The 144,179-nt window shown below is 43.3% G+C and overlaps 6 protein-coding genes across 16 annotated transcripts; 4 read left to right on the forward strand and 2 right to left on the reverse strand.

Annotated features, from left to right (window-relative positions):
* Positions 1–5,951: 5,951 nt before the first annotated feature.
* LOC106610746 (BTB/POZ domain-containing protein KCTD3) lies at positions 5,952–25,267 on the reverse strand. Of its 2 annotated transcripts, none has more exons than XM_014210273.3 (19): positions 24,837–25,267; positions 23,966–24,019; positions 23,686–23,731; positions 23,430–23,503; positions 23,259–23,317; positions 22,954–23,034; positions 22,513–22,671; positions 21,776–21,866; positions 21,560–21,644; positions 21,371–21,476; positions 21,172–21,287; positions 20,382–20,469; positions 20,162–20,278; positions 19,842–20,012; positions 18,152–18,307; positions 14,270–14,366; positions 10,363–10,556; positions 10,080–10,218; positions 5,952–9,956 (listed from the first exon to the last, which is right to left on the reverse strand). In XM_014210273.3, the coding sequence occupies exons 1-19, from the start codon at positions 24,902–24,904 to the stop codon at positions 9,281–9,283; spliced, it is 2,577 nt and encodes an 858-aa protein (XP_014065748.1). In that variant the 5' UTR covers positions 24,905–25,267; the 3' UTR covers positions 5,952–9,280. The 2 variants fall into 2 exon arrangements, with proteins under 2 accessions (XP_014065748.1, XP_014065749.1); XM_014210274.3 differs by lacking the exon at positions 24,837–25,267 and adding an exon at positions 24,407–24,812.
* A 40-nt stretch (positions 25,268–25,307) lies between these two features.
* Positions 25,308–37,626, forward strand: LOC106610747 (nuclear receptor-binding protein). Of its 2 annotated transcripts, none has more exons than XM_014210275.3 (18): positions 25,308–25,596; positions 26,631–26,957; positions 27,040–27,162; positions 27,341–27,445; positions 27,612–27,701; positions 27,837–27,877; positions 28,158–28,252; positions 28,528–28,611; positions 28,726–28,784; positions 28,975–29,073; positions 29,149–29,281; positions 29,424–29,514; positions 29,614–29,664; positions 30,135–30,270; positions 30,380–30,433; positions 30,553–30,616; positions 31,841–31,896; positions 32,251–37,626. In XM_014210275.3, exons 1-18 carry the CDS (start codon positions 25,501–25,503, stop codon positions 32,344–32,346), a joined length of 1,800 nt encoding a protein of 599 aa, XP_014065750.2. In that variant the 5' UTR covers positions 25,308–25,500; the 3' UTR covers positions 32,347–37,626. The 2 variants fall into 2 exon arrangements, with proteins under 2 accessions (XP_014065750.2, XP_014065751.1); XM_014210276.3 differs by lacking the exon at positions 25,308–25,596 and adding an exon at positions 25,650–25,859.
* A 1,812-nt stretch (positions 37,627–39,438) lies between these two features.
* LOC106610818 (keratinocyte-associated protein 3) lies at positions 39,439–51,927 on the forward strand. Its single transcript, XM_014210431.3, has 7 exons — positions 39,439–39,594; positions 42,403–42,587; positions 42,685–42,744; positions 43,425–43,622; positions 43,734–43,868; positions 45,414–45,512; positions 45,976–51,927. Exons 1-6 carry the CDS (start codon positions 39,582–39,584, stop codon positions 45,489–45,491), a joined length of 669 nt encoding a protein of 222 aa, XP_014065906.1. The 5' UTR covers positions 39,439–39,581; the 3' UTR covers positions 45,492–45,512; positions 45,976–51,927.
* An 869-nt stretch (positions 51,928–52,796) lies between these two features.
* On the forward strand, positions 52,797–92,198 carry LOC106610748 (frizzled-3). Of its 4 annotated transcripts, XM_082955632.1 has the most exons (11): positions 52,798–52,937; positions 53,980–54,128; positions 55,157–55,783; positions 78,274–78,470; positions 78,742–79,207; positions 79,492–79,791; positions 79,942–80,193; positions 87,246–87,394; positions 88,091–88,202; positions 88,321–88,508; positions 88,819–92,198. In XM_082955632.1, exons 3-11 carry the CDS (start codon positions 55,553–55,555, stop codon positions 89,042–89,044), a joined length of 2,121 nt encoding a protein of 706 aa, XP_082811758.1. In that variant the 5' UTR covers positions 52,798–52,937; positions 53,980–54,128; positions 55,157–55,552; the 3' UTR covers positions 89,045–92,198. The 4 variants fall into 4 exon arrangements, with proteins under 4 accessions (XP_082811759.1, XP_014065752.3, XP_014065754.3 ...); XM_082955633.1 differs by lacking the exon at positions 55,157–55,783 and having other exon boundaries at positions 52,797–52,937; XM_014210277.3 differs by lacking the exon at positions 53,980–54,128 and having other exon boundaries at positions 52,797–52,937.
* A 4,651-nt stretch (positions 92,199–96,849) lies between these two features.
* On the forward strand, positions 96,850–119,184 carry LOC106610749 (uncharacterized). 6 transcript variants are annotated; one of them, XM_014210282.3, is made up of 7 exons: positions 96,850–97,052; positions 115,477–115,635; positions 115,735–115,984; positions 116,076–116,264; positions 117,508–117,593; positions 117,753–117,817; positions 117,972–119,184. In XM_014210282.3, exons 1-6 carry the CDS (start codon positions 97,050–97,052, stop codon positions 117,777–117,779), a joined length of 714 nt encoding a protein of 237 aa, XP_014065757.2. In that variant the 5' UTR covers positions 96,850–97,049; the 3' UTR covers positions 117,780–117,817; positions 117,972–119,184. The 6 variants fall into 6 exon arrangements, 3 of the variants coding, with proteins under 3 accessions (XP_014065757.2, XP_014065756.2, XP_014065755.2); XR_006770927.2 differs by having other exon boundaries at positions 116,076–117,593; XM_014210281.3 differs by having other exon boundaries at positions 117,753–119,184.
* An 8,263-nt stretch (positions 119,185–127,447) lies between these two features.
* LOC145857995 (transcription factor Adf-1) lies at positions 127,448–134,663 on the reverse strand. Its single transcript, XM_082955634.1, has 2 exons — positions 134,445–134,663; positions 127,448–132,638 (listed from the first exon to the last, which is right to left on the reverse strand). Exons 1-2 carry the CDS (start codon positions 134,575–134,577, stop codon positions 132,172–132,174), a joined length of 600 nt encoding a protein of 199 aa, XP_082811760.1. The 5' UTR covers positions 134,578–134,663; the 3' UTR covers positions 127,448–132,171.
* Positions 134,664–144,179: the final 9,516 nt, after the last annotated feature.

Raw genomic sequence — 144,179 nt, forward strand, 5'->3', positions numbered from 1 at the left:
GAGTTTGAAAAGCTTTTATAGGAAACTGCTACCTGAGTCACTGTTTCTGTACATGTAATATCTGGTTGAGTCAATGTTTCCATGTCATTTCAACCTAAAAGATCTTGCGATAAATCAACGTAAGGACATTTAGTATTTTATGTTTTTACCATCTGTTGAATAATGACATCAAAACTATGAAATAACCCATGGAATCGTATAAACTCAGCAAAAAAAGAAATGTCCCTTTTTCAGGACCCTGTCTTTCAAAGAATTTGTAAAAATCCAAATAACTTCACAGATCTTCATTGTAATGGGTTTAAACACCGTTTCCCATGCTTGTTCAATAAACCATAAACAATTAATGAACATGCACCTGTGGAATGGTCGTTAAGACGCTTACAGAGGGTAGGCAATTAAGGTCACAATTATGAAAACTTAGGACACTAAAGAGGCCTTTCTACTGACTCCTCTGAAAAACACTAAAAGAAAGATGCCCAGGGTCCCTGCTCATCTGTGTGAATGTGCCTTAGGCATGCTGCAAGGAGGCATGAGGACTGCAGATGTGGCCAGGGCAATAAATTGCAATGTCCGGACTGTGAGATGCCTAAGACAGCGCTACAGGGAGACAGGACGGACAGTTGATCGTCCTCGCAGTGGCAGACCACGAGTAACAACACCTGCACAGGATCGGTACATCCGAACATCACACCTGCGGGACAGGTACAGGATGGCAACAACAACTGCCGGAGTTACACCAGGAACGCACAATCCCTGCATCAGTGCTCAGACTGTCCGCAATAGACTGAGAGAGGCTGGACACAGGGCTTGTAGGCCTGTTGTAAGGCAGGTCCTCACCAGACATCACCGGCAACAACATCGCCTATGGGCACAATCCCACCGTCGCTGGTCCAGACAGGACTGGCAAAAAAGTGCTCTTCACTGACGAGTTGTGGTTTTGTCTCACCAGGGGTGATGGTCGGATTCGCGTTTATCGTCAAAGGAATGAGCGTTACACCGAGTCCTGTACTCTGAAGCGGGATCGATTTGGAGGTGGAGGGTCCATCATGGTCTGGGGCGGTGTGTCACAGTATCATCGGACTGAGCTTGTTGTCATTGCAGGCAATCTCAATGCTGTGCGTTACAGGGGAGACATCCTCCTCCCTCATGTGGTACCCTTCCTGCAGGCTCATCCTGACATGACCCTCCAGCATGGCAATGCCACCAGCCATACTGCTTGTTCTGTGCGTGATTTCCTGCAAGACAGGAATGTCAGTGTTCTGCCATGGCCAGCGAAGACCCCGGATCTCAATCCCATTGAGCACGTCTGGGACCTGTTGGATCGGAGGGTGAGGGCTAGGGCCATGCCCCCAGAAATGGGGTAACATCTCACAGCAAGAATTGGCAAATCTGGTGCAGTCCATGAGGAAGAGATGCACTGCAGTATTTAATGCAGCTGGTGGCCACACCAGATACTGACTGTTACTTTGGAATTTGACCCCCCGCTTTTGTTCAGGGACACATTATTCAATTTCTGTTAGTCACATGTCTGTGGAACTTGTTCAGTTTATGTCTCAGTTGTTGAATCTTATGTTAAGTTTGCTGAAAATAATCACAGTTGACAGTGAGAGGACGTTTCTTTTTTTGCTGAGTTTAGTAACCAAAAGTGTTATACAAATCAAAATATATTTGAGATTCTTCAAAGTATCCACCCTTTGCCTTGACAGCTTTGCACACTCTTGGCATTCTCTCAACCAGCTTCATGAGGAATGCTTTTTCAGTCTTGACGGAGTTCCCTCATATGCTGAGCACTTCTTGGCTGCTTTTCCTTCACTCTGCGGTCCGACTCATCCCAAACCATCTCAATTTGGTTGAGGTCGGGGGATTGTGGAGGCCTGGTCATCTGATGCAGAACTCCATCACTCTCCTTCTTGGTACAATAGCCCTTACACAGCGTCTCACAAAGACACGGTGGTTGGAACCAAATATCTCCCATTTGGACTTCAGACCAAAGGACAGATATCCACCGGTCTAATGTCCATTGCTCCTGTTTCTTGGCCCAAGCAAGTCTACTATTCTTATTGATGTCCTTTAATAGTGGTTTCTTTGCAGCAATTTGACCATGAAGGCCTGATTCACACAGTCTCCTCTGAACAGTTGTTGAGATGTGTCTGTTACTTGAACTCTGTGAAGCATTTATTTGGCCTGCAATTTCTGAGGCTGGTAACTAATGAACTTATCCTCTGCAGCAGAGGTAACTCTGGGTCTTCCATTCCTGTGCCGGTTCTCAGGAGAGCCAGTTTCATCATAGCGCTTGATGGTTTTTGCAACTGCACTTGAAGAAACTTTCAAAGTTATTCACATTTTCTGGATTGTGTGACATTCATGTCTAAAGTAATGATGGACTGTCATTTGTCTTTGCTTATTTGAGCTGTTCTTGCCATAATATGGACTTGGTCTTTTACCAAATAGGGCTATCTTCTGTATACCCCCCTACCTTGTCACAACACAACTGATTGGTTCAAACACATTAAGAAGGAAAGAAACTCCACAAATTAACTTTTGAGATGGCACACCTGTTAATTGAAATGCATTCCAGGTGACTACCTCATGAAGCTGGTTGAGAGAATGCTAAGAGTGTGCAAAGCTGTCAAGGCAAAGGGTGGCTATTTGAAGAATATAAAATATAAAATATTTTTTGATTTAACACTTTTTTGATTCCAAATGTGTTATTTCATAGTTTTGATGTCTTCACTATTATTCTACAATGTAGAAAATACTATAAATAAAGACAAAAACTTGAATTAGTAGGTGTTCTAAAACTTTTGACCTGTAGGGTAAATCCAATGACAACTCAACCAGATGTAAACCAAAACTAGACGTTGAACTGATGTCTGTCCTATGGGTACTAATTGTACATTTAACGGACTACTCACTGTACCGTTTTCACTGTCCTTTTCTTCCCCTTCCTACTTGCCCTCATTTTCCCTCATCCCTTCTCCTCCCTCTGAGGCTGTATTCTGACGTGTTCTAAGCACGTATGCCAGTACTCTCAACTAGCTGTCTCACACCAGAATTAGACATTTATCCATATTTCTAAAGCATCACATTTCGACGTGTCTAAGGTTACGTTTATGCATTAACTCAGAATGGTTAAGGTTTGGGGTAGGCTTAAAACCAAAATCTCAACTTTCTATCAGTGTATTGAAACATGCAACCTTTGGCACCAGAGGCAGATGTTAACACCCATCCCTGTCCACAACTATAACCTGCTAGATGGTAAAAGCTCTCACTGTTGCCGCTGGTGGCCGGTTTCCATGTCATGGGCATGTGGGTTGTGTTTCTCTTGGTGTGGGTTACTCTTTCAGTATGTGGGATACTTATATTCTACTGGTGTGGGGTTGATGATTGTCTTTATGAAGGTCAGTGTATATATTTCACCCACCTCTACTTCCTGTTACCCATCACCCCCAGGGCCTGACGGACAGTAAGATTGTGGGCAGCGGCTTGCGGTTCAGCCCTATGTCGGTCCTCCGCGTGCCCAGCAAATCACAGCTCAGCCACCCCTACTCCCAGAACTTCTTGTGTCAGTCAGCTGATCGAACAGGACAGGATGTCTCTGATGGGGAGGGAGGACAAGACTCTGGTGTGGTGAGGAGGGAGAGGAGGAGGGACACGACCCTGGACTGGTGAGAGGGAAGTAGGTGGGGAGGAGGGAGAGGAGGGTGGACACGACCCTGGACTGGTGAGAGGGAGGTAGGTGGGGAGGAGGGAGAGGAGGGTGAACACGACCCTGGACTGGTGAGAGGGAGGTAGGTGGGGAGGAGGGCTGAGTAGAAGGTCCTACAATGTGATGCTAAAATCCCACTGATCTCAGATTGTCTTTCATTATAGGATCTCTGACCATGATGAGGTTACTGTTGCAGTATGTGGAGGATGATGAGTTTGTTGAGCCTTCAGCTCTGTGAGGAAGAAAGACATACACACACACACCTCTACCTGGGGACCCCACACCGACACACACCTCTACCTGGGGACCCCACACCGACACACACCTCTACCTGGGGACCCCACACTGACACACACCTCTACCTGGGGACCCCACACCGACACACACCTCTACCTGGGGACCCCACACCGACACACACCTCTACCTGGGGACCCCACACAGACACACACCTGTACCTGGGGACCCCACACCGACACACACCTGTACCTGGGGACCCCACACCGACACACACCTGTACCTGGGGACCCCACACCGACACACACCTGTACCTGGGGACCCCACACCGACACACACCTGTACCTGGGGACCCCACACCATCACACACCCCAGGGATCTCAAACTCAAATTGGGAATCCTGGAGTCCCAGGATTCATTTCCATGAATCTCCAAACCCACTCGGAATAAGAAAATACTTATTATTATTACTTATACTTACGCCAACTGACCTGGAAATAGGAAACCATTTCAACAAGTGTAGAACTCAAAGCAATGCCTCTCACCTCTTCCATTTTAACCTCAGAGTTAAACTACTGTACGTGTGTGGTAGCTGTGCCTAGTAGACCTAGCAGCGATAACCATTTTAGACCTAGTAGACCTAGCAGCGATAACCATTTTAGATGGTATTTGTGACTAGACCGTTTTCATGATCAGTGAAAATAAAGATGATGCAAGCCGATTCATGATTTCAACTGGCTGAGAATCGCTGCCTGCCTGTTTCTCGTCCCTACTGGGGCAGCTGGAGATCAAATTTCAATATTAAAACAATGTGGCAAATGTCAGAGAGACAGAAAGGTTTATACAAATCTCCACTGTTGAAAACTAAATGTTAGTCTAAAAGAAATGTGAGTTAATGTCTAGATGCTTTTTATAGTGGAGATCAAGTTTGTAAATTACCTGGCTGGGCTGATGAGACAGTGGATTGCGCAGTCATAGATTTAGCTGGTGGTAACTTGTGGAATAGACACCAGCTGGAATGCCGTTTTAACCAATCAGCATTCAGGATTAGACCCACCCGTTGTATAATCATGAAGGTAAAGAGTATTCTATATAGTGTATAATTTTGTTTGTATGTGATCTGGCCTATGTTAATAAGTCTGATGTTTTATTACTGTGTTATATATCTCCATCATCTTCAACTCAGCTTTGAGTCAGCTGTTTAGCCAAGACAACAATCCTTAGTCCAGAGTACAATAGTTGATTTTAGAAGACATTACCTAGAGAGGACTATAAATAGCAAATAGTTGGGTGATCAGTGTAGACGTAGCTGAAGAGAGACAGTCCACTTTAAGTGTATCCTCATTTAGACTCCTCTCACTCTCCCCTTATTCTGCCCCTATGCTGCTCCTGGCCTGGTTAGAACATAAGACAGGGTCCGTTTGACTAAAACTAGTTGACTCTTCTCGTGCAGCTTTGTGTAGAGAGCTGGACATCGATGGTTTATCAAAATTCTAGGTACTGGAATGCTTTTGAACTTTTTCATGATGAGACACGTCACATTGTATTGAAATTGTCTAATTAAGCAATAAGGCATGAGGGGGTGTGGTATATGGCCAAGATACCCCGGCTAAGGGCTGTTCTTAGGCACGACGCAACGCAGAGGGGCTGGATACAGCTCTTAGCCATGGAATATTGGCTATATACCACAAATCCCTGAGGTGCCTTATTGCTATTATAAACTGGTTACCAACCTAATTAGGTTGGTCAGCATTCAGGGCTCGAACCACCCAGTTTACAAATTGTATTTTAGTACATCTCCGAATATTAATGTACTTGGGAAATAAAGTGATATTTGATTTGAAATGCTGCGGTTGTTGGCGGGAACAAAAAAAACAGAGGGTGGCACATCCGCACACTTTATAATATAAACATAAAACCAAAAAGATTGGAGTGAGGCATGAAACAAGTGCGATGACTTGTCCCAGTTGTGCTTGGTGTTTGAGGACAAAGACAGAGACAGCTGACATACTGGGTTATTGTGTTTTACTCCATCAGTACAGAGATGAGGAGACGTCAGAGAGAGGACAGACGCAGCAGCTAAAGTGACAGAACACACACACACACAAGTACCTATTTCATCTCAACGCTGTTTAACACAATTCCTATGAAGGGTCGACGTGATCCATTACACTGAAAAAGTCCTCATTAGCAACAGATTAACAGCATGCTTTTGACATGAACAGGGTTCTGTGGCACTCCTAACCAATGTTAAAGCCACACTAAACTGTATGAAGACCCCGTATAATGTAGTCGGTATATATTCATTGATTTATTCAGCGTCCCCAGCGTTAACCTGGAACTAGATTTTACCCACATCCACAGTGCCCTCTAGTGGATTCACATTGTAGTACCGTCTACCAAGCGGTAGGGATGGAGATGCGGAACTATGGCCTGCCATTCAACTAGTATCAGGTCCTCCGTGTCACCCAAATCACATCACGGGCACGCGCACAACCAACAGTATGTGGACACCTGCTCGTCGAACACCCCCCCCCCCCAACAAAAAAAACCAATCATGGGCATTAATATGGAGTTGGTCCCCCCCTTTGCTGCTATAACAGGGACCTATGGGGACGGTATTGTAGCTGTATAGCGGTCAGTTTTGTTTTTGTCTTTTAAAAAAAGGGACACACCAAACTGGCAGTTACGACTGTGTCCCAACTCAAGGACGCCATTTTGACAAGGGCATAGTAGCTGCACGTTCACAGCTATCGTCAACGAAAAAAGATGTTTTGTAAAGTAAAAACAGAGTGATTGTAGCAGACAGTGTGGCCCTTGGCAGCTCACACATTCAGAAGCAGCAACACCACTTTATTACGCTCATAAATCACACAGCTATCAAACACCATTTTCAGCTAACAAAGTTGCTAACTTTTCTGAAGGGAAGGTTACACTGCTGAGAGCCCAGCGCTGCTTTGGAGTGTGTCACACTGGTCTGGGATACACACACACACACACACACACACACTTTGACAAGAGTATCCACACTAACCTGGTGCTCCCTCCTTGCACTGTCACCCACTGAAAGAGACATAAGACACGTTGATCCCATGATAGAGGCTACAGCTGAAGACTTAGGATTAGTGCTGGGATGGAGCAAAAGCCTGCATGCCCTGCAACCCTATTACACCCAACGTGACAATACAAGGCTACCAGGTTTGTGTGACTACCGCTTGTCAGATAAACCCAAGCTGAACTAAAAGAGTTATAAACAGGTCCTGTGTCAGTCTATAGGGCTCTATTCAATCCGTATCGCGGAAGATCCGTTTTACAGCGCGATTGAAATTTAAAGGCAATGTTCCCTCTTTAGCGGAGACTGCCGCATATGTCGGCTCAAATCGGGAATTACCTTTTATATATTTCTATGGCGCAATCTGCAACACTTCAGCTTTACAGACTGAATAGAGCCCCAAGATGTCATCCTACACGTCTAGCCAGCTCAAAGACAACGGCAATTCAGTGCCAACAGGTGAGTAACAGGCTTGCACTATACCATGTAGACTAGCAAGCACGAATACATAGCGACATAATAACGCGTTGGTACATACATGTTATCCAAAATGTTATAACGAGTGACATAAATAGATCTATTCCTTTTTAGTATCCATCTGAGGTGAAAGTGTAAACACAGCCAGAGAAGAGATATAGCTGAGGCCTAGATTTCATCCGATCGGGCCGAAAACCTCTTAAAAAGGCAACGTTCCCGCGTTCACGGTAAATGCTGCATACTGTGTCGGTTCAATCAGGGGGATCTAACATGGGATCAGAACGAATCCAGGCCTTAGACGCGCAGAGATATAGAGAGGGATAGGCATTACTCCTCAACGGGCTGAATGTCATCTCATACCAAATAAAATGTTACCTCGTCACTTAGTCGTCGTAGTGCGAGGTGCAAATGCAATTTAGGTACGATAAAATACTGTTAATATGAATAGCTTATCTGAGAACAAGCAGATGTCACAAACAACAGCAAATATGTAGACAGAGTTACACACACATTTAAATGCATCAGGATGGTTACATATTATATCGATTATGTAGGTATATTCTCCATATATAATCCGATTGCATATTATTGAGATTTACACCTTTGTACATGTTGAACCCTCAGCTTGGTCTCATTCCATCTCTTACTAAACAGCTCGGTAGAAGACAGACCTGGGTCAAATACTGTACTTTCAGAAACAATGGGCGCGCTTGATTTAGTTCGGTGGGACTATTCCATTGGTTCCATTGCACTGGACAAGCTAAATCAAGTGCACCTCAAGTTGTACGTATTTGACCCAGGTCTGGTCTAGTGATGAGGTGGAGGGAGGATGGGCCCCGCTGACAACTCCTCTCTCTTCATCTGAAAGCTACTGTTGGGTGACAGGAGTGAGGATAATAGCAGCTATCCAACTTGTGACGTCACTGGACAGTGAGAACAACACACTGCGTAGACTACAGACAAATATCCTCCATTCAACCTTTGGTCTACTTCCTCTCTACATCACGGAAAAGGACAGCTGGATATTTAGACTATGGCTAATGTTAAAAAAAAGGCACTAAGCATGTTACATTTCAAATAAACATAGAATGCCATGCAAAGTCACTTTGACCTTCAGCATGAGATGTCGGTCTGTTTCGACAAAAGGAAAAAAAAAAGAGAAATAAGGAGATTTACTGTGTAGCGTAGAATTCAGGCAGGTCTAAAACACAACGCGCACGGCTACTGGCTGGTTGAACAGCACGACTATGTGTTGTGTGGCGGTTCACAGCCGGTGAACCCAAAACTATGAGTGTGTGTGAAAGTGACGACAACCACAAGGGGGAAATAAACATATCGAGCACTTTGTGTTAACAGTCGATAAACTACATTATATGCCTCTAACACAAAGTCCCACTGATATCATGAGGGGACTATTGGAACAAACATTGGAGGAGAACCACTTGTGCAGCTACCAGATTACAGCCACGATGGAGAGATCCGAAGGGTTAAAGTCATGCTCGGAACTAAAAGATCACCCTTAGGCTAGTTAGCGACTTCCAGCGGGCGTCAAGTTTCTTCTCTTGACTGAGGATAACGGGCTTTCTTTTGAGATGTCATACTGTGGCAGTCTTGAATATTGCCTGTGAGATGAAGTTGCTCCCAAACATTGATCTAAGGTCAGTTGAGTGTGTTTTACTCCTAATGGTTAAGGTTAGAATTTGGGGAGGGGAGGCTGGTCCTAGATCAGGGGATAGGGGAGTAACTTCTCCCTAGAGCTGTTGACTGACTGACACCAGGGGTGTGTCGGCGTCAGAGCTGTCCGTAACTCACAGGCTGCTGTCCTGATTGGCCGGCTCACTGCACTTCCTGTGCCGGGGGGAAATGGAAGCCAGCTGGGTGGGGGAGGGGGAGGCGGTGGAGGAGGTGTCACTGCCTCCCCCCTCAGACCCCACCGAGGGGAGCGAGGTGAGCTGGGGGACTGGAGGTGCTCTCTTTCTGCCCAGAAATACTGCCCCCTCAAACCCTCCCTTCCTTCTCACCTCAGACCTAGCCTCCGCCACTGATCCTAACCCCGCCCCCTCCTCTTCCAGTTGGACCCTTCGCCAAGTGTCTCCTCCAGGACTGTCGGGGGGTTGCCGTGGCGATACCAAAACGCCCTCTTCGGCAGTGGCGCCACCTGTGACCACGGAAGCATTAGCAACGGCATCAGCATTAGCGGCGATAGCGCTTCGGCTAGCCCAGAGCTCCATGGCCGAGCCCCTCCGCTCGCCCTCCTCTCCCCCAGCCTCGCACAGTGACCGGGTTCGGGCCTCTGTACCTAGGCCTGCCCCCTGTCCGGGGCTCTCCAGCAGACCTGTCCCCAGGGAGAAGTTCTGGAAGTCTCTGTAGCTGTGGAAGGATTCTGTGCGGCGGGCGTGGGCCAGCAGGGGGCTCTCTCTGTAGGGTCGCAGGGCTCCGTAGGTGGCCGTCTCTGGGATGGGTTCCTGGGCCTGCAGCTGGAGGCTGGGACACACAGAAAGAGAATGGGGATCAGATAAATAGATATAGATGCCATGAAAAAGACAACTATACAGACAAACGTTCACAACATGAAGAGTCAGAAACAGATTACGGTGTGTAAGTGACCTGGAGCAGGACTCTCGGAGGCGGCTGTGCTGCAGCACCGAAGGCGCGGGGCTGATGTTGGGCGTGGCACAGCGGGAGGTGCTGAGGTCACACTGGTCCAATAGCTGCAGCAGCTCCTCCTCTGTTGGTCCGCCCACCTCTGTCAATCAAAGACATTATCACTTATCAGTGTCAAACTAAATGTGAAAGCAAAGTGTCAAAATGACACTATACAATCCATGGATATGTGCAATGGCCTCGGAAGCATCTGTTCCTATACATAAAATGCATTATCACTCCTCACCGTCAGTCTTCTTCTCCTCTCCCTTGTTGGCGGTGTCCATAGCGGTGGTGAGGTCCCACATCTGAATGCTGCCGTTGCCATGGCCAGTAAAGAGGTACCTCCTTGGTCTAGAACCCATCCTGCTAGAACCCTCGCACTCCCTCACCGTGAAACACGAGATGGTGGTCCCATCCACTGCCGCCACCTCACAGATCCTAGCAGGGACAACCAGGACAGACCACATCAGACCAGAACTGACTGCATTCAGACTACAACAGAGCAACCATCGTTCTGGTAGTTCAGTGTGTTTGAGCATAGTGCTAGCAGCACTTTGGTTAAAAGGTTGTATGACCATATTTGATGAATTTAAGTGTGTTTACTGTGAGCTGGATGAAAGTGCTAAAGGACCATGTTCATCAGACAAGGCTATAAAATAATGATGTGATCACACTCTCCGTAGTCCATGTGAGTAAGACCTTTGAACAGGTCAACATTCACAGGTCGCGGGGCCAGACGGATTACCAGGACGCGTACTCAGAGCATGCGCTGACCAGCTGGCAAGTGTCTTCACTGACATTTTCAACCTCTCCCTGACCCAGTCTGTAATAACAACATGTTTTAAGCAGATCACCATATTCCCTGTGCCCAGGAACACTAAAGTAACCTGCCTAAATGACTACCGACCCGTGGCACTCACGTCTGTAGCCATGAAGTGCTTCGAAAGGCAGGTCATGGCTCACATCAACACCATCATCCCAGAAACCCATGACCCCCTCCAATTCGCATACCGCCCCAACAGATCCACAGATGATGCAATCTCTATTGCACTCCACATTGCCCTTTCCCACCTTGACAAAAGGAACACCTATGTGAGAATTCTGTTCATTCACTACAACTCAGTGTTTAACACTATAGTGCCCTCCAAGCTCATCACTAAGTTAACCTGTTAGGGCTAGGGGGCAGCATTGACACGGCTGGATAAAAAACATACCCGATTTAATCTGGTTACCACTCCTACTCAGTAACTAGAATATGCATATACTTATTACATATGGATAGAAAACACCCTAAATTTTCTAAAACTGTTTGAATGGTGTCTGTGAGTATAACAGAACTCAAATGGCAGGTCAAAACCTGAGAGATTCCTTTACAGGAAGTGGCCTGTCTGACCATTTCTGGAACTTCTTTGCCATCTCTATCATTTACTAAGGATCTCTGCTCTAACGTGACACTTCCCACGTCTTCCATAGGCTCTCAGAGCCCGGGAAAAAAGAGAATGTCGTCATTCCAGCCCCAGGCTGAAACACATTATCGCCTTTCTCAAGTGGCCCATCAAGAGACACTAGCTTATGCGCGTGACCCCGACCGCCCCCGCCTTTGGGATTTTTTCCTCTGTTTGCCGAAAAGGAGATTCCCTGTCGGAATATTATCGCTTTTCTACGAGAAAAATGACGTAAAAATTGATTTTAAACAGCGGTTGACATGCTTCGACGTACGGCAATGGAATACTTTGAATTTTATTGTCAGGAATTGCGCCAAGCGCGCGACACTTCTTTACTATTTCGGATAGTGTCTGGAACGCACGAACAAAACGCCGCTATTCGGATATAACGATGGATTATTTTGGACCAAACCAACATTTGTTATTGAAGTAGACGTCCTGGGTGTGCATTCTGACGAAGACAACAAAAGGTAATGACATTTTTATAATAGTAAATATGATTATGGTGAGTGCTAAACTTGCCGGGTGTCTAAATAGCGAGCCCGTGATGCCTGGGCTATGTACTTAGAATATTGCAAAATGTGCTTTCACCAAAAAGCTATTTTAAAATCGGACATATCGAGTGCATAGAGGAGGTCTGTATCTATAATTCTTAAAATAATTGTTATGCTTTTTTGTGAACGTTTATCGTGAGTAATTTAGTAAAATGTTAGCGAATTCCCCGTAAGTTTGCGGGGGGTATGCTAGTTCTGAACGTCACATGCTAATGTAAAAAGCTGGTTTTTGATATAAATATGAACTTGATTGAACAAAACATGCATGTATTGTATAACATAATGTCCTAGGGTTGTCATCTGATGAAGATCATCAAAGGTGAGTGCTGCATTTAGCTGTCTTCTGGGTTTTGGTGACATTATATGCTGGCTTGAAAAATGGGTGTCTGATTATTTCTGGCTTGGTACTCTGCTGACATAATCTAATGTTTTGCTTTCGTTGTAAAGCCTTTTTGAAATCGGACAGTGTGGTTAGATTAACGAGAGTCTTATCTTTAAATGGCTGTAAAATAGTCATATGTTTGAGAAATTGAAGTAATAGGATTTTGAAGATTTTGAAAATCGCGCCACAGGCTGGCAGTGGCTGTTACGTAGGTGGGACGAATTCGTCCCGCCGGTCCCATAGAGGTTAAGGACCCTGGTACTGAACACCTCCCTCTGCAACTGGATCCTGGACTTCCTGACAGGCCGCCCCCAGGTGGTGCACGGGGGCCTCTCAGGGGTGCGTGCTTAGTCCCCCCCTGTACTCCCTGTTCACCCACGACTCCAACACCATCATAAAGTTTGCCGACGACACAACGAAGGTAGCCCTGATCACGGACGACGATGAGACCGCCTATAGGGATGAGGTCAGAGACCTGGCAGTGTGTTGCCAGGACAACAACCTCTACCTCAACATGAGCAAGACAAAGGAGCTGATTGTGGACTACAGGAAAAAGAGTGCCGAGCACACACCCATTCACAACGACGGGGCTGTAGTGGAGCAGGTCGAGAGCTTCAGGTTCCTCGCTGTCCACATCACTAAGAACCTATCATGGTCTAAACACACCAAGACAGTCGTGAAGAGGGCACGAGAACACCTATTCCCCCTCAGGAGGCTGAAAATAGTGCAGCTGTCGAGTGGGCTCCCGAGTGGCGCAGCGGTCTAAGGGGCTGGATCTCAATGCTAGAAGTGTCACTACAGACCCTGGTTGGATTCCAGGCTGTATCACAACCGGCCGTGATTGGGAGTCCCATAGGGCGGCGCACAATTGGCCCAGCATCGTCCAGGTTAGGGGTGGGTTTGGCCGGGGTAGGCCGTCATTATAAATAAGAATTTGTTCTTAACTGACTTGCCTAGTTAAATAAAGGTTCAATAAAAAAATTAAAAGAGCATCCTGACTGGTTGCATCACCGCTGGGGTGGGTATGGCAACTGCTCGGGATCTGACCGCAAGGCGCTACAGAGAGTAGTGAGTACAGCCCAGTACATCACTGGGGCCGAGCTCCCTGCCATCCAGGACCTCTATACCAGGCAGTGTCAGAGGAAGGCCCTAGAAAATGTCAATGACTACAGCCACCCAAGTCAGGTCATAGACTGTTCTCTCTGATACCGCACAGCAAGCGGTACCGGAGCGCCAAGACTGAGACCAAAAGACTCCTTAACAGCTTCCACCCCCAAGCCATAAGACTGCTGAACAGTTAAGAAAATGGCCACCTGGACTATTTACAATGACCCCCTTATTTTATTATTATTTATGTTTGCACAGGTTCGATGTACACTCACTGGACTCTAACCACACACACACACACACACACACACACACACACACACTGCACTCCAACACACACTCCTATTCCTTCACATACGCTGCTGCTACTCTCTGTTTATTATCTATGCATAGTCGCTTTACCCCTACATACATTTACATATTACCTCGACTAACCAGTACCCCTTCACATTGATTCTGTACCGGTACCCATTGTATATAGCCTAATTATTATTATTTGTGTTACTATTTTTCTTTTAGTTTATTTTGCAAATGTTCCTTACTTTTTTTCCTCAACTCTGCATTGTTGGTTAAGGGCTCGTAAGTAAGCGTTGTATTCGGCGCATGTGACAAATACAATTTGATTTGGGTCGATGTTGTGTGGGGATAACTGATGAGTAGCACCTTTTCCCGGTGGAGGAGAGGCGAACAAACAGCTTGTTGGTGACGGGGATGACCTTCTGAATAAACACCTGCTGGTCATCTCTCTCCCCAAACGGACCTGAGGGGAAACCAGACCACACTGGTTAGATTGGGCTCTAGAACAACTGCTGTACCCTTTTCACACTATCATGTCCACCCAAACCAAACTGTGTTGGCTCAGATATTTTCTTTTCACATTGTCCTTTTCAGCAACTATGGGTAAGCAGGACGGCTCAGTAGTGCTCGGTTTGGCTCACATCGGTTCAGCTCAGTAGTGTGAAAAAGCCCTTCATTGAAGGAGATGACACCAGTCTTACTGGGATTTTAGACCCACACGAACACTAGGCTTTAGACCAGGGGTGTCAAAATAATTTTGTCCCAGGGGCCGCATTCAGTCTTCAACAAGGTCCGGAGGGACGCACTGAAAATTGGTTGTATTTCCTCGCCATCAAAATTTGAAGAAATTTGTCCTCGAGCCATTGTTTTGGGAATTTCCTTTGCTCCCTGACTGTCTAGCTTTCATTTGCGTGATTATGAGCGAGCTGGAAACAGTATGAAGGTCGATCCATTATCATTTCTACATAGCTTGGATTTAGTTTTATTGATTTTAAAGCATATTGTGATTGTTTTTTATTTTTACTTAATTCACCCGTGGGTTTTATGTTTGACACCCCTGCTCTAGACCCTTTCCAGATAAAAACAAATGTTATCCATCCCTTCCATTTACCATATCTACAGTTGAAGTTTACATACACCTTAGCCAAATACATTTAAACTCAGTTTTTCACAATTCCTGACACTTTTAATCCTAGTAAAAAGTCCCTGTCTTAGGTCAGTTAGGATCACCACTTAATTTTAAGAATGTGAAATGTCAGAATAATAGTATACAGAATGATTTAGTTCAGCTTTTATTTCTTTCATCACATTCCCAGTGGGTCAGAAGTTGACATACACACAATTAGTATTTGGTAGCATTGCCTTTAAATTATTTAACTTGGGTCAAACGTTTCGGGTAGCCTTCCTTCCACAAGCTTCCCACAATAAGTTGGGTGAATTTTGGCCCATTCCTCCTGACAGAGCTGGTGTAACTGAGTCAGGTTTGTAGGCCTCCTTGCTCGCACACACTTTTTCAGTCCTGTCGACAAATGTTCTATAGGATTGAGGTCAGGGCTTTGTGATGGCCACTCCAATACCTTGACATTGTTGTCCTTAATGCCATTTTGCCACAACTTTGGAAGTATGCTTGGGGTCATTGTCCAATTGGAAGACCCATTTGCGACCAAGCTTTAACTTCCTGACTGATGTCTTGAGATGTTGCTTCAATATATCCACATAATTGTCCTACCTCATGATGCCATCTATTTTGTGAAGTGTACCAGTCCCTCCTGCAGCAAAGCACCCCCACAACATGGTGCTGCCACCCATGCTTCACGTTTTGGATAGTGTTCTTCGGCTTGCAAGCCTCCCCCTTTTCCTCCAAACGTAACGATGGTCATTATGGCCAAACAGTTCTATTTTTGTTTCATCAGACCACCAGAGGGCATTTCTCCAAAAAGTACGATCTTTGTCCCCATGTGCAGTTGCAAACCGTAGTCTGGCTTTTTTATGGCGGTTTTGGAGCAGTGGCTTCTTCCTTGCTGTGCGGCCTTTCAGGTTATGTCGATATAGGACTCGTTTTACTTTGGATATAGATGCTTTTGTACCTGTTTCCTCCAGCATCTTCACAAGGTCCTTTGCTGCCGTTCTGGGATTGATTTGCACTTTTCGCACCAAAGTACATTCATCTCCAGGAGACAGAACGCGTCTCCTTCCTGAGCGGTATGACAGCTGCGTGGTCCCATGGTGTTTATACTTGCGTACTATTGTTTGTACAGATGAACGTGGTACCTTCAGGCATTTGGAAATTGCTCCCAAGGATGAACCAGACTTGTGGAGGTCTACAATTTATTTTCTGAGGTCTTGGCTGATTTCTTTTGATTTTCAAGTGATGTCAAGCGAAAAGGCACTGAGTTTAAAGGTAGGCCTTGAAATACATCCACAGGTACACCTCCAATTGACTCAAATTATGTCAATTAGCCTATCAGAAGCTTCTAAAGCCATGACATCATTTTCTGGAATTTTCCAAGCTGTTTAAAGGCACAGTCAACTTAGTGTATGTAAACGTCTGACCCACTGGAATTGTGAATCATAAGTGAAATAATCTGTCTGTAAACAATTGTTGGGAAAATTACTTGTGTCATGCACAAAGTAGATGTCCTAACAGACTGGCCAAAACTATAGTTTGTTAACCTGTTAGGGCTAGGGGGCAGTATTTGCACGGCTGGATAAAAAAAATGTACCCGATTTAATCTGGTTACTAATCCTACCCAGTAACTACAATATGCATATACTTATTATATATGGATAGAAAACACTCTAAAGTTTCTAAAACTGTTTGAATGGTGTCTGTGAGTATAACAGAACTCATTTGGCAGGCAAAACCCTGAGACATTTTCTGACAGGAAGTGGATACCTGATGTGTTGTATTACCTTTAAACCTATGCCATTGAAAAACACAGGGGCTGAGGAATATTTTGGCACTTCCTATTGCTTCCACTAGATGTCACCAGCCTTTACAAAGTGTTTTGAGTCTTCTGGAGGGAGATCTGACCGAACAAGAGCCATGGAATGATGATGGCCCATTAGACACCTGGCGCGCGAGTTCATGTTGGGTACCCTCGTTCCAATACGTTATAAAAGAGAATGCATTCGTCCACCTTGAATATTATTCATGTTCTGGTTAAAAAAGGCCCTAATGATTTATGCTATACAACGTTTGACATGTTTGAACGAACGTAAATATATTTTTTCCCCTCGTTCATGACGAGAAGTCCGGCTGGCTTAGATCATGTGCTAACAAGACGGAGATTTTTGGACATAAATGATGAGCTTTTTTGAACAAAACTACATTCGTTATGGACCTGTGATACCTGGAAGTGACATCTGATGAAGAGAATCAAAGGTAATGGATTATTTACATAGTATTTTCGATTTTAGATCTCCCCAACATGACGTCTAGTCTGTATCGCAACGCGTATTTTTCTGGGCACAGTGCTCAGATTATTGCAAAGTGTGATTTCCCAGTAAGGTTATTTTTAAATCTGGCAAGTTGATTGCGTTCAAGAGATGTAAATCTATAATTCTTTAAATGACAATATAATATTTTACCAATGTTTTCTAATTTTAATTATTTAATTTGTGGTACTGACTTGACTGACGGTTATTGGAGGGAAACGATTTCCTCAACATCAATGCAATAGTAAAACGCTGTTTTTGGATATAAATATGAACTTGATAGAACTAAAAATGCATGCATTGTCTAACATAATGTCCTAGGAGTGTCATCTGATGGAGATTGTAAAAGGTTAGTGCATCATTTTAGCTGGTTTTATGGTTTTGGTGACCCTGTCTTTGAATTGACAAAACATTACACACAACTCTTGTAAATGTACTGTCCTAACATACTCTAAATTTATGCTTTCGCCGTAAAACCTTTTTGAAATCGTAAAACGTGGTTAGATTAAGGAGATGTTTATCTTTCAAAGGGTGTAAAATAGTTGTATGTTTGAAAAATTTGAATTTTGACATTTATTTGGATTCAAATTTGCCGCTCTTGAAATGCACCTGCTGTTGATGGAGTGCACCACGGGTGGGACGCTTGCGTCCCACCTAGCCCATAGAGGTTAACAAGAAATTTGTGGAGTGGTTGAAAAACGGGTTTTAATGACTCCCACCTAAGTGTATGTAAACTTCCGACTTCAACTGTATGTCCCTTTCTCGTTTCCTCGCTCTCCCCAACCCTCTACCCATCCCTCCCTCTCTCACCGATGTCGTTGCCAGATGAGTAGCTGCCGTGGCTCTCCGTCTCCTCCAATGAGAGGATCTTAAAGGAGGCAAGGGGGGTGGAGCCAGGCTGCGTGGAGATCATGCCTCGGAACCGCGTCACCGTCCACGTCCGCACGTGGTTGTTGTCCGCACACACTAAAGGACACGCACACGGACGGACAGACAGAGACACACACAATGTACAGTACCAGTCAAAAGTTTGGACACCTACAGTACTCATTCCAGAGTTTTTATTTATTTGTACTATTTTATACATTGTACAATAATAGTGAATATGTCAAACCTATGAAATAACACATATGGGATCATGTAGTAACCAAAAAAAGTGTTAAACAAATCAAAATAGATTTTATATTTGAGATTCTTCAAAGTAGCCACCCTTTGCCTTGATGACAGCTTTGCACAGGCTTGGCATTCTCTCAACCAGCTTCATGAGGTAGTCACCTGGAATGCATTTTAATTAACAGGTGTTCCTTGGTAAAAGTTAATTTGTGGAATTTCTTTCCTTCTTAATGCGTTTGAGCCAATCAGTTGTGTTGTGACAAGGTAGGGGGGTATACAGAAGATAGCCCTATTTGGTAAAAGACCAAGTCCATATTATGGTAAGTACAGCTCAAATAAGCAAAGAGAAATGACAGTCCATCATTACTTTAATACATGAAGGTCAGTCAAGTGCAGTCGCAAGTAACAGATATCTCAACATCAACTGTTCAGAGGAGACTGTGTGAATCAGGCCTTCATGGTCAAATTGCTGCAAAGAAACCACTACTAAAAGGACACCAATAATAAGAAGAGACTTGCTTGGGCCAAGAAACACGAGCAATGGACATTAGACCGGTGGAAATCTCTCGTTTGGTCTAATGAGTCCAAATTTTAGATTTTTGGTTCCAACCGCCATGTCTTTGTGAGACACAGAGTAGGTGAACGGATGATCTTCGCATGTGTGGTTCCCACCGTGAAGTATGGAGGTTAATTTAGAATTCAAGGCACACTTAACCAGCATGGCTACCATTCTGCAGCAATACGCCCTGCCATCTGGTTTGCGCTTAGTGGGACTATCATTTATTTTTCAACAGAACAATGACCCAACACACCTCCAGGCTCTGTAAGGACTATTTGACCAAGAATGAGAGTGATGTAGTGCTGCATCAGATGACCTGGCCTCCACAATCACCTGACGTCAACCCAATGAGATGGTTTGGGAAGAGTTGGACCGCAGAGTGAAGGAAAAGCAGCCAACAAGTGCTCAACATATGTGGGAACTCCTTCAAGACTGTTGAAAAAGCATTCCTCGTGAAGCTGGTTGAGAGAATGCCAAGCGTGTGCACAGCTGGCATCAAGGCAAAGGGTAGCTACTTTGAAGAATCTCACATATAAAATATATTTTGTTTTGTTTAACACTTTTTTGGTTACTACATGATTCCATATGTGTTATTTCATCGTTTTCATGTCTTCACTATTATTCTACAATGTAGAAAATAGTACAAATAAAGAAAAACCCTTGAATGAGTTGGTGTGTCCAAACTTTTGACTGGTACTGTATATGAAGCACAGCCATTAAAATACAGATATTTAGACATAGAGATCATTAGCATACCTGTTATTTTCTTATCCTGATTACACAATGCTCAAACCTGTCCCAAAACCCTCCCCTCCCTCCCCTTCTTACCTGAGACCAGGTGTTTCTCCGAGAGCATGATCTTAGTGACAGGGGAGCGGTGGACAGTAAAGGTTTGGAAGAGCTGAGGTCCAGAGCCTACTGTCTCAGGGTGTTGAACTATGACCCGGACTGCTCCAGAACTGGTTCCATATGCTATCTCTATCCAGTTACCACTCACACCTCGAGAGAAAAATAGAGAGATAGGATTTCACAAAAGATAATTGCTCAGAAAGGCTGAAACCCAATGAAGATGGAAATACATGATTTGTGTGTGTGTGCGCATGCATGTACACGTAGGTATGTGTTTGAAAGTGTGTGTGTGGACTCACTGGTCTTGGGTGTGAGGTAGACACTGAGGGCAGTGATGGCGTCGTTAGACGGGTCGTGGTACAGCTCTGTCACCAACAGATCATTATCCTTCATCCTCAGAGGAAACTTCTGCATGTCTGAGAGAGAGAACCAAGAAGGTTTAGGGTCAATTCCATTTCAGTCAATGAAGGAAGTAAACAAAAAAAATCAAATTCCACTTCCTGAATTAAGCGTGTGTACCTATGTAGTAGATGGATCCGTTGTTGCAGCCCAGTAGCAGAAAGGAGCCGGCCGTGTCACAGCTGGTGATGGGAACTACATCCTGCACCTAATGGAGAGGAGAGAAAAGAAAAGGTTCAAATGATAGATCGAGATCTCTCTCTCTCTCTCTCTCTCTCTCTCTCGGCCAACGTCACGCAGGGCTCACACAACACTATGATTCTTTTCTCTGATGTTCATGGCTACTACTGTGCATCAAACAGTGGTAGGAAAAGTACTCAATTGTCGTACTTGAGTAAAAGTAAAGATACCTTAATAGAAAATGACAAATGTGAAAGTCACCCAGTAAAATAGTACTTGAGTAAAAGTCTAAAAGTATTTGGTCTTAAATATACTTAAGTATCAAAAGTAATTTTATTTTGATTGACAGATAGCCAGGGGCACACTCCAACACTCAGACATAATTTACAAAACGAAGCATTTGTGTTTAATGAGTCTTCCAGATCAGAGGCTGTAGTGTGAATGGGACCATTTTCCTGTCAAAATGTAACGAGTACTTTTGGGTGTCAGGGAAAATGTATGGAGCAAAAAGTAAAAGTTGGCAAAAATATAAATAGTAAAGTACAGATACCCCAAAAAACTACTTAAGTAGTACTTTACACCACTGACATCAAAAAAGGCAGAAAATGATGTTCACGGCACACATGTATGAACCTTAAAACATTCTTCTTCTCTAAGCCCTGTTCCCATCTCTCTCTCTCTCCCCCTCCCTCTCTATCCATCCTGACACACACACCCTATGTAATCCTACCTGCCAGTGCTGTGTGACAGCGTTCCAGACTCCCACCTTCCCAGTGTGACTGGTGGCCACCAGCTGGTTCCCAATGAAGAACAGATGATCTACGGGTACACCCAGACTAAACACACCTAGAGAGAGCGAGAGGAGAGAGAAACAATAAGACGCAAAACGCCCTCTCGCTTTCACAAAACACACAAACACACACACCTACCTATCTCGTTGCCACTCCCTCCGTCTTGGATGCTCCAGAGGATGATGTTGCTATTGGAGGCAGCTGCCACCATCTTGTCCTTATCACCATGGGGACCACCCACCACCTGTATAACAATAAACTTTATTGATAAAGCACCTTTCGGACAATACATTGTGATTTAGTGATGCGCAATCATAGCAGTGTAACCTTGGCGTTTAGGGCGATTCTCTCGATGGACCAGTCCAGATAGGGGCTAGAAAACACCTGCTGCCACCCCGACGACTCTTTTATCCTGAAGAATATACACGTTAATACACACACGTCAGTACACACACACACACACACTCAAGATTTATGAGGAGTACAATCTATAAATGATATCAACTCGGAGTCGATGAATCCGAATACAAATGCCAGTGTTACCTGTAGCAGATGACAAAGTGTGCATAAGCCACTACGATCCAGTTATGATGTCCAGCTACAATAAGCACCTTCCTAGGGTCCACCACAGCACCTGGACACATAACAAAGCACTTTACCTAATAACCTGGAAACATAACATTTGACCTTACAACCGAGAAACACACACAGTGCTGTACACAATGGTTGATAGTTGTATTATTTCCGCCTACCCATATTGTTAGCTACTTTTTACTGTATACTGAGCATGCCCTATACATTACCACGATCACGCTAAAGTGCTTACAAATGCAACATTATTACAAAATGTCTGTACACGACCATGCACAATGTATTTGGGTCAGGGTGTCAACAAAATGTCATTTGATCGTCAATATTACTAATAGGATAATTTGGCTGTGTTCTAAGCATGTGCGTAGGACACTGAACTCTAGCTCAAACCAGCTCTGATTCTAACACACACAGCCCAGAACTAAGTTAAGTGTGAACTTTTAACTTTGGTGCTTTTTACCCGACGTCAGGTCATGTTAGCTCCAGCTGTAACGCAGCCACACAAACGCCATCTCCTGACCAGCGGTAGGACTGAGGATTACTCTGATTGGTGGTTAAACAGGCACACGGTGTTCTGAGGAGACTGGGGAGTAGAGGACCACAGCCCCAGCCCTGCTCCACGCCTCATTACACAAACATCCTCGCCCACACCCTTGTTTTTGTTTTTTTAACCCTGCCCTCCTGCTTACCCAGTCTGTGTGGTCCCTCGGCTCCAGGGGGCCCGGGGAGTGAGGGGTGGGGGGGACAGGTATGGGGGAACCCCCCCTCTGCTCCGGTGGGACCAGGCCGATCCTCAGGGACAGGGCCCGAGGCTGCAGGGGTGGAGCTGAACTTACGGGCTGGGAGAGCTGTGGGAGAAACACATGAGTCAAGCAATCAACCAACAAACTAAGAAAAGAATAACTAGAATTCTACATGACGAACACATTTTATGAATGTCAAAAAGACCAAAAGTTCAAAGACCAAAACGGACGCTGGAAAGAACGTCACTAGAGCGCTCACCTTTTCCTTGTAAGCAGACAGAGAGATAGAGGGATAAGAGAGATGGAGGGAGAATACAATGACGTCCTGTAATTCACCTGTGCCAGAGGACAGAATTCCAGGTAAGAGGAGTTATGGGAATACGATACCTGGAGGGGGAAGGTATCCATGGAACAGAACACTGCCACAGGACGAACGTTCTATTTCCTCACACAGCAGCAACCTCCTCACTGAAGACAGCCACCGCAACACAAGAGGAAAAAGTCCAAAACACTGTAGAAACTTGATATATAAGCCACTAAATCAGCATTTAACAGCATGCTTACGCAGTAGGTAGAGCACTGAAAACTACTTGGGAAGTGGACAAGGTCAAACTATTAAGTGATGGTTAAATAACAATGTAATACCATGTAGAAGCACAGTAACTAGTCAGGTTAGTGCACGGAGGCCATACCTAACGGCGTTATCCCATAAAACTCAGCTTCATGGCGGAGAATGTTAATGTTTACCCCCCTATGAAGAGAAGAGAACATCAGCTCTAAGACTTTATAACCTGGACCAATATGCTTCTGCTAATATTTAAAGGATACTGTTCCTGTGTGTAGAGAGTGTCAGGTGTTCTTACCGTAAGTCTAACTCTTTGGTTCGAAGAAAATTCAAAATGGGCGCAAAGGCTGTCGGGTCCCTGTCAATAAATATCTGGAGGACAAGAGGCACGTTTCGAAACTTAATACATAAATATCATTGTTACAGTTTAATATCACTGTACGAGAGTACATGAAAGAGTATTTGTGGAACGTGTGACCAACGCTCTCACCAGACCCCCCAAAAAAACATGGACGAAAAATATGTTTGCCTTTCGCATAGAAGAATGTACTCACAGCTCCAGTTTCATCACGTAGAGTTGATATTCTGCCACTCAGCAAACTGAAACACACACACACACATAACCTCATATTCTAGTTAGCCCATAACAAGCTGATCTCAGCTTTCATTCTGGCTTTATGTCAAATGTGGGCCAGACTAGTCAAAACACTGTTTTTAATACATTATCAAGATTGAATCCTTGGGAGATCAACCTCGAAGTGAACTAGGTAACCTTTCCTGAGCTGACGCCAGATCACATCTTAGCAGATATGTGCAGAGGGAGGTAGACCCCACCTTGAGAAGAACGAGTCTGGGATCCACATCAGAGTCTGTCTAGAGGTGCTGAACCTGAGAGGGTAGATCAGACCAAGGATATAAGACGTACTGTATCACGACGCAATGGATTGTACTGTACAATAATACATACAAAATGTTCATGAATTCTCATGGGTTTTCATGTATTCCTCCGAAGAGGGACACATAGAAATACATAAAAGGGATGATATGGCCTATGTCCAAGGTGGAGTCAGGTTACATACACACTTAATACATTATGGAAAGTATTTACTGTGAGATACATGTATCATGATTGGGTAATGCTACTGCAGTCTGGTCTCAAGGTTGTGTTCGATTTCTCATCATGGACACAATGCAATTGCAATTTGTAACATATCATACACATTGTAATTCATAACATACGAAATGGATGATGGACATCCACAAATTAATACGTACCATAGGACACGTAACATCTCATACTAACTGGAGTGTGCCGGATTTAAGTTTAGTATGTTACGCCTACCCTCGAGTCTCTGGCTACTGGAACGCAGTCAATAATACAGGCAATCTACTACACATTCTCCAGACATCGCCGTAGTTAACTATATGAGCCTACATCCTGTGACAGATCATGGCCATTCGCTGCGGAACACCAAGATTGCATGTTGATACAATGTAAACACGCCTTGACAATACGAGCGCGTGTGTTGCGTGCTTTTCGTGCATTTTATCGCAGCTCCAATTCCATGTTCTCGTCTGCGACAGCATGCCATTGCCAACCTAAAAAGAAACAACCATTGCAACATGTCGAGTATGTCAATACCGTCCTCCATGAGCGCACATTGACAGTTCTATAGACTGTGAGGCTATTTAAACGCTGTAATACCTTGTCCCACCGACGTTCAGTTGAATAATTTCTCCCATCCCAGATGTTAAATTGACATTCGCGGCCATGTTTCCACCCCGTCCCGTGCGTGTGGGTCACTCGTAGCCAGCAGAATATGTCCAATGTTTCCAGTTTGGTGTGTCGATCTTCAGTTTACCCCCTTCTGCTCCTCGCTCCCCTACGTCTCCAAGCCTCCATAAAAATGTTCCACTTCCACGCAGCGATAGTTCCCGAATTCATAGGCTATGGTTGTGTGTAGCCTTTAGGCAATGGTCAGGCGAGTCTAATTTACCAAAGTTAGCCGATATACACGTTCATATGCATCCATGTGAGTTTGTAATATCGAGTATTTTAGGGTCTTCGAGCTGCTTTCTGTGTCGTGACGACTGTCGATGAGGTGGTCTGGTCGAAGGAACCGCTGCCTCTCCCACTACGGTCACTACGTCATCCCATATCTGGAGCCCTCCTCAGCCCGGAGGCCGTAGCCAGTCTTGCCATATTGAACCACTTGGGTCGCTTATTTGAATAGAATGAATATATTTTATTTTACTATTGTAATACTTATTTATGCATATACTTGAAAACAAAATGTCTAAATCATTCACATGTCAATTGAGGAATGAAGAATGTTGACATTCGTCAAATGGGCATGTGAAATATTGAGATGTCAAGTATTGATGTGTTTTATTTTATTTATTTTAACTATAAGGTCTACATTTCCAAATGTATCCGTAGAAAATTGAGACAAGTCATCATGCGGGTAAGAGAAATCAGTGTGCGTTTTGATATAAAGTTGCTACGTTTACAATTGTAACCCCATATACGGGAGGCAGCCCGGCTGCAAAATTAAGCAATCGCTTTTCACCTGGTTCTAACCGGGGCCAGATAATCGAATCCCCTCATTCTATTGAAGTACTTCTGAAATTTTGAATGGCGTCCTTGTCATTTCTAGCTAGCGACTACTAGTAGCTAATTTACGCACTGCGAGGGGATTTACAAGCGACAAATGTTACTTTCTTCCAAGTAAGTAGCTTAACTTTATCGTGTTTGTTAGCAATATAGCGCATAACTGGGTAACAAAAGGGGGGGTATTGCTGACTTGTTTATTAGTTAAGAGTTACGCTAGCTAACGTTACTGTAGCTAGATAACTTAATCAACTGTTTGATTAAGAACGTATCTTACTAGGCTAGCTGACGTTGATAACGTTAGCTAGCTAACTACAGTTTTCAGCTAGCCAACTGGTTCTTATCGAGGGTTCGTGCTAGACATATTTTCTAAATGTGTAACTTACAGTACGTTACCTGGAAAATGCTGTTAGCTAGCTGTGACCCCATTACTTTGTTTAACGTTGTCGAAGTGAAAGTTGGTCAATTAGCTAGCAAGTTATAGGTCGTTCTCTAACTTTAATGGCCTACGTTTGGGATAGAGAGGTGTACATTTGGTTAGATAAATAACGTTAGATAGGTAACTAACTTTAGAAGCTAACTAGCTAACGTTACAAGTGAAACATAACTAACAATGCCAGCTACTGTACAATGTCAGTCCACCGCATAACTGCATAGTAAGTAGGCCTAAGCTACTTTTCTACAGTTATGCTAGTCAATTTATGGCAGAGACTTTGTCTTTGCAACCATAGACATGAAGTGACGTAGCCAATCCCGACAAGGCTAAATTGATTAGTTCATAAGAAAAACTGTCTAATTTCATAGTACAGATAAAGTATTGATAACTATGAGTTGGCAGTGTGCTCCAAACTCAGAGAGAAATAATAAATGTGTCTCTTTTGCCAACAGTGCCTCATAGTCCTCAGGGTGTGTGAGTGGAAGGGGGTGCGGCTGCCACAGTTCCAGAAGTGGGAGGGAGAAAGGCCTTTGAACCCCAGAGAGGCACAATCTGCCACAAAGACCGGTATTATCGTGATGTCAGAGGAAGACGGTAAACCCGGCCAGGCTCTGGAGGCCAAGGCAGAGCCAGTGGCACCCAGTGGCCAGGGACCTGCGTCCGTGTCCACAACTGTGTCGGGGCCCCCTACCCCCACCGAGGATGAGGATGAGAGTGAAGACGAGTCTGAGATCCTGGAGGAGAGCCCTTGCGGCCGCTGGCAGAAACGCAGAGAGGAGGTGAGACGGAGACACATTGGACTGTCCATGAACTTATTGCAACAGTGTGAACCATGTTTCTGCCTCTGTTTTCTCCCCCCAGGTGAACCAGCGGAACGTCCCAGGGATAGACGCTGCCTACCTGGCCATGGACACAGAGGAGGGGGTGGAGGTGGTCTGGAATGAGGTCATGTTCTCTGAGAGGAAAAACTTCAAGCTGCAGGAGGTAAAGTATGTCTGGCTGCTACACCAACATCGCCCCCTTGTCGATCTGTCCTTGTCTAGTGGAGTTATCGTTGTACTAGAGCACATATCTTAATTTGTCTTGAATACTGACAAAACAGTTGATCCCATCTCTATGGAGACTGTTTAGTTAAATGTTGTCCCTATTCCTCTGTGAACAGGAGAAGGTGAAGTCTGTGTTTGACAACTTGATTCAGCTGGAGCATCTCAACATTGTCAAGTTTCACAAGTACTGGGCTGACATCAATGACATCAACCGTGCCAGGGTGAGTTCTGACTCGTCTATGAGAGGGAAGACTCTCCTTGTTTGGATCACGTGGTCTGGTTGCTAGAGTCAGGACTAAATGTGAGGCGTCAGTGAAATGATGGAACAATGTAACATCATTTCAATGATTCTTCTTCCTAACTGATAAGTTGCGGTCTTCAACTCAGGTGATTTTCATCACAGAGTACATGTCCTCAGGAAGTCTGAAACAGTTTCTGAAGAAGACTAAGAAGAACCACAAGGCCATGAATGAAAAGGTGCAAATATCATAATACAATTTGCCCTGCCCACCAAGTCACCGATAACACAGTAGCACATCAAAGGATGTTTAGCTTTGCAGATAAGACATTCATTAGTCTACATGTAACAGAATGTATCATTTGTTTGTTTAGGCCTGGAAGAGATGGTGCACCCAGATCCTCTCAGCACTCAGGTCAGTTTCTCTCTCATACAGACCAACTCTGTGATAGCTGCAACACTAATAACAGGGCCCCATATTTAATCAAAACAGGTCATCAGGGTCATGTGCAGTAGGCACGAAACAGGAGAAAATGTTTTGTAATTGTGTGAAACATGGATGTACTACCTGAACTAATAATAAGAACAAGCATTTTGTTGAGGTGCCTTACGGAACACAAACCTGGTTTACTATGACAGACAAAAACAACTGTGGGGTTAACTAACTCCTATGGTCTCTGATGAGCCTCTGTTAGTTACCTCCACTCCTGTGAGCCGGCCATCATCCACGGGAACCTGACCTGTGACACAATCTTCATCCAGCACAACGGACTCATCAAGATAGGATCAGGTAGTGCTCCAGTCCTAAACACCTGGGTGGACAGCACCACACCAGCCCTGTATGGGTTTAGCTCCAGGTTATAAGATTATAAGGCTGCGTTTTACAGGCAGCCCAATTCTGATCTTTTTTTTCACTCATTGGTCTTTTGACCAATCAGATCAGCTCTGGAAAAAAATCTGATGTGGAAAGATCAGATGTGATTGGTCAAAAGATCAGAATTGGGCTGCCTGTCGAAACACAGCCAAATAGACTGACTGTCTAATCCAGTGTCTGTTGTCCCCCAGTGGCTCCAGACACCATCAACAACCATGTGAAGACCTGCAGAGAGGAACAGAAAAACCTGCACTTCTTCGCTCCTGAATATGGAGGTAAAGGCTCAGAATGACATGGATAGGTCAAATATAGGATCTTATCAGGAAATGTCTTTCACTAAAACCATTGCTTCATGTTTCTTCTCTCCATCTTCTCCCTGACCCCTGTAGCTGTTGCAGATGTCACCACTGCAGTGGATATCTATTCCTTTGGGATGTGTGCCCTGGAGGTGAGCTGGCACTCAAGTCGAAATGCATTTAAAATTGACGTCATCTCCGTGTGTCAGAACTTGTGACGTCATCTCCGTGTGTCAGAACTTGTGACGTCATCTCCGTATCGGGTTTATCTGATCTCTGCTGCACTGAGGCTTGTGTTGGTTGGGTGGATGGTGGTGATATCATTGTGTGTCTGTTGTATAGATGGCAGTATTGGAGATCCAGGGGAATGGAGAATCTTCCTACGTCTCTCAGGAGGCCATCAACAATGCCATACAGTCACTGGAAGACCCCCTGCAGAGGGTAAGAGTGTGTGTAATATTATTTGTGTGTACTATTATGGGGGGGTGTAATATTATTTGTGTGTGTTCCCTGCAGGAGTTTATTCAGAAGTGTCTGGAGGCTGACCCGTTTAAGAGGCCTACAGCCAGAGAGCTGCTGTTCCACCAGGCTCTGTTTGAGGTGCCCCTGTTGAAGCTGCTAGCTGCACACTGCATCGTCAGCCACCAACGTGAGTCTCTCTCGCACACACACTTCGCCACCAGATTGAGTCTTCACGCGCAAACAAACAGACGCGCTCACTCATTCTCTCACACAAACATACGCTGCATTGTCAGCCACCAGCTTGAGTATCTTCTCCATTCCTCTCTCAGATATGATCCCTGAGAATGCCTTAGAGGAGATCACGAAGAACATGGACCCCAACCTCATCATCGCTGAGATAAAGGAGGGCGTGCAGCTCAAGTAAGTTAAACTGTTGGTGCCTCTATCTTCAGCTGAGTACGCTTTAGAACTCAGGGTATTTTCTTCAGAGTCCTGTGCTGATCCTGTTTTTCTCATCAGGCTGTCTCAGTTTCCTGCCCTGGAGCTGGATAAGTTCCTGGAGGATGTGAGGTAAGGAACTCAACATCAGCTACTGAACAGGACCAGGAAGCTGTCCAGCCTATGACATATTTCCACCACTAGAGGGTGTAGCTGAACCAGATGGCTCATATACTTCTTTCTAGTTACTACTTTATTAGAGAAGCATCTTGTAATACACTATACAATATCTGGGGTGGCAGTATCTAGCGTTGACTATTATTGTGATTGCCAACATCTGAAATATAAGGTGTTTCTCCAGCCCTTCCCCTGTTCATACTTTTTGTTGACGTAAAATGCTAAAATCTGTGTGGAAAAATGTATGAGAATACCTGAAAACTCTCAAGATTTGAGTTTTGAAGTTTTTTTGACCATCGGTTTTGACCATCGTGACGTAAGGTTTTGACCATCGTGGGTCTACACTTTAGCCTTAATAACATGTGTATAATTTACCTGTGCCATCATGAAATGAATGTAACCCCTCTTCCCTCTCTCCCTAACAGGAATGGTATCTACCCTCTGACAGCGTTCGGTCTGCCCTCTCGCCAGCAGCCCCAGCAGTCCCCTGTCAAATCCCCCATTGTCACCCCCTCTGTAAAATCCCCTACCCCAGAACCTTCGGAACTAGAGACACGGAAGGTGAGGGAGAGAATGGGAAGAGTGTGTATATCCCATCAATTACTTCACAATAGCAATATTTTATTTGTGGAACACCTTTCTGAACACCTACATTTCTGACCTTCTGCAGGTTGTTCAGATGCAGTGTAATATTGAGCCAGTAGAGGAGGGTGCAAAACATCATGTAAGTAGCTTTAATCTCATCGTTTTCAGTTCAGTGACTTAAAGATGGATGACGTCGACAAGCATGTTCTAGAGGCCAGTCTCTGAATGTGTAACCATCTCCTCCTCCTCCCTCCACAGCTGACACTACTGTTGAAGCTGGAGGACAAACTGAACAGACACTTAAGCTGTGACTTGTTACCCAGTAAGCACAACAGAAACAAAAAGACATGTCATTGAGCTGGGCAGGCAGTGGCTGGAGATCAAAGTGTATGTTCAGTTAAAGGGATACAGAATGCATACTGGGATCTATGCTATTTGCTGACCCAGTGTGTTTCTATAAGACAGCGCTTGGACCCTTAGGACTTCTATAAAAATAACACGACAATCCACAGCCACTATACTGCTCCCAAGGGGGCCAATAGGATCAAGTCTTACTGGACTGTCCTCTTCTAATGATGAATAGAACACAGGTGCACAGGCCAGACAGACCACAAGTCTCAATCAACCTATGCAGCCAGTCTCAAACTGTTATAGACAGGTGTTTGGGTAAGATAACATAGCCACACAGCATTCCTTTAAACAATGTCAGATTTGACAAGGGAAGGGATTTGAGTTGTAACCCTACCAGCTCTTGTCTGACCTAGCTTGTTGTGTATGTTGTCTGGGAATGGCAGGACTTTGGCCACGAAGCCTGACTGGGTGTGTTTTGTCTTTAACTCCAGACACTGGCCCTGCGCTAGTGTACGGTAACCCCAGCCTCATCCACGTCGTTGGGGCTGCTCCCATTGCACTCATCGCTGGCATGATCAGACTGTGTGTGTGTGTGCGCCTTGTATGTGAGATACCAGTGGATCTAGAGTGCAGATAAGGTGGAATTGGGTGGAGGGGGACAATACACGAAAGGCCATATTATGGGGTCCTTAGACAGTTCAAACACAGTATTATATTGTACCCCAAAGGGAATACAGGTCTAAGTTGGGCATCTACGTGGAACACTAATCTTCCCATAGCCAGGAGGGTGTGTTCGTATGACCCCGCCCCTCCCACACACGCATGACAGGCGTGTCTAGTGTTGCATGCCCGCGTGTTGAGAATGTCAGGCGTGTGTGGATGTTACTGGCAGCTGCTCCGTCTCTGGGGAGGGCTGGGGCACTGACACGCCCTGCAGGGCATACAAATGCAGGCGCTCAGAGATTTTCCTGCACGTACACAAACGCATACTCTCACCCATGCATAATCCTTAACTACCTGTCTTCCCACATCATACCTCCCATCAATACTTAAGCTGCTCCTATCATGGAGATGGGGAGGTTAAATCAGACAGAAGTCCATTGTAAGTCTGTTGTGTTTCTACCACATTTAAGATTGCATAGGAACAAACCTGTATGTATGTATGCTAACACTGACCCTACTGTTTCTGTTCCAGATGAGAATGTAAAGGAACTGGCTGTTGAACTGGTCCAACTGGGCTTTATCAGCGAGGTAAGTGTGTGTTTGAGAGAGACAAAGTTTGTGTAGGTGTTCTGTGGTAGAGCGGTGTAAGTGTTGTAGATGGCAGAGGAGAGGCAGTGAGTGGATTAGTGTCCATGATGAGCGTCCCACTCTAGCTCTGCTTGACCCCTATAAACACACAATCACAGGCAGTGTGTGCAAATGTCAGATTGCAGCTTCTGCTCTCTACTCTACTACAGATAGGGCTGTCTGTTTTTTTTAGATTCTCCCACTATGTACCTATAGCTTTGGAGAACGGCATACATAATATCTCCCAACCCCCCCAGCTCTTGACTCTTCTGTGTGAGCTCCCTCTATACGTAATGTGATTGATTGTCCTTACAGGTGGACCAAAGCAGGATGGCCACTGTACTAGAAGAGGCCTTCACCAAGTTCTTCAGCAGGAACGATTCCCTCAACCCTGTCACTGTGTCCTCATAACAGGATCACCACGGACCCCAACTCCAGTACCTCTATATACGCCTCTACAGGCACCTCCATAGGTGGTTTGAAATTAGATACAAATCTAATTTATGGCCGTGTGACTTGTCTGAACAGTCAAATCTGATTTTTATATTTTTTTCCCCTTCTTTTCTTCCCTTAAGTGGTTTTTACTGTTTATGTTATGTTGTTGCTTGATAGCTTCTCTGTTGAGTTTGACAAGAACATGTGGTAGCTAACTAGCTTTTGTTAATTGTTTACAAACGATTGAGTGTGCTAGAGAGCTAAACCGCTAGTTGATTGCTGTGGCTAGCCAAAAAAGCACTCATTTTGAAAGTTAAGTCATCTCATCCTTTTGAGGCTTTAAAAGTGTTTCTTAACTCTGATTTTGAACATTTAAAGCAACTGGGAAATGTCTATGCCAGGCATTGTCACCTTAGCTAACTACATAAGTGATAGGGAGCACCACCACCAATCAGCTTACACCACACCCCCGTCGTTAATGACAACTAGTGTACCCATGTCAGCAAATGACTGCTGTCTGAACACCCACGCATCTGATTTGGTCACTTAACTTTTTGTTTGGACAGTCAAAACCAGTTAAAAACCAAAACTGATTTTAGCATTAAAGATGCACTATGCAGCAATTGCCCCACCATTTCCTGGTTGCTAAAATTCAAATAGTTTGCCTAGTTTCAGTTTGTGACCAAACGAGCAAGTATAGTGTAGGGAATAATTGTCCCATCTAAACCGCTTGGAATGATCTTTTACATAACCAACAAGATTGTGTTTGAAGCTGGTATACAAAACTGAAAGTAAGATGCAAAAACGGAAACGGATCTACCCTACCGCTTCTTAGACTTGCTTTCAATCAAATGTATTTATAAAGCCCTTACATCAGCTGATGTCACAAAGTGCTCATCTGCCTTAAACCCCGAACAGCAAGCGATGCAAGTGTAGAAGCAGGGTGGCTAGGAAAAACTCCATAGAAAGGCCAGAACCTAGGAAGAAACCTAGAGGAACCAGGCTATGAGGGGTGGCCAGTCCTCTTCTGGCTGTGCCGGGTGGAGATTATAACAGAACATGGCCAAGTGTTCATAGATGACCAGCAGGGTTAAGTAGTAGTAATAATAATAATCATAATAATAGTGGTTGTCGAGGGTGCAACAGGTCAGCAACTCAGGAGTAAATGTCAGTTGGCTTTTCATAGCCGATTATTCAGAGTATCTCTACCGCTCCTGCTGTCTCTAGAGAGTTTAAAATGCAAGGTCTAGGACAAGGTAGGATGTCCGGTGAACAGGCAATGGTTCCATAGCCGCAGGTAGAACAGTTGAAACTGGAGCAGCAGCATGACCAGGTGGACTTGGGACAGCAAGGAGTCATCAGGCCAGGTAGTCCTGAGGCATGGTCCTGGGGCTCAGGTCCTCCGAGAGAATTAGAGGGAGCATACTTAAATTCACACCGAACTTAGGATAAGACAGGAGAAATACTCCAGATATAACAGACCCTAGCCCCCCGACAAACTATTGCAGCATAAATACTGGAGGCTGAGACAGGAGGGGCCGGAAGATGCTGGCCCCGTCCGACGATACCCCCAGACAGGGCCAAACAGGCAGGATATAACCCCACCCACTTTGCCAAAGCACAGCCCCCACAACCACCAACTTACTATCCTGAGACAAGGCCAAGTATAGCCCACAAAGATCTCTTCCTCGGCACAAACCCAAAGGGGGGGCGCCAACCCGGACAGGAAGATCACGTCAGTGACTCAACCCACTCAAGTGACGCACCCCTCCTAGGGACGGAATGGTAGAGCACCAATAAGCCAGTGACTCAGCCCCTGTAATAGGGTTAGAGGCAGAGAATCCCAGTGGAGAGAGGGGAACCGGCCAGGCAGAGACGGCAAGGGCGATTCGTTGCTCCAGTGCCTTTCCGTTCACCTTCACGCTCCTGGGCCAGAGTCCACTCAATCATAGGACCTACTGAAGAGATGAGTCTTCAATTAAGACTTAAAGGTCGAGACAGTCTGCGTCTTTCACATGGGTAGGCAGACCATTCCATAAAAATTGAGCTCTATAGGAGAAAGCCCTGCCTCCAGCTGTTTGCTTAGAAATTCTAGGGACAGTAAGGAGGCCTGCGTCTTGTGACCGTAGCGTACGTGTAGGTATGTACGGCAGGACCAAATCGGAAAGATGGGTAGGAGCAAGCCCATGTAATGCTTTGTAGGTTAGCAGTAAAACCTTAATCATCCCTTGCCTTAACAGGAAGCCAGTGTAGAGGCTAGCACTGGAGTAATATGATCACATTTTTTGGTCAAGATTCTATCAGTCGTGTTTAGCACTAACTGAAGTTTATTTAGTGCTTTATCCGGGTAGCCGGAAAGTAGAGCATTGTAGTCGTCTAATCTAGAAGTGGCAAAAGCATGGATCTATGAGAATGAATGTGAATTTGGCCGGGTCGCGCAAAAAGTAACATTGCAGCTCTAAGGTCTGCAGTGTTAATAAGGCTTAAATCTATGGGACCATATAGCCTTACGGGGCTGCCCGAGTCAGTCCCCCTCTGTTTACTTTTCTCTTTATAGTAGCAACTTGTTTTTGGAAGGAAGCCAACACAGTTATCATATGTCAGTATTACTTGTTTGTGTTTTAGAAATGCATTTAATGTCTTTGCCATTAGCCTTTTTTGTGGCTGTATACAAGCACACTTGCTCTCCGCCTTAAAGTTCTCTGCTTCTGTGTGGTCACTCGACGGCTATGCATGAATGTCTGCGGTGAACTTCGCTCTCTTTCTGAATGCTATAAGTGAGCCTTGTATACATTTGAGTGGGGTAGGGGAAGTTTAGAGTATTAATGTTACAAATGTGTCATCTTCACTTTTTAACAAACTGAAATGTTTACTGTGGTCTTAACTGATGGAGCCACACCCCCATGGAGTCTGAGCCAATAGTGTGGGAGGGATGGGGATTTACTGCCTGTCAATCAAAGCAGATTTACAGATGTCCAATGGCTGTAGTTGAGGTGACTGATCGGTGAACACTGTATTCGTGCCTCTGATTGGCTAACAACTTTATATAGTCTGTTAAAAATATTTTAAAAACTTCTTATACTGTACTTAATCTGGATAATTTAATGGTTTCCTTTGAATATATTCTGGCCATTGAGGTTTTTTTTGTGAACAGGTAATGATTTACTTTACTGTACAACCCAAAGAGGAGTTGATGTTGAAGTCCAAATATGAAATGTTGATATGAGTGGACAAACAGTTAATCTAGTGGCCTGGCTGTCTAACTCGTACTGCTTTAACTAAGCTGTTTATGTCTTGGCAACGCTAGTGCTGTTGAGTGTCAACGGTTAGGTAACCAGGTTCAGTAGAGCACAACGTTGTGGAATTTTGACATTGGAAAGTATTCAGACCGCTTAACTTTTTCCACATTTTGTTGCCTTATTCTATTAGACGTGGGGGGGGGGTTCTTGTCAATCTACACACAATACCCCATAATGACGAAGCAAAAAGGTTTAGACATTTTTGCAAATTTATACAAAAAAAAACATTTACATAAGTATTCAGATCCTTTACTCAGTACTTTGAAGCACATTTGGCAGTGATTACAGCCTCAAGTCTTCTTGGGTATGACACTACAAGCTTGGCACACCTTTATTTGTGGAGTTTCTCCCATTCTCTGCAGATCCTCTCGAGCTCTGTCAGGTTGGATTGGGAGTGTTGCTGCACAGCTATTTTCAAGTCTCTCCAGAGATGTTTGATCGGGTTCAAGGCCGGGCTCTGTCTGGGCCACTCAAGGACATTCAGAGACTTGTCCTGAAGCCATTCCTGCGTTGTCTTGGCTGTGTGCTTAGGGTGGTTGTTCTGTTGGAAGGTGAACCGTCGCCCCAGTCGGAGTTCCACAGCATGCTGCCGCCACCACCATGCTTCACCGTAGGGATGGTGCCAGGTTTCTTCCAGACGTGACACTTTGCATTCAGGCCAGAGTTCAATCTTGTTTTCATCAGACAAGAGAATCTTGTTTCTCATGGTCTGAGTCCTTTTTAGGTACCACAAAGGCCTGATTGGTGGAGTGCTGCAGAGATGGAAGAACCTTCCAGAAGGACAACCATCTCCACAGAGGAGCTCTGTCAGTGACCATTGGTTCTTGGTCACCTCCTTGACCAATGCCCTGATTGCTCAGTTTGTCTGGGCAGCCAGCTCTAGGAAGAGTCTTGGTGATTCTAAAATTCTTCCATTTAAGAATGATGCAGGCCCCTGTTTTCTTGGACCTTCAATGCTGCAGAATTTGTTGGTACCCTTCCCAAAATCTGTGCCTCGACACAATCCTGTCTCGGAGCTCTACGGACAATTCCTTCAACCTCATTGCTCTGATATGCACTGTCAACTGTGGGACCTTAGACAAGTGTGTCTTTCCAAATCATGTCCAATGAATTGAATTTATCACAGGTGGACTCCAATCGAGGTGTAGAAACATCTCAAGGATGATCAATGAAAACAGGATGAGTTCAATTTCGAGTCTCATGGCAAAGGTTCTGAATACTTATGTTAAGGTATTTCTGTTTTATTTTTAATGAATTTGCAAAATAATCAAACATGTTTTCCCTTTGTCATTGTGTGTGGATTGCTTAGGTAACTTTTGTATTTAATCCATTTTAAAGGCTGTAACACAACAATGTGGAAAAGTCAAGGGGTCTGAGTACTTTCTGAATGCACTGTGCAGAACCGTCACACCTATGAATCCTGTTAGCTGTATTAATTGCTTTTCTATCTGCAGTGTTCAGTACGTTGCACCCTCCTAAACGCAACCCAAGTTACAGAATAAGGCAGGTGCATCAAGTGTACTCAACAGCTTTCCCCAAAGCTGGATTATTCGCTGGAGGAATGGCAACAAGCTAACCAGTCAAACTACAGCGGATCACATGTCTGGTACGCAGAAATGTTTCTGTCCACTGTGACAATCTGTCTGGAAAAACTGCAACAGCAAAGTCCTCAACTAGATCCAACCTCACAATCATAACATTTGTTTTACAGTTACTGTATTCACAATCTGCATTTTTCTTTATACTGTATCTTTTACTTTATGAGGAGCACTTGGGCAGCGTATTTAGTGATTTGAGAAATAAGTGGGTCGGTGAGTTTAGTGATTGGGTTTGTAGTGTGCGTGCGTATGTGTGCCTTCTGACAAGTGTCTGAGCCTTTGCAATGTATGATTCGTTCATGTTTCTTTATTAAATTGTTTGGTATTCTGTACGATTAAATATGTAGGCATCACCTCTCCCTAAATGTCTGTCATTAGTTCCTGAATCTACTTTCAACTGGGAAGTTTTAACAGACGCTGCTAACACTAGCTAAGTGTATATCTCCACCTAGTCTGTGGTTTACTCTCACCTTATGACAGCTGTTGACCTGGTGTGAAAGTTTATAATCCTCACAAAAAATGCAGCCCCCATGCCTAACTCCCATGTACACACACAGCATATTCAATGGAATAGTAATAGTGTCATAGTCAATTACAATTTAAGAATGTATTTTTGAAATGTAGAAGGCAAATTGTAGTACAGTAACAAAAATGTATCCCTCTACCAATACACATAACTAAACTCGGGGCCCTGGGTCTGAACCCCACCCTGTGCAACTGGGTCCTGGACTTCCTGATGGGCAGACCGCAGGTGGTGAAGGTAGGAAACAACACCTCCGCTAAGCTGATCCTCAACACGGGTCCCACAAGGGTGTGTGCTCAGCACCCTCCTGTATTCCCTGTTCACCCATGACTGCGTGCCATGCACGTATTTAACTCAATCCAAGTTGCAGATAACAACTGTGGTAGGCCTGATCTCCCTACAACGATGAGACACCTCCTTGTAGACAGGAAAATATCCTCAACGTTGACAAAACGTAGGAGCTGATCGTGGATTTCAGGAGATACTGTAGCAGAGGGCGCACACCCTCATCGACAGGGCCGCAGTGAAGACGGTGGAAAAGCTACAAGTTCCTCAGCGTGCACAAAACATGAAATGGTCCATCCCCACAGACACTAGCGAAGAAGGCGCAACGGTGCCTCTTCAATCTCAGGAAGCTGAAGAAATTTGGCTTGGCCCCGCAGAGACTGTACAGGTGCATCAAAGCTGGGACCAAGAGCTAGAAGCTGTTTTTCACAGAGTAGTGTTAAGAACCTTTTTGTTTTGTACTTCTGGTTTTTATTTTCAATACTGACACAATTCGAACTTAACACTTGCACAGTATGGCCAAGCCTAATTGAACCACAGCCCAAATGGCAAAAACGTCCAGCTGATTCTGAGGAAACGAGCTTTGGTCAACTACTTTGGTTATGTTCGGCTATTGTTTACATATTGTGCATCGTGCAATAAGTCAAGAGATTGAAAATACAAGTGACAGAACCTACCGGCTCTCAAAAAGTAGGGTGAACAACACTTTCCTGTGGATAACCTATTTCCACCTACCACCAAAAAGACCAACAACATGTACAACTGCTACCTCAAATATTATTTTATTCAACATTCTGTCTTGTAGACTATTGTATCTTTTTTACAGTGACTTCTTTCAGACTGATATCATGGAGTAACCATGGTAACAGTCTGATGTTTAGGGAACTGCCCTATGTACATAGTCATTGAATACTGGTCATTTTAATAATGTTTACATAGTGTTTTACCCACTTCATATGTATGTACTGTATTCTAGTGAAGGCTCATCTTAGATGCACACCTTTTCTATACTGTCCATAATGTCTATACACACAATTATATAGGCTACAGATATTTACATTCCGGACACTGACATTGCTCGTTTTAATATATTTCTTATTATATTTCTTAATATTTTGGGGGATTTGTGTGTATTGTTAGGTATTACTGCACTGTTGGAGCTAGGAACGCAAGCATTTCCGATAACATCTGCAAAATATGTGTAACCGACCAATACTATTTTATTTGATACACACATACAGACATCTAGCTGACTCTTTTACCCCCAACCACTTCACACACACTGAGATTGAGATAAAACGTAACCCACTCACCCACCCTAATCTAATTTGCATACAAAAACTAACCTTTGTCCTCCCATGAACGCCCAGCTTCCGCTTGACAGGTAAAGCCCCTGACGTCTCCAACCCCGGAGGAGCTTTTTCATGAAAATACAAAATAAAGACGTAGGCCTGTCTGTTATCCTCCAAGAAATAGCCTATATCTTCACAAATATACTGCAACAGTATGTGTGGTTTCGGTAAGTGAACTTGAAATAACTTTATTTGTACCGGAGAAAGCTACCTTTGATGTGCACAGGTAAATTCTTGTTTTCACTTTGGCAAGGCAACCATTCTGTCACCCGATTAGATAGCCCTTTGTCATGACACTCAGTGCCTTCAGAAAGTATTCACACCCTTTGACTTTTTCCACATTTTGTTGTGTGACAAAATGGGATTAAAATGAATTTAATGTTGTTGTTTTTTAATGATTAACGATCTACAGAAAATACTCAGCAATGTAAAGTGGAAGTAAAATTGTAACATCTGTAAAAAAAAATATATATATATATATATGAAAAATACAACACTATATCTTGATCAGATAAGTATTCAACTCCCTTGAGTCAATACATGTTAGAATCACCTTTGGCAGCGATTACAGCTGTGAGTCTTTCTGAGTAAGTCTCTAAGAGCATTTCACACCTGGATTGTGCAACATTTGGCCATTATTATTTTATAAATTCTTCAAGCTCTGTCAAATTGGTTGTTGATCATTGCTAGACAATCATTTTCAGGCATAGATTTATAGATTCAGCCTAGTATTGTAGGTTATTGTCCTGTTGAAAGGTGAATTCCTCTCCCTGTGTCTGGTAGAAGGCAGACACAGGCAGACACAAGTTTTCCTCAGATTTTTCCTGTGCAGAGCTGCATTCAGTTTCTTTTTTATCCTGAAAAACTTCCTAGTCTATAACAATTACAAGCATACCCCCTTTTTTTGTTTATTTTATAATTTCTTTTAACCTTTATTTAACTAGGCAAGTCAGTTTAGAACAAATTCTTATTTACACCAATCTACACCGGCCAAACCCGGACGCTGGGCCAATTGTGCGCCACCCTATGGGACTCCCAATCACGGCCGGTTGTAATATACAGCCTGGAATCGAACCAGGGTGTCTGTAGTGACACCTCAAGCACTGAGATGCAGTGCCTTAGACCGATGTGCCACACGGGAGCCCCCTAACATGATGCAGCCACCACTATGCTTGAAAATATGGAGAGTGGTACTCAGAAATGTTTTGTATTGAATTTGCCCCAAACATAATAACACCTTGTATTCAAGAAAAAAAGTGAATTGCTTTGCCGCTTTTGTCCAGTATTAATTTAGTGCCTTGTTGCAACAGGATGCATGTTTTGGAATATTTATATTCTGTACAAACTTCCTTCTTTTCACTCTGTCATTTAGGTTAGTATTGTGGAGTAACTATAATGTTGTTGATCCATCCTCAGTTTTCTCCTATCACAGCCATTAAACTCTGCAACTGTTTGAAAGTCACCATTGGCCTCAATATGAAATCCCTGAGCAGTTTCCTTCCTCTCCGGCAACTGAGTTAGGAAGGACGCCTGTGTCTTTGTAGTAACTTGGTGTAATGATACACCATCCAAAGTATAATAACTTCACCATGCTCAAAGGGATATTTAATGTCTGTTTTGTTTTTTTTACACATCTACCAATAGGTTCCCTTCTTTGTGAGGCATTGGAAAACCTGCCTGGTCTTTGTGGTTGAATCTGTGTTTGAAATTCACTGCTCGACTGAAGGACCTTACAATTATCTGTATGTGTGGGGTACAGAGATGAGGTAGTCATTCAAAAATCATGTTAAACTCTATTATTGCACACAGAGTGAGTCCCTGCAACGCATTATTTGACTTGTTAAGCACATTTTTACTCCTGTACTTATTTAGGCTTGCCATAACAAAGTGGTTGAATACTTATTGACTAAAGACATTTCAGCTGTTCATCTAGATTTTTTAAATGTATTTTTTTAACATAATTCCACTTTGACATTATGGGGTATTGTGTGTAGGCCAGTGACACAAAATCTCCATTTAAATTCAGGCTGTAACACAACAAAATGTGGAAAAGGAAATGGGTGTGAATATTTTCAGAAGGCACTGTAGAGTCATAAGACAAAGGTGTCTTCTGTACGGCGGGATTTTTGTTAAGAGCCCCGAGCTCTGTCTGAGCATTAACACCCATTACGCTTTTGGAAGCATGAGGACCTTGTCTTTCATATCAGCGAGAAATAATTGATACACATCTTTATAGGGTTAGTTTTCCCACACGGCCGTATCTCCACGTTACAGCGTGTGCTTGCGGAAGACGGACGTAAGACAGAGGGACCACATGTACTAATTAGCTATCTAGAATGCTCCAAAAACCTGTGGGTAATAGAAGGCCGCCAGAAACGGGTTGTCACTGAAAAATGATGTCGGCTGCAACTGTGATAAAGCCAGTTAAAATAGTGTACAGTGTTTATTTTGCATTTGTGAAATTATTTTGATGTGATATGAATGTAAAGGGCTTTATGTTTCTAGAACCATATCGCAATTGAGAATCGATTTGTGTTTAGATGGAGTATTTGGCTGTTTTGGCTGCCAGAACCAGTCTACCTCTGAAAATAACATACATAGTCCTTCGACCATGAGGAATAACGTTACGGTAGGCTCCTTAAGAGTACATCTTGGGATACCATTCTGTCTAGCCTGCCCTGCAGAAGTGTTCGTTTGCGTATTTCGAAAGTAAACTGATAATCTACTACTAATGCTTGGAACACTTGCTCTAACGTTTCAGATGCACAGAGTCTAGAGTGATACATTCAGTAGGCTATACTGTCTTCAGTATTGTGAACGTTTCTCAACAAATAAGTCGTTTCTCAACAAATAAGTCGAAGTTGGAGAGGCTTGCTGACTTTTGTATGTTAACTCTGTCATTCTCCATAGTGTTTACTGTGTACGCTATTAAACCGTGTGTGTTGTGTACAATCACCAACGTGTCTGTGTGTCAGATAAGGAGAAGGGTCCGGGGTGGCTGATGAAGAAGGGGTTTACTCTGATCCTAGTGGGCCACATCAACTTCATCCTGGGAGCCATCGTCCACGGCAGCATCTTGCGTCACATCTCCAAACCCAACGACCAGATCACCACCGAGTTCACCGCAGCCAACATCATCTCTGTCACTTCTGGACTGCTGGTCAGTCAGAGAACTATATTATGGGTTACTGTAGTAATAACTAATATCATGTGATGTTATAGATTTTTTAAAGGTACGTTTGTTTTTCTATTTTCAGAGCATTGCAACAGGAATCATTGCCATATTGGTGTCAAGAAATCTGCCAGTTTGGAAACTTGTAAGACCATCACCATCCATAACAATAACATAATTTCTAAGCCATTAAGTCTGTAACCATCACCCCACTGATCTCCCTTGACTACTAGTTCTAGTCTTTTTAAGAAATATTTGTGTGTTGAAAATGCCTAACCACATACACTTCAAACAGACAGACATACCCCACCAGATACACCCCCAGGGGTTTCTTTACTGTACCCAAACCAAAAACAGATTTAATGCGTCGCTCAGTTATGTATAGAGACATGTTACCGTGGAATGCTCTGCTCCAAGGCAAAAAGCAAGTTTAGCTTAAAAAAAAAACACAAAAAAATATATATGGTATTACAGGGCCTCTCCTCTTCTAAAGATCAAGTTTAACTGTATGTATGAATATGTATATATGAATAGTGTGTAAATAGTATTTTTGTTGTCTCTTGGTGTCTTTGCAATATAACTCTATTATATATATTTCTTTTATGTAATACAAATATTATTTAAGGTCCTTGTCTATAACTGTTCTGTACTTTGTCATGTATTTGTACTTTTTATGTGGACCTCAGGAAGAGTAGCTGCTGCATGTGCAGTAGCTAATGGGGATGCTAATAAACTAAACTTGACTACACCCCTCTTTCCCTCCTTTCTTCTCTGCCTATGCCCCCTCTTCTTGCTCTCTCTCCTCCTTCTCTCCCCCAACTCCAGCACATAGGTCTCCTGATTAGTTCCTTCCTGAATGCCCTACTCTCTGCGGCCTGCGGCGTCGGGCTCCTATTGGCTATTAGCCTCACAATTACCAATGAGGGGCGGGGCCTCATGATGGGCTGCAACTTCACTGACCAGCCAATCAACGCCCGCTCGCCAGTCAACGCAGACTGCCCCTTCGACACCACACGGATATATGTACGTCTCTACCACTCTCTCTCTACCACTCTCTCTCTGCCCCTTTGACACCACACCAATATACTTATGTATTAAGTATCTCTCTCTACCTCTACTTATCTCTCTCTTCAGGACACAACCCTGTCTCTGTGGTTTCCATGTGTTCTGCTGGCAGGACTGGAAACAGGACTGTCCATCTGGTGCTTCGTAGTGGGACTGGTACTGAGGGGTTTAGGACCCTGCTCACAGGCATACCTCAAAGAACAGGTAGAACACACACATACAGTGCATTGGGAAAGTATTCAGACCCCTTGACTTTTTCCACATTTTCTTAAGTTACAGTGTTGTTCTAAAATTGATTAAATTGTTGTTTTTTTCCCTCATCAATCTACACACAATACCCCATAATGACAAAGAAAAAAACAGTTTTCATTTTTAAAAAAAAGCATATTTATAAAAATATATAAATAAATGAAATATCACATTTCCATAAGTATTCAGACCATTTACTCAGTACTTTCTTGAAGCACCTTTGGCAGCGATTACAACCTTGATTCTTCTTAGGTATGACGCTACAAGCTTGGCACACCTGTATTTGGGGAGTTTTCTCCCATTCTTCTCTGCAGATCCTCTCAGAGACTTGTCCTGAAACCACTCCTGCGTTGTCTTGGCTGTGTGCTTAGGGTCGTTGTCCTGTTAGACTGGGGCGAAGGTTCACCTTCCGAGATCCTGGAGCAAGTTTTCATCAAGGATCTCTCTGTACTTTGCTCCGTTTATCTTTCCCTCGATCCTGACTAGTCTCCCAGTCCCTGCCGCTGAAAAATATCCCCATAGCATGATGCTGACACCACCATGTTTCACCGTAGGAATGGTGTCAGGTTTCTACCAGACCCGACGCTTGGCATTCAGGCCAAAGAGTTCAATCTTGGTTTCATCAGACCAGATAATCTTGTTTCTCATGGTCTGAGCATCCTTTAGGTGCCTTTTGGAAAAATCCAATCGGGCTGTCATGTGCCTGTTACTGAGGAGTGGCTTCCATCTGGCCACTCTACCATAAAGGCCTGATTGGTGGAGTGCTGCAGAAATGGTTGTCCTTCTGGAAGGTTTTCCCATCTCCACAGAGGAACTGGAGCTCTGTCAGAGTGACCATCAGGTTCTTGGTCACCTCCCTGACCAAGGCCCTCCTCCCCCAATTGCTCAGTTTGGTCGGGCGGTCAAAAGAGTCTTGGTGGTTCCAAACTTCTTCCATTTAAGAATGATGGAGGCAACAGTGTTCTTCGGGACCTTCAATGCTGCAGAAATGTTTTTGTACCCTTCCCCAGATCTGTGCCTCAACACAATCCTGTCTCAGAGCTCTATGGACAATTCCTTCGACCTCATGGCTTGGTTTTTACTCTGACATGCACTGTCAACTGTGGGCCCTTATATAGACTGGTGTGCCTTTCCAAATCATGTCCAATCAATTGAATTTAACACAGGTGAACTCCAAAAAAGTTGTAGAAACATCTCAAGGATAATTAATGGAAAGAGGAAGCACCTGAACTCAATTTCGAGTCTCTGAATACTTATGTAAATAACGTATTTCTATTTTTTATTTGTAATACATTTTTGCTTTGTCATTATGGGGTATTTTGTGTAGGTTGAGGGCCCAAAAATATTTAATAAATTTTAGAACAAGGCTGTAACGTATCAAAATGTGGAAAAGGGTAAGGGGTTTGAATACTTTCCGAATACACACACACACACACACACACACACACACACACACTACCCATGAATCCCCATCTCACCTGTCTCTTTTCTCTGTGCCAGCTGGAGGAAGAGGCTCTGACCAATAGGGCAGCAGAAGATCCAGAGTACTCACCCCAAGGCCAAAGCCTGATTGGATAGAGGACTGCCACAGTCAGGGAGGTGAGGGATCAGTCCACCGGTGTTTGACCCATCCCTGAGCCTCTACCCCCTAGCCCTTTCTCCTTTCCTATTTTATCTTTTTGTTTTAAAATAATCTTTATTCAAGTTTTTTTTCACATTTTACAAACATAGTACATTAATTAATTTAAATGCTAACATTTTCACATCCATACATGGGTTCGTAATTAGGCTTCTTAACATGATTTACATATTTCTCCTTTTCCATTCCTCTAGGTGGTGCCATGGTGCCTAGTGCTACTTGTTTAGTAAATCCTAAAAAACATGAGTTCATGGGTTATGACTGCGCAATTACTGTATAACCATGTCATTTTAAGTAAATACCTGGTCATTTCTGTACTGTAAACTGAAACGCTACACATCTAATACATTTTTTTCAGATCTACGAAAGTAACTAATACCTCCTCTCTCATGCTCTCTTCCCAACATTGTTTAATGACGAAAGTGATGACTGAACCTCGTCCTCTTCAGAGAACCTCCCTGATGCCTATACCTCCACTCATACCAAAGACTCTCCTCTCCCTCTCAGTGAGCGGCTAGACTGTAAGATGACCATGTCTCTGTTAGAGGTCGACCGATTTATGATTTTTCAACCCCGATACTGATACCGATTATTGGAGGACCAAAAAAAAACCCGATGCCGATTAATCGACCGATATATATATATTTTTTGTTGTTGTAATAATGACAATTACAACAATACTGAATGAACACTTATTTTAACTTAATATAATACATCAATAAAATCAATTTAGCCTCAAATAAATAAGGAAACATGTTCAATTTGGTTTAAATAATGCAAAAACAAAGTGTTGGAGAAGAAAGTAAAAGTGCAATATGTGCCATGTAAGAAAGCTAACGTTTAAGTTCCTTGCTCAGAACATGAAAACATATGAAAGCTGGTGGTTCCTTTTAACATGAGTCTTCAATATTCCCAGGTAAGAAGTTTTAGGTTGTAGTTATTATAGGACTATTTCTCTCTATACGATTTCTATTTCATATACCTTTGACTATTGGATGTTCTTATAGGCACTTTGGTATTGCCAGTGTAACAGTATAGCTTTCGTCCCTCTCATCGCTCCCACCTGGGCTCGAACCAGGAACACATCGACAACAGCCACCCTCAAAGCAGCGTTACCCATGCAGAGCAAGGGGAACAACTACTCCAAGTCTCAGAGCGAGTGACGTTTGAAACGCTATTAGCGCGCACCCCGCTAACTAGCTAGCCATTTCACATGGGTTACACCAGTCTAATCTCGGGAGTTGATAGGCTTGAAGTCCTAAACAGCGCAATGCTTGAAGCATCGCGAAGAGCTGCTGGCAAAACGCATGAAAGTGCTGTTTGAATGAATGCTTACGAGCCTGCTGGTGCCTACCATCGCTCAGTCAGACTGCTCTATCAAATCATAGACTTAATTATAACATAATAACACACAGAAATACGAGCCTTAGGTCATTAATATGGTCGAATCCGGAAACTATCACATTTATTCTTTCAGTGAAATACGGAACCGTTCCGTATTTTATCTAACAGGTGGCATCCATAAGTCTAAATATTCCTGTTACATTGCACAACCTTCAATGTTATGTCATAATTACGTAAAATTCTGGCAAATTAGTTCGCAACAAGCCAGGCGGCCCAAACTGTTGCATATACCCTGACTCTGTGTGCAATGAACGCAAGAGAAGTGACAAAATATTGCTTGCTAACCTGGATTTCTTTTAGCTAAATATGCAGGTTTAAAAATATATACTTCTGTGTATTGATTTTAAGAAAGGCATTGATGTTTATGGTTAGGTACATTCGTGCAACGATTGTGCTTTTTTCACAAATGCGCTTTTGTTAAATCATCCCCCGTTTGGCGAAGTTGGCTGTCTTTGTTAGGAAGAAATAGTCTTCACAACGAGCCAGGCAGCCCAAACTGCTGCATATACCCTGACTCTGTTGCAAGAGAAATGACACATTTTTCCTAGTTAAAAGAAATTAATGTTAGCAGGCAATATTAACTAAATATGCAGGTTTAAAAATATATATTTGTGTATTGATTTTAAGAAAGGCATTGATGTTTATGGTTAGGTACACGTTGGAGCAACGTGTACCTAAGCGATTATATGCAACGCAGGACAGGCTAGATAAACTAGTAATATCATCAACCATGTGTAGTTAACTAGTGATTATGATTGATTGTTTTTTATAACATAAGTTTAATGCTAGCTAGCAACTTACCTTGGCTTCTTACTGCATTCCCATAACAGGCAGGCTCCTCGTGGAGTGCAATGTAAAGCATGTGGTTAGAGAGTTGGACTAGTTAACCGTAAGGTTGCAAGATTGAATCCCCGAGCTGACAAGGTACAAATCTGTCGTTCTGCCCCTGAACAAGGCAGTTAACCCACCGTTCCTAGGCCGTCATTGAAAATAAGAATGTGTTCTTAACTGACTTGCCTAGTTAAATAAAGGTGTAAAAAAATTATTATAATAATTATAATAATCTGCCAAATCAGTGTCCAAAAATACCGATTTCTGATTGTTATGAAAACTTGAAATCGTCCCTAATTAATCGGCCATTCCGATTAATCGGTCGACCTCTAGTCTCTGTATTTGTTCACGTCTGCTGAGAATGTCAAGCCTCCCCTTGATCCGCCAACAACATTTCACAAATGCAAAATGACAAACGCCTTTAGTGTAGAGATTATTCATGGGATCAATATCCTCGTTTATAGTATTCCGCTATGATCATGGAAATGATTGTATTTAATCACATTTGGCATTTATCATGCTTCATGCTCTGTTATTCCCAGGCTTGATTTTAACGGCTGGGCGTTATGCCTAAAAATCCTATCTGCATTTTTTTCTGACTTATGGGTAATTCATGATTTGCTTTGTTGTACAATTAAAGGTCAAATACACTGCATTTCAAACAGTCAGCAAAAATCTAATGAATTCAGGGCTTGTGAAGTTATACCTAGGCTAAATATAAGCCTTCCACAACCACAAGACCCACTAATATAGTTTAACCTGCTTTTTGCAGTAATCGCTGATCTGGCTTTGTAGTCTGTCTATGAAAATGCCCTTTTTGTTACAAAGTTAACCCGAACCATGCATAATGCACATTCACTTATAATGACTAACTTCTTGTAACAGGCATTATAGAAAATTAACACTTGTCTCATAAACAATCTCTCAAGCACAAGCCCACGTGCCACTGAGTAACCAGCTAATCTTTATATTTCAAGTTTAGCCAACTTGGATCTATTTGCTAACAAAGTAGAACAGTTTGTACTACCTTGTTATGAACACACCCTTCTGTCCATCTCCCAACTGTTTGAACGGCATGCTAGCCTGTCAGATATTGAAATCAAGTGGTCTACCTTATTTCTCAAAATGAGAATGAATATTATTGCACATTTATAAAACACAGACTAGACAGCTAGTATAACAGTCGTTGGCTAAAATGCTGCTAGAGGTACGTGGTACTGCAATGCAGCGCATGACAAACTGAGCATTAATTTTCCAAAATTGATACTCCTGTTTTAGTAGTCTGCTCTCATGCAATTTGAGGAGTTGAGACATGAAAGGGTATCTTTAGAGGTTAACTTATCCTCTATTACAGTAAAAAATAATTTCTCAATGTCTTTCGGTGTCCATATGACTGATTCTGTTGGACCAAACCTCAAATGCAAATAGTGACTAGCAAGTTGAAACCACTTGTCACAGAGTGAATGAAGTGATCTCTCATCTTTGTTGTTGTGAGTGGCAGGGAGAGGGGCTTGGTGTGTGTGTGTGTGTGGTGTGTGTGTAAATGTTAAGGTGCACAGTCACAGCAGATGGAGCGAAGAAAACAAGACCAAAAAAGCATGAGAACAAGCGGACATAAACGCTCATAAAAACTAAAAATAAACATGATACTTTTTGCGATACAGGCATTTGGAATATCGCGCAAAAACACTAATTTGAATTAATTCAATATAATCGCCCAGCCCAACTTGATATATGTAGGAATATAGCAATAGCCTGCCCGAGAAGGGCTCTGTGGTTCAATATCAACTGTCTTGAATTGCATCCTCTCCTATCCCCCAGTTTTTTCCCCTGATGGTGCATATGAAGGAAAGGAAACGGGGAGAGGAAACCCCTTTAGAGTACTGAGACGCGCCCTGAGTTTGTTTCAGGCGTAGCTGGGGTGGGCTCACATTCCCCAACACCAGGCAGAAGCGATCAGCTCAGCGCTGGTGCGGTTAATCTGGGGCTGGGTTAAATCGAGCAGGGTGTAATCTTTGCATGCAAGGCTAATCCCCCCCAAACCAAGGGGAAAATCAATATTGACATAAGGAGGTGACTGACACTATAAAGCGGGTTACCTGTGCGTGCCCGGCTGAAGGTTGTCCCTCCAGGGTTAGGGTTAGGGTTGTTGTTGATACTACAGTAGTACTGGAATGTGGCTTTGGAGTGATAAGTTAATGTAAGGCTACTCATCAAGATGAACTGGATTTCAGAGTTTGAACCCTGGTAGATTGTCTGGATTGTGCTCTATCAGAATGTGGTTCATTAATGTTTTGTGTATAAGAGTTGGGTCAATATCCTATTTATTCAGTAAATGAAGTTAATTTCAATTAAGTTTTAATTTCATTTCACCTCCTGAAATAAACTGAATTGATCTACATTTAATGATGTACAGTTGAAGTCGGATGTTTACATACACCTTAGCCAAATGCATTTAAACTCAGTTTTTCACAATTCCTGACATTTAATCCTAGTAAAAATTCCCAGTCTTAGGCCAGTTAGGATCACCACTTTATTTTAAGAATGTGAAATGTCAGAATAATAGAGAGAATTATTTATTTCAGCTTTTATTTCTTCCATCACATTCCCAGTGGGTCAGAAGTTTACATACACTCAATTAATATTTGGTAGCATTGCCTTTAAATTGTTTAGCTTGGGTCAAACGTTTTGGGTAGCCTTCCACAAGCTTCCCACAATAAGTTGGGTGAATTTTAGCCCATTCCTCCTGACAGAGCTGGTGTAACTGAGTCAGGTTTGTAGGCCTCCTTGCTCACACGGGCTTTTTCAGTTCTGCCCAAAAATGTTCTATATGATTGAGGTCAGGTCTTTGTGATGGCCACTCCAATACCTTGACTTTGTTGTCCTTAAGCCATTTTGCAACAACTTTGGAAGTATGCTTGGGGTCATTGTCCATTTGGAAGACTCATTTGCGACCAAGCTTTAACTTCCTGACTGATGTCTTGAGATGTTGCTTCAATATATCCACATCATTTTCCTACCTCATGATGCCATCTATTTTGTGAAGTGCAGCAAAGCACCCCCACAACATGATGCTGCTACCCCCATGCTTCACGGTTGGGATGGTGTTCTTCGGCTTGCAAGCGTCCCCCTTTTTCCTCCAAACATAACGATGGTCATTATGGCCAAACAGTTCTATTTGTTTCATCAGACCAGAGGACATTTCTCCAAAAAGTACGATCTTTGTCCCCATGTGCAGTTGCAAACCATAGTCTGGCTTTTTAATTATGGTTTTGGAGCAGTGGCTTCTTCCTTGCCGTGCGGCCTTTCAGGTTATGTCGATATAGGACTCGTTTTACTGTGGATATAGATGCTTTTGTACCTGTTTCCTCCAACATCTTCACAAGGTCTTTTGCTGTTCTGGGATTGATTTGCACTTTTCGCACCAAAGTACGTTCATCTCCAGGAGACAGAACGCGTCTCCTTCCTGAGCGGTATGACGGCTGCGTGGTCCCATGGTGTTTATACTTGCGTACTATTGTTTGTACAGATGAACGTGGTACCTTCAGGCGTTTGGAAATTGCTCCCAAGGATGAACCAGACTTGTGGAGGTCTACAATTTATTTTCTGAGGTCTTGGCTGATTTCTTTTGATTTTCAAGTGATGTCAAGCGAAAAGGCACTGAGTTTAAAGGTAGGCCTTGAAATACATCCACAGGTACACCTCCAATTGACTCAAATTATGTCAATTAGCCTATCAGAAGCTTCTAAAGCCATGACATAATTTTCTGGAATTTTCCAAGCTGTTTAAAGGCACAGTCAACTTGGTGTATGTAAAAATCTGACCCACTGGAATTGTGATACAGTGAGTTATAAGTTAAATAATCTGTCTGTAAACAATTGTTGGAAAAATTACTATTGTCATGCACAAAGTAGATGTCCTAACCGACTTTCCAAAACTATAGTTTAACAAGAAATTTGAGGAGTTGTTGAAAAACGAGTTTTAATGACTCCAACCTAAGTGTATGTAAACTTCTGACTTCAGGTTTCCTGAGGTTTTTGTACCAGAAGTTGCATCAGCTTTGTTTTTGTTGATTTTATGTCACACTGATCAATGTGTTCAAAGTTTTTATATATATATATTAAATCTGCTTCAAATGAATGTTTACTATTTGACTAATCATTGCCATCCTCAGAATTCCTTGACTGGGAAGAAATGCACAGCACAATCTCACACACACATCACTAGTGATAGGGGGGATTGTTACTGTTACATATCGGGATATTATTTTTGATGATTTATGGTATTGTTTTGACTATTTTTCACAAATTTTTATTTTAGCACTAGTTGGCTATACCCACATCAAAACTCCAGTATTTTTCATTCATAGCTTTTTCTCCATCTTTTTACAAAGGAAGACTATTTGTTTTCAGCACTTTTAGTTCCATGTCTGATCAACACTTAATTACGGCTCTTTCTTCTCCCAAACATCCGGTGAGCTATATGTTTGGAACATCGAAAAATCATAGTATTGAATCGCAATACATATAGAATCATGAGAATCGCAATACATATCATATCGGTACCAAAGTATGTTAATAATATATCGTGAGGTCCCTGGCAATCCCCAGCCCTACACATCACGAGTTTCGATCATAGGCTGCCTATTATTGAGTAGGCTTACAACTGCAATAGATAAATAGAAATCATATTGTGGGCTTTAGGCCTACTCACATATTTTACCTAGGGTGTGCTCGCCACATTACAGTTTGTTTACCTTACACTGAGTGTTGGCATTGGGGTGATGGCTGTAGGGGATGGGAATTTTCATCTCTATTCTGCAGCCTATTATGCAACCATGAATAAATGCACAGTATATATATATATATATATATATATGTGTGACATTGGACATGATGTTAATTATATTTGTATTTCTCTATGATATATAATCAATTTAACTGATTGATGATAATCTTGCATAATGCAATCAGTTGGCTCTTATTGCGTTGCGCGCTCTCACTCAAAGCGCGCGTCCGAGAATAGATAATTGAATGGATTTACAAGCACAGCAGCAGCGACAGAGAGAGCGAGGTGCTTGTGTGTGTGTATTGTAACTGGAAGAAACAGCGGCGTAGAGCACTGCGGATCAAGCATAATTCAAATTGAAGGTGAAGTTTAGCTTTTTCTATTTGTGTGCAAACGGGCTTGAACAATTACATGTTTCTACGAAGCGTTTGTAACACTGACTGACAATTATTTTAATTGTTGAGGTACAGTAGCGACACGTTTTAATAACTGCTACAACGTCACCGTATCACGTTTGCGAGTTAGGTCTCGTATACAATGTAAGAATTACGAAAACAATTATTTAATTCCTATCAAAAAACAAATGGTAGCGTTAGCTCAGCTAGCGAACGGTAGGTGTTCGACTCGAGACACGTCGGTGAACGAGCCTTTGGGTCAGGAGATTGTCAGAATTGTCTTGGGGCTAGCAGGGATGTTTTTGGCTAGATAGAAAAACAATGTTCCACTGTATGGTTGTATTTTGTTGGTATTAACCGGCGTATCTAACGTTACATGATTATACACTCACTGAGGTTGCTTTATAGATATACCGTTTAAATTGCATTTCTTTGCGACACCAGTGACATAGTAATATCAACCCGTGATACGTAACATTACGAGAGCATGTTAGTTGCCCGGCCAACCTCTCACAACCGTGCGGCTAGGGGGATGGGTCGGCATCGATGGTCCGTTTGCAGGGGTTCAATTCTACTGAAAATAGTGTAAATTCAAGACGAGGATGCATGCTTTGCTAGGCATAATAGATTGACTCGACTGGAAGGGCGTGTGCGCAGCTGTTTAGTAGCAAATGAACGCCCCACAAACAAGGTTGTACCGCAAAAATGAATATAAATTGCTCTGTATAGAAACCACTGGCGACATCGGGCGACTGACACCTACAGGCCTGTATACCTAGGTGTGTGTCGTAGACCTATTGGACAGTATCATGTTGAAAATGTAATTAAGTGCCAGCAATCCAATCCTGACAAATGTATTTCCTAATAAATCACTGAGTGTACAAAACATTAAGAACACCTTCCTATTATTGACTTGCAGTTCTTGACACATGCCGGTGTGCCTTGCACCTACACTACCATACCCCTGTCAAAGGCACTTAATTTATTTATTTCACCTTTATTTAACCAGGTAGGCCAATTGAGAACAAGTTCTCATTTACAACTGCGACCTGGCCAAGATGAAGCAAAGCAGTGCGACAAAAACAGAGTTACATGGGACAAACAATCGTACAGTCAATAACACAATAGAAGAATTTGGATACAGTGTGTGCAAATGAGGTAAGGCAATAAATAGGCCAATAGTGGTGAAGCACTTACAATTTAGCAATTTACACGAGTGATATCTGTGCAGGTAGAAATAATGGTGTGCAAAAGAGCAGAAAAACAGAACAAATATGGGGATGAGGTAGGTAGTTGGTTGGATGGGCTATTTACAGATGGGCTGTGTACAGCTGCAGCGACTAGTAAGCTGCTCTGACAGCTGACACTTAAAGTGATGGAGATATAAGTCTCCAACTAAAGTGATTTTTGCAATTCGTTCCAGTCATTGGCAGCAGAGCACTGGAAGGAAAGGCGGCCAAAGGGGGTGTTGGCTTTGGGGATGACCAGTGAAATATACCTGCTGGAGCGTGTGCTACGGGTGGGTGTTGCTATGGTGACCAGTGAGCTGAGATAAGGCGGAGCTTTACCTAGCAAGGACTTATAGATGACCTACAGCCAGTGGGTTTTGCGACGAATATGTAGCGAGGACCAGCCAACGAGAGCATACAGGTTGCAGTGGTGGGTAGTATATGGGGCTTTGGTGACACATCTTTTCTTGCCCATTCACCCTCTGAATTAGCACACCTACACATGTCGCACGGCTTAAAAAACATTTTTGTTTTTGTTTTACCCGTCTCCTCCCCTTCATCTACACTGATTTGAAGTGGATTTAACATGTGACATCAATAAGGCATCATAGCTTTCACCTGGATTCACCTGGTCAGTCTGTCATGGAAAGAGCCGTTGTTCCTAATGTTTTGTACACTCAGTTTATGTAAGCATATGTGTAACTGTTTTCACCCTTATCAATAACCTAGAAGTAGCGTAGATGTTTCAATTGAAAATGTAATACATAATGTAATATAAGTGACTGTAATAACTACAGCATTAAGTCTATTGAATCAGATATGTTGAAGATCTATTGGGACTTGTGTAAATGAGAGATGGGGTTGCTGTTTTTCAACTCCCTGGCTCTTGTCACTTCTACACATTTAGAGGACTTTCTTGCCACTTGTCTTACCACTCTTTTGTATTTGAACTTGTAGGTCTTGCTTGACGTGTTACTCGGCCATTGGACGTTCTTTGAAGAAACATTGAAGACTTTCAATAGGCAGTTTCTCATTTTCTTTGGAGAGAAGGACAGAGGACCATAGCTGGAGGTGGGGGGGGGGAGGAGACGGTGGAACATCTAGGCTGATGATCTCAGCCCTCCAGCGGGTACAGACCCAGCCAGAGAGTGCCTGGAGGGGAGAGGCTGGCTGTGTGGATCCCGTAGCCAGGCAGGGTGCATTCTCTGGGGGATGGAAGCAGCAGGACTCCCCAGTGAGCTCCACAGATCTCCAGGGTATAATTGTGGAGAAGAAGAATAGCCCCGCTGTTCTCTAATCCCTCATCTCCTCTCTTCATCCCTCTCTCCCCCTTCCCTGCTTTGTGAATTGAGGATGAGAGTGAGGTGGGACTCACACAGAGACAGGGTCATGTTTAGGTCGTTCTTCCTCTGGTCCCTCTGCTCACCCTGTCTGTCTATCCATGCGGAGACAGCAGAGAGCCACAGTATGTTTACCTGTGAGCCAATAGGACTACGGATGTGCCAGGACCTGCCTTACAACACCACCTTCATGCCCAACCTCCTCAACCACTACGACCAGCAGACGGCCGCGCTCGCCATGGAGGTACTGACTATAGCTGTGTGTGTATGTGCTTTGCTGTTGCTCCAAAGGGATCCTGGTTTGTGAATGGAGAGTGACATGAGGTTGTAAGTCGAGCGTTTGGGCTGACATAGAAACCAACCGACTCAGGTTACTGGCTGTTCTCTCCTTCTCTTTTGTGACGGTCTTCAGAATGAATGAGCAAGGATAGGTTGTTAACGTCAGCAGGTTACTGGCCTTAATGCTCCTTATTTCTCAGCATATTTCTAGGCTGACATATTTTTGTTTTGTAATAGTTTTGTCTGTCTGCTGTGGCTTAGAGGGCATGTCAGGCACTATTTTCTGATTTGATGACTCATGTTTGCATCATCTGCTCGTCATTCCGTTTAGAGAGCCATTACAGTATGTTAACGTGATGGCGTACGGTTATATCTCCAGCCTTTTAATCATGCCCTCATCTGTTTTGTTACCCATCGCCTTAGTACACGTGTATAGCTCCCAAAAACCATCTACCTGTTGCTCTTAATCTTTGGCCTTCTTATATGGCCTCTCAATAAATCTAGTTGTAGCATGATGAGGATGACCTTAACTCATATTTTGCTGCAGTGGACCAGTTATGGAAATGGATTATGAATGAAGTGTAAAAGCCCAATCTGGTACAGAAATTCCCACAACAGCTGTTCCCCACATCAGAATCAGCCGGAACCATCACGGGGGGGGGAACATGCTGTGCTTTTCTGCTTATTCAATCATTGAGCAATTTTTGTTGAATTTTATCAACATGTATTAATGTGAGGATTTAAATAGACATCTGTTGTTGAACTTTATTTAACCTAGTAAAGAAGTAACCTGAGCCCTACCCTTCAGCCCCGGAAGGCAGCTTTACAAAATGCAGTTGTTGCAACAGGAGGAGCTGCAATGTGAGACTGTGCTACTTCTCACTCCCAGTCACTCTGGCAGCATCGGTGGAGGGGCTCTGGTTGTGAGAATCCGCAAAGGAAATTGAATAATATCATTCACCGGACACTGGCTATACCCGCTCTGATTCATTGTGTGTGGAGAATGATGCCACGTACTTTATCTATGCTTCTGTGTTAGTCTAAGTAATGCCTCTTGCCGCAGGAAGCTGCTTCATCATGTTTTACATGAACAACAACAGTCATTAGCAGGCAGGATAATCCATAGTGACTCCTAGCCAACACATAGCCTGGTCTCTCTCACTCACTCTCACTCACACTCTCTCTCTCTCTCTCTCACACACACAGAGCCCAGTCAGCAGCACATGGTTTTCCCTAAGGGGACTGAGCCCTGTTGTTACCCGCACCATGGTTCAGTATTACCATGCCTCAGCCATCTGGACAGAACATAATTTCAGCTGTAAACCAACCTACTGTATTTTCCTATGTGTGCATGCGTTTCTGTGTGTGGCTGGCTTATATCTGTTTTACAAAACCCAGTGTAAGCCCTCTGCCTTTAGTGAACCACATCCAATTACTGCAACAGAAAGCATGTTATATCAAGTAGAGCTGTAGCCCTGGCTGGTACAGGGCTACTTTTATATGTTTCTATGAGGCCCTGGTACTGTGCTGTTTCCTGTGTGATTGACAACAGGTCCAATGGTGCCAGCTGACATTATTCACCAGTGCTAACTAGCCACTAATCTGCCCCACCGCCCCACAATGGAACGATTGATTCTCAGCGCAGAATGATTCTCCCTCACCCGATACTGCAGTCAATTAAGCCTGGGGGGAAGGAGATGGGAGAGAAAGGGAAAGGGCTGTAGAGAAAGGGGGAAAGAGTGTGTGAATGGGCAAATGAGCTCTTGAGTCACAACAGAGCACCCAATGTAAGCACCCACGAAACCCCCCTTCACACACATGATGACATCACTCTGGAGCTGGTCTGGTCTGACAGTTTTAATAAGGATATTTAATGAATAATAATGGAGTGGCACCCCCTTTCCCCTCTAATAATAACCCTGTACAAGAGAGAGGTAGGTGAGACCTGAGCTAAGGAATTCACTACCTGAGAGAGAGGGCAGGAGGTAGGATGGAAGAGCGGGAGAGTATGTGTGTGTTTTAAGGTAAGGGAGCGGGTGAGTGGGATTGAAAGAGAAAATGTCTCAGACTCTGGAAGAGAGAGCAGTGTGTGTGGGAGGTCTGTCTCTACCAGGGCCCCATGGTGTTCTTTTCTGCGTTTGTCTCTCTCCCGGCATGGGATCCTGGCTGTCTCTCAGCCCCAGACTCGACTATGCTGATTTAATCCACTACACTAAAACCTGGGACCACCACTGGGCCATCACGTCCTCCAAAACACACAGACACAATGTTACTGGGCCCTGTTGGTTGGCACGGCTGCCGACGAATTGGGTGATTACGCCATTCAAAGTCTGTCGGCGAAAAGAAGGGAAGCCTTTAGTATTTAGTCTTAAAAGCCGTAATTATTTTGCTGGTTCTATAGAGCGTTGTTGAAATGCAGAGAAACAATCAGAATAGCAAAGCATTTCCACCCACAGCCTTCACCGGAGACAGACAGTTTGGTGGGATAACGCCAGTTAGCCTAGCATAGTGAGGGGAGTAGTCTATCCATCTATACTGTGTGGGCTAGTAGTAACTTAATGCTAGCTGGTAGCTATATCCAATATGGTGACTTATCCTCTGTCGGCAGAGTGCCAAGTGCTGCTAAGTGCAGAGTAGAGCTGAGCAGCCCCCTGTTAAAAAGCATGTATGTATGGATAACCTACAGTGCATTCGGAAAGTATTCAGTCCTGTTGACATTTTCCACGTTTTGTTACAGCCTTATTATTACATTGTCCCCCCCCTCATCAATCTACACACAACACCCCATAATGACAAAGCAAAAACCATTTGCAAACATTTCTAAAAACCTGCTTTCGCTTTGTCATTATGAGGTATTGTGTATAGATTGATGAGGGGGAGGGCAATGTTATGTTATAGCCTTGTTATTACGATGTGGAAAAAGTCAAGGAGTCTGAATACTTTCCGAATGCACTGTGTGTGTATGTATGTGTGTGTACACACGTGCGCGCACACATACTACTATTCAAAAGTTTGGGGTCACTTAGAAATGTCCTTGTTTTTGAAAGAAAAGTACTTTTGTCCATTAAAATAACATAAAATTGATCAGAAATAGTGTAGACATTGTTAATGTTGTAAGTGACTATTGTAGCTGGAAACGGCAGATTTTCTATGGAATATCTACATAGGCGTACAGAGGCCCATTATCAGCAACCATCACTCCTGTGTTCCAATGGCACTTTGTGTTAGCTAATCCAAGTTTATCATTTTAAAAGGCTAATTGATCATTTGAAAACCCTTTTGCAATTATGTTAGCACAGCTGAAAACTGTTGTTCTGATTAAACAAGCAATGAAACTGGCCTTCTTTAGACTAGTTGAGTTTCTGGAGCATCAGCATTTGTGGGTTCGATTACAGGCTTAAAATGGCCAGAAACAAAGACCTTTCTTCTGAAACTCATCAGTCTGTTATTGTTTTGAGAAATGAAGGCTATTCCATGCGTGAAATTGCCAAGAAACTGAAGATCTCGTACAACGCTGTGTACTATTCCCTTCACAGAACAGTGCAAACTGGCTCTAACCAGAATAGAAAGAGTGGGAGGCCCCGGTGCACAACTGAGCAAGAGGACAAGTACATTAGTGTCTAGTTTGAGAAACAGATGCCTCACAAGTCCTCAACTGGCAGCTTCATTAAATAGTACCCGCAAAATACCAGTCTCAACGTCAACAGTGAAGAGGTGACTCCGGGATGCTGGTCTTCTCCTCCACCTCCCCTCTACCTTTTGCATGCCTCTCCTAGGGAAACTGTTAGAGGCATCAGGAATGCCTATGTCTCCTTCATGCTTGTCGTCTGTGCAACTTGAAACAGCGGATGGATTATAATCACTTACAATGTATGACATATCCTTCACATTTAGTGGTGCTATCACACTGGCCATCTAATTCAACTATTTGGTTGATGAACGGGTGTACACCGCAATAGTGTCGCAAATATAGAGTAATCTAGGGGTTCGACATACTATGGTTACACATATGGTTAACATAGTATAATTTATGCAGACTTGAAAGGCAGGCATCAACATGGCCGAACGAGAGGCTGCCAGCAATATATAGAAATCGCTTTCTATGGGTACAAATCGCTTTCTACCGTGATAACTTTTTTCTTGTCGTCAAATCCCTGCCAAAAGTCAGGTGACCAAAGCGCTTCCAAATATGGAGTTGCAGGTTTGCCAAACCTGCCATGTTTGAGCATATCTCTCCTATGTACAAAACTTTATGGCAGTCATTTTACTTAAGGCCCTCGATTTGCAAATACAAATCAAAAGCTGTTTGTGGATAGTGAATTGCGTTTGTGAATAGCGATTTACATTTGTGGATTGGTGATTTACATTTGAATACATTTGGCATGATATTGATCCCATACATGGAGGAGTAGGAGTTGTGATGGTGCTTTGCTGGTGAAACTGTCAGTGATTTTTATTTACAATCCAAGGCACACTTAACCAGCATGGTTACCACAGCATTCTGCAGCGATTCGCCATCCCATCTGGCTTAGTTCCACTATCATTTGTTTTTCAACAGGACAATGACCCAACACACCTCCAGGCTGTGTAAGGGCTATTTGATCAAGGAGGAGAGTGATGAAGTGCTGCATCAGATGACCTGGCCTCCACAATCACCTGACCACAACCTAATTTGAGATGGTTTGGGATGAGTTGGACCGCGGAGTTAAGGAAAAGCAGCCAACAAGTGCTCAGCATATGTGGGAACTCCTTCAAGACTGTTGGAAAAGCATTCCAGGTGAAGTTGGTTGAAAGAATGCCAAGAGTGTGCAAAACTGTCATCAAGGCAAAGGGTGGCTACTTTGAAGAATCTCAAATATAATATATATATATATTTAGATTTGTTTAACACTTTTTATTTGGGTTACTACATGATCGTTTTGTAGAAAATAGTAAAAAATTAAAACCTTTCAATGAGTAGATGTGTCCAAACTTTGGAACACAATGCAAAGCTCCTCAATGCAGCTCTAGTCTGAGGAGAGGGAGGAGAATGACGCTGTTATAGAAAATGCTAAGAGGGTGTAAATGGTTAATTTTGGGGTCGCAGTTTTATGTTCAAATCTTCAATGATCAAGGTCAGGATCTTTAAAAGGTAGGCGAATCATAGATCTGCGCTTAGTGGCCGCTTCTATCTATGTTGTATTGACTGTTATATAAGACCATTGTAACATAGGGGGAGTAGTTGATATGAGTCTTACATAACAGAATGGTGTATGATGCAGCCCAGATTAGGGCTGGCACAATTACTGTGTAATCATGTTACCGACGATTATGGATGAATACTGTCTTGAAAATAAAATCAGTCATAATAAGTCACCGTTTAAAAAAGATCTATATCTATATATATATCTGAAGACTGGACGGCCGGGCATTTGTGCGGTTGAGTTGGTTTCCGAGGTAACATGGACTCTTTACAACGTGATGAAACTGAAACAAGCAAGGTGTTGTAGCAAATGAGTCTTTGGTTGCCTAGGCAACGCCCCCTCTCCCTGCAGCAGCAGCAGCACACAGTCGAGAGGAGAAAATGTGTCTTTTTAAAATTCAAAACTATTATAAGGGTGACCTCGGTCATTTCGCTGACCAATAACCGTCATCCAAAATTCCATGACTATCACAGCCTTAGCCCAGATGGCGGTGTGCTGTGGCAGGAGCTGTGTGGGTGGAAGTTGTGAGTGAGTCTCTAGGTGTGACTGTGGAGGGATGGTACTCATTGTGCGCTGTGGTGTATACACACTCAAATGGACAAAACAGGCCACTTCTTTATAGCCATCTCTTTCTCGCTCTCTGACCATCTATCCTTCCGTAGGAACATGTTTTGATTGCCTCTCCACAGAGGGGGGGGGGGGGGGGGCGTGCGTGCGTGCGCGCACATTTGTGCCCTCTGACCTCCAGCAGGATGAGGACCATCAGAAGCCTCATTGTCAGATTGGTCTGTTTTCCCCTCATCACCTGTTACCATGGTACCCAGGGAGGAAATGCAGAGTGATGAATGCTGAGAGAAGAGGGGGAGGGAGTGAGGAGAAGAGATGTGATAAGAGGGATAGAGATGTGGCGGGATGGAGAGGAAGGGTAGAAAATGCATGTATGGGAATGCCAGGAATAGATGAGGCAGAGGAGGGTAAGTGGTCATGTGCTGGAATGCCAGGAACTGCTCTTGTCTGATCTGGACTGGGTGAAGGAGGGATGAATAAATCAAATGAATAAATGACTTGGAAAGAGGGAGTGTGGGAGAGGGCTGTCTATTATTATTCCCTCTCTTTTCAGAAGAGAGGAGTGCAGATTAAGGAGAGAAGTGCTTGTCCTCCTGCTCTATTCACGGCCAGCTCACTCTTTCTCTGGAACGCGTGAGAGCGGAAGGAGAGGGGAGGCCCATGGACAATAAGGTTAAGGAACGAGAGCAAAAATGATTGGAGAATGGAAATGGTTGCTGGAATGGGAGGGAGAAGGAAACGTTGCTGAAGGGTTTGGGTGATGGGGAGAGGAAATGAGTGACTAAGAGATGCAGCTGTAGGGTACGGGTGATGAAGAGAGAAGGACAGATGAAATGGGGATGTGATGGATGGAGAGGGTAAGAAAGGCGATAGAGAATGGGTGATGGAGAAAGGGCTGACAGTGTTTGACACTGTTTGGGCTGCAGGCTGGAAAAGAGGTTTATATAACTCCCACAAAATGTCTGAGTAAGAGTGTGGCTTTCTTTTTAAAAGGTGTATTGGCCTTTAAAGATGCCGTCCGCAAGTTCTCTGTCCCCTGTGGCAACGAGACCACAAACACAGCTGACCCAAAAACAAAGCTTTTTAGACACTACTAATTGAACCCATTTGTCTTCTTGGGTTTTACAGGCAGGCACACTCCTCAGTCCTCCAGTAGTGTCAGTAGACATTTTCTAAACGAAAATCAAACCTGCTATGTACTGTGCCTTTTAACGTTGCAGTAATGTGGCTCATTAGTATCTAACTCCAGTAAGCTCTCTCTGTCAGAGCGGGTGGTCTCAGCTGTAACTCAGACCCCGTGGTCTTAAACCGTGTGTGTTCGCGTGTGCCTGTGTGTGAGCCCCAGCACCATGTGATTGCGGTCTGTTTGTTAGTATCTGAAGTGTGAGCTGTCACCTTCACCAGAGTGGCGTGAAAGGTAAACATTTTTAAAAGAATAATTAGGGCACAGTAAGACCAGTCACCTGACCACTGGGCCATAGTACAGAGGGATAATCACACTGCTAATGACAGCTTTAGGAAGTGAGCTGCTGTGTGTGTGTTGGGGGGGGGGGGGGGGGGGTCTCATGCAGGGACAGTGCTCAGTCAGACAGAGGATGCAGGTTCTCACATTCTAAACACTCCAATACCTTTGACTCCCTAATCCACAGGGAAACTGCCATTCTTTTATCTCTTTCACTCCTTCATGTTCTTCTTTAAGCCAGATGCATTATACAGAGTCTTTGCAGAATTGGCAAACTGGCTTTCCTACTGTCACCCTAATCTTCAATGCATACACACACACACTGCTCCCTGAGACCCACTTGTGCAGCTTATTTTTCACTATCTGTGGCCAGAAGCCCCACCCTACCTCTTAAAGCGTCAGCATGCTTCAGTTCGGCTGTCGCCTAGCCGTACACTGCTAGTCGAACCAAACTAGTGGGCTCGCATAGTCCCTTAAAAGATCTTTGCTTGATAAATTAGAAAAAAGCAGCAATAGTACCATTGTCCATTTTGAGACGCCATAGCCGGTATACATTTCCTCAAAGTCAGAATTAATCAAATATGAACGCAACAATATTAATAATAGCCATATTTTTTTTACTACCGGTCAAGTTTTAGAACACCTACTCATTCAAGGGTTTTTCTATATTTTTACTATTTTCTGCATTGTAGAATAATAGTGAAGACATCAACTATGAAATAACACATATGGAATCATGAAGTAACCAAAAAAGTGTTAAACAAATCAAAATATATTTGAGATTCTTCAAATAGCCACCCTTTGCCTTGACAGCTTTGCACACTCTTGGCATTCTCTCAACCAGCTTTACCTGGAATGTTTTTCCAATAGTCTTGAAGGAGCTCCCACGTATGCTGAGCACTTGTTGGTTACTTTTCCTTCATTCTGCGGTCCAACTCACCCCAAACCACCTCAATTTGGTGGAGGCCAGGTCATCTGATGCAGCACTCCATCACTCCTTCGTAAAATAGCCCTTACACAGCCTGGAGGTGTGTTGGGTCATTGTCCTGTTGAAAAACAAGTGATAGTCCCACTAAGCCCAAACCAGATGGAATGGTGTATGGCTGCAGAATGTTGTGATAGCCATGCTGGTTAAGTGTGCCTTGAATTCGAAATAAATCACAGTGTCACCAGCAAAGCACCCCACACTATAACACCTCCTCCTCCATGCTTTACGGTGGGAAATACACACGCAGAGATCATCCATTCACCCACACTGCGTCTCACAAAGACACGGCGGTTGGAACCAAAAATCTCCAATTTGGACAGATTTCCATCGGTTTAATATCCATTGCTCAGGTTTCTTGGCCCAAGCAAGTCTCTTCTTATTGGTGTCCTTTAATAGTGGTTTCTTAGCAGCAATTAGACCATGAAGGCCTGACTCAGTCTCCACTGAACAGTTGATGTCTGTTACTTAAACTCTAATCTTTCCCTTGATCTTGACTAGTCTCCCAGTCCCTGCCGCTGAAAAACATCCCGACAGTATGATGCTGCCACCACCATGCTTCACCGTATGGATGGTGCCAGGGTTCCTCCAGACGTGAAGCTTGGCATTCAGTCCAAATCTTTTCATCAGACCAGAGAATCTTGTTTCTCATGGTCTGAGAGTCCTTTAGGTGACTTTTGGCAATCTCCAAGTGGGCTGTCATGTGTCTTTTACTCAGGAGTGGCTTCAGTCTGGCCCCTCTACCATAAAGGGCTGATTGGTGGAGTGCTGATGAGATGGAAGAACCTTCCAGAAGGACAACCATTTCCACAGAGGAACTCTGAAGCTCTGTCAGGGTGACCATCGGGTTCTTGGTCACCTCCCTGACCAAGGCCCTTCTCCTCCGATTACTCAGTTTGGCTGGGTGGTCAGCTCTAGGAAGAGTCTAGGTGGTTCCAAACTTCTTCTATTTAAGAACGATGGAGGCCAATGTGTTCTTGGGGACCTTCAATACTGCAGAATATTTTTGCTACCCTTCCCCAGATCTGTGCCTCGACACAATCCTATCTCAGATCTCTAAGGACAGTTCCTTGGACCTCATGGCTTGGTTTTTTCTCTGACATGCACGGTCAACTGTGGGATGTTATTTTGACCGGTGTGTCTTTCCAAATCATGTCCAATCCATTTAATTTACAACAGGTAGACTCCATTCAAGTTGTAGAAACATCTCAAGGATGATCAATGGAAACAGGATGCAGCTGAGCTCATTTGAGTCTCAAAGCAAAGGGTCTGAATGCTTATGTAAATAAGGTTTTATTTTTATAAATTTGCAAAGATTTCTACAAACCTGTTTTCACTTTGTCATTATGGGGTATTGTTTGTAGATTGAGAGGGAAATATTATTTAATACATTTTTGAATAAGGCTGTAATGTAACAAAATTTGGGAAAAGGGAAGGGGTCTGAATACTTTCCAAACACACGGTGTCTATACACTACCTTTCAAAAGTTTGGTCACTAAGAATTGTCCTTGTTTTCCATGAAAACAAACATGAAATGAGTTGCAAAATTAATAGGAAACGTTGACAAGGCTTTAAATAAAAAATGAAATTTTCCTTTCGTCAACGAATCCTCCACTTGCAGCAATTACAGCCTTGCGGACCTTTGGCATTTTAGTTGTCAATTTGTTGAGGTAATCGGAAGAGATTTCACCCCATGCTTCCTGAAGCACCTCCCAGAAGTTGGATTGGTTTGATGTGTACTTATGTACCATACGGTCAAGATCAATATGGTTGAGACCCGGTGACTGTGTTGGCCACTCCATTATAGACAGAATACCAGCTGACTGCTTCTTCCCTAAATGATTATTGCATAGTTTGGTGCTGTGCTTTGGGTCATTGTCCTGTTGTAGGAGGAAGTAGGCTCCAATGAAGCGCCGTCCACAGGGTATGGCATGGCGTTGCAAAATGGAGTGATGGCCTTCCTTCTTCAAGATCCCTTTTACCCTGTACATATCTTCCACTTTACCACCACCAAAGCACCCCCAGACCATCACATTGCCTCCACCATGCTTGACAGATGGTGTCAAGCACTCCTCCAGCATCTTCATTTTTTTCTGCATCTCACAAATGTTGTTCTTTGTGATCCGAAACACCTCAAACTTGGATTTGTCTATCCAATAAAACATTTTCCAATCTTCCCATGTCCAGTGTCTGTGTTCTTTTGCAACTCTGCCTAGAAGGCCAGCATCCCGGAGTCGCCTCTTCACTGTTGATGTTGAGACTGGTGTTTTGCGGGTACTATTTAATGAGGCTGCCAGTTGACGACTCTGTTGTGCACCGAGGCCTCCCGCTCGTCTTTCTATTCTGGTTAGAGACAGTTTGCCCTCTTCTGTGAAGGGAGTAGTACACAGCGTTGTACGGTATCTTCAGTTTCTTGACAATTCCTCACATGGAATAGCCTTCATTTCTCAGAACAAGAATAGACTGACGAGTTTCAGAAGAAATGTCTTGTTTCTGGCCATTTTTAGCCTGTAATCGAACCCACAAATGCAGATGCTCAACGAGTCTAAAGAGGGCCAGTTTTATTGCTTCTTTAATTCGAACAACAGTTTAAAGCTGTGCTAACATGATTGCAAAATGATTTTCTAATGATCATTAGCCTTTTTTTTTAAAATGATAAACTTGGGTTAGCTAACACAACATGCCATTGGAACACAGGAGTGATGGTTGCTGATAATGGGCCTCTGTACGCCTATGGAGATATTCCATAAAATAATCTCCCGTTTCCAGCTACAATAGTCATTTATATCATTAACAATGTCTACAATGTACATTATTTCTGATCTAACAGCTTGGCAAATTCCAGAATGTCATGGCTTTAGAAGCTTCTCATAGGCTGACTCAGGCTGACATCATTTATCAGGCTGAGGTGTACCTGTGGATGTATTTCAAGGCCTACCTTCAAACACAGTGCCTCTTTGCTTGACATCATGGGAAACTCAAAAGAAATCAGCCAAGACCTCAGGAAACAAAATTGTAGACCTCCACAAGTCTGGTTCATCCTTGGGAGCAATTTCCAAATGCCTGAAGGTACCACGTTCATCTGTACAAACAATAGTACGCAAGTATAAACCTCATGGGACCACGCAGCCGTCATACCGCTCAGGAAGGAGACGCGTTCTGTCTCCTAGATATGAATGTACTTTGGTGCAAAAAGTGCAAAGCAATCCCAGAACAACAGCAAAGGACCTTGTGAAGATGCTGGAGGAAACGGGTACAAAAGTATCTATATCCACAGTAAAACGAGTCCTATATCGACACAACCTGAAAGGCCGCTCAGCAAGGAAGAAGCCACTGCTCCATAACCGCCATTTAAAAAAAGCCAGACTATGGTTTGCAACTGCACATGGGGATAAAGATCGTACTTTTTGGGGAAATGTCCTCTGGTCTGATGAAACAAAAATATAACTGTTTTGCCATAATGACCATCGTTATGTTTGGAGGAAAAAGGGGGAGGCTTGCAAGCCAAAGGAACACCATCCCAACCGTGAAGCACGGGGGTGGCAGCATCATGTTGTGGGGGTGCTTTGCTGCAGGAGGGACTGGTGCACTTCACAAAATAGATGGCGTCATGAGGAAGGAAAATTACGTGGATATATTGAAGCAACATCTCAAGACATCAGTCAGGAAGTTAAAGCTTGGTCGCAAATGGGTCTTCCAAATGGACAATGACCCCATGCGTACTTCCAAAGTTGTGGCAAAATGGCTTAAAGACGACAATGTCAAGGTATTGGAGTGGCCAGCACAACTCCCTGACCTCAATCCTATAGAAAATGTGTGGGCAGAACTGAAAAAGCCCATGCGAGCAAGGAGGCCTACAAACCTGACTCCATTACACCAGCTCTGTCAGGAGGAATGGGCCAAAATTCACCCAATTTATTGTGGGAAGCTTGTGGAAGGCTTCCCAAAACGATTGACCCAAGTTAAACAATTTAAAGGCAATGCTACCAAATACTAAGTGAGTAAGTAAACTTCTGACCCACTGGGAATATGATTAAATAAATAAAATCTGAAATAAATCATTCTCTCTATTATTCTGACATTTCACATTCTTAAAATGAAGTGGTGATCCTAACTGACCTAAGACAGGGAGTTGTTACTAGGATTAAATGCCAGGAATTGTGAATAACTGAGTTTAAATGTATTTGGCTAAGGTGTATGTAAACTTCAGACTTCAACTGTATGTACAAACACACAGTGGGAAGAAAAAGTATGTGAACCCTTTGGAAATAGCTGGATTTCTGCATAAATTGGTCATCAAATTACACGATTTCATGTCTTTATTGATCACACCGTGTAAACATTCACAGTGCAGGGTGGAGAAAGTGTGAACCCATTTTTTTATTTAATATAACTGGTTGGCCCTACTTTGGCAGCAATAACCTCAACCAAATGTGTTCTGTAGTTGTGGATCAGACCTGCACAATGATCAGTAGGAATTTTGGACCATTCCTATTTCAGTTCAGCAATATTCAAAGGGATGTCTGGTGTGTATTGCTTTCTCGAGGTCATGCCATAGCATCTCAATCAGGTTGAGGTCAGGACTCTGACTGGGCCACTCCAGAAGGTGTATTCTCTTCTGTTGAAGCCATTCTGTTTTTGATTTACTCCTATGTTTTGGGTCGTTGTCCTGTTGCATCAACCAACTTCTGTTGAGCTTCAATTGGCGGACAGATAGCCTAACATTCTCCTGCAAAATGTCTTGATGAAGACATTTATCTTGGGGTGGCATAGTGGTTAGAGTGTTGTGCCAGTAACTGAAAGGTTGCTAGATCGAATCCTAGAGCTGACAAGGTAAAAATCTGTCGTTCTGCCTCTGAACATGGCAGTTAACCCACTGTTCCTAGGCCGTCATTGTAAATAAGAATTTGTTCTTACCTGACTTGCCTAGTTAGGTTAAATAAAAAGTTTAAAAAATACACTAATTTTTCCTTTGACGATAGCAAGCTGTCCAGGCCCTGAGGTAGCAAAGCAGCCCCAAACCATGATGCTCCCTCTACCATACTTTACAGTTGGGATGAGGTTTTGATGTTGGTGTGCTGTACTTTTTTTCTTTTTTTTTTTTTTTCTTTTTTTTTTTTTCCACACACAGGGTTGTGTTCCTTCCAAACAACTCAAATGTAGTTTCATCTGTCCACAGAATATTTTGCCAGTAGCGCTGTGGAACATGCAGGTGCACTTTTGCAAACTTCAGATGTGCAGCAATGGGTTTTTTTGGACAGCAGTGGCTTCTTCCGTGGAACACGCTTCTTCCCATGAACACCATTCTTGTTTAGTGTTTTACGTATCATAGACTGGTCAACAGATGTTAGCATGTTCTTCAGCTAACACTCTAGGGTTCTTCTTAACCTCATTGAGCATTCTGCGCTGTGCTCTTGCAATAATCTTTGCAGGACGGCCACTCCTAGGGAGAGTAGCAACAGTGCTGAACTTGCTCCATTTATAGACAATTTGTCTTACCGCGGACTGATGATCAGGGCTTTTAGAGATACTTTTGTAACCCTTTCCAGCTTTATGCAAGTCAACAGTTCCTAATCTTAGGTCTTCTGAGATCTCTTTTGTTCGAGGCATGGTTGACATCAGGCAATGCTTCTTGTGAATAGCAAACTCAAATTGAGTTTTTATAGGGCAAGGCAGCTCTAACCAACATCTCCAATCTCTTCTCATTGATTGGCTTCCAGGTTAGCTGACTCTTGACTCCAATTAGCTTTTTGGAGAAGTCATTAGCCTAGGGGTTCACATACTTTTTCCAATCTACACAGTGAATGTTTAAATTATGTATTCAATATAGACAAGAAAAATACAATTTGTGTTATTAGTTTAAGCACACTGTCTATTGTTGTGGCTTAGATGAAGATCAGATCAAATATGATGACCAATTTATGCAGAAATCCAGGTTATTCCAAAGGGTTCACATACTTTTGTGTATGTAGATAGATATCTATCTCTCACACCTTTTTTTGTTTGTAGTTTTACCCCTTTTTCTCCCTAATTGGTTGTTAGTCTTGTCCCATCGCTGCATCTCCCCTACGGACTCGAAGCGAACGTCGAGAGCCATGCGTCCTCCGAAACACGGCCCTGCCAAGCCGCGCTGCTTTTTGATACGCTACTCCCTTAACCCGGAAGCCAGCCGCACCAATGTGTCGGAGGAAGTACTGTTCAGCTGGTGACCAAAGTCAGTTTGCAGGCGCCCGGCCAGCTGCAGGGAGTCGCAAGAGCACAATGTGACAAGGAAATCCCGGCCGGCCAAACCCTCCCCTAATCCCGACGACGCTGAGCCAATAGTGCGCCGTCTCCTGGTCACGAAAGGCTGTGACACAGCCTGGGATCGAACCCTTAGACAGCTGCGCCACTCGGGAGACCCCCAACAATTTTTAAAGATTTTACTGAGTTCTTTCATATAAGGAAATCAATCAATTGAAATAAATTCATTAGACCCTAATCTATGCATTTCATATGACTGGGAATACAGATATACATCTGTTGTTCAGAGACATAAAAAAAAAAATAGGGGCGTGGAACAGTAAACCAGTCAGTATCTGGTGTGACCACCATTTGCCTCATGCAGTGCGACACATCTCCTTCGCATAGAGTTGATCACGCTGTTAATTGTGGAATGTTATCCCACTCCTCTTCAATGGCTGTGCAAAGTTGCTGGATATTGGCGGGAACTGGAAAACGCTGAAGTACACGTCGATCCAGAGCATCCCAAACATGCTCAATGGGTGACATGTCTGAGTATGCAGGCCATGGAAGAACTGGGACATTTTAATCTTCCAGGAATTATGTACTGATCCTTGCGACATGGGGCTGTGCATTATCATGCTGAAACATGAGGTGATGGTGGCGGATGAATGGCACAATAATGGGCCTCAGGATCTCGTCACGGTAACTCTGTGCATTCAAGTTGCCATCAGTAAAATGCAATTGCGTTCGTTGTCCATAGCTTATGACTTCCCATATCATAACCCCACCACCACCATGGGACACTCTGTTCACAACGTTGACATCAGCAAACCGTTAGCCCACACAATGCCATGCACGTTGTCTGCCATCTACCCGGTACAGTTGAAACCGGGATTCATCCGTGAAGAGCACACTTCTCCAGCGTGCCAGTGCCCATCGACGGTGAGCATTTTCCCACTGAAGTCGGTTACGATGTCGAACTGCAGTCAGGTCAAGAACCTGGTGAGGATGACTAGCACACAGATGAGCTTCCCTGAGACGATTTCTGACAGTTTGTGCAGAAATTCTTCCGTTGTGCAAACCCACAGTTTCATCAGCTGTCTGGGTGGCTGATCTCAGACGATCCCACAGGTGAAGAAACCGGATGTGGAGGTCCTGGGCTGGCGTGGTTACACGTGGTTGTGAGGCCAGTTGGATGTACTGCCAAATTCTCTAAATTGATGTTGGGAGGCGGCTTATGGTAGAGAAATGAACATTCAATTATCTGGCTGACATTCCTGCACTCAGCATGCCAATTGCACACTCCTTCAACTTGAGACATCTGTGGCATTGTGTTGTGACAAAACTGCACATTTTTATAGAGGCCTTTTATTGTCCCCAACACAAGGTGCACCAGTGTAAGGATCATGCTGTTTATTCAGCTTCTTGATATGCCACACCTGTCAGGTGGATGGATTACCTTGGCAAAGGAGATAAGCTCACTAACAGGGATGTAAACAAATTTGTGGCCAAAAATTAAGAGAAATACTTTTTATTTGTGCCTATGGAAAATTTCTGTAATCTTTTATTTCAGCTCATGAAACATGGGACCAACACTTCACATGTTTATTTTTGTTCACAGAATAATCATCTGTCATTGCTTTTGACGTTTTTGCCAAGTTAGTTGTGCAATTTTACATCTAAGATGTTTGGTGCAATATTTCTCAATTAAAAAAAAGTAATGAAAAGGAGTTGTCTCCTGTTCAATGACAACAAGAATTTATTGAAGAATCCCTACTGTTGACCAATCACAGACGAAGGGGCGTAGACTTCGGCCCCGAACTTCAGCTTGCCTCCGGGAAAAATGTGTGCCCAAACAGCCGAAAAAACCCTTACCCAAGTCTAAAACAAACAAAAACGTCACAATGTTGTCTTAATATATACACAAACTCTTACGAACTGTTTCGGATGGGAAGCAAGCAGACGTCTTTACAACTACCTGGGGGGAGGGAGAGCAGGAAAGAGCAGATGACTGAAGGTTTATAAAAAAGGGAAGCTCTAAAACAGATGAAAAAATTCAAGAGGGGGGGGGGGAGAGCTATATTTCTCTGACATATAGACATATTTCATGTTAGATTCTCTATCTTGTGTCTTCTGTATATGTAACAATAAAGATGTCTTAAAATAAAGGGATTTATCATTTTGGGGGTAAACCGGTTTCAGAATACTCAACTCATCATAATCCCCCTTTTAGAGCTGGAATGGAACAAAAGCCTGCACACCCTGTAGCGCTCTCCTGGACCGGGGTCAGGGATGGCCACCCCTGCTCTAAAGTGTTCCCCACCATCCCTAATCCAAAGGGTTGTGCGATCACCCAAGGCTTGTTTTAGGGGCCTTGGCTTTTGAAGTGCTCTTTGACTGTAACAGCAGAACATAAAAGTGCCACACAAATAAAACCCAACTCGACATGAATAGAGGTTTGATCGCCATTCTTATCCACCTCCTTTGACGGCACAATCAAACCACTTAATGTCAATGTTCTCGGGCAAGTCAGCCTCTCAGACCACATTAGACTCACTGGGCCATGTCAGATGGAGGACAATGTATCACTGGGGGAGAGGGAAAGGGGGCCAGCCACCATGCAAGCACAAACTCACAGGGTAAAAGAGACCACCAGTGGTAGACACACACAAAGTGGTAGAGAGAAACTGGTCACACACAGCATGAGAACACACTCATGCAGAAATAGGCCACTCAGCTGGCCGGTGTAACACAGTCGTGCAGAACGAGCTGTGCTGGATACTGCTGCCCCAGGCTCCTGTTAGGCCATGGCACTCAATAGGAATGGAGAATTTGTGTGTGCACAGTATATCACAGTGAAGGCCTTTCAAAGTGAGGTGCTTTCTCCTTCAGCTGCTCTGATAGTTAGAGCAGGATAAGGCCAGCTGAACCCTCTGATACACGCGCACACACACACGCACGCACACAAATGCTTATACACACACTCACCATCTAGGGGTGTCTGTTTGTGGTGCCAACATGCTCAGCTGTGAGCTTCGACCGTAAACCCAAGCTCACACGCTCTCTCTCACACACACACACTGGCATTTATGCATTGACAAGAGCTCACCATATGACATATTGACTGTTTCTGTGTGGTTCAGTCAGTGAGGTTGTTGTGCTGGGGTGTGCTGTTACTGTCTTAAAACATGTCTGGGAACTCATGCGTTGCTGCACCCATTTGCGTAAAGATCTTGAGCGCACCAATCGAACGATCAAAACCCACTCCAAATAGGGCAGGGAGGCCAGCGTATGCGCGCCCACACACACGGGTGGGAAGTGCTCTAAGTGCAGTGTTTTATTCCTCTAAATTTGTCTCGATTCATTACCGTCACATACTGCCTGAGCGATACTCATCGCTTCACAACCCACTAGCCTGAACAACTGGCCTCCTTTAGGCAACACAGTTACAATGGACAAGGATTGGTATGAAATATGTGATAAGTATTCAGACCCTTTCCTCAGTACTTTGTTGAAGCACCTTTTGGCAGTGATTACAGCCTAGAAACGTCTTGGGTGTGACGCTACAAGCTTGGCACACCTGTATTTGGGGAGTTGTCCAATTTGTTCTCTGCAGATGCTCTCAAGCTCTGTCAGGTTGGAACGGGAGCGTCGCTGCACAGCTATTTTCAGGTCTCCAGAGATGTTTGAGTCCGGGCTCTGGCTGGGCCAGAGCCCGAAGCCACTCCTGCATTTCTTGGCTGTGTACTTAGGGTTGTTGTCCTGTTGGAAGGTGAACCTTCGCCCCAGTCGGAGGTCCAGAGCACTCTGGAACAGGTTTTCATCAAGGATCTGTCTGTACTTTGTTCTGTACATTTTTCCCTCGATCCTGTAACTAGTCTCCTAGTCCCTTTCTCTGAAAAACATCCCCACAGCATGATGCTGACACCACCCTGCTTCACTGTACGGATGGTGCCAGGTTTCCTACAGATGTGACACTTGGCATTTAGGCCAAAGAGTTCAATCTTGGTTTCATCAGAGCAGAGAATCTTGTTTCTCATGGTCTGACAGTCCTTTAGGTGCCTTTTGGCAATCTCCAAGTGGGCTGTCGTGACTTTTTTACTGAGGAGTGGCTTCTGTCTGGCCACTCTACCATAAAGGCCTGATTGGTGGAGTGCTGCAGAGATGGTTGTCTTGCTGAAATGTTCCCCCATTTCCACAGAGGAACTCTGGAGCTCTGTCAGTGACCATCGGGTTCTTGGTCACCTCCCTTTGCTCAGATTGGCCGGGCGGCCAGATCTAGGAAGAGTCTTGGTGGTTCCAAACTTCTTCCATTTAAGAATGATGGAGGCCACGGTGTTCTTGGGGACCTTCAATGCTGCAGACATTTTTTGGTACCCTTCCCCAGATCTGTGCCTCGACACAATCCTGTCTCGGAGCTCTACTGACATTTCCTTCGACCTCATGGCTTGGTTTTTGCTCTGACATGCGCTGTCAACTGTGGGGCCTTATATAGACAGGTGTGTGCCTTTCCAAATCATGTCCAATCAATTGAATTTACAACCGGTGGACTCCAATCAAGTTGTAGAAACATCGCAAGGAGGATCAGTAAAAACAGGATGCACCTGAGCTCAATTTCGAGTCTCATTGCAAAGGGTCTGAATACTTATGTAAATAAAATATTTCTGTTTTTAAATGTACAAAAATGTCTAAACCTGTTTTCGCTTTGTCATTATGGGGTATTGTTTGCAGATTGATGAGGGGGAAAATATTGAATACATTTTAGAATAAGGCTGTAACGTAAGAGAATGATGGGGACAGTGTGTTCTTATGTCTCCCTGTATTTCTTTTCTCGCTGTTATTGAGATGTTTCTCATTCTCTCTGTTATCCGACAAGTCACTGTTTACCCTCACTCTGCGCGCATGCACACACCCACACACCAGGATTTCCGTCATGAAAATGTGGCACTGGACATTTGACCAGCAGCATTTTAATTCACGGGCATTTGAGAAATTTACCGGACCCATATGCATTGGGGCTTCCACCCACGGTACTCAGAATGACAGAAAATCACATTTGGAGTATGGTAATTCATCTTAACAGAACATGCAAGTTGAGGATGCAACGATGTGTGTCCTTACTGCGGACTTTGAAGATGCTAGAATAACTGTCCGCGTTTTACTTTTCGCCAGCCAAGAAGATGAGTAACCGCAGAATCACTAGCCTTTGCACAGTGGCGGTCGGTACCATTTAAGATGAGGGAGGATGAGCATGGCCTTATTCTATTACAGCCTATTGGATGACTGTAAATCATATTCCATTCACCCAGCTCAATATAACATCGATAGGTTTAGGCTAATGCATGATACGCAAATGTTCCCTGTACCCATCATGAGGTTGCTACAACCTAGACAATGAATGAAAGTTATCAACGTAGGTGCACAGGTCAAGAAAATGCATAAGAGTAATCAAGGTGACAGACGGGGACACATTCAATACCGCCTTGCACACATCTAGCTGATCTAGGGTGTAATTATTAGTCCAACAGTTGCAAATGAGAGCTTCTATTGGGCAAATTCGGGTACACTAGTGGACACCTGCTCGTTGAACATCTCATTACAAAATCATGGTCATTTTATTGACTTCTCCCCTTTGCTACCCAGATTTGTCCGTCGGACTGCCAGATAAAAATCCGCATTTCCACTGCTCCAGAGTCCCATGGCAGCGAGCTGTACACCACTCCAGCCGACTCTTGGCATTGCGCAGGGTGATCTTAGGTTTGTGTGCGGCTGCTCGGCCATGGAAACCCACTTCAGCTCCCGAACAGTTATTGTGCTGACATTGCTTCCAGAGGCAGTTTGGAACTCGGTAGTGTATTGCAATTGAGGACGCATGATTTTTTTAACGCGCTATACGCTTCAGCACTCGGCGGTCCCATTCTGTGAGCTTCTGTGGCCTACCACTTTGCGGCTGAGCCGTTGTTAGTTTTAGACGTTTCCACTTCACAATAACAGCACATACAGTTGACCGGGGCAGCTCTAGTATGGCAGAAATTTGACAAACTGACTTGTTGGAAAGGTGGCATCCTATGACGGTGGAGATTGCATGGCTGTGTGCTCTATTTTTATACACCTGTCAGCAACAGGTGTGGCTGAAATAGCCAAATCCACTAATTTGAAGGGGTGTCCACATACTTGTTTATCCCCGTTTTCATTCCATATGCTTCCGTTTAAGAAATGTTGTTTAGCAGAATGAATACACCCCTGATCTCACACACACACACAGTAGTTGGTGTTTGCCACTAGAACTGCCAAAATTGGGCGCACTGCCTTCCGACTGTATTAATCTACTATCCCCCATTGTAGAAAAGCTAACTTTCTATTGGTCAGCTGGTCAAGTAAAAAATATAACTCTGGGACAGTTGTGGGACGATAGATCCCAAATTCATACAACCAGTAGTCCTAGGCTACATTAAAAAGCTATGAATCTGATGCAACAGATCAGAACGTTTAGCTTAAAATGTTAAACGATTTGTTTCTTAACATTATTAGGCAGTGTGCTACGTGTGAATGTGCCTTTTGGCTACTGGATACTGAAGGAAAGTTGATAACCAATAGAAGCTAAGAGGGAGAGGAAGTCTTTATAAAATAATTGCCTCCACGGGTATGGTCGGACTTTGCCTAGGCTACTTTGAAGCAACGTAAAACATGCCTCGTAGTAAAACATTCAGGTTTCAAACAATTAACTACGGTATACGTTTTCAAAAGGCATACTGCCTCCAGCTCATTGTGAAGTGGTGTGTGACGTACTGATGAAGCCTACCTTCCGTTGCCTATGCGTTTGAATGGCGAATGGGAAGCGCACTTCAATTACCAGTTGAGAAATGAACATTTTTAGCCCTTTTTTAAAAAAAATGTTTTTTATCGTAGCCAAAAAACTATTTTTAACACATGATTGCATTAAGAATTATTGTGCAATGATTTGGCTTCTCCCCAGACAATTTTATGTTTTTCTATTTCTTTTTTTAACAGCCAGCATCCGGCTATTATCGGCTAATGGAAACCCTAACACCACACACACACACACACACACACACACACACACACACACACACACACACACACACGTGCCTGCTCTTATTGTCCAAATTGCACACAAGGACAGACCGATGTATGAGAGGCCCTCTGTGTTTTAATGTATGAACTCTTATGAGGTGACATTTAGACCGTCTAAAGCCCTCACACTGATCTCCTGACTACTAGTCAAACGCAAGAAAATCCCCTCTGTGTGCTTCGGTCTCACTGATTCTGTTTCGCTGATGGTGACTATACCTTCCGTATACGGGAGGTGTGCGTGTGTTTTTTCTGTGAGCCCTGACATGCCTAAGGAACAGCACTAATCCCTTTTCACAGCATTAAAGTGATAGACAGAGCAAATTAGTGGGATTTTGTGTTTTGCATTCAGCGTGTGTTTTCACAGAAGGCTCATTACATAGATTGCTAGGGCTGGAAGGCAAAAAAGCGCTGAAGACAAGCATTAGCTAGTTGCTAGAACAGGAATGGACAAGCTCCGTCTTTCTATGCCAGAGTGTCTGCTTGTGTTTCTTCTTCAAACCAGCATCTGATTTAGACCTGGGAATTTTGTCTGTGTCCAGACTGTGCTCTGATGCGATGGCTCTCTGTGAATATCTCATATCCTGGCCTAAATATTGATGGGGCTCCTGACGACAGCTCTTTCTCGCTCCTTGGATGGCTATTTAGAAAGGAACAGGAACCTAGATGTGTTTCTAGGGACTTTTCATAATAAGAAGTGTCTCAAACTGTTTCCCCTCCACAAACCAAACGGGTCTTTCCCCTGTGGGAGGTGTGTGTGTGTGTGGTGTGTGTGAGAAAGATTTACATGTAAGCTGAGCCTCGTCAAGCAGGTTCCCCCGACCTCAACTGCAGCGTGGGAAACTGGAGCTGTGCCTGTTGGTTTGTGTGTATTTAGCGATCAGTCTCTCTCTCACCCTCCCTTCTCACCTCTCTTCCTCCATCCCCCTCTTCTCCCTCAGCCCTTCCACCCCATGGTGAACCTGCAGTGTTCGGAGGACCTGAGGATGTTCCTGTGTGCCCTCTACGCTCCAGTCTGTATGGAGTATGGACGTGTGTCCATGCCCTGCCGAGCCCTGTGCCACCGCGCCAAGAGGGACTGCCACAAACTCATGGAGATGTTCGGAGTGACCTGGCCAGACGAGATCGAATGTAGCAGGTACTGTTTGGGACCGTCCCTAGGTTGACCTTACAATAAAGAATGCAGACCAAAGAATTAACTCTTAACAGGATCTCTGCCTTTTGATTGACCATTAAGCGCTCACCCTAACCCTACCATAACCATTACCTACTCGCTCAACCATATCCTATGAGGAAAGTTAAATGGGCTGTCCAGACACTCTCACTGACCAGGGACACCACAATTACTTACCACCCCAACCACATTTTGTTCATCTTGGATCTCTCCCCCTCCCTCGCTCCCCCCCCAGGTTCCCAGACTGTGACGAAGCCTACCCCCGTGCTGTGGACCTGCAGACCAGCGTGGACCCCACAGACATCTCTCCCATGTCCATCCAGAGGGACTATGGCTTCTGGTGCCCCCGCGAGCTCAAGATGGAGCCTGACCTGGGCTACTCGTTCCTGGGCACGCGCGACTGCTCGGCCCCTTGCCCCAACATGTACTTCCAGCGCCCGGAGCTCACCTTCGCCCGCTACTTCATCGGCGTGGTGTCTATCGTGTGTCTCTCGGCAACGCTCTTCACCTTCCTCACGTTCCTCATCGACGTCACGAGGTTCCGCTACCCCGAGCGGCCAATCATCTTCTACGCCGTCTGCTACATGATGGTGTCACTGGTCTTCTTTCTGGGCTTCCTATTGGAGGACAGGGTGGCGTGCAATGCGGCGAACCCCGCCCAGTACCGGGCGGCCACCGTCACGCAGGGCTCACACAACAAGGTAGGTGACCCATCCATCTGCTTAGTGATTGATTAATTAATACATTATTTTCTCTGATGTTCATGGCTACTACTGTACATCAAAAAAGGCAAATTATTTTCCCGGTGCACATGTAAAACATTCTTCAGTCTTCTCTAAGCCCTGTTCTCGTCTCCCTTTCCCTCTCTCTTCTCTTTCTCCTCTTTTCTTTTTTCTCCTCTTCCCCACCACTCTTTTCCCTCTTCTCTTCTCCCCATCTCCTCTCTCTTCTCCGCTCACCTCTTTCTCTCTCTCTCTCTCTCCAGGTGTGCTCTCTTTTCTTTATGGTGCTGTATTTCTTCACCATGGCTGGCAGTGTGTGGTGGGTCATCCTCACCATCACCTGGTTCCTGGCGGCCGTTCCCAAATGGGGCAGCGAGGCCATCGAGAAGAAGGCCCTGCTCTTCCACACCTGCGCTTGGGGCCTGCCCGGCTGCCTCACCGTGGCCCTGCTGGCCCTCAACAAGATTGAGGGCGACGGTGTGAGTGGGGTGTGCTTCGTAGGCCTCTACGACGTCACGGCGCTGCGCTGGTTCCTGCTAGCACCGCTCTGCCTCAACGTGGCGGTGAGCGTTCATTCTATTAATATTTATTCAACTAGCTCCGTAACTGACTAAACAAAGGATAAATAAATGCAATGTGAATAACTGAAGATGGCCCCTTCAACCAATAAGCCATGCTCTAATCTAAACTAGTCCCTGTCTATCTGCCTCTAGGTGGGTGTATCTCTGTTACTGGTGGGCATCGTGGCGCTGAACCGTGTGCGTATGGAGATCCCTCTGGAGAAGGAGAACCAGGACAAGCTGGTGAAGTTTATGATCCGTATTGGGGTTTTCTCTGTGCTCTACCTGGTACCTCTGCTCACGGTGATATCCTGCTACCTGTATGAACACAGCAACAGGGCTGTCTGGGAGACCACCTGGGTCCAGGAGCGCTGCAGAGACTACCACATACCCTGTCCCTACCAGGTAGCTGTGTGTGTGTGCCCGTACTCACTCTCGCTCTCTCTCTCTGGCTCTCTTCCCCCTCTCTGGCTCTCTTCCCCCCCTAGTTTACAGCTCCTATTACCAGTTCCTCTCTGCTTCCCGAGTTCTGTAACGCACACACACTAACTTTACTCTGCCTAACCCAACTTCACAGTATAAAGTTTCCTCCTCTGACTCCCAACCACTCTGTGCTTCCTCTTAATTAGTAAGTACTTGCAGTTAGGATGACCACATGTCCCAAATTGTGTGGGACAGTCACACATTTTGTCCCTTTTGTCCCGCGTCCTGCAACCAAACAATCATTTTATCAACAAATTAAAACACCAGTAATTTAGGGAAAAAAATCTTTGTGCCGTATTTCAGACTTCACATTCACTAGCTAGGTTTCCATCCAATTGGCGACAGATTTTCATGAGAATATTCTACAATCCACCAAACTGACTTGTTACAGATAAAAATCAGTGCATGATGTCGTAGTACACACAATGTACTTTTTCGCTTAAGTTTTCATGTACCGAATAAAAATCAACATTATCTTTCCATCGCATTTTTAACACTACCGACAGTTTTGTCACGAAAACCTTTGCGTTAAATAGCAAACGTGCTTACTCTTGGCACGTGCGCTCTAGCCAACAGCTCTCCGATAGTGCAGTTAAACTAGTCTATATGAGATCATTATGGATAAGGGTGAGAATATTTGTATTTGTCAAACGGCAGTCTAGCATCGATCATCATGTCACCAGAAGTTCATCCTAAAGTTCATCCTGTGAAGTTCATCCTAAATTATTTCATCTGTAGCCTAGTAAGTCGTAGTGGGAGGACCACACACCATCTCATCGCTTGACTTTATTTACTTCGATATGATGGTTATTATATCGATATTTGCGCATAAAGTTGCTTCCACTGCCATTTCTCGCATAATGAATTTCTCAGACATAAAAACATCCCACCATGTCGAACGAACACGTCTGCCAGCGTTTATAAAATTGTACCGAAACTTCCTGATTCCATCACACCTGTTGTGATTTATTTTTATTTATACGGTGTGACTTTATTCGCAGAAAAACTGTGAATGACAACGTGGTTACTGATGAGAATTGCGATTCCAACCGGTCTATTCTACATTGCCCTCATCACAAGATCAAAAGGATGTGGGACTGGTGATCATAAACACTTCTCCAATCGTTGATGAGCTCTTATATTTTGCACAGCGCAAGATGAGACGTAGGCCAATCACATTTGTTAAATCCTTTCGGGCTAAATTCCAGCTAAACTTGAAAAGGACAGTCAACTACTTACAAAAAGCGTGCTTCTAACAAAGAGATACAAAAGTAAGTAAATAGCCGTATTAGACTGAAAGGCTCTCCATGCTCATTTGTAACATTTTCTACTACTTCACTCAATCCCGTTTTAAGTCTCCCTTACTAACTGTTTTACATTCCCTGAGACCAACCAGAAATGTTTCCTTGGCCAAATATTCCCAGATTTTCATAAAACAGCCGCACATTTTGTGCAAGGTAAAAGTGTAGGCTAGGTGCGCTTCAATTAGCTCGCTTGGTGCTTGCTTTTTGTTTGTGTGTGGGGGGTGCTGCCAATTGTTTTTATTGATGTAGGCTACACTGTCCCGCAAAATCATTCCATTGTCCCGTATTTTGGTGTTTTAAATGTGGTCACCCTATCTGCAGGTTGTTGAGAGTGAGCTGGGGGAAGGGAAAGAGGAATGATTGCTTCCTTCTTTCTCTCTCTGAGGGCTTGTTCAGTCACGCTTAGCTGGCCGTTTTGTGCGGTGCCTCTGTAATGGTTGTGGGAAGAGAGGGGGGAGGATAGGGTTGTTTTATGTCATCGGGCACTAAATGAATAACAGAATGTAACACTTGTGCTCACTCACACTGTCTCTATTGGACACACACTGACTGCACACAGATTACCAGTTGGTGAAAGCCTTTCATCTTCCCGGCTGATATCGGTTGAAAGTGGATGTGTATCTGCCTCTGCAATAGAGAGGTTACGTTATTAATAAAGTTGTGAAGAATGGACATCACAGCTGCAATAGTACTAATAATACTGTTTGTCTATCTCTTTGTCTCTGTCTGTTTCTGTCTCACTCTCAATTCAATTTCAAATGCTTTATTGGCATGACGTAACAATGTGCGTATTGCCAAGGCATACATACTGCCAGGAAAATAGTCAGGAAAAGCTTATCTTTGTCGCTTTCTTTATTTTTATTTAAACGTCACTATATATATATATTATATATATATATATAGTGACGTTGAATTGATTGATGTGTGAGCTCTACTCGAGAGTGAAAGCGCTGGGGTGTGTGTGGTTATATAGGGTACGAGCAGGTGCTTAGGTTTGTCTGCTGTATGAGGGTGTGTGTATGGCCTCCCCATGCAGTGACCCCCTCTGTATTTCATAGTCGCTCTGGAATTCCAATTTTGCTCCATGTCACCTGATCGCGCCCAAGGAGGTGTGTGTGTGTGTGTGTGGCGCATTTTGATCAGTGATGCTATTTATCGCCACGAGGGAGTTTCATTACATTACAACGGAACGATTTGATTTGTGTAATGTTGGCTAGCTAGCTACATAGTTGTCTTCGTATCAAGGATAAAGGTGTAGGTGTAGCTTTGAGAAACTAACTTTGAGAAATTAACAAGGTTAGCTAGCCAGCTGTATTCGTTCGTTCGCGCCGTTTTCCAAACGGCGTCAACACCACAGCCACTGCTAGCTAGCCAACTTTACCAACTAGCAGTACTGTAGAAACTAAATACATTACAACGGAACGATTTGATTAGTGTAATGTTAGCTAGCTACATAGTTGTCTATGTATCAAAGATAAAAGATAAAGGTGAACGCAGCCACTGCTAGCTAGCCAACTCTACCAGCTAGCAGTACTGTATAATTTTTTGTCAATAAGATTTTTGCAACGTAAGCTTAGCTTTCTGAACTTTCGAGTTGTGTAGCTAGCAGGACTGACTTTGTGTTAGCTAGCCAACGTTTAATTACTTCTGCGTTATGAAAGGAACTAGACACGGACACGAATGATCCATTGGTAGTTTGTTGTAACCAAGTATTGGTGCTAACCGTGTGTTATTGGATGCTAGCATGCTAGTTAGCTACGGCGTCATAGGACACGTTGCACTGGGTGGGTTTCACGGAAGAATACTGTACCAAGTTATCTAGCTGAATAAACTAAGTTTGAGCCTATTCCTGGAAACATTGAACCACTGTAGTTTACATCAATTGTAACTTCTAAAGTGGAAGTTGGAAAAGTTATATTTGAGTGTTTCAGTGAATGGTTAGTGAGGGAGGCCCTGCTCTCTCGCTTTCCCAGTTTAGTTAATTTTCATTCCAATCACCTTTGCATTAGCGTAGCCTCTCCTGTATCCTGTCAACTATGTGTCTGTCTATCCCTGTTCTCTTCTCTACACAGGCCACACAAACGCTTCACACCGCATGGCCGCTGCCACTCTAACCTGGTGGTCCCAGCGCACACGACCCACGTGGAATTCCAGGTCTCCGGCAGCCTCTGGAACTGCCGGTCTGCGGCCAACAAGGCAGAGTTCATCTCAGCCTATGCTACCCTCCAGTCCCTCGACTTCTTGGCGCTGATGGAAACATGGATTACCACAGAAAACACTGCTACTCCTACTGCTCTCTCCTCGTCTGACCACGTGTTCTCGCATATCCCGAGAGCATCTGGTCAGCGGGGTGGTGGCACTGGAATCCTCATCTCTCTCAAGTGGACATTCTCTCTTTCTCCCCTGACCCATCTGTCTATCTCCTCCTTTGAATTCCATGCTGTCACAGTCACTAGCCCATTCAAGCTTAACATCCTTATCATTTATCGCCCTCCAGGTTCCCTTGGAGAGTTCATCAATGAGCTTGACGCCTTGATAAGTTCCTTTCCTGAGTATGGCTCACCCCTCACAATTCTGGGTGACTTTAACCTCCCTACGTCTACCTTTACTCATTTCTCTCTGCCTCCTTCTTTCCACTCCTCTCCTCTTTTGACCTCACCCTCTCACTGTCCCCCCCTACTCCCAAGGCAGGCAATACGCTTGACCTCATCTTTACTAGATGCTGTTCTTCTACTAATCTCACTGCAACTCCCCTCCAAGTCTCCGACCACTACCTTGTATCCTTTTCCCTCTCGCTCTCCTCCAACACTACTCACTCTGCCCCTACTCAGATGGTATTGCGCCGTCGCAACCTTCGCTCTCTCTCTCCTGCTACTCTCTCCTCTTCCATCCTATCATCTCTTCCCTCTGCTCAATCCTTCTCCAACCAATCTCCTGATTCTGCCTCCTCAACCCTCTCCTCCCTTTCTGCATCCTTTGACTCTCTATGTCCCCTATCCTCTCGGCCGGCTCGGTCCTCCCCTCCTGCTCCGTGGCTTGACGACTCATTGCGAGCTCACAGAACAGGGCTCCGGGCAGCCAAGCGGAAATGGAGGAAAACTAGCCTCCCTGCGGACCTGGCATCTTTTCACTCCCTCCTCTCCGCATTTTCTTCCTCTGTTTCTGCTGCTAAAGCCACTTTCTACCACTCTAAATTCCAAGCATCTGCCTCTAACCCTAGGAAGATCTTTGCCACCTTCTCCTCCCTCCTGAATCCTCCTCCCCCTCCTCCCTCTCTGCGGATGACTTTGTCAACCATTTTGAAAAGAACGTTGACGACATCCGATCCTCGTTTGTTAAGTCAAACGACACCGCTGGTCCTGCTCACATTGCCCTACCCTATGCTTTGACCTCTTTCTCCCCTCTCTCCAGATGAAATCTTGTGACGGCCGGCCGCCCAACAACCTGCCCGCTTGACCCTATCCCCTCCTCTCTTCTCCAGACCATTTCCTGAGACCTTCTCCCTTACCTCACCTCGCTCATCAACTCATCCTTGACCGCTGGCTACGTCCCTTCCGTCTTCAAGAGAGTGAGAGTTGCACCCCTTCTCAAAAAACCTACACTCGATCCCTCCGATGTCAACAACTACAGACCAGTATCCCTTATTTCTTTTCTCTCAAACTCTTGAGCGTGCCGTCCTTGGCCAGCTCTCTTGCTATCTCTCTCAGAATGACCTTCTTGATCCAAATCAGTCACGTTTCAAGACTGGTCATTCAACTGAGACTGCTCTTCTCTGTGTCCCGGAGGCTCTCCGCACTGCTAAAGCTAACTCTCTCTTCTCTGCTCTCATCCTTCTAGACCTATCTGCTGCCTTTGATACTGTGAACCATCAGATCCTCCTCTCCGAGATGGGCATCTCCGGCGCGGCTCACTCTTGGATTGCGTCCTACCTGACAGGTCGCTCCTACCAGGTGGCGTGGCGAGAATCCGTCTCCACACCACGTGCTCTCACCACTGGTGTCCCCCAGGGCTCAGTTCTAGGCCCTCTCCTATTCTCGCTATACACCAAGTCACTTGGCTCTGTCATATCCTCACATGGTCTCTCCTATCATTGCTACGCAGACGACACACAATTCATCTTCTCCTTTCCCCCTTCTGATAACCAGGTGGCGAATCGCATCTCTGCATGTCTGGCAGACATCAGTGTGGATGACGGATCACCACCTCAAGCTGAACCTCGGCAAGACGGAGCTGCTCTTCCTCCCGGGGAAGGACTGCTCGTTCCATGATCTCGCCATCACGGTTGACAACTCCATTGTGTCCTCCTCCCAGAGTGCTAAGAGCCTTGGTGTGACCCTGGACAACACCCTGTCGTTCTCCGCTAACATCAAGGCGGTGACCCGATCCTGTAGGTTCATGCTCTACAACATTCGCAGAGTACGACCCTGCCTCACACAGGAAGCGGCGCAGGTCCTAATCCAGGCACCTGTTATCTCACGTCTGGATTACTGCAACTCGCTGTTGGCGGGGCTCCCTGCCTGTGCCATTAAACCCCTACAACTCATTCAGAACGCCGCAGTCTCTGGTGTTCAACCTTCCCAAGTTCTCTCACGTCACCCCGCTCCTCCGCACACTCCACTGGCTTCCAGTTGAAGCTCGCATCTGCTACAAGACCATGGTGCTTGCCTACGGAGCTGTGAGGGGAACGTCACCTCCGTACCTTCAGGCTCTGATCAGTCTCTACACCCAAAGAAGGCACTGCGTTCGTCCACCTCTGGCCTGCTCGCCTCCCTACCTCTGCGGAAGCACAGTTTCCGCTCAGCCCAGTCAAAACTGTTCGCTGCTCTGGCACCCCAATGGTGGAACAAGCTCCCTCACGACGCCAGGACAGCGGAGTCAATCACCACCTTCCGGAGACACCTGAAACCCCACCTCTTTAAGGAATACCTAGGATAGGATAAAGTAATCCTTCTAACCCTTCCCCCCCCCAAAAAAAAAATATATAGATGTACTATTGTAAAGTGGTTGTTCCACTGGATATCATAAGGTGAATGCACCAATTTGTAAGTCGCTCTGGATAAGAGCGTCTGCTAAATGACGTAAATGTGTTTTTAGACGACAGGTAGCAACCCCGTCTCTCTCGCTCTCTCGCCCTCTCGCTCTCACACTCACTCACTAACACTGGGTTGGGATGTGCAGAAGGGATGATTGTCTTTGAGCAGTGTGCTGTGCATTCGCTCTCTTAAGTTGAGTAGTTGTTTTGATCTGCCAGTGTTTCTGATCGAACAGACACACACACACACAGGCCGTGTCCGAATACCCGTACTTGCGTTCTAAATAGTAGGCATTTTGGGTATGCGAAAAAAGTATGTTTTATAGTATGTGCAATATTGAAAATGTAGTATGCTTTAAATGCCAGGATGTCAAACTCATGTTGGCATTCTATCCAGTAGAACTATTAAGGATGAGAATCAGACGAGGGGATGCGCTGTACCAAAATGAACCGATGGCGGGAATCAACGCAATTGTGTTTTAGATGAGGCAATCTCAGTAGGATGACCATAACATGTTGTTTTAAAAAAAAAAACAGTATGTTTAAAAGGTATGTAGTATGATTAGTACAAGCTATGCAGTTTTTGTCCATTTTGGACAAGTCACCCACTCACCCCCCCCCCCACACTCTCTGTCTAGGTTGAGCAGACCAGTCACCCAGATCTGACCCTGTTCCTCATTAAGTACATGATGATGCTGGTGGTGGGGATTCCCTCGGTCTTCTGGGTGGGCAGCAAGAAGACCTGCTTCGAATGGGCCAGCTTCCTACAAGGACGCAGACGCAAAGAGTAAGCAGAGAGAGTGTTGTGTGTGTGTGTGTGTGTGTGTGTGTGTGTGTCTGAAATGACGATGCCACGAGCAGCACCTCCGATATTGCGATGAGAGAACTTTAGCCTCTCGCGACAACGCTCTTAGTTGTTGCAGAAATTGACCCACTATGCTGTTTACTTTGTGCACCTACGTCATATCGCTGGTCCTACCTTAAATGTGCGTATTTCTAATTTCAAACCGGTAAGTTGGCTACTTAGTAGTGTAGAATCACTCGCTAGAAAATATAAAAATGAACATTTTGAGCAACGTGGATGTGAAAATGTAATTTGGTATAAATTGCATAGGCTTAAAAGCCTTATCATTCCATCCTTGCACAAACACACTTCCCATAACCCGGTCTCCATGGTGATTAGGTTATTTTCTGCACCTGTTCTCCCACCCTCAATTACAGAACATTAACCCCTTCCTCCTCCGCTCGCCCCATCCCTCTCTCCTTCCTTCATCTCTCCGTCTCTTCTCTGCGTCTCTCCCACCCCTCTGCCTTCCCTCTTTCCCTGCCGTCCTCTTTGTGTCACTCACTTTCTCTCCCCACTCTCTACCATCCCTCCTCTGCCTTGCCCCTCTCCCTCCCCCTCCACTCACTCCATGCCTCACCCCTCTCACCCACCAACTCCTCTCTCCCTGCACTCCTCCCTCTCCCCTCCCTTCTGCAGTAGTGGGGTGAATGAGAGCAGACAGGTGCTCCAGGAGCCAGACTTTGCCCAATCTCTACTGAGAGACCCCCACACCCCCATCATCAGGAAATCACGGGGAACCTCCACCCAGGTAAGACTGGCACCATGACCTTGTCACCTCACATGTTCCTAGTAATAATAATGTTATGTAATATAATATCACCCTAACTAATACCTGTTTTTAATTCCTAATCCCCACCTCCCTCCAGGGCACCTCCACCCATGCCTCTTCCACTCACCTGGCCATCCTGGAAGAGCCTGATGACCCTAGACACGCCCCCGACGACCGTGGACCAATCCACTCTCTGGGCCATGCCTCCTCCACCCGCAGCAAGGCTGGCAGTGTGCACAGCAAGACCAGTTACCATGGCAGCCTGCATCGCTCCCGAGACGGACGGTAGGAGAGGGAGAAAAGGAGGGAGGGTTGGCTACAGATGCCACCGTATATATGAACAGTTTTTACAGTCAAAAATGATTACGTGATAACTGGAATCCGGCTTCCCTGTTTTAGGTATGGCACCTCAAGAGATCCTCGTCTGTAGACAGCTTCTTATCCATCTGTTATATAACTGAGATAAAAGTTCCTGGTGTAAGACTTCATCAGTTTAGAGAGCACAGCTGACATACCTGCTGGTGTGGGTGCGGTACATAAAGTGCTGAGCTACTGAACTAACCTTTCCTTCCCCCCCTCTTTCCCCGACCCCCAGCTACACACCCTGTAGTTACAGAGGCGGCGAGGAGCAAACGATACCCCCCCACAGCAGCATGCCTCACCTCGACCATCCGCTGTCCACTCACAGCAGCCTCCACCGACTGGAATCCCAATCACGGCACAGCAGCCAGCGTGATCTCTCCGTTGCCTCACCCACCCTTATCACCCACGGGACGAACGGTGGCCGCGTCGCTAATGATGACGATGGAGCCAGCGCCTGACCGGAATCAGGAAATGTCATCACCGCGGAACAGGAAGTTGTGAGTTGTTGACCCGCTCCCCACCTTTGACAGACACATAGGTTCCTCCCATTCAGGAGGAGGTGGTGTGGCCTTCAGTTTGACTGACCGATGGATCACTCCTGGACAGCCTTTCACTGAGGTTGCTAACTAGCGAGATGATAATTGCTAACCCTCAGTCAAGCAGTGGGCATTGGACTGGGCTCCCTACGGAGAGACTGGTTAGAGACCGAGAGCCAGCCCACTATGGATGACGTGGGTTGTGTGCAGGGGTTGCAACAAATTATTTTCATTCCATTTAACTGTTCCAACCAGCAAAATAAAGTTATGAACCGGTTCGAATCCCCAAAAAATATGTTTTATATTGGTCCTTTCTGTTCCTTTTTAAACCTCAGAAATATATATATTTTTTACATTTAGCTCAACATTAAATGACTTCACCAATGGATGGAGCAGCTTGCTATGGCGTGGGCATGCTATGTACATGCATTGGACAGACAAGTGTTGCGTAGTGTATGAGATGCGACTGAAATTTTGCAGGTGAGAAGAGTGCTGGGCATGAAGAGCTGGGCATCTTGTTGTTATGACATGCATTATCTGAATTAGGCCCACAGAATTATACCTACGGAGGAGCGGCTTCTATGGAGTAACTTTGAATGTCTTTGAACTTCAGAGTTGGCTTGACTAACGTTGAACCAGAGCTAGCCCTTGATCATGACTCATTTCCATTACATTACACATAATATCGCCTAGACCAGAGCTAGCTAGCGAACAAGCTTGTGTGTGTGCAAAGCGCCACCAGACATAAAATGTAAACTGCTTTTTGTAGTTAATAAATCCAATGTAAAACCTGATGACTATAGTATCCTTAACTACCATTGAACAAGTTAGTCCATTGTCCTCTAATAAAAATGTCTGAATCATTTTCAGCTGGCAGGCAGACACTGGAATACGTTTCTGAGTGACAAAGCGAGGGCTTTGCATAGGTGCTTTGGTGCATTTTTTTGTGGGACTGGAAGAGGAAAAAAAAGCCCTGTAAGGCTGGGGGTAGAAAGTAAAAGAACATTATTAACCGCTTCCCATGCTTTTAAAATAACGGTTCTGATCCGGAACAGTATAGATCACTTTCGTTCTCGGTTCTGTCCCTCGAAATGTTTCGTTCTTTTACGGTTTTCGGTTCTGTTCCCTGAACCGGTTCCAACCCCTGGTGTGTGTGTGTGTGTGTGTGTGTGTGTACTCTGATACACAAAGCGATTAGGAGATGAGCTGTCATTGTCTGTTACGGTGCTCTTGTGCTGTGGAACTACTATTATTATTTTATACTGTGAAGATTGGCTGTGAATACTGCTGAAAAGATGAGCTACTAGTATTTGTGTGCTTGCGTGTGTACATGCAGTGCGGTACATTAAACCGCGCTATACTCCCACCAGGTGGAGAAAAAGTAGGGAAGTGTATAAGAGAGAAAGGAAAGGAAGCTAGGGGAGAAAGTGTGGCTTTGAAACAACCCTTAGGCATTCCTGTTGATTTTAATATGGTCGTTCTGTCACCTTGCCTTCCGATGGGCTTGGTGGAATTCATACCATATTGCTGCTGGAGTTCTTTGGGAATAGTTTCAATTTGGCATTCAGAAAGCTACGGAAGAATGATCGGAAGGGAAGGGGAGGGAGGGCGCTCATTTTGCTGCTGCTCCAGAGCTTAGCAGAGGAATGTGGGGGGGACTTAAGGGGAGTGGGATTTGGGGGGGGGGGTGTACATAAAGTCTTTACTACTGACAGGAGGGCTCTGTGTGAAACGACAGAGGGCCTGTTCCCCCAACACTAGAATAAAGGACTACTAGAAGAATACACCGGAGAGGGGGAAGAAAAAATGTATTATAAGGGAAAGATGGAGCGTTGATCCTGTTTCTCTTTCTTGCGTTCTCTCTTATTTTTCATATCGGTCTCTCACTAATGCACATACAACTGCAGTAGTGCTCCCCATCATGGCCTTAGCGTTCTCATCACCACGAGGGACTTTTCTCACAACCCCTTAATCTCTCAGCCTACCTCACCTCTATCCCCAGCCTTACCTGTGAACATCACACACACACCACAATGGACAATAAACCCACCCTTGCCTCTAACCCAGCCTACCTCATCAGTCCAGAGGTACCTTCAACCATGCCTGCCTCTCCCCAGTCACCTGATTGCTGCTTCTGCTATTGTGTCTTAATATTTCACTGCTGCTCGTGTGCGTGTGTGCGCCTATGTGCGTGTGTGCGCACCTATGTGCGTGTGTCCGGAAACTGTCTCCTGACTTCTACTTTGGTGTTTTTCCACCTGATGCCTAATACTTTACCCATGGTGCTTCACCACACCAAATTGCTCGTCAAGGACGTGTCCACTGGGCGCCTCAAGATACATGTGCTTCTGCCTGTCTGTCTTTCTGTAGTGTGTTGTTGAGCAAAGTAACATATTTCGGCATGTCTATCAGGGATTGGTTTTGTCAATTGCATTGTAACCAATTACATTATGCAGTTCCCATGTTTCCAGTACCATGTAAAAATGTTGGCTTACAGTAAAAAAAATGTACGGTGCTTATGTGTGTAAAGGTGGACTGAAATACTCTGCGTGTGGATTCAGACACTCAAATTCCCTTCTGTGCCTGCTTGTTTGACTGACTGTGTTTCAGTTGCCTCCTCATTCTCACTCACCTTCAGTCACCTAAGCTCTTGGCCTTAACCCTGGTCCTGGAGTGACCAGGTGTTGCAGGGTTTAGTTCCAACCAGGCACCATATCTCTTATCACCTCTCCAATTGAGTTAATTGATCAATATCTGATTGGCTATATTTCACCTTCATGTCTCCTAGGTGTGAAGCAAAAAAAATGTCAACTCAAAAACCTGCAGCATTCCAAGACCTGGGTTTTCTACCCCCACACTAGGGAATTGGAACAATAGCTTACTCTGTATTCGGGATGAGGGACATGTTGTACCTAGTTCCGCTTGCTCTCTCTCTGTACATATCACAGCTTTCCTATAGGAGAAGAAAATAAAAGATGGAGCACTTTAACTGTGGTTAGCTCTGTCTGAATGTGTATAGATGTCAAGTACAGTTGTAGAGTTATGCAAGAATTGAAATAAAGCTTTTTGTATGAAATGTGTTTGGGATCATTGGTTGGGGTGTGTCTGGGTAGAGATACTGTGGATATAATGATGAGATGCTTGTGTCTCTGCTCTAACAATGGGATATTTCGTGGTCCACAGAGCGGAACAGGGGTCTGTCAAGCTCCCGCCTATTCATCTCTTTGGATTTGGTGAATACATCTTGTAATTTTGAGGGGTGTTTGCTGTTGATTCAACCGCCTGTATTCAATGGGGAGTGATGAAATTCAAGACGGTCTTTGCATATTCGTGAAGCTAGCATAGCAACTCCGACTATGTTTCAGTTTTTTTTCTCAAAGTTACCAGGATGTCACGTGCATCACGCATATCAGTACACTGTGTGCCGCTCACTGCACGATCAGCTCAAACATAAATATCACTGTCATGTCTACCTCTGTTTTTATTGTTTTATTTGGGATGCTTATCAATCAATAATCCTATAAAAGTGGGGGGGGGAAAGCCACATTAACATATGCAGCCTAAGAAACAAGGTTCATGAAATCGATAACTTGCTAGTAACAGATAACATTCATAGACTATTTCTGAAACTCACTTAGATAATACCTTTGACAATACAGCGGTATCAATACATGGTTTCAACATCTTCAGAAGAGACAGGAATGCCAATGGTGAGAGGTGTTGCCGTGTATGTGCAGTCATATTTCTGTAAAGATTAGAGAGGATCTCGTGTCAAATGCTGTTGAAGTAATATGGCTACAGGTTCACCTGCCTCACCTAAAGCCTGTTCTTGTGGGAAGCTGCTATAGACCAAGTGCTAACAGTCAGTATCTGTATATTTTCTTGGTAACCTAAATATATACAGGCTTTCATCAAGCTGCCCACTCAAGAAAAAGCTTCAAACTGTAACCAATGCCTGCAACCTGGTTCAGGTTATCAGTCAACCTACCAGGGTATTTACAAACAGCACAGGAATGAAATCATCCACATGTATTAATCACATCTTTACTAATGCTGCAGAAATCTGCTCTAAAGCAGTATCCACATCCATCGGATGTAGTGATCACAATATAGTAACCATATCTAGGAAAACCAATGTTCCAAAGGCTGGGTCTAATATAGTCTATAAGAGGTTATAAAATACGTTTTGTAGTGATTCCAATGTTGAAGATGTAAAGAATATTTTCTGGTCTGGGGTGTATAATGAGGAGCAACCAGACGCTGCACTTGACACATTTATGAATTTGCTTATTCAGGTTACTAATAATCATGCACCCATTAAGAAAATTAATGTAAAAACTGTTCAATCCCTGTGGATTGAGGAATTGAAAAATTGTAAGGTTGAGAGGCAAAAGGAATGTTAAGTCTGGCTGCACAGCTAATGAAACCAAGATGAATGATAAAGAATGCTAGTATAAAGCGTTGGAGCATTTTAAATGAAAGTTTTGGGAAAAAATATGTTTGACCAGATACAATGCTATTTCACAGTAAACAAATTAAAAACAGATTTTCAGCACGATTATAGGGAAGGGCATTCAACATGTACGGCACTTACACAAATGTCTGATTTGGCTTCGAGAAATTGATAAGATTGTGGGAGCTGTTTTGTTAGATTTCAGTGCACCTTTTGACAATGTCGATCATAATCTGCTGCTGGAAAAACACGTTATGTCTTTATGCCCTGCTATATTGTGGATTGAAAGTTACCCATCTAACAGAACACAGAGGGTGTTCTTTTAATGGAAGCCTCTCAACATAATCCAGGTAGAGTCAAGTATTCCCCAGGGCAGCTGCCCCTTATTTTTTCATTATTTACTAATGACATGCCACTGGCTCGGAGTAAAGCCTGTGTGTCTATGTATGATGATGACTCAACACTGTACACTCCAGCTACCACAGCAAGTGAAATCACTGATACACTTAACAAAGAGCTGCAGTCAGTTTCAGAATGGGTGGCAAGATATGTTAGTCCTAAATAAAAGCATTGTATTTGGAACAAATCATTCACTAAACCATAAACCTCAAGTAAATATTGTAATGAATAATGTGGAGATTGAGCAAGTTGAGGAGACCACTTGCTTGGAGTAAACCCTGGATTGTAAACTGTCATGGACAAAACACAATGATGCAACGGTAGTTAAGATGGGTAGAGGTCTGTCCATGATAAAGCGCTGCTCTGCCTTAACAACACTATCAACTAGGCAGGTGCTACAGGCCCTAGTTTTGTCACACCTGTACTATTGTCCAGTTGTAGGTCAGGTGCCACAAAGAGGGACTTAGGCAAATTACAATTGGCCCAGAACAGGGCAGCACTGCTGGCCCTTAAATGTACACGGAGAGCTAACAATAATATGCATGTCAGTCTCTCCTGGCTCAAAGTAGAGGTGAGATTGACTTGTAAATACTACTTGTATTTGTAATAGGTATTGACATGTTGAATGCACCGAGCTGTCTGTATTTATAAGGATCTGCCCCTTTTTTTCAATTTTAACCTAAAATGGTATACTGTCATGGCTCCTCTGCAGTGCAGGGGCGGTTTCCCCTGCAGGCAGAGGGTCGTTAGTGATTGCAGCTGGTGTGATTGGAGCCACCTGGGCTCAGGGTATTTAACAAACTGCTCCACTAACCTCTGTCTTCCTCCTTGCTTGGCTTGCTCTCTCTTGCCCCCTGCTCCTCCAGGTATGATCCGGTTTAATTTCCACTCAGTCATGTTTACACACACATATTCACGCATCCATGCACCCTACATACACCCTACATTATGACATTTCCACACCTCATTCCTTTTTCTTTGTTTAGAATTAATAGTTTTGTTTTATAATAAAGAACTTTTTGAATTGGCCTATACCGGTTGTTGATGTCCTCTCATTTTTGCCACAGGCTATGAGCCGGCCTGTGACAATACCCAAATCTAACTACCTGTAGCTCAGGCCCTGAAGCAAGGATATGCATTTTCTTGGTACAATTTGAAAGGAAACATTTTGAAGTTCATGGAAATGTGAAAGGAATGTAGGAGAATATAACACATTAGATCTGGTAAAAGATAATGCAAAGAAAAAATATATTTTTTAACCATCTTTGAAATGCAAGAGAAAGGCCATAATGTATTATTCCAGACCAGGTGCAATTTAGATTTTGGCCACTAGATGACAGTGTATGTGCAAAGTTTTAGACTGATCCAATGAACCATTGCATTTCTGTTCAACATGTTGTATCAAGACTGCCCAAATGTGCCTAATTTGTTTATTAATAACTTCATGTTCAAAACTGTGCACTCTCCTCAAATAAAACTGTGCACTCTCCTCAAATAAAACTGTGCACTCTCCTCAGACACCCATGCATACCCCACAAGACATGTCACCAGAAGTCTCTTCACAGTCCCAAAATCCAGAAGACTATTGGTGGTGCACAGTACTAGATAGAGCCATGACTACATGGAACTCCATTCCTCATCAAGTATCTCATGCAAGCAGTAAAATTTGATAAAAAATGAATAATAAATGCACCTCATGGAACAGCGAGGACTGTGAAGAGACACACACCCACATGATTGCATATGCACTGTACACATGGATTTTGTGTTGTAGATATGTGATAGTATTATTCTACCTTTATTTCAACAAGGAACACAGACTGAGACCAAGGTCTCTTTTACTGCTGGGCCCTGCGTTTACATGTTTACACATACAGTTTAGGTACAATGATTAAGAAACTACACAAGATAAACAACGATCGCAGATAACAAACAAATACAGCAACGGATTACATTTACACATAGGTTATTCCCCTAACAGCCCAATAACTTGCATTACCCGAAACAGGTACAAGCAATACAAAAATAAAAATCCTCCAATAAATATTTTAAATGGGCAAGGGGGACAAGAGTCAAGTTTAAGTTTAGTCTGCAGGCTATTCCATAGGCAAGGAGCGTAACAGGAAAAGGCAGCCATACCCAACTGTGGAAATCGCACGGGCCTCAAGTGTAATCCATGCTTGAGACCTGGTTTTAGGAATTCTAATTCTAATATTGATGAGTGATGATAAATAAGAAGGTAGCTAGTTCAGAAGTGCTTTATAGACAAACACGAGAGCATGTTTTCGTCTCACGGACAGCGAAGTCCAACCCACATTTTGATATAAAACACAGTGGTGAGTTCTGTAGCTACCACCCGTAATAAACCTAAGTGCGCAATGATAAGTAGCATCCTGCGATTTAAGTGTTGATGCCGTTGCATGCATGTAAATAATATCCCCGTAATCTATAACAGACATAAAATTAGCTTGCACATTTTGTCTTCTATTTGTTGAGGACAAACATGTCCTGTTTCTATAGAGGAAGCCTAGCTTGACTTTTAGCCGTTTACAAAGTTCGTCAATATGCATTTTAAAAGACAGTTTATCATCCAACCATATCCCTAAGTATGTATATGCAGAGACCTGATTAATTCGAGAACCATCTAAGCTCGTAAGTGCATGATGGTAGAGAGCACGCACTTAATATTTTGTGAAATCTGTTGTGAAATGTATTTTAATGTTGTTAAAATAATGTATCATCATCACTATACAAAAGAAGGCTATAAGAAGGTCAGTTTTTCTCAATCAACCATCCACACTTCAGTCCAGTAGGGGGCGGTAATGCATCACAAGCCATGCCAACCGACACGATTCTCCCCAGAAGAAAAAGGTTCGGAGCATGCGCAGAATGCTTTTCATTTCGTGGCCTAGCCAGAGCGTTCATAGAGATAGTATACCTCAGTGAGCCAGAGAGGTTTCAAACTTTAATTTGCATAGTATTACGCACCTAACAACATAACTAGCTACAAACGTGAAACGACCCTTCAAAAAAAGAAAGAGAAAAAAAAGAAAGGGAAACAGCCAATTCAAAAAAATGGTAAGCAAACAGCATATTTAGCCCGTTTTGTGCCAACACAGCAACAGTTTCCTTTCGTCTTTGCAAGATCATGGCTCGCTAACGTTAGCAAGCTTCAGCAAGAGATTATGGCTACGTATAGTTAATGTTAGTTCATGTAGCTACAGTACTGCTTTGCGTCTTCCTCCGCTTTAAAGAGCGACTGCACCTAAAAACTACCTTTTGTTTTGAAAATGTCCTATGACATAGGCTATGTGCCATCGATATGAGTCAAACATTCATTCTAGTGTCAAAATGGACTAAGTGTAAGTAGTATAATTTTGGTAATAAAGCCAGTCGTTCAAAACGGAGATTTGCGAGATGATAGGAAGCAATGGTATGCAACAGCTGTCTTTGGGTTGGCCAATAGAGGCTGTAACACTGAGCTAGATGCTACATCCAGTAACGGTATAGCATTCGGCTCAGAGTTAAATGCTGCATAGTATCTGTCTCAGATGCCATGTTCAAGACAACTGGGAACTCGGAAAAATACGGGGGCAAATCATAACCTCTGATCTTCAGGTCGGAAAGTAGGAGTTCTAGGATGAGGCCCAAGTTGGATGACCGTTCAAATCGATTTTTCCCTTTCGGAGCTATTTTTTTTTACCACCAAGTTACCAGTTCTGAACGCTAGGGTGTCGGGATTTTTCTGAGCTCGCAGTTGTTTTGAACGCAGCATGAGTTACAACATCTTGCATAACATCCGGCTCAGAGTTAGATCCAGTATCCGTAGGGTGACCACGTTATAAAATAGATAATAGGATGATTTTGCAGGACAGTTAAATTTCCATCTAATTGGCGCCAGATTTTACTGCGAATATTCTAAAACCCGCGTTTACCTACCAGAGATGTTTGCATAAAATGTACTTTTTGCGCATAAAGGGCTGTCCGTGATTTTTTTTAATTTAACCATTATTTAACTAGGCAAGTCAGTTAAAGAACAAATTCTTATTTATAATGAAGGCCTACTAAAAGGCAAATGACCTCCTGCGGGGATAGGGTCTGGGAATAAAAATATATGTAAATAAAAATATAGGACCAAACACACATCACTACGAGAGACAACCCCACATAAAGAGACCTAAGATGACAGAATAGCATGGCAGCAACACATGACAACAACAGGGCAGCAGCACAAAACAGGGTACAAACATTGTTGGGCACAGACAACAGCACAAAGGGCAAGAAGGCAGAGACAACAATACATCACGCAAAGCAGCCACAACTCTCAATAAGAGTGTCCATGATTGAGTCTTTGAATGAAGAGATGGAGATAAAACTGTCCAGTTTGAGTGTTTGTTGCAGCTCGTTCCAGCCGCTAGCTGCAGCGAACTGAAAAGAGGAGCGACCCAGTGATGTGTGTGCTTTGGGGACCTTTTAACAGAATGTGATTGGCAGAACGGGTGTTGTATGTGGATGATGACGGCTGCAGTAGATATCTCAGATAGGGGGGAGTGAGGCCTAAGAGGGTTTTATAAATAAGCATCAACCAGTGGGTCTTGCGACGGGTATACAGAGATGACCAGTTTACAGAGGAGTATAGAGTGCAGTGATGTGTCCTATAAGGAGCATTGGTGGCAAATCTGATGGCCGAATGGTAAAGAACATCTAGCTGCTCGAGAGAACCCTTACCTGCCGATCTATAAATTGTCTCCATAATCTAACATGGGTAGGATGGTCATCTGAATCACAGTTAGTTTGGCAGCTGGGGTGAAAGAGGAGCGATTACGATAGAGGAAACCAAGTCTAGGTTTAACTTTAGCCTGCAGCTTTGATATGTGCTGAGAGAAGGACAGTGTACCGTCTAGCCATACTACCAAGTACTTGTATATGAGGTGACTACCTCAAGCTCTGAACCCTGAGGTAGTAATCACACCTGTGGGGAGAGGGGCATTCTTCTTACCAAACCACATGAACTTTGTTTTGGAGGTGTTCATGATGACGTAGTGTACATAAAATAACTTTTGTGGTTACAATAGAAAATACAAGTTAATGGGTTTTCATTGCATTTTCAACTCTACTGATGGGTTTTGTCACAAAAAATGTTGTGTTATATAGCGAATGCACACACTATGGTCTTGGCACGTTCTGTAGCCAACAGCTCGCAGATACAGTGTGGGTAGGCTACCTACATGATGATATTATTATAGGGCTGGGCAGTATACTGTATTTTACTATATACCGTGCCAATTTTAGCATGTAAATCTTGGTGGTAGGGAAAAAAAGTGGGATGCATGCCAGCAAAGCCACAACACTAAACAATACATGAATTGTATTATAACGGTGATAAATGGTGCCCACAAACAGCCTACATAAAGCTGTCCCAACAGCAGTCCCAACATCTTACAACGGCTACACCTGGCTATCAGCGGAGCCTTGTGTGGCAGCGAAACAGTTAATTCAGCCTCGTTTACTTTTTTTTTAAATATAGCTGATATGGATGACTTGCTTAAACAAATGTGGTTTCTAATGACAATTGAGATGTACAAACTATGGCATAAGGGGACGACAAGTGGATAAGAGGCGATCCGTAATTTCGATTAAGACATTAATGAGCGAGCTAGGATGGACACAGTCAATATAACTATTTGTTTAGCACTTTTGAAATGTACAGCGACAGATTTCAGAACATGGGCCGTTCTTAGTGTTCTCACTGTACACCAAGTCAGAACCCTAGGATAAATAAAGGAGGAATATAAGCAGACAATGAAAGCTCTTACAATATTTGATGATTACATTTCTCTAAAACAGGTTATAGGCTACATGTGCACCACCAAGTCAGAACAGTAGGTGAAATTAAGAGAGGTAAATAGACCAAATTATTAGGGTGAGGCACATGGGCTACTAACATCTTACTACACAACATACACTTATTACTTTCTTAGCTACAGTATACATATCTCCCTGGCATATTACATAATTTATGCAGCAGCATACAATACATTTTGGACTCACCTTGTTGTGCTGTGCTCACTTGAACAGGAAGGTAGCGCGGCGGTCCTCCGTGGGCAAATTTTGCCATCAAAGTCTGGCATTCTCTGGATTTATGGTGCTTTCAAAATAACTGGGAACTCGGGGGGGAAAAAAACAAGGTCGAATCATAATGATCTTCAGGTCGTAGCTCTAGAAAGAGGCCGGATTTACAATTCTGAGTTGGATGACCGTTCAAAACGTATTTTCCCAGTCAGAGCTCGTTCGTTTATTCCCGACTTCCCAGTTGTCTTGAACTCACTAAAGTCAAGTTTTTGCAGTTCCGAGTTAAGTTGTTTTGAGCGCGGCACAAATCATGCTTCATTGACAGCATGGCCAATGTTGAATGTTAATCTTTTTAAACTTGGAAAAGAGACCCTTAATCCCAGATTTGGGACCACACAGCCATTCCACTGAATAGCAGGCTAGTGATTGCTTTGCAATGCTTGCCGTTAACGTTAGCCACTTTCACTGATTCCTTCCAAACTACTCATTGTTGATTTTGCGATTTCCAACTTGTTGTGTAATGTTTACGCCCAATGGCCGATGAGCACCGATACGTTTTGTCTATAATTTCTCGTTATTATTTCTCTTCATATGACGAGGATTAAAAATGATTTTCTAGTAGATTGTCGACTTGATTCATGATGATGACTGCTAGCTAAGATTTTGAAAGTATGATGTCAGTCCAATCAAAGCTACTGTACATATAACGTGATTTGACGTCATTTTATCTGTGGCCAATGACCTTGAGCCGCCTTGGATGGGCACTTCTAATGTCAGCACCCAAGGGGCTAGAATTTTCTAGCTTTACCCATAGACTTGGCGGTGACGTAGTGTCCCTATGAGTGACAGAACACGGTGCAACGCTCCATATTTACTGCTGGCTTGCCCCACCACCACAGAAAGCACTGAGCTAGGCTGAAACACCTGCATTTTTGAGCTGCTTTACTCAAGAAAACAAAAAAGAGACCATGTTTGTATGCGGCTTTATTAACTCATATATACTGCTCAAAAAAATAAAGGGAACACTTAAACAACACAATGTAACTCCAAGTCAATCACACTTCTGTGAAATCAAACTGTCCACTTAGGAAGCAACACTGATTGACAATAAATTTCACATGCTGTTGTGCAAATGGAAAAGACAACAGGTGGAAATGATAGGCAATTAGCAAGACACCCCCAATAAAGGAGTGGTTCTGCAGGTGGTGACCACAGACCATTTCTCAGTTCCTATGCTTCCTGGCTGATGTTTTGGTCACTTTTGAATGCTGGCGGTGCTTTCACTCTAGTGGTAGCATGAGACGGAGTCTACAACCCACACAAGTGGCTCAGGTAGTGCAGCTCATCCAGGATGGCACATCAATGCGAGCTGTGGCAAGAAGGTTTGCTGTGTCTGTCAGCGTAGTGTCCAGAGCATGGAGGCGCTACCAGGAGACGTGGAGGAGGCCGTAGGAGGGCAACAACCCAGCAGCAGGACCTCTACCTCCGCCTTTGTGCAAGGAGGAGCACTGCCAGAGCCCTGCAAAATGACCTCCAGCAGGCCACAAATGTGCATGTGTCTGCTCAAACGGTCAGAAACAGACTCCATGAGGGTGGTATGAGGGCCCGACGTCCACAGGTGGGGGTTGTGCTTACAGCCCAACACCCTGCAGGACGTTTGGCATTTGCCAGAGAACACCAAGATTGGCAAATTCGCCACTGGCGCCCTGTGCTCTTCACAGATGAAAGCAGGTTCACACTGAGCACATGTGACAGACGTGACAGAGTCTGGAGACGCCGTGGAGAACGTTCTGCTGCCTGCAACATCCTCCAACATGACCGGTTTGGCGGTGGGTCAGTCATGGTGTGGGGTGGCATTTCTTTGGGGGGCCGCACAGCCCTCCATGTGCTCGCCAGAGGTAGCCTGACTGCCATTAGGTACCGAGATGAGATCCTCAGACCCCTTGTGAGACCATATGCTGGTGCGGTTGGCCCTGGGTTCCTCCTAATGCAAGACAATGCTAGACCTCATGTGGCTGGAGTGTGTCAGCAGTTCCTGCAAGAGGAAGGCATTGTTGCTATGGACTGGCCCGCCCGTTCCCCAGACCTGAATTCAATTGAGCACATCTGGGACATCATGTCTCGCTCCATCCACCAACGCCACGTTGCACCACAGACTGTCCAGGAGTTGGCGGATGCTTTAGTCCAGGTCTGGGAGGAGATCCCTCAGGAGACCATCCCCCACCTCATCAGGAGCATGCCCAGGCGTTGTAGGGAAGTCATACAGGCACGTGGAGGCCACACACTACTGAGCCTCATTTTGACTTGTTTTAATTACATCAAAGTTGGATCAGCCTGTAGTGTGGTTTTCCACTTTCATTTTGAGTGTGACTCCAAATCCAGACCTCCATGTGTTGATAAATTGGATTTCCATTGATTATTTTTGCGTGATTTTGTTGTTCATTCAACTATGTAAAGAAAAAAATATTTAATAAGATTATTTCATTCAGATCGAGGATGTGTTATTTTAGTGTTCCCTTTATTTTTTTGAGCAGTATATATATATATTGTTTGCAAACTGATATGTGACACGAATCATTACCAAAATAACATGCAAAATAGGCCAGCCCCACCTGCCCTGAATGACTATATACCCGGTATTGATGCATGGATCGGTTTGGGTTTTTACTTTACCTTCTGTAACGGTATTTCAATGTTTGGTTTGTTAAATGTGACATTGAGCTCAGGCAGATGTAATGTCCGTTTTTATAGTTTACTCCGTTTGCTACTTGAGTCGTCTTTCTGCTTCCCAACTCAAGCCCTGCCACTCAAGGAAAGAGCAGTTACTCTACCACGGCGTCACAAGCACTTTCTTGCCCGTCTGCAGTCTGCATGGTCAGATAGATGCAACAAGATGTTGGTGAAAACAATGCTGCTTTCCACAAGTACACTATTCGTTTTTGTATCTAAATGTCTGCTAGTTTGTGACTATTGTTAGCCGCTAATGCTAATCGCTAGTTGTCTGGCTAGCTAGTTTGATAAGTCGGAGCAAACGTGGATGGCTGGTGTAGGCCTAGATAAGCATATTGTTTGCAATGGTATCTTAACTCAGAGAGGAATAAGTGAAACATTAATATGTTAGCTAGCTACATGAGGTAAGAACATAGAATGTAACATCTAATTAGGGTCCCCTGGAAACAATGACCAACACTTGGGTTTTATACCCTGTCAAGAATTCCTCCCCGGCTTACTCATTCGTTGTCATGTCGAACAACAATGAATTCAAGGTGCTGCCCAATATATATTCCAACTATAGAATTAGGATAATAATTATATTTTCATGATTCCAACAGTTCACCGATTAACTAAGCCTATAATATTTTCCCATGTCATGCAGCCCTGCGTGGTACAGTGTGGAAATGATGATAAAAGTGCAAGAAATGCAGACATTTTAGAAAATGCTGAACATTATTTTTGTTTGAAGTTGGATTGAACCGTATAAAACTATCAGAAAGCCCAATTGAAATCACATATGTGTTGCCACCCTTGTCATAAACTACTCAAAGCATATTTTGAACTTGAATTAATCCAGAACATAAAATATCGTCAAAAATGAGAGATATTGTTTTAGCCATATCGCCCAGCCTTAGATTATTATGGACAAAATATATTATCTAAATTTGTCAAATGGCAGCCAAGCATCGATCATCATGTCACCAGAATAAGACCCTCTATTTATTGGAAAGTAGTATCAAGCTCATTAGCTTGCACTTTCACCACCCTGTGAAGTTCATCATAATTTATTTCATCTGTAGCCAAGAAACTGCATGCTTTCCGAGTCGTAGAGGGAGGGCCACACAATACATTTGCGTAACTCCAATTTACTTCGATATGATGGTTTTTATATCAATATTTGATCATAAAAGCGTTTCACATAATTCATTTTACCGACACAAGATCCCACCTTGTCAAGCGTAATTTGATTTGTCGACATTTGGAACGTTTACCACATATTTCCATCAAGCTTTTCGTGACTTTTTTTTATCCGACATGTACTTTACTCGCATGAAAAGTTTGGATGGAAACCTGGTTAGTGAAGCCTACATAAATACAAAATGTTGTCAACGTTCTTCACATTTTACTGCCGAAATGTCCTGACTCTATCTGCATTCCAATCATTTAATCTCAATCAGTTTCATGTAAAGTTGCATTTAGATCTACAATTACTTTTTTGTGAACAAATTAAAGATGATGGTGTTAACTAAGGTTGTGGTGGTCACGACATTTTGTCAGCCGGTGATTGTCATGCAAATAACTGCCGGTCTCAAAGACCGTTAATTAACATAAACGTTTAGCATCTCCTGACCTTTTGGTACATCTACATTTTAAAAAGTCAAATAAATCCATTTAATATGGCCTACACCATCACAATAAATCCATCATTTATTTTAGACAGATCTAAAGGCACAGGATATGAAGAAAATGTAGCCTATTTCAGAAGAACAGAATAGGATATTCAGAGTTGTCCTTTGTTAGGCCCTGATCTGGCTGTGGAGTACACGGGCGATTCTGAGGGGGGAGGGGGGCAGTGCCCCTGTGACAACAATTTTGGACCCCCTTGTGGCCCCCCTAAATGTGGAGTATGAAATTATTTTTACATAACTAATTTTTGCTATCGTTCTTTTTTTACATCCATTATTAGACAGTGGCAACGCGGAACACTAATGATTATGAACATGGTCTTTTGCCTGCTAATGCCTGCAATGCAGTGAAGAAAACCATATGACAACAATAACGTCTAATGTAACTGGCCCCTCTAGCAGTACAACTGGCCCCAGCTTGGCCCCCCAGTTGAAATGGTCTAGAACCGCCACTGGGACTACAGTTAATTTAGCAGACAAGATTTACTTCGAATTCCGTGGCATTATTGTATATTATTTTATAGTATGAAGAACACAATTGAGCATAGCTGAATAAAATAAAAATGATATTTTCTCCAAATTATTTCACAGGGATTGCACACATGCAGCTGTTCTGTGTTGAGCAGTTAAAAAAAAAAAAAGGTCCTATATGATTATAAGTTATGCAACTTTAGTTGTGATACAAACGTTAGGCTATATGCTTTGATTTTTAATACATTCTAAGGTTGCATGATGTGACTAATAATGATTTGAGAAATGTTGCATGAAAGGCATGGGCTCTGCTTTGTTTCTTGCACAGGCTGCACACACTTCACCAGTCTCTCAGTCACAATTTAACAAGCACTTGATAATATTCTCACCCATCAAACAATTTAATTTAGTCTTTATATATAGCCTATAGGTGGAATAATGTTTTATTTAGAATGGCCCACACAAAAAAACCGAGTCCGTAGACTGCATTCGAATAGCGAGTGGATGTTACGCTTGTTTTTAATATGCCAGCATAGGCAGCGCGTCCATAAGGCTAGGGGAATGTAAGCTTTTCCTAAAGTAAATTGAATAAAGTTTCCAAAATTATATAACCTTTAATTAATAGCCTACTCCCGTCTATACAGAAATACAGTAATTTAAAATAGGCTACTAAAGCATGATTTGGCCACAGAGGATCATTTAGCTTATTTTAAGAAAATTTTGTAAAAAGTTGTGTATTCTTTTAAATCTTATTCCCTACAGTTGGAAGGAAAGGCAGCGCATGCAATTTGGGCAGATTTTTGTTGAGTTGCGACTGTCTGTGAAAAGTAGAGGCCAAAGTAGGCATATCGCAATATTTCTAAATACAATTGCAGAAAAACATAGTTATTGCTGTAAAGAGAAGACAACTAAAAGACAGATTAGTCTTTTCATTATCAAAATTCTCAATTTAATTGAGCAAACAACAGTGTAGTCTATCTTATTGGCGCCAGCAGAGCTGGGCTTATAAGAACACGTTTCACTAGGCTAACCGTGAGTTATTTGGCCACTTTAGTTGTCGCTATGATTTGAAAAGGGCATGCTGTTTCTTGCCTTACTGCACATGCTGGGCATCATTACATTTGACAATTATTATTATTTTTAATCCCCTTTTCTCCCCAATTTCGTGGTATCCAATTGGTAGTTAGTCTTGTCTCATCGCTGCAACTCCCGTACGGACTCGGTAGAGGCGAAGGACAAGAGCCGTGCGTCCTCTGAAACACGACCCAGCCAAGCCGCACTGCTTCTTGACACAATGCTCGCTTAACCCAGAAGCCAGCCGCACCAATGTGTAGGAGGAAACACTGTACAACTGGCGACCATGTCAGCGTGCATGCGCCCGGTCCGCCACAGGAGTTGCTAGAGCGCGATGGGACAAGGACATCCCGGCCTGCCAAACCCTCCCCTAACCCGGATGACGCTGGGCCAATTGTGCGCCGCCCCATGGGTCTCCCGGTCGTGGCCGGTTGCGACAGAGCCTGGACTCGAACCAGGATCTTTAGTGGCACAGCTAGCAACTGCGATGCAGTGCCTTAGACCACTGCGCCACTCGGGAGGCCTGCCCATTGGGGAGTAGCAGCGATGAAACGATTGTAATTGGATCGCAATTGGATATCACGAAATTGGGAGAAAAATGGGGTAAAATTTAGTGTCTGATATGAATTCCAGAAACTTGTTAGTCTCAGCCTCTTCCCTGGGTGAAACTATATCTAAGAACCGGTGTTGTACTGTATTACTATGGGGTGGCATAGGTCAACACACGTATCCTTCTACAGCTACATATACAGTGCATATTCAGACCCCTTGACTTTTTCCACATTTTGTTACGTTACAGCCTTATTCTAAAATTGATTTAATAAAAAAAATACTCCTCATTCTACACATACTGCCCCATAATTATAAAGCGAAAACAGGTTTTTAGAAATGTTTGCAAATTTATAAAAAAAAACAGATACCTTATTTACATACAGTTGAAGTCAGAAGTTTACATACACCTTAGCCAAATACATTTAAACTCAGTTTTTCACAATTCCTGACATTTAATCCTAGTAAGAATTCCCTGTCTTAGGTCAGTTAGGATCACCACTTTATTTTAAGAATGTGAAATGTCAGTATAATAGTAGGGAGAATGATTTATTTCAGCTTTTATTTCTGACATCATATTCCCAGTGGGTCAGAAGTTTACGTACACTCAATTAGTATTTGGTAGCATTGCCTTTAAATTGTTTAACTTGGGTCAAACGTTTTGGGTAGCCTTCCACAAGCTTCCCACAATAAGTTCTCCTGACAGAGCTGGTGTAACTGAGTAAGGTTTGTAGGCCTCCTTGCTTGCACACGCTTTTTCAGTTCTGCCCACAAATTGTCTATAGGATTGAGGTCAGGGCTTTGTGATGGCCACTCCAATACCTTGACTTTGTTGTCCTTAAGCCATTTTGCCACAACTTTGGAAGTATGCTTGGGGTCATTGTCCATTTGGAAGACCCATTTGCGACCAAGCTTTAACTTCCTGACTGATGTCTTGAGATGTTGCTTCAATATATCCACATCATTTTCCTACCTCATGATGCCATCTATTTTGTGAAGTGCACCTGTCCCTCCTGCAGCAAAGTACCCCCACAACATGATGCTGCCACCCCCGTGCTTCACGGTTGGGATGGTGTTCCTTCGGCTTGCAAGCTTCCCCCTTTTTCCTCCAAACATGACGATGGTCATTATTGCCAAACAGTTCTATTTTTGTTTCATCAGACCAGAGGACATTTGTCCATGTGCTAACCGTAGTCTGGCTTTTTTATGGCGGTTTTGGAGCAGTGGCTTCTTCCTTGCTGAGCGGCCTTTCAGGTTATGTCGATATAGGACTCGTTTTACTGTGGATATAGATACTTTTGTATCTGTTTCCTCCAACATCTTCACAAGGTCCTTTGCTGTTGTTCTGGGATTGATTTGCACTTTTCGCACCAAAGTACGTTCATCTCTAGGAGACAGAAAGCGTCTCCTTCCTGAGCGGTATGATGACTGCGTGGTCCCATGGTGTTTATACTTGCGTACTATTGTTTGTACAGATGAACGTGGTACCTTCAGGCGTTTGGAAATTGCTCTCAAGGATGAACCAGACTTGTGGTGTACAATTTTTTTGGGCTGATTTCTTTTGATTTTCCCATGATGTCAAGCAAAGAGGCACTGAGTTTGAAGGTAGGCCTTGAAATACACCCACACCTACACCTCCAATTGACTTAAATGATGTCAATTAGCCTATCAGAAGCTTCTAAAGCCATGTAATCATTTTCTGGAATTTCCAAGCTGTTTAAAACTTCTTATGGCTCAAATCCCGTTAACGGGATCAATTTGACAACATCTGGTGAAATGGCAGAGCGCCAAATACAAAAACAAATATTACAAATATTTAACTTTCATACATTCACAAGTGCAATACACCAAATTAAAGCTGAACTTCTTGTTAATCTAGCCACCGTGTCAGATTTCAAAAAGGCTTTACGGCGAAAGCAAACCATGCTATTATCTGAGGATAGCACCCCATCAAACAAACAAAGACAATCATATTTCATCCCGCCAGGCGTGACACAAAAGTAAGAAATAACAATTTAATTCATGCCTTTCCTTTGAAGAACTTCTTCTGTTGGCACTCCAATATGTCCCATAAACATCACAAATGGTCCTTTTGTTCCTTTGTTATATCTCCAAAATGTAAATTTATTTGGCGTGCTTGATTAAAAAAAACACCGGTTCCAACTCACGCAACATGACTACAAAATATCTTATAAGTTACCTTTAATCTTGATCCAAACATTTCAAACAACTTTCCTAATACAACTTCAGGTGTTTTTTAACGTAAGTAATCGATAAAATTTAAGACAGGATAAACTGTGTTCAATACCGGAGGAAAACAAAGAAAGCGCGTTCCAGGTCGCGCGCATCAAAACATTAGAGCCCTAGGCTGGACCCTCGTTCTGGACAGCCGTACTTCTTAATTTCTCTAAAGAAAAACATCAACCAATTTATAAAGACTGTTTACATCTAGTGGAAGCTATAGGAACTGCAAGCATATTTCTATTAAAACGGGCTTACCATAGAAAACCAATGGAAAACAGATTGACCTCAAAAAAAGAATCCCTGGGTGGATTGTGCTCGGGGTTTCGCCTGCCAAATCAGTTCTGTTATACTCACAGACATTATTCAAACAGTTTTAGAAGCTTTAGAGTGTTTTCTATCCAAATCTACCAATTGTATGCATATCCTAGCTTCTGGGCCTGAGTAGCATGCAGTTTACTTTGGGCACACTTTTCATCCGGACGTGAAAATAGCGCCCCCAAGCCTAGAGAAGTTAAAACCACAGTCAACTTAGTGTATGTAAACTTCTGACTCACTGGAATTGTGATACAGTGCATTATAAGTGAAATAATCTGTCTGTAAACAATTGTTGGAAAAATTACTTGTCATGCACAAATTAGATGTCCTAACCGACTGGCCAAAACTATAGTTTGTTAACAAGAAATTTGTGGAGTGGTTGAAAAACGAGTTTTAATGACTCCACCCTAAGTGTATGTAAACTTCTGACTTCAACTCTTAAGTATTCAAACCCTTTACTATGAGACTCGAAATTGAGCTCAGGTGCGTCCTGTTTCCATTGATCGTCCTTGATGTTTCTTCAACTTGAATGGAGTCCACCTGTGGTAAATTCAATTGAATGGACATGATTTGGAAAGGCACACACCTGTCTATATAAGGTCCCACGGTTGACAGTGCATGTCAGAGCAAAAACCAAGCCATGAGGTCAAAGGAATTGTCCGTAGAGCTCCGAGACAGGATTGTGTCGGCATAGATCTAGGGAAGGGCACCAACACATTTCTGCATTATTGAAGGTCTTCAAGAACACAGTGGACTCAATCATTCTTAAATGGAAGAAGTTTGGAACCACCTAGACTCTTCCTAGGGCTGGACGCCTGGCCAAACTGAGCAATCGGGGAGAAGGGTCTTGGTCAAGGAGGAATGGGAGAAACTCCCCAAATACAGGTGTGCCAAGCTAGCATCATACCCAAGAAGACTCGAGGCTGTAAACGCTCCCAAAGGTGCTTCAACAAAGTTCTGAGTAAAGAGTCTGAATACTTTTGTAAATGTGATATGTAAGTTTTATTTTTAATACATTTGAAAAATGTCTAAACCTGTTTTAGCTTTGTCATTATGGGGTATTGTGTGTAGATTGAGGGGGGGGGGGAAATATTTTATACATTTTCGAATAAGGCTGTAACGTAACAAAATGCGGAAAAAGTCAAGGGGTCTGAATGCTTTCCGAATGCATTGTACAGTCGTGGCCAAAAGTTTTGTGATTGTCACAAATATAAATTTTCACTAAGTCTGCTGCCTCAGTGTCTTTAGATATTTTTGTCAGACGTTACTATGGAATACTGAAGTATAATTACAAGCATTTCATAAGTGTCAAAGGCTTTTATTGACAATTATATGAAGTTGATGCAAAGTGTTGCCCCTTCTTTTTCAAGACCTCTGCAATCCGCCCTAGCATGCTGTCAATTAACTTCTGGGCCACATCCTGACTGATGGCAGCCCATTCTTGCATAATCAATGCATGGAGTTTGTCAGAATTTGTGGGTTTTTGTTTGTCCACCCGCCTCTTGAGGATTGACCACAACTTCTCAATGGTCTGGGGAGTTTCCTGGCCATGGACCCAAAATATCGATATTTTGTTCCCCGAGCCACTTAGTTATCACTTTTGCCTTATGGCAAGGTGCTCCATCATGCTGGGAAAATGCATTGTTCGTCACCAAACTGTACCTGGATGGTTGGGAGAAGTTGCTCTCGGAGGATGTGTTGGTACCATTCTTTATTCATGGCTGTGTTCTTAGGCAAACTTGTGAGTGAGCCCACTCCCTTGGCTGAGAAGCAACCCCACACATGAATGGTCTCAGGATGCTTTACTGTTGGCATGACACCTTGTCTTCTCCGGACAAGCTTTTTTCCGGATGCCCCAAGCAATCGGAAAGGGGATTCATCAGAGAAAATGACTTTAACCCAGTCCTCAGCAGTCCAATCCCTGTACCTTTTGCAGAATATAAGTCTGTCCCTGATGTTTTTCCTGGAGAGAAGTGTCTTCTTTGCTGCCCTTTTTGACACCAGGCCATCCTCAAAGTCTTTGCCTCACTGTGCGTGCAAATGCACTCACACCTGCCTGCTGCCATTCCTGAGCAAGCTCTGTACTGGTGTTGCCCCGATACCGCAGCTGAATCAACGGTCCTGGCGCTTGCTGGACTTTCTTGGGCGCCCTGAAGCCTTCTTCATAACAATTGAACTGCTCTCCTTGAAGTTCTTGATGATCCGATAAATGGTTGATTTAGGTGCAATCTTACTGGCAGCAATATCCTTGCCTGTGAAGCCCTTTTTGTGCAAAGCAATGATGACGGCACGTGTTTCCTTGCAGGTAACCATGGTTGACAGAGGAAGAACAATGATTCCAGGCACCACCCTCCTTTTGAAGCTTCCAGTCTGTTATTCGAACTCAATCAGCATGACAGAGTGATCTCCAGCCTTGTCCTCGTCAACACTCACACCTGTGTCAACGAGAAAATCACTGACATGATGTCAGCTGGTCCTTTTGTTGCAGGGCTGAAATGCAGTGGAAATGTTTTTTGGGATTCAGTTCATTTGCATGGCAAAGAGGGACTTTGCAATTCATCTGATCACTCTTCATAACATTCTGGAGTATATGCAAATTTCCATCATACAAACTGAGGCAGCAGACTTTGTGAAAATTAATATTTGTGTCATTCTCAAAACCTTTGGCTACGACTGTATACCGTAGCTAATACAAAGCACCGGCAGCAATGTTTCAACTAACCTTTACTTGACAATACTTTCTTTGTTCCCGATTCAGAAGTAGCTTGTCTCTTTATAAATGTCTGAACAGTTTCAAGTGGAACTCCAAAATACTGAAAATTAAAAAAAAATATTAAATCCACTTTTTGTACAGAGTGAGAAATGCCTCTTGCATGTGTGTAGCTCTTTGTTTGGGTCACATGGCTGCGTTGCTTAGAACTGATAGTTCCTGCAAATATGTTGGGAAGTGCGAGATGCCAACCAGCTAAAATGGTGAGGGAACTCCTCATGAATATTAACTTTTTATTGGAGTTCCACCTGCAACTAGAAACAAGCGTTTCCGAATTGATAACGAAGAAAGTAATACCAAGTAAAAATTGGTCTACAATTTGCTGTTTACCCTTAACACTAGCAGCATGTCAACGGCTATCCACAACCTGTAACAGCTTATGTTGGACTACTTCATATGATTTATTAGCTAGCTAACGTTAGGTTGCTAGTAGTGATGCACCGATATCCAATATTTTCCTTGCCATAAAAAACGATACCGATATTTACAATTTTAGCGGCCTTTTAAGCATTCTAGTACAGTTAAATGGTTAACACACACACGGACGCAGCGGTCTAAGGCACTGCATCTCAGTGCAAGAGTCGTCACTACAGTCCCTGGTTCAAATCCAGACTGTATCACATCCGTCCGTGATTGGGAGTCCCATAGTGCAGCGCACAATTGGCCCAGCGTCGTCCGGGCCGTCATTGTAAATAAGAATTTGTTCTTAACTGACTTGCCTAGTTAAAGGTTACACACACCACACTGACTAAAAAGTTATTTTGTTGGCATTTACGTATGTCCCCATTACCAGTAAAACATAATCAAAACCTATTTCTTTCATTTCCTTGCTGTGCCGTTTCGTTGTTCATTTCTTCAGTCATTTCATTCTCAACCAGGATTTCTATGGAACGCCGTTTGGGTCTTTCCGTGTCATAAAACGATACACGTCAAATTAGCTAGCTAACTATATAGCTAGGTGTCATCTAAAATAACCCTCATTTATAAGACAGTTCTTATTTGATTAACTTCATCGGGGTAGGCGGCAGTATTTTGACGTCTGGATGAAAAGCGTGCCCGTAGTAAACTGCCTGCTACTCAGGCCCAGAAGGTAGGATGTGCATATTATTAGTAGATTTGGATAGAAAAAACACTGAAGTTTCTAAAACTGTTTGAATGATGTCTGTGAGTATAACAGAACTCATATGGCAGGCAAAAACCTGAGAAAAAAATCCGACCAGGAAGTGGGAAATCTGAGGTTTGTAGTTTTTCAAGTGATTGCCTATCCAGTATACATTGTCTGTGGGGTCATTTTGCACTTCCTAAGGCTTCCACTAGATGTCAACAGTCTTCATGCTTCTACTGTGAATGGGGAGAGAATAAGAGCCATTGGAATCAGATGACTGAGAAAATGACATGAGCTCAGACAGGCGCGCGCCCGTGAGAGTTAGGTGTGTTCCTTTTCATTTCTGAAGACAATGGAATTGTCTGGTTGTAATATTATCAAAGATTTATTATAAAAACATCCTAAAGATTGATGCTATACATCGTTTGACATGTTTCTACGAACTGTAATGTAACTTTTTTTTGACTTTTCGTCTGAACTTACTGCGCGAGCACAGTGCATTTGGAATGCTGGATTGAACGCGCGAACAAAAAGGAGGTATTTCGATGTAAATATGGACTTTATCGAAACAAAACAAACATTTATTGTGGAACTGGGATTCCTGGGAGTGCATTCCGATGAAGATCATCAAAGGTAAGTGAATATTTATAATGTTATTTCTGTCTTTTGTTGGCTCTGCAATATGGCGGGTTTCTGTATTGGTTGTGGTTGTTACTGAGCACTCTACTCAGATTATTGCAAAGTGTGCTTTTGCCGTAAAACTTTTTTGAAATCTGACACAGCGGTTGCATTAAGGAGAAGTGTATCTATAATTCTTTGAATAACAGTTGTATATTTTATCAACGTTTATGATGAGTATTTCTGTAAATTGATGTGCTCATTCACCGGAGGTTTTGGGAGGCAAAACATTTCTGAACATTACACGCCAATGTAAAATGGGGTTTTTGGATATAAATATGAACTTTATTGAGCAAAACATACATGTATTGTGTAACATGAAGTCCTATGAGTGCCATCTGATGAAGATCATCAAAGGTTATTGATTCATTTTAGCTGTATTTCTGGTTTTTGTGACGCCTCTCCTTGCTTGGAAAATGGCTGTGGTTTTTCTTGTCTAGGTGCTGTCCTAACATAATCTAATGCTATGGTTTAGCCGTAAAGCCTTTTTGAAATCGGACAGTGTGGCAGGATTAACGAGAAGATTATCTTTAAATTGGTGTATAATACTTGTATGTGTAAGAAATTTGAATTATGAGATTTTTGTTTTGAATTTGGCGCTCTGCTATTTCACTGGCTGTTGGCGAGGTGGGACGCTACCATCCCACATACCCTAGAGAAGTTAATGGTGGTCGGACCCATCTATGTGAAGCCAACCACAATAAGGATTAGCCACAATAGTGGACTTTGCAGTTAGCCTTTAAAATAAAAATATGGCATTCTATTTGTATTCATTTGCATTACTGTCAATTACATACTTTTATTTTGAAGGTAAACCACAAATTCCACTATTGTGCCTAATCCTTATTGTGGCTTAGTAAGCTAATACTCACAAGGATTCCTAAATCATTGCTAAGAATAATGAAAATGACCTCAGGTTCTACTGGTTCTATTGTTTCAGACTGGTTGTATTGATGCTAGCTAGGTACCAAGCTAAAGCTAGCTACCCCAGAAGTTGCGGTCGAACAAATGATGCTTTATTACCAACGCAGTATTGTAAACACATCGTTCGTGGCCGGTGTTTGCAGACTTTTTTTGTACAGCCTTGACAGTGCTACTGTATCTTTTTTCACACGCAAAGACCCAAACGGTGTTCCATAGTATGTATGTCGTGAAGCTAATAGCAGTGACGCTATTACTGTGTAACTCCAGTAGGGCAACATCTGAAAAATAGCGCACTTGGTAGTGTGTACTGGTGCTTGACCAGTCGGCGATTGCCAACATCAATCACGACAGAGAACGGTTGATTGTCAAGGGCAATGAATTCCGTTATCTTGGCTTTAATGGATTTCGCCTTTGAGTTGTCTCGCTGAAATTGTGTTACTCTTTCAAATGACTGCTCGATCCACACAGCAGACATTGTGGGCTAGTTTAGGAATGCTGTGTTGCACATATACCGTAAAATTTTACTTGCCGTTATTACGTCACGTACCTACGTTATATAGGTATGCACGTCAGCTTTGACATCGGTTTTGCACATCGGGATGTTAAACTGCACATCGGGATGTTAAACTAGACATCGGCCGACACCGATGTTGGCATTTTTAGCTAATATCGGCCGATTCCGATATGTTCACCGATATATCGTGCATCCCTAGTTGCTAGCTAAACTTTGCCTTTGCAACCATGAAAAACACTTAAAATGACTAAGTTACACATAATACATGTTTTTGTTTTATATTGAACTGTCCCACTTGCTACTATACCTTTTCATAAATCTAGTGTGTGTTGTATACAAATATTGAACTTGACCCACCTACATTATATCTGTTGTCATTATTCTAGGATTGTGAGGACAGTGCCAGCATGTCTCTTCCCCACCACCCTGATCCCGAACGTACAGAGTCACTGGGTCCTGATTGTAACGGTGGAACTCTTGCATTGTTGCTGGAAGACTGCATTAATCTGCTGGGGCCAAATGCAGAGTCTATGAAACTGGAGGAGGTAGCGTAGTAGGCCTACATTACCAAATGATGTAGTTTGTCAGTGTTTATTAATCCATTCGACACCACCTACATTCTGTTTATGTTGTGTTTATTTTAGGATTGTGAGGACATTTCCAGCCTGTCTCTTCCCCACCAACATGAGCCCAATATCCCCCTCAAGTGGGTAACAGTACTGCTGGAAGACTGCAGGAAATCACTGAGTCCTGGGTGTAACAGTGGAGCTCAGTGGACACTACTGCCTCTCAAGAGAGTTAGAGTACAGGTGGAGGACTGCAGGAAGAAGCTGGGGCCAAATGCACAATCTATACAAGTTGAGGTTGTTGATAGCAGAGGATCAACTTATCCAGGTATTTGATCAAATTTGCAAACCCTTATTATGCATTTGGTTAGATTTGACTTGTGTTGATGAACTTGATGCTGACTCTCTTCTCTGTGTAGCCCAAGACCCTCTCCCTCACACAGGTGTAAAGCCCCACCAACATGGAGAGCTTGGAGAGAATTCATCTGCATCAACCGAACATAGAGAGATCTCTGCTCCAGGAGAGCTTGGCGAGAACTCATCTGCAACAGATCTTAAACTAAAGGATGCCGACAAAACAAAAAGACCTCACCACTGCTCTCAGTGTGGTAAGAGTTTCAAAACATCAAATGATCTAAAAGTACATCAGAGAATTCACACTGGAGAGAAGCCTTACCACTGCCCTTATTGTGGGAAGGATTTTGCTCAGCTTGGTTATTTTAATGTGCACCTGCGACAGCACACTGGAGAAAAGCCTTACCAATGCTCTGAATGTGATCAATGTTTTTCACGTCCTGACAGTTTTAAATTACACCAAAAAGTTCACATGAAAAATCATGCTGAAAAGAAGCCTTACTACTGTTCTGACTGTGGAAAGAATTTCTCTCAGGTGAGTTACTTTAAGATACACCAACGAATTCACACTGGAGAAAAACCCTTCCACTGCTCTGGCTGCGAGAAGCGCTTTACTACATCAGCTGAATTGAAATTGCATGAGCGGGTACATTCAGGAGTTAAACCTCACCCCTGTGCTGACTGTGGGAAGAGTTTTTCTGTACTTTCTCGATTACGAAGACATCAACTTACACATACTGGAGAAAAACCTTTCTCCTGTCAACAGTGTGGAAAAGGTTTCCCTGAGAAATTTAGTTTACAAACACACCAGCAAATACACATAGGAGAGAAGGCTTTTAACTGCTCTGACTGTGGGAAGAGTTTTACCTTAAAACGTTACTTAACAATTCATCAAAGATCACACACTGGACAGAAACCGTACAAATGCTCTGTCTGTGGGAAGGAATTTGCACGAGGCAGCAACTTCATAGCACACCAGCGAGTACATACTGGAGAGAAGCCATACTCCTGCTCCTTTTGTGAGAAACGATGCTATACATCAACTGATCTAAAAATTCATCAGAGAATGCACACAGGAGAGAAACCATTCCCTTGCCCTGATTGTGAAAAACGCTTCAGTGCAAAAGTTCAACTAACAGCTCATCAGAGAGTGCACACAGGCGAGTTGCCTTACTCATGCAGTGAATGTGGGAGGGGCTACCCACACCTGCAAAGTTTGAAGTACCACCGGGAAAAACAACACAAATTGAAAATCTCACCACTGAAGAAGAAGACTAAGAAGAGCACAATGAAATAACATGATGTGCTGCATTTCTCATTGTCAATCCGAGCAAGATATTGTTGAGTCAGTTGATACTGGAAAGGGGCTTTGTATCACAGTTAACAGTGTGAACTGAGAAGTTCAACATTAGGATCCCCTTCATACACCAGAGAACACACACTGGAGAAAACCCTTGAAAGGTGTCATTATGTGTTAATCTATTCTTTGCTATTTAGGTGGCAGTGTACGACACGGGGCCAGTTTCCCAGAAACTAGTCCCGGATTAAGCTATTTCAACAGAGATTCTCCCATTGCGCAAGAGGTGTGTGAAGATGCTTAGGAATAATTTGTGCACTGATTACAGACCAGTCATGTATAGCAGCAGGCTGCCCACTCAATCAGTAATATATTGATCTTTGCTATGTACAGCCCTGCCTCATGTAAGCAGTTACTAACAAGATTTTCCTCAATCTGCGTATAGGATAAGATGGTTTCTTCCTGTGTTTGAAGCATTCAATGAAAAGAACACCTTCCCTACAATCAAAGGTAGGGGAGGTTTGATAATGCTGTGGGGTTGCTTTGCTACCTCTGGTATTGGGTCCCTTGAGCGTGCGCAAGGCATCATGAAATCAGCAGGTTTACAGGTGTTTTTGGAGTCCAATGTTAAACCCAGTGTCCAAAAATGTGGCCTCCATTGAAGGTTGTGGGTGTTCCAGCAGTACAACGACCCCAAAAAAACAAAGCACCCAGGAATGGTTCAAGAAGAGAGACTGTTCTGGAGTGGCCAGCGAATATTCCTGATCTGAATCACAACCAAAACCTATGGCGAGAGTTGAAACAGAGGTTGCTGCAGGTTACCCCTCAAACATTGAAGAATTAGAGCACTTTGCTACTGAAAAGTGGGCCAAACATCCAGTTGAAAGGTGCAGCAAGCTCATTGATGGTTATAATAAGTGTTTGTCTGCAGTTAACTTTGCCAAAGGATGTGCAACCAAGTAGCTCCAGGGTGTCCATGCCATTTGTCTTTTATTTTCTCAATTAAAATTGTAAATCTAAGTTTACAACAAAATTGGTTCTGCAATGTTGAAAATCCAGTCAGCTGTGGCCAAAAGAAGGGAGTTATTTGAAGGCCCAGTGCAGTCAGAAAAGTGATTTATGTGTTTTATATATGTTTCCACACTGAGGTTGGAATAATACTGAAATTGTGAAAATGATAATGCCCTTTTAGCGTAAGAGCTGTTTGAAAAGACTGCCTGAAATTTCAACCTGTTTTAATGGGATGGAGTTCTGGCCTCTGGTGACATCACCTGGCAGTAAATGAGTTAATAGACCAATAAGAAAGAGTTGCAAACCTCTCTGCCAATAACAGCTAGTTTTCAGTTTTACACTCCCCACAAAGACCACACCCAGACAGTCCTAGCAAAATTCTTGCTTGAGAAACGGGTCTTTGCTACAAAGCTATTTTTGTTTGTTTTTCATTTAAAATGGTCATAAATAATCACGGTAAGGTACTTAATTGCTATCTAGAAATGTGATATTGAGATAAAAACGGCTGCATTGGACCTTAAAGAAAAGTGCAAGGATGCCAATATATTTGTCCGAAACTGTGCTGTACAATATTCAAATCCTGCTGTATGTGCCCTCTTGACTCGTGAAAATGTTAGTTATTTTGCTGCTTACTCTGCTTCCCCCCCATGGGACAAATGTCAACAAGGGCCCTTGGAATCATTTTAAATATTGTTCAGTGCTTCTCATGTCTGGCTTGTCATTACTGGGATCTTGTTTTAAATGATTTAACTAAAAATGAAGTTTAGTTACTAATACTGAATGTGTGTTTGGATGAACTGACAGACCTTTGTGTTTAATGTACTATATTCTAGATGTAAATAAAATATTTCCACAAGTATACAACACTTAACATCTTGTCTTTTGATTTCAGTTAGATTTGTATGTATTAGCTAGATAAAGGTAGTGATATAAATCTGCCTTAGACCTAAATTCAATCATTTCCACTAGTAGCATCACCTTGCTGTATGATTGCCTATGTGGGAGTTTCACCATGTTGCTTTAATCTTTTTAATCCCTTCAGATTTACACAAGTAGGACAGGGTCAGTTAAGTATTGGAATCCTCCCTTGTCAACGGGTTTTGAATATATTGTATTCCATAATGCAAGCAACATTCATGTAGTGTAATTGGTGTGTGTAAATTGTTTTAGTGTGTACAGTGACTTCAATGTATCTAGATTGTGTTGGACTACCAGAAATAGTTGTTTCATTGTATAGATCAGACTACCAGAAATAGTTGTTTCATTGTATAGATCAGACTACCAGAAATAGCTGTTTCAACCCAGATGACATCTGAGGTTAAATATTTTATTTATTTCAGTGAAAACAATAAGAGATTAACCAATTGCAATCTAATCAAAGTATTTTTATACAAATTGATAAAACACATGTTCACTTTTTAATAAAAAAAAGTAATTTGTATTTTACTCAGTCACTACAGTGCCTGCTCCAGAGTCAAATGGCGGCGAGCTTTACACCACTCCAGCCGACACTTGGCATTGCACATGGTGGTCTTAGGATTGTGTGCGGCTGCTCGGCCATGGAAACCCATTTCATGAAGCTCCCGACAAACAGTTATTGTGCTGACGTTGCTTCCAGAGGCAGTTTGGAACTCAGTAGTGAGTGTTGCAACCGAGGACAGACGATTTTACATGCCAGGCACTTCAGCGGTCCCATTTTGTGAGCTGTGTGGCCTACCACTTAGCGGCTGGAGAAGTTGTTGCTCCTAGACGCTTCCACTTCACAAATACATATGCAGTCTCCGCTAAAGAGGGAATATTGCCTTTAAATTTCAATCACGCTGTAAAACTGAACTTCTGTGATGCGGATTGAATAGAACCCTACATTTAGCTCAATATGCAAACTACAGATCAATTGTGTTATTGAATACAGGCATAATTGGCCTTGCTCATCAATGCCTCATACTATACTGAACAAAAATATAAATGAAAGATTTTACTGTGTTACAGTTCAGATGAGGAAATCAGTCATTTGAAGTAAATAAATTGGGCCCTAATCTATGGATTTCACATGACTGAGATTTATTTACATTTTTTATTTAACCTTTATTTAACTAGGCAAGTCAGTTAAGAATGATGGCCTACACCGGCCAAACCCGGACGATACTGGGCCAATTGTGTGCCGCCCTATGGGACTCCCAATCACGTGAGGCACTCTGTTCACAATGTTGACATCAACAAACCGCTCGCCCACACAACGCTATACATGTGGTCTGCGGTTGTGAGGCCGGTTGGACATACTACCAAAGTCTCTAAAACGACTTTGGAGGTGGCTTCTGGTAGAGAAATTAACATTAAATTATCTGGCAACAACTCTGGTGGACATTCCTGCAGTCAGCATGCCAATTTCATGCTCCCTCAAATTGAGATGTCTGTGGCATTGTGTTGTGTGACAAAACTGCACATTTTAGTGTGGCCTTTTACTGTCCCCAGCACAAGGTGCACCTGTGTAATGATCATGCTGTTTAATCAGATTCTTGATATGCCACACCTTTCAGGTGTGTCATAACGAGAACCGCACACTAACAGGGATGTAAACAAATTTTAGCTAAACATTTTAGAGAAATAAGCTTTTTGTGCATATGGAACATTTCTGGGATATTTTATTTCAGCTCATTAAACATGGGCCCAACACTTCACATTGCATTTATATTTTTGTTCAGTGTAGATGAACAGAGAAATAGCGCAAAAGTCATAAAAGAAACAGGACCATGTCCGCCAGCCATGTCCATTGTTTGTATTTAAGGGCCGGACCATCTTTTATTGGGGTGGGCTGGAACAAAAAAATAAATAGGGCCTATTTTACATTTGTGTAATTAGTAGGCCTACCTTTCATAGTATTTCCCCTAATCTTGTGCGACGTGCATACCTCCTCTTTGTTGCTTCATTCTGTCCTCGCTCTCAACAGTTAAATTAAGCACGTTTCGTTTTGCTCATCTTCATCATAGCAATAATATACGACTACAATAATATGCAGACGGCGTTCACTTCTCTTCAGACAGATTTAATGGTTATGGGTTTGAATAAATAACTCTAGACTATCGCCATCGCTCGTTCTCTCTTATTTAAAACTCCCCGCGAGTTATTTTGGTTGCCGTTTTTAACATTCAGCAAAGAAGAGCAAGCTTGCTTCCCTCTTCCAATAGTCTATTAGTATAAGTAATTAAAACGTTTTTTTAACAACAAGCTATTCTAGTCCAGTTTTTGCTGGGACTCCACAAGAGCTAAGGAGAGAGGCCAGAGAGCAGGTGCGTATTGTGCAAGAGTGAAGACAGGTTAAACGTTAGAAGCTTATGCATATTAACCCATCATTCATTAGCCAAATATAGGCTAAACTGCATTGAATTTGTTACCTAAAGAGGTAGGCTAGGACATCTATATATACACTGAAAACGGGTTACCGTGAATTTGACAGTAGCTTACAGGCAGCTAGCTCAGTGGCAACAACAATTCAGTATTTCATATTACAGTACACCTACGGTAATCAGTGGCGATTTTAGCATGTAAACCCTGGTGGGGCAAACTCAAATATTTTTTGGGGACATATGCCAGCAAAGCCACAACACAATACAATAATTTCATTATAATGGTGGCAAACGGTGCCCACAAACTGTTACACCTGGATATCAGCGGAGCCTTGTCTGGCAGCGAAACAGTAAATTCAGCCTAATTTACTGCATTTATAATTTTTTTAAACATAGCTGATATGGATGACTTGCCTAAATAAATGTGGTTTCTACTGACAATTGAGATGTACAAATTATGGCATTAGAGGCTATCAGTAATTTCGATTAAGACAATGAGCTAGCTAGGACAGATAATGTCAATATAACGATTTTCAGCACTTTTGAAATGTACAGTGACAGAATTCAGAATATGGGCCGTTCTTACAGTATTCTCCCTGTACACCAAGTCAGAACCCTAAGATAAATAAAGGAGGCATATAAACAGACAATGAAAGCTCTTACAATATTCAATGATTACATTTATCTAAAACAGGCTATAGGCTACATGTGCACCACCAAGTCAGAACAGTAGGCAAAATTAAGAGGGGTAAATTAGACCAAATGATTAGGGTGAGGCACATGGGCTACTAACATATTACTACACAACATACACTTAGGTATACTGTAGCTAAGAAAGTATTACTATCTCCCTGGCATATTACATAATTTATGCAGCAGCATACAATACATTTCTGGACTCACCTTGTTGTGCTGTGCTCACTTGACCAGGAAGGTGGCGCGGCAGTCCTTCGTGGGCAAATTTTGTCATCAAAGTCTGGCATTCTCTGGATTTATGGTGCTTTCAAAACAACTGGGAAACTCAGGGGGGAAAAAAACAAGTTTAAATCATGATGTCAGTGATCTTCACGTCAGAGCTCTAGAAAGAGGCCAGCGTTCCCGACTTGGAATTCCGAATTGGATGACCATTCAAAACGTATTTTCCCAGTTAGAGCTAATTTTTTTCAGAGTTCCCAGTTGCCTTGAACTCACTGAAGTCTGAGATTTCCCAATTCCGAGTTTACAGTTGTTTTGAACACGGCAGAAGTCATGCTGGATTTGCATGGCTAATGTATTCTACCTTTTATGTCCCACTGTGTTAAATGTTTATCCTTTTAAGCTTGGAAACTAGACCTTTAAATCCAGACTTGGACAACACACCCACTCCACTGAATAGCAGGCTAGTGATTGCTTTGCAACACTTGCAGTTAGCCACTGATTCCTTCCAAACGACTCATTGTTGAATTTGCGATTTCCAACTTGTTGTGTAATGTTTATGTCCAAGGCCGATGAGCACCGATACATTTTATCTATCATTTCTCTTCATATGCCAAGAATTGAAAAGGATTTGCCAGAAGATTGTCAACTTGTTTCATGATGATGACTGCTAGCTTGCTAGCTAAGATTTAGAAATGATGATGTTGACAAGATCAGTCCAATCAAAGCTACGGTAGATATAACATGATTTGATGTCATTTTATCTGTTGCCAATGACCTTGAGCCTTCTTGGATGGGCACTTCTAATGTAACTCCATGGCATCACCCAAGAGGCTTGAATTTTCGAGCTCTATCCGTAGATTTTGCGGTGACGTAGTGTCCCCATGAGTGACAGAACACTGAGCCAATCACGGCGCCACTAGAGAACATTACCAACCCCTAAGCTCCGTATTTTCCGCTGGCTGCCCCACCACCACTAAAAGCACTGAGCTAGGCTGAAACACCTGCAAACTGATATGTGAATACATGTCACATATCAGTTTGCAAACAATGTAACAAAAATTCTAATGCCAAAATAACATGCAAAACAGGCAATACATATTTTTGGGGCTTAACAGATGGGGCTCAAAACAGGTGGGGCTCTGAAATTCATTGAGGGGAGGGGTTTGTACTTCACAGTATTTTACTGTAATTACAAGGGAATGGTGCAAGGAGGTTGGCTGCTAAATAAAGTGTTTACAAATTATAGCATATTAATGAATATTTGGTGTTTTATATCGCTTGCCCTTCTAAAGGCCTTAACAAAGGCTTCCAAAATGGCAGCGACTACAGGGCAAAACAGACTAAAAGGACATGGCAAAATGCTCAACTTTTATACATAAGAGATGAGTAACGCAAGATATGTAAACATTATTAAGTGAATGAGATACCGTAGAATAGTATAGAAAACAGTATATACATATGAGATGAGTAATGCTAGATATGTAAACATTATTAAAGTGACTAGTGTTCCATTCCTTAAAGTGGCCAGCGATTTCTAGTCTATGCCTATAGGCTGCAGCCTCTAATGTGCTAGTGATTGCTGTTTAACAGTCTGATGGCCTTGAGATAGAAGCTATTTTTCAGTCTCTCGGTCCCAGCTTTGATGCACCTGTATCGAACTCGCCTTCTGGATGATAGCGGGGTGAACAGCCAGTGGCTCGGGTGGTTGATGTCCTTGATGATCTTTTTGTCCTTCCTGTGATATCGGGTGCTGTAGGTGTCCTGGAGGCCGGGTAGTTTGCCCCCGGTAATGCGTTGGGCAGACCGCACCACCGTCTGGAGAGCCTTACGATTGCGGGCGGTGCAGTTGCCATACCAGGCGGTGATACAGCCCGACAGGATGCTTTCAATTGTGCATCTGTAAAAATTTGTGAGGGTTTTAGGTGACAAGCCAAATTTCTTTAGCCTCCTGAGGTTGAAGAGGCTCTGTTGCGCCTTCTTCACCACACTGTCTGTGTGGGTGGTCCATTTCAGTTTGCCAGTGATGTGTACGCCAAGGAACTTGAAGCTTTCCACCTTCTCCACTACGGTCCCGTCAATGTAGATAAGAGGGTGCACCCTCTGCTGTTTCCTGAAGTCCACAATCATCTCCTTTGTTTTTCTGACATTGAGTGAGAGGTTGTTTTCATAGACAACTATGATGACACGCCAAATGTGTTTGATGGATTGCGGGAAAAGAGCATGAATAGGCTTTTATAGGCTACATTCCAAGCTGTCTTCCAATGGTGCGACTGCTGTCGGCATCCAAAGATTATCCAACTTGAATAAACGCTTGGAGGTAAGGATGAGAGCAGTGGTGTAGTCTACGGCGATATGGATATCACTTATTATTGGTATCTACATAGCCCATTGATGTGATTCACACTGCTGCTCTCTCATTTAGCTATTTGCACCTTACGGATTGTGGTTGTTGTGGATGGCTGTTGACAAATCTAAATGTGTATTTGAACCCAATAATGGTTGAATTCAAGAAGTTTAAGCTGCCTATCAATCATTGTTTTTAAAACCAGTGGACAGCCAGTGAAAAATATGCTCTTGCAACAGCTGCATAGTACAGATCCCAGCCTATGGAATAAAAGTGGGGTTTTATTGCTCAATCTAATTCATGCTGATAAAAACAATACATCCACAGGTCTAGTGGACACATGCTCAAACTCGCACACATTTGATAGACAAAGGGGCAATCTGTAGTTGCTACATCCATTTTTGGACTTATAAATTATATATATTAATGTAAAGATATAATTTAATCATATTATATGTAGTAGAAAGCGATGGGTTAGAAGAAGCCTACATAACCAACCCATAAAGCAAAATTTTACATCCATATACGTATGGTCAGCTATGTAAACTTTAATTTATACTGCAATAGATAGTCATTCAAATGGTAACATACCTTTTTGTCTTCTTCTAATGCCCCTTAATTAAGGGGAAAGTAATCTAAAAGTAACTGAATGTAAACAGATGACATTACTGAGCTTGGGTAATCCAAAAGTTACGTTACTGATTACAATTTGGCACAGGTAACTAGTAACTGAAACGGATTACATTTAGAAAGCAACCTACCCAGCCATGTGCGTCACATTTTCTGATCAATCGTAAATTGGCTTTAAAAGGGATGCTGTTACTACTAACAATCAATGGCCCCACTGATCGCGTGCGTGAATGGATTGTGTGAATGGTTTCTTTGAAGGTTGAATACATGCATTTTGTGAGCTTTGATTACACTATTGTAACAAGTGTGAGGTCTCCTTATCTCTTTCCTTGAAAGAGAAACAAACACTTCCCTTTCCAAGAAATTTCACAGGGCGAGCTGAGGAGAGGTGCAGAAAATGTCATTTGCAGCTGCACATTTAATTTTAACCAATGTCAGATGAAGAGCACTTTCAAAGAAGTCTTCGCAACAGCTTCTCAATCCGTATCGCTGAAACAGAGCCACTGGCCGCCCCAACCACCGTTATTGTTATCGAGCTGAGGAGCGTCATGGTAAAAAAATTGCAGTACATATTGCGCTCTTCTATTGTGCGTCCAATGAGGTCTGAGAGGGGGAAAAACGGCGTTGTTGTTGTAATATCGCAAGCGGACGCGGCAGTTTCACCATGAAGGATTCTAGCTTTAACAGGTAATTTCCGATTGAGCTGTAGCACAGCTGTTCAGCGTTAAAGATTGAATCAACTTGTGCATAGGAGTGTTAGTTGTATGGGGAAGTGGAGGACAAGATGGCCCAGTCTGAAGACAAACCTCAGTGCAGAAAATATTTACCAGGTAGACTAAAATAAAAAGTAATAATAAAAAGTGACATAATGAGAATAACAATAACGAGGCTATATACAGGGGGTACCGGTACCGAGTCAGTGTGCGGGAGTACAGGTTAGTTGAGGTAATCTGTACATGTAGGTGGGGGTGAAGTGACTATGCATAGATAATAAACAGGGCGTAGCAGCAGTGTACAAAAAGGAAGGGGGGGGGGGGGGTCAATGTAAATTGTCCGGTGGCGACTGTATTAATTGTTCAGCAGTCTTATGGCTTGAGGGTAGAAGCTGTTGAGGAGCCTTTTGGTCCTAGACTTGGCGCTGCGGTACCACTTGCCGTGCGGTAGCAGAGAAAACAGTCTATGACATGGGTGACTGGAGTTTCTGACAATTTTATGGGCTTTCCTCTGACACCGCCTATTGTATAGATCCTGGATGGCAGGAAGCTTGGCCCCAGTGTACTGGGCCGTTCGCACTACCCACTGTAGTGCCTTAATGTCAGATGCCGAGCAATTGCCATACCAGGCGGTGAGGCAACCGGTCAGGATGCTCTCGATGGTGCAGCTGTAGAACCTTTTGAGGATCTGGGGACCCATGCCAAATCTTTTTCGTCTCCTGAGGGGGAAAAGGTTTTGTCGTGCCCTCTTCACAACTCTCTTGGTATGTTTGGACCATGATAGTTTGTTGGTGATGTGGACACCAAGGAACTTGACTCTCTACCCGCTCCACTTCAGCCCCGTCGATGTTAATGGGGGCCTGGTCGGCCCACCTTTTCTTGTAGTCCACGATCAGCTCCTTTGTCTTGCTCACATTGAGGGAGAGGTTGTTGTCCTGGCACCACACTGCCAGTTCTCTGACCTCCTCCCTATAGACCATCTCATCGTTGTCGGTGATCAGGCCTACCACTGGACAGGACCAGGTAATTTGCCCCTATGTGTTATTCTGAAGTGTGATCTGAATGCAATGTCAAACTTGAATATAGCAAATGCAATTAACTTGCTTAAAATCACAGCAGCAATGCCACAGTGAAATGAATGCAGCAGAAGTTCAGATCAACGAAACGCTTGAGTAAAGGATGGGGCAGCATTTAACCACAACTTTAATTAAGCTAAAACAAAGTCTAAAAAACATCAATGAAATATACAACTTCAAAGTTGAAAAACAAAAACAGATCAGTTGACAAAAAGACAAACCATTGTGCCATTACACTAGCTTGGAGAACATTTACTCAACAACAAAAAAATATAATTCAGTTGCAAATCAGACTGTAAAGTATTACAGGAGTGAACAAAATGCATACCTGTAGGACTATCAAAGATGAATGTGACCAAAGGAAAGAACATAAGGTGCACCAACTATAGACCGTTATGGTTAAAAAAAATACGTTAATATGCAAGTAATCTTTTTTTACAAATAAAATTCAAAAGTTATAAACATTTAAGTCTTCTGAACGATATATATACACACACAACCGGTCAAAAGTTTTAGAACATCTCATTCAAGGGTTTTTCTTTATTTTCACTATTTTCTACATTGTAGAATAATAGTGAAGACATCAAAACTATGAAATAACACATATGGAATCATGTAGTAACCAAAAAAAGTGTAAAAACAAATCAAAATATATTTTATACTTGAGATTCTTCAAAATAGCCACCCTTTAACCTTGATGACAGCTTTGCACACTCTTGGCATTCTCTCAACCAGCTTCACCCGGGTTGCTTTTCCTTCACTCTGTGGTCCGACTCATCCCAAACCATCTCAATTTGGTTGAGGTCGGGGGATTGTGAAGGCCAGATCATCTGATGCAGCACTCCATCACTCTCCTTCTTGGTAAAATAGCCCTTACACAGCCTGGAGGTGTGTTGGGTCATTGTCCTGTTGAAAAACAAATGATAGCCCTACTAAGCCCAAACCAGATGGAATGGCGTATCGCTTCAGAATGCTGTGGTAGCCATGCTGGTTAAGTGTGCCTTGAATTCTAAATAAATCACACAGACAGTGTCACCAGCAAAGCACCCCCACACCATAACACCTCCTCCTCCATGCTTTACGGTGGGAAATACACACGCAGGGATCAACCATTCACCCACACTGCGTCTCACAAAGACACGGCGGTTGGAACCAAAAATCTCCAATTTGGACTCCAGACCAAAGGACAGATTTCCACCGGTCTAATGTCCATTGCTCGTGTTTCTTGGCCCAAGCAAGTCTACTATTCTTATTGATGTCCTTTAGTGGTGGTCTCTTTGCAGCAATTCGAACATGAAGGCCTGATTCACACAGTCTCTGAACAGTTGGTGTTGAGATGCGTCTTGAACATTCAACTCTGTGAAGCATTTATTTGGGCTGCAATTTCTGATGCTGGTAACTCTAATGAACTTATCCTCTGCAGCAGAAGTAACTATGGGTCTTCAGTTCCTGTGGTGGTCCTCATGAGAGCCAGTTTCATCACAGCGCTTGATGGTTTTTGCAACTGCACTTGAAGAGACTTTCAAAGTTCTTGAACTGTTCCATATTGACTGACCTTCATGTCTTAAAGAAATGATGGACTGTCGTTCTCTTTGCTTATTTGAGCTGTTCTTGCCATAATATGGACTAGGTATTTTACCAAATAAGGCTATCTTCTGTATACCCCCATACCTTGTCACAACACAACTGATTGGCTCAAACACATTATGAAGGAAAAACATTCCACAAATTAACTTTCAAGAAGGCACACTTGTTAATTGAAATGCATTCCAGGTGACTACCACATGAAGCAGGTTGAGAGAATTCCAAGTGTGCAAAGCTGTCATCAAGGCAAAGGGTGGCTATTTGAAGAATCTCAAATATAAAATATTTGTTTAACACTTTTTTGGTTACTACATGATTCAAAATCATCATAGTTTTGATGTCTTCATTAATCTGCAATGTAGAAAATAGTCAAAATAAAGAAAAATCATTGAATGAGTAGGTGTTCTAGAACTTTTGACCGGTAGTATGTACGCATGTATATACACAACCGTTCAAAAGTTTGTTTTTGAAAGAAAAGCACATTTTTTTGTCCATTAAAATAACATCAAATTGATCAGAAATACAGTGTAAACATTATTAATGTTGTAAATTACTATTATAGCTGGAAACAGCAGATTTCTTTAATGGAATATCTACATAGGCGTACAGAGGCCCATTATCAGCAACCATCACTCCTGTGTTCCAATGGCACGTTGTGTTAGCTAATCCAAGTTTATCATTTAAAAAGCTAATTGATCATTAGAAAACCCTTTTGCAATTATGTTAGCACAGCTGAAAACTGTTGTGCTGATTAAAGACGCATTAAAACTAGCCTTTTTAGACTAGTTGAGTATCTGGAGCATCAGCATTTGTGGGTTCGATTACAGGCTCAAAATGGCCAGAAACAAAGACCTTTCTTCTGAAACTCATCAGTCTATTCTTGTTCTGAGAAATGAAGGCTATTCCATGCAAGAAATTGCCAAGAAACTGAAGATATCATACAACGCTGTGTACTACTCCCATCACAGAACAGAGCAAACGGGCTCTAACCAGAATAGAAAGAGTAAGTAATGTTTACACTGTATTTCTGATCAATTTGATGTTATTTCAATGGACAAAAAATGTGATTTTCTTTCAAAAACAAGGACATTTCTAAGTGACCCCAAACTTTTGAACGGTTGTATATATATATATATATATATATATATTTATATTATATATATAGTAGGTGTTCTAAAACTTTTGACCGGGAGTGAGTGTGTATGTATGCATGTACAGTGCCTTGCAAAAGTATTCATCCCCTTTGGCATTTTTCCTATTTTGTTGCATTACAACCTGTAATTTAAATTGATTTTTATTTGGATTTCATGTAATGGACAGACACAAAATAGTCCAAATTGTTGAAGTGAAATAAAAAAAAACTACTTGTTTCAAAAAATTCTAAAAAAGAAAACATAGAAAAGTGGTGCGTGCGTATGTATTCACCCCCTTTGCTATGAAGCCCCTAAATAAGATGTGGTGCAACCAAGTACCTTCAGAAGTCACACAATTTGTTAAATAAAGTCTACCTGTGTGCAATCTAAGTGTCACATGATCTGTCACATGATCTCAGTATATATACACACCTGTTCTGAATGGCCCGAGAGTCTGCAACACCACCTGTTCTGAATGGCCCCAGAGTCTGCAACACCACTAAGCAAGGCGCACCACCAAGCAAGGCGCACCACCAAGCAAGGCGCACCACCAAGCAAGGCGCACCACCAAGCAAGGCGCACCACCAAGCAAGGCGCACCACCAAGCAAGCGGCACCATGAAGACCAGGGAGCTCTCCAAACAGGTCAGGTACAGATCAGGGTTGGGTTATTAAAAGAATACTTGAAACTTTGAACATCCCAGAGAGCACCATTAAATCCAATATTAACAAAAATGTGAAGAATATGGCACCACAACAAACCTGCCAAGAGAGGGCCGCCCACCAAAACTCACGGACGAGGCAAGGAGGGCATTAATCAGAGATGCAACAAAGAGACCAAAGATAACCCTGAAGGTGCTGCAAAGCTCCACAGCGGAGATTGGAATATCTGTCCATAGGATCACTTTAAGCCGTACACTCCACAGAGCTGGGCTTTACGGAAGAGTGGCCAGAAAAAAAGCTATTGCTTAAAGAAAAAAAGACGCAAACATGTTTGGTGTTCGCCAAAAGGCATGTGGGAGACTCCCTAAATATATGGAAGAAGGTACTCTGGTCAGATGAGACAAAAATGTAGCTTTTTGGCCATCAAGGAAAACACTATGTCTGGCGCAAACCCAACACCTCTCATCACCCAGAGAACAACATCCCCACAAGGAAGCATGGTGGTGGCAGCATCATGCCGTGGTGATGTTTTTCATCGGCAGGGACTGGGAAACTGGTCAGAATTGAAGGAATGTTGATAGCGCTAAATACAGGGAAATTCTTGAGGGAAACCTGTTTCAGTCTTCCAGAGATTTGAGACTGGGACGGAGGTTCACCTTCCAGCAGGACAATGACCCTAAGCATACTGCTGAAGCAACACTTGAGTGGTTTAAGGGGAAACATTTAAATGTCTTGGAATGGCCTAGTCAAAGCCCAGACCTCAATCCAATTGAGAATCTGTGGTATGACTTAAAGATTGCTATAGACAGCGGAACCCATCCAACTTGAAGGAGCTGGAGCAGTTTTGCCTTGATGAATGGGCAAACATCACAGTGGCTAGATGTGCCAAGCTTATAGAGACATACCCTAGGAGACTTGCAGCTGTAATTCCTGCAAAAGGTGACCCTCCAAAGTATTGACTTTGGGGGGTGAATAGTTTTACACGATCAAGTTCTCTGTTTTTTTGTCTTATTTCTTGTTTGTTTCACACACACAAAATATTTTGCATCTTCAAAGTGGTAGGCATGTTGTGTAAATCAAACGATACAATCCCCCGAAAAATCTATTTTAATTCCAGGTTGTAAGGCAACAAATTAGGAAAAATGCCAAGGGGGTGAATACTTTCGCAAGCCACTGTATGCATGTACAGTATGTATATAATGTAAAAAGGGTCTATGTTTACAGCAGCCCTCTCCACAAATATTAGGCTACAGAAAAATGTAAAACAAAAAATGATGTTTCCAGCTCAGTTCGGTTGTCATTAAACTACAGCCCTCTCCCGTCCATCACTCCCACACTGAAACATCATCGGTGGGCTCAAACTCTGAAATTTGTAAGATTTATGTGTGTTTCCATCAAAATGTTCTGTCCTAAGAAAGCCCCAAATCCTTGAGACAAAATATAGATTCACTAATCTGCGTCCTCAAATTCAGCATCATGGAGAAGTTGGTGGAATTTCAGCTTAATTGCACACTTTTTCTGGTAAGGTAACCGCTTGAGGTGAGGGAGAAGGCTCATGAAAAACATCTCATCCTCATTGTCTCCCTGTCCAGCTGTTTGCCAGGAATCTTTCCATGTCATCTCATGCAAGTTGTTGTCCAAAGGTGGTGACATCTTGGTATCAACCACACTTCCATCAAGATCAATCAGGACATCAGAGTTGCTAGTTGTGTCATCTTTTCCATCATCAAACTCCTCTGTGCTATTGTTGCCGCCAGTGCCTCTACCTCGCTGTATGTATGGGATCAGAAATGCCATTAATTCACTGTATCGCCATTTTTTGAGGGCCTTCCCTTTGCCACCACGAATCCGATCTGCTTTCACTTTCCTTGTAAACACATCCCTCAGATTTCTCCATTTCTTTCGGGCATCTTCCTCTGGAACAAAAAAAGGAGGACATGCAAGTTACCATCTGACAGTAAACTGTTTTTTTTTTTTAAACTTTTCTTTATGGCTATAACAGTGTAATAAATGGTTTATGACATGGTCCTTTTGATGAGCTGTGTTCACACACATTTAGTCTTCCAATTTGGTTACCCCCTAGTCTACATATTTGGTTAGTTGAAACACAACACTGAGTCTATTGTTTAGCTCAATGGAAACACGCCACTTCTGCCTAGTTTGGTATAGGCTAAAGCTGAGGGATGGTGTAGGTATAACGCTCAAACTCTCGGTAGCATTCTGCTTTCTCCCTTATGCTTCCAATACTGTACCGCAAGCGGCGCGTGTTAATGTTCAGATTCCCCTACAGAAGACGCATTTGTCCAATGACTTATGTGTAATGGAATAGAGTCATGATCAAGGGCTAGTGTAGGTGTAACCACTCTCAAAAAAAAATCATAGAGCTATGGATGTGTTAAGGTCCCCATTCTCTGAAGTGTACAGTTATGCAGTCAGTGGATAAAAAGGTGTGCACTACCATAGCTAAGAATTTCACTCAAATGTTGACATTATATTGAACTACAATTTTGACATTACCAACATTGGAGTTAAATTCAAATCAACTTATTTATCACAAGCGCTGAATACAACAGGTGTAGACTTCACAGTGAAATGCTTACTTAAGAGCCCTTTCCCAACATCACAGTTAAAAAGTAAATGTTTTATTTTTTGAAATAGTAACAATAAAATAAAGAGGCAATATACAAGGAGTTAATGTGCAGGGGTACAAGGGAGTTGAGGTAATATGTACATGTAGGTAGGGGTAAAGTGACTAGGCAATCAAGATAGATAATAAACAGAGTAGCAGCAGCATACACTGATTGTACAAAACATTAAGGACACCTGCTCTATTCATGACATACTGACCAGGTGAATACTATGATCCCTTATTGATGTCACTTGTTAAATTCACTTCAAATCAGTGTAGATTAAAAGGGAGGAGACAGGTTAAATATTATTTTTTTTAAGCCTTGAGACATGGATTGTGTATGTGTGCCAAAACATTTAAGTGCCTTTGAATGGGGTATGGTAGTAGGTGCACTGGTTTGTAACAAGAACTGCAACACTGCTGGGTTTTTCACGCTTAGTTTCCTGTGTGTATCAAGAATGGTCCACCACCCAAATGACATCCAGCCAACTTGACACAACTGTGGGAAGCATTGGAGTCAACATGGGCCAGCTCCCTGTGGCATCCAAAACACGGACTCAGAATTCAAACGTTGCACAGCTGACAGGCCATGGTTATTGAATGATATAAATCATGAGATATTTACATATATAAATGTAATGCATTTTTGCTCCATTCATTGTTTACATTTGATGGTGAGCTAATGAGCTAGCTTGCTAACAAGTAAACAAATCGTGACACACTGCCACAATGCTACTCTCCACGGTATATTGACATAGGCACGCAGCATACTATAATACAATGTAACTAACTAAACACATTTCATTAACAGAACAATAAAGACGAAGATTTGCAAATTTTTTTACAAACAACTGAAACTAACCAGGCAAAACAGTAGCTAGCTATACCTGGAGGTTACCCTCGCTAGCGAGGCCGGTCTGAATGTTGTTTGCAATCTATTCAATAGTCAGATATGTCATACTTAATAACTAACGTTAGTGAGGGCATTGACAAGTTAAAAACAAGTTAAAGAAGTTAAACTCGTCCTAGCGCTAGCTATCTAACGTTACTTAGCCAAAATGTATGCTAACGTTGTTAGCTAATCAGATCATACCTTTCAGTCCCAATTGTTTACCCACAGCCTTCCATGCGTCTAATTTTTTTACCGGGTCTCTATATGAAGTCAAAGTTGAGTTGTATAATTCTGGGTATTCAGAAACCGCTGATATGAGCCTTTCTGCAGCCATCCCAAGACTAGTTACCTAGGTAGCCAGACCACTGCATGGGAACCAAAGATGTTCTATTATATTGACAAGATAGTCGAGTAACCTCTCTAAAAGTGGAAATGCATTTCGTCAAATATGGAAGAGGCCCAATCAGATGGGGACATTCTAGCCAATGAGAGGACCGATACGCGTGTGAATAACAGGCACAACTCGATTTATTTAGATGGCGAACGATCGTCCACTTATATCAGTGCATCCTTAACAAACTAACCATTACGAACTTCTATTGATCAAATAAGCCTCACATAGCAAATTAGCAATGACATTTTTTGTTGTCTAAATTCGACACTCTCTGAAACTAAATTTCCATCCACAGTTTTTATGTGAGTAAAGTAATACTTAATAAAACATTTTATAATAATAACGACAGCTGTGTTTGAAGGAAGTTTCGGTACAATTGTATATGCTGACAGATAATTTGTTCATTCGACATGATGGAATCTTTTTGTGTCTAAAATTAATTATGCAGGAATTGGCTGTGGAAACGCCTCTATGAGCAAATATTGATATAATAATCATCATATGGAAGTAAACTTGGAGTCAGGCGATGGAATTATCCATAAACGCATGGACCTTCCACTTTGACTCGGGGAAAGCACGCAGTTTATTAGGCGACAGATCCGGTGAACAGGTCAGGGTTCCATAGCCGCAGGCAGAACAGCTGAAACTGGAGCAGCAGCACGGCCAGGTGGACTGGGGACAGCAAGGAGTCATCATACCAGGTAGTCCTGAGGCATGGTCCTAGGGCTCAGGTCCTCCGAGAGAAAGACAGAAAGAGAGAGAGAGAATTAGAGAGAGCATATTTAAATTCACACAGGACACCGGATAAGACAAGAGAAATACTCCAGATGTAACAGACTGACCCTAGCCCCCCGACACATAAACTACTGCAGCATAAATACTGGAGGCTGAGACAGGAGGGATCAGAAGACACTGTGGCCCCATCCGATGATACCCCCGGACAGGGCCAAACAGGCAGGATATAACCCCACCCACTTTGCCAAAGCACAGCCCCCACACCACTAGAGGGATGTCTCCAACCACCAACTTACCGTCCTAAGACAAGGCCGAGTATAGCCCACAACGATCTCCGCCATGGCACAACCCAAGGGGGGGGGGGCGCCAACCCAGACAGGAAGACCACGTCAGTGACTCAACCCACTCAAGTGACGCACCCCTCCCATGGACGGCATGTATTGGCTATACACGCACTGTAAACCTAACTGCAAAATGTTGTCTGTAGCGCATGTGCCAATACCAGAGTGGGCACAATCACTATATAACACAACATTTTTAGTGACAAAACCATCAGTAGAGTTGAAAATGCGATGGAAACCAACATGGGAATTTAACCGCAAAATACATTTTCATGTGCACTACGTCATCACGCACAGACTTTAATTTGATGGAAACACATCTCTAGTGGGAAAATGCACATATTTTATTTATGCAGATTTTATAATAGTCGCATGAAAATCTTTCGCGGTTGGAAGAAAACCTAGCTACTGACTTCCATGGTGCGGCAGGTAGTTTAGTGGTTAGAGCGTTGGGAAAACGCTCTAACCAATTGAAAGGTTGCTGGATTGAATCCCCGAGCCGACAAGGTAAAAATCGTCGTTCTGAGCAAGGCAGTTAACCCCCCCCCCCCCCCCACCCCCCCCCCCCCAAAAAAAAAAAATTTGAATGGAAGGAGGGTGGACAGGGAGTTAAAAAAATAAACCCCAAAAGGGTCTTCGAGGAACCATTATACGGGGTTCTTTGAAGAACTTATGGGGTTTCCCACAAAAGGTTCTTCGAAGAACTTTTAGGGGTTCCCCCACAGTTTCAATTTGAAGAACCCCCTAAAGGATGCTCCAGGAACTTTTTCGTTATTCGTTAGTACTTTATATTATTATATAAATTATTTCGATACATATTCAGAGCCGAACATCAACCCAACTTACCTTTTTAACCGTTGTTGCATTCAAACTTGGCACCAGCATTTTCAGTTGCAAAGTTCCCCGAAGAACTCCAGCAACAATGGGGGTTCCTCGATTAACCCCACCTCCTAAGAAGTTCTTTGAAGAACCTTTTGGGACTGTTTTTCATTGCCAAGAACCCTAAGGTTCTTCGAGGATCTTAGAAGAACTCCTGTTGAACCCCTAATTTTTAGACTGTGGAGTTGCCGTAGGCTGTGATGCAGTCTGACAGTATGTTCTCGATGGTTCTCCTGTAGAACACTGTGAGGGCCCTCTGGGACAGGTCGAATTTCTTCAGCATCCTGAGGTTGAAGAGTCGCTATTGTGCCTTCTTCACTACTGTGTCTGTAGTGAACATCCTGGTCACTGTATTTTTTTAAATCTTTCAAAATAAGAGTCCTGTCGGGTATATTTAGCAATATGAATAGTTAAGGCTGATAGAAAATATTATTATATCCAAATTCACAGAGGATACACATGCAGGTTCGTCACTGCTATTATTCTGGCCCTTAATTTGTGGAAAATTGGTCTTATTCTGATATGTTATAGAACACACATATTGCAATGTACACACTTTTCTGTACATTTTTGTCATAGTAAAAATGTGGTCCATTCTACTCAGGAGCACATAGTATCCAAATCCACAGAGTTTACATGCCCAGGGTCGTCACAGCTATTTTTGTGGCCCTGTAATGTGCAATAGTATGTTCAATATGCATATCAGAGTCAGAATATGACCTATTTCCCACAGACAACATTATGTTGTTCTCTCTCTTTCTTAGAACAATGTGTTATTCAGCTCCCAGGCCAGGCATAGCCGCGGGAAGTAGGGGTGCTGAGGGTGCTGCAGCACCCCCTGAAAATATCGGAATTTAAACAAATATTTAAAAAAATATATACTTTTTTTTTCTCTCACATAAGTATTGCACTGGGCCTGTACATGTCCTGTATTAGCAGATTGATCTAGCTGTCTGTGCCACAGGCCAATTTTTTTATCTGCTGCACCCCCAGGCCCAAACATCTTACTGAAGCTATGGATGAAGGTTACACAATTCTCCAAACAGGTTCTGCAGTGGAGGAGCCAGCTCCATCAATACCTGAGAGTAAGTCAACCCCTTCACAACTACAAAATCCTCTAGTACATTGTAGTAGACTTTCTTAGCCATAGCGACTTACAGAAGTGAGTGTGTACATTTTTGTACTGGTCCCCCGTGGGAATCAAACCCGCAACCCTGGCATTGCAAGCGCCATGGTCTACCAACTGAGCCACACAGGATCCTACTAAAGCAAACATACATTTCTTAGTCAACAAATACTGTATTTATTTTTAAGTATTTATTTTATGTGGCCTTGGTTCTGTGATGAAGCTGTGGGACAGTTTGTAAGGGAGGACGTCACTAAATCATTAACTAAGGCATGAGAAAGCAAAGACGAAAGCACTGTGCGATTCTGTTGGCGCGTGTAAAGCTGGTGAGACTGAGTGGACGATGGTGAAGAACAGTGGAGTAAAAAGGGCTAAAGTTGGAAATTAACAGTAGTTTATGGTTGGAGTGCGATTCGTGAGCAAGGATGTTTTTTTGAGTGGCCCGTTCTCGGTCTCGAAGATGGTGAAGAACGATTTGGGAAAAGTGGAATGATGTGATGTGGAAAGCTATGATTTCAGAGTAGGGCACCAGTTAAAGGTGTTATCACTGGCATCTCATTGGACATAGAGGCTGTGTGGTCTAGGGATAACATGCCAGGAGTGGTAGACGCACGTCGCTTGACCAGAATGACAGACAAAAAGAAGGAGAAATGCCTATCGGTTTTACTGTTGTTTGATGAAATGTTTCTCCCGACTCATTGACAACTTGAGTATGTGAGATATGCAGTGAGACCGTATGTACAGAAGCTGCTGAAGTGTTACAGTTGTAAAAGGTTTGGACACCAGGCAAGTGTTTGTCAAAGGAATAAATATGTCATAGTTGAATAGTCAGATGAAGCGCGTTGCTGTTACTATTATGGGAATCACGTTCCCGGAGTACCCTTTGTTGTGACTTTCATTAATCTGATGACTTATTTATTCAATCCACTATGTTTAATTGTTATCCGATTAAATAATCATGTAACAATTAGCTCATTTGGAATTTGGGGCACCACGGAAGAAGTTGTTTAATGAGTTACCATCTCCTGAATTAAACCCAAGAAGAGATATATATATCAGTTATATATTGATAAGTCACTTATTAATCATTACCTCATATCAGTCTCATTCTGAACATTGCAGACCTCTTGAATCCGCAAGAACCCCAGCCTTTTCTGATTATTCAGTACTACACAAATTGAGTGTCACGTCCTGACCATAGTAAGATGTTATTTTCTATGGTAGAGTAGGTCAGGGTGTGACAGGGGGTGTTTTGTGGTTTTTTGTCTGTTTTCTATATCTATGTTTAGTTCTAGTTTTCTATTTCTATGTTGTTGTTTTTTGGGTTGATCTCCAATTGGAGGCAGCTGGTCCTCGTTGTCTCAAATTGGAGAGCATATTTAAGTGAGGGTTTTTCTTCCTGGGTTTTGTGGGTTATTATACACTGCTCAAAAAATAAAGGGAACACTTAAACAACACAATGTAACTCCAAGTCAATCACACTTCTGTGAAATCAAACTGTCCACTTAGGAAGCAACACTGATTGACAATAAATTTCACATGCTGTTGTGCAAATATAATAGACAACAGGTGGAAATGATATGCAATTAGCAAGACACCCCCAATAAAGGAGTGATTCTGCAGGTGGTGACCACAGACCACTTCTCAGTTCCTATCCTTCCTGGCTGATGTTTTGGTCACTTTTGATTGCTGGTGGTGCTTTCACTATAGTGGTAGCATGAGACGTAGTCTACAACCCACACAAGTGGCTCAGGTAGTGCAGCTCATCCAGGATGGCACATCAATGCGAGCTGTGGCAAGAAGGTTTGCTGTGTCTGTCAGCGTAGTGTCCAGAGCATGGAGGCGCTACCAGGAGACAGGCCAGTACATCAGGAGACGTAGAGGAGGCCGTAGGAGGGCAACAACCCAGCAGCAGGACCGCTAACTCCGCCTTTGTGCAAGGAGGAGCAGGAGGAGCACTGCCAGAGTCCTGCAAAATGACCTCCAGCAGGCCACAAATGTGCATGTGTCTGCTCAAATGGTCAGAAACAGACTCCATGAGGGTGGTTTGAGGGCCCGACGTCCACAGGTGGGGGTTGTGCTTACAGCCCAACACCGTGCAGGACGTTTGGCATTTGCCAGAGAACACCAAGATTGGCAAATTCGCCACTGGCGCCCTGTGCTCTTCACAGATGAAAGCAGGTTCACACTGAGCACATGTGACAGACGTGACAGAGTCTGGAGACGCCGTGGAGAACGTTCTGCTGCCTGCAACATCCTCCAGCATGACCGGTTTGGCGGTGGGTCAGTCATGGTGTGTGGTGGCATTTCTTTGGGGGGCCGCACAGCCCTCCATGTGCTCGCCAGAGGTAGCCTGACTGCCATTAGGTACCGAGATGAGATCCTCAGACCCCTTGTGAGACCATATGCTGGTGCTGTTGGCCCTGGGTTCCTCCTAATGCAAGACAATGCTAGACCTCATGTGGCTGGAGTGTGTCAGCAGTTCCTGCAAGAGGAAGGCATTGATGCTATGGACTGGCCCGCCCGTTCCCCAGACCTGAATCCAATTGAGCACATCTGGGACATCATGTCTCGCTCCATCCACCAACGCCACGTTGCACCACAGACTGTCCAGGAGTTGGCGGATGCTTTAGTCCAGGTCTGGGAGGAGATCCCTCAGGAGACCATCCGCCACCTCATCAGGAGCATGCCCAGGCGTTGTAGGGAGGTCATACAGGCACGTGGAGGCCACACACACTACTGAGCCTCATTCTGACTTGTTTTAAGGACATTACATCAAAGTTGGATCAGCCTGTAGTGTGGTTTTCCACTTTAATTCTGAGTGTGACTCCAAATCCAGACCTCCATGGGTTGATAAATTGGATTTCCATTGATTATTTTTGTGTGATTTTGTTGTCAGCACATTCAACTATGTAAAGAAAAAAGTATTTAATAAGATTATTTCATTCATTCAGATCTAGGACGTGTGATTTTAGTGTTCCCTTAATTTTTTTGAGCAGTGTATTTTGAGTAGTATTTGTTTCTCTCTGTGTCACGGTTTGTTGTTTTTGTCAATTCAGTTATTTATGTTTTGCAAAGTTTCATGGATTTAATAAAATGTGGAACTACAACCACGCTGCACTTTGGTCTGCTCCTTTCGACAGCCGTGACAGAATAACCCACCATCAAAGGACCAAGCAGCCTGCCCAGGAGCAACAGAAATGGACCTGGGAAAAGGTTCTGGACGGGAAATGACCCTGGAGTCAGGCTGGGGAGTATCGCCGGCTGAAGGAGGAAATTGAGGCAGCGAAGGAGGAGCGGTGATATTATGAGGCACTATACCGACCACGAGGCAAGTGCGAGAGGCAGCCCCCCAAATTTCTTGGGGGGGGGGGGCACACGGGGAGATTGGCAGAGTCAGGGTGGAGACCTGAGCCAACTTCCCGTGCTTACCGTGGGGAGCGAGTGACGAGGCAGGCACCGTGTTATGCGGTGACGCGCTCTGTGTCGCCAGTGTGCACTCACAGGCCGGTGCGATCTGTGCCCGCACCCTGCAGTTGTGGAGCTGGGTTGAGCATCCAGCAAAGACGGGTTGTGCCAGCCATACGCTCCAGACCTCCGGTGCGCCTCCACAGCCCAGTACGTCCTGTGCCTGCTCCTCACACTCTCCCTCCAGTGCACCTCCACAGCCCAGTACGTCCTGTACCTGCTCCTCGCACTCTCCCTCCAGTGCGCCTCCACAACCAAGTACATCCTGTGCCTTCTCACAGGTTGGGTCCTGTCAGTTGGGAGAGCTAAGTGTTTTTAAATGTTACATTTAAATGTTCAATGTTATGTCTATGTCCTCTTTCGTTGGCTTAGTCTTGTTAAATGTTTTTAGATGTATAGGTTTTAAAATGCGCAGCAGATCACAAGCAAATGTCTCTGCTTCAAAACGTTAGTGATCAATTTAGTGATACCTGAGCCCTGCCCGTACCCTACCTGTTGATGAAAAAAACAGACCCTACCCAGCCCTAACCCGATGTTTGATGTCGGAGACGATCAGGCTCGGGACAGGTAGCAGAGCTCTACCTCCTGTACTTCTGTTCACCCAGGAAGTACTGTTGTGCACGACTCCAACACCATAATTAAGTTTGCTGACGACATGATGGTGGTAGGCCTGATCGACAATGAGACTGCCTATAGGGAGGAGGTCAGTGACCTGGCCTCAATGTCTGCAAGACAAAGGTGCTGATCGTGGACTACAGGAACGAGCACGCCCCATCCACATCGGCGGTCTTGTGGTGGAGCGGGTCGAGAGCTTCAAGTTCCTCGGTGTCCACATCACTAATAAATTAACATGGTCCACACACACCAACACAGTCGTGAAGAAGGCACGACAATGCCTCTTCCCCCTCAGGACGCTGAAAAGATTTGGCATAGGCCCTCAGATCCTCAAAAAGTTCTACATTAAGAGCATCTTGACTGGCTGCGTCACCGCTTGGTATGGCAACTGCTTGGCATCAGACCGGAAGGCGCTACAGAGGGTAGTGCGTACGGTTCAGTACATCACTGGGACTGAGCTCCCTGCCATCCAGGACTTCTATACCAGGTGGTGTCAGAGGAAGGCCCTAAAAGTTGTCAAAGACTCCAGCCACCAAAGTCATAACTGTTCTCTCTGCTACCGCACGGCAAGTCTGGAGCGAAGTCTGGAACCAACAGGACCCTGAAAAGCTTCTACCCCCAAGTCATAAGACTGCTAAATCGTTAACCAAATAGCTACCTGAACTATCTGCGTTGACCCCCTTTTGTACAACTCTTTTGACTCATCACATACGCTGCTGCTACTGTTATCTCATATTATATATCCTGTTGCCTAGTCACTTATATGTACATATCTACCACAATTACCTCGTACCCCTCCACATCGACTCTGTACTGGTACACCATGTATATAGCCAGGTTATTGTTACTCATTGTATTTATTCCTCTTCATTGTTTTCTATAATATTTCAATTTTTCTCTGCATTGTTGGGAAGGGCCCTTAAGAAAGCATTTCAATGTTAGTCTACAACTGTTGTTTACGAAAGCATGTGACAAATAAGATTTGATTTGACCATGATGTAGTGCATTGTGGAGGATGCCGCGGGCTCTGGAGTCTGCCATCCTGATGACGTACTGGCACACTGCTGCTGCCTTCTGAACTCTCTTCACTGGATCGTCTAGAGCCAGGAGAAGAAGTGGCTGTTGTGTTATGAAATAAATTATGGCTTAACAGCACAATGACATAATTGACAAATGCTTAGAGAACATCACTATTTAAAGCCCCCATGCAATATTTCTGATTTCATTTTAAATCGTCACTGTATGTCTAATAAATGACTGTGTTTATTTCATGAAAAACCTCCAAATATATTTTTTATCAATTATTATCCTAAGCATCCTTTTACCATTGAAATGCTCATTCTGATCATGTGGGCGTGTTGATACAAATGTTATATATTTACATACACAACCCTGATAGGCGGATAGGATTGTCTAGAGAATGTACAGCCTACCCTTGCTTACCGGTCGTCACTAGTTACCACAGCCATAAAGTCAAAATTGTCTATATCGTAAAAATGTATGTAAACAAAGATTCACTTTTTGGTCTTAATTTAAGGTTAGGGATGAGGTAATCAATGTAGTTAAGGTTTAAAATCTGATTTTAAGAAGATACATTTTAGAAATAGGCAGGGTTTATGACTTTCTGGCTATGGTAACTAGTGACCACCCCGCTTATCCCTTCAAAGTAGGAGGATACATATGTAAATAAAAGATGACGGGGTCATTGGTCAGAATAATCAGATCAGATTGTGATGTCATGCTATGGGCCAAAAACTCAATTCCACCTGAACAAAAAGGTCTTACACTGCATTATCATATTTTTCACAATTTAAGAGTGTAATTTCAACTTCATAGTGTGGAAATGTCATTAACTGCACTACCCCTTTAAAGACAAGGAGACCTACTAATCTTCCAGGCACTTCTCCCTCCCTCCACTGCGTATTGTAAAGAGGAAAGCTCAGGCATATGGTTGTAGAGGGGCTGCTGGCTGGGCACCTCTGTCCTGCCCAGGCAGGTCTCAGACTCACACGTGGGGCATAGTCAGCTATGGTAGGCAGATCCATCCACTGCTGAGCACCTTTCTCCACCTTTCGCATTTCTACCCAAAGGAATTTGAACGAGTAAAACCTTGCCATTGACATAGAGGTTGAGGTTGTATTTTTTGGTGTTCAAGCCTTGAGCTTTGCTTGTGTCCTTACATTGTGTATTACTGTGCATGGTTGCTGCTGAAGCTTTCATCCACTTATCTAGTCCACGAGGGAAAAACTTGAAGGTTCTTCTGGTGCTCTGAATTGTTGTCCATGATGATGTGATCGTGGTTCCGTGGATGTACCTGTTTGGCTATTCCTGCAACATGTAAAGTCAAGGCAATATGATGTAAACTCAGCAAAAAAAGA

Source organism: Salmo salar, chromosome 09 (genome assembly GCF_965601325.2).
Source record: "Salmo salar chromosome 09, fSalSal1, whole genome shotgun sequence".
In the NCBI taxonomy this organism is placed as follows: domain Eukaryota; kingdom Metazoa; phylum Chordata; class Actinopteri; order Salmoniformes; family Salmonidae; genus Salmo; species Salmo salar.

Bases quoted from the DNA above. Each gene is read 5' to 3' on its own strand.
- LOC106610746 (XM_014210273.3), bottom strand. From the start codon at position 24,904: ATGGCCGCGAATGTCAATTTAACATCTGGGATGGGAGAAATTATTCAA. The intron at 24,020-24,836 runs GTATTACAGCGT...CTACCCTCTCAG, and splicing joins CTGAACGTCGGTGGGACAAG to GTTCAGCACCTCTAGACAGA. The intron at 14,367-18,151 runs GTGAGAGAGGGA...GTTTCCCCTCAG, and splicing joins CTCATCTGGCAACGACATCG to GTCCGTTTGGGGAGAGAGAT.
- LOC106610818 (XM_014210431.3), top strand. The intron at 42,588-42,684 runs GTCAGTCAGAGA...TTCTATTTTCAG, and splicing joins CTGTCACTTCTGGACTGCTG to AGCATTGCAACAGGAATCAT. The intron at 43,623-43,733 runs GTACGTCTCTAC...CTCTCTCTTCAG, and splicing joins TCGACACCACACGGATATAT to GACACAACCCTGTCTCTGTG.
- LOC145857995 (XM_082955634.1), bottom strand. From the start codon at position 134,577: ATGGCTGCAGAAAGGCTCATATCAGCGGTTTCTGAATACCCAGAATTA. The intron at 132,639-134,444 runs GTATGATCTGAT...TTTTTGTTCCAG, and splicing joins TAAACAATTGGGACTGAAAG to AGGAAGATGCCCGAAAGAAA.
- LOC106610748 (XM_014210277.3), top strand. From the start codon at position 55,553: ATGAGAGTGAGGTGGGACTCACACAGAGACAGGGTCATGTTTAGGTCG. The intron at 79,208-79,491 runs GTAGGTGACCCA...CTCTCTCTCCAG, and splicing joins CGCAGGGCTCACACAACAAG to GTGTGCTCTCTTTTCTTTAT. The intron at 80,194-87,245 runs GTAGCTGTGTGT...CTCTCTGTCTAG, and splicing joins ACATACCCTGTCCCTACCAG to GTTGAGCAGACCAGTCACCC.
- LOC106610749 (XM_014210280.3), top strand. The intron at 115,636-115,734 runs GTAGCGTAGTAG...TGTTTATTTTAG, and splicing joins AGTCTATGAAACTGGAGGAG to GATTGTGAGGACATTTCCAG. The intron at 115,985-116,075 runs GTATTTGATCAA...TTCTCTGTGTAG, and splicing joins CAGAGGATCAACTTATCCAG to CCCAAGACCCTCTCCCTCAC.
- LOC106610747 (XM_014210275.3), top strand. From the start codon at position 25,501: ATGTCAAGTATTGATGTGTTTTATTTTATTTATTTTAACTATAAGGTC. The intron at 27,446-27,611 runs GTGAGTTCTGAC...TCTTCAACTCAG, and splicing joins ATGACATCAACCGTGCCAGG to GTGATTTTCATCACAGAGTA. The intron at 29,515-29,613 runs GTAAGTTAAACT...TTTTCTCATCAG, and splicing joins AAGGAGGGCGTGCAGCTCAA to GCTGTCTCAGTTTCCTGCCC.